The sequence below is a fragment of the Dreissena polymorpha genome, chromosome 14 (genome assembly GCF_020536995.1).
Source record: "Dreissena polymorpha isolate Duluth1 chromosome 14, UMN_Dpol_1.0, whole genome shotgun sequence".
In the NCBI taxonomy this organism is placed as follows: Eukaryota; Metazoa; Mollusca; class Bivalvia; order Myida; family Dreissenidae; genus Dreissena; species Dreissena polymorpha.
Window position 1 is genome coordinate 48,316,782 of NC_068368.1, and position 133,142 is coordinate 48,449,923.

General features: G+C 36.8%; 3 protein-coding genes across 16 annotated transcripts; 2 read left to right on the top strand and 1 right to left on the bottom strand.

Moving 5' to 3' along the window:
- Positions 1-3,249: 3,249 nt before the first annotated feature.
- On the top strand, positions 3,250-84,302 carry LOC127857532 (junctophilin-1-like). Its single transcript, XM_052393953.1, is given in 7 exon segments — positions 3,250-3,358; positions 7,625-8,098; positions 71,705-72,506; positions 77,629-77,747; positions 80,459-80,919; positions 80,921-81,430; positions 81,800-84,302. Coding segments are annotated over 6 exon segments (2,364 nt in total). The 5' UTR covers positions 3,250-3,358; positions 7,625-7,713; the 3' UTR covers positions 81,887-84,302.
- LOC127857348 (zinc finger protein 143-like) lies at positions 3,794-4,933 on the top strand. The gene has a single exon (XM_052393748.1). The coding sequence runs from the start codon at positions 3,794-3,796 to the stop codon at positions 4,931-4,933; it is 1,140 nt and encodes a 379-aa protein (XP_052249708.1).
- A 2,898-nt stretch (positions 84,303-87,200) lies between the features above and the next one.
- Positions 87,201-119,168, bottom strand: LOC127857534 (kelch domain-containing protein 4-like). Of its 14 annotated transcripts, none has more exons than XR_008038404.1 (14): positions 119,025-119,168; positions 117,213-117,338; positions 115,737-115,828; positions 115,281-115,359; positions 114,343-114,441; positions 111,242-111,378; positions 109,959-110,051; positions 109,384-109,610; positions 108,419-108,564; positions 104,742-104,833; positions 101,724-102,318; positions 92,624-92,699; positions 90,998-92,269; positions 87,201-90,835 (listed from the first exon to the last, which is right to left on the bottom strand). XR_008038404.1 is itself a non-coding variant. In XM_052393954.1 (13 exons), exons 2-13 carry the CDS (start codon positions 117,324-117,326, stop codon positions 92,043-92,045), a joined length of 1,977 nt encoding a protein of 658 aa, XP_052249914.1. In that variant the 5' UTR covers positions 117,327-117,338; positions 119,025-119,168; the 3' UTR covers positions 87,201-92,042. The 14 variants fall into 14 exon arrangements, 11 of the variants coding, with proteins under 11 accessions (XP_052249914.1, XP_052249921.1, XP_052249919.1 ...); XR_008038406.1 differs by having other exon boundaries at positions 87,201-87,737; positions 88,440-92,269; XR_008038405.1 differs by having other exon boundaries at positions 87,201-87,716; positions 87,863-92,269.
- Between the last annotated feature and the right edge of the window lie 13,974 nt (positions 119,169-133,142).

Here is a 133,142-nt window from a genome sequence, read left to right on the forward strand (position 1 = left end):
TGTGAAACCATCTGAAAGATAGTGTGGTGTGCCAACAGACAGACAGTTGAGGATTTTAAGCAAGCCCTGTCGGATCACTTCTGAAGCCTCCTCCCCCGAAGAAATATACCAGAAATGGCAGATACAGTGATGCTAAAACGGGTATACACTGCAGAGTTTGGCGCTACGGCAACACAATTTGGTAACTAGCTGACGTAAGATCCACAGTCAAACCTTTGCACTAACCAGTTTAAATATAATCGCAATGTTTTACGAACATATTGTGCTATCATAATGTTTAGGGGTAGCGTTTAAAAACAGTAAAACAACCGAAGTTTTGTTTAAAATTATTAAAGCAACAATAAAACGCAAAAATAACGTTTATTAAATAAATTCGGTAAACCATTTTTCGCATTAAGAAAAACTATAATTAATTACGTAAATATCTCCAGTGATATGACTCGCACCATAATCCGGAATAGAAGTAATACTCAGTGACTAAAAGAAGCTCAGTTCGTCTATGAGCTGCCAGACGTATCTGTCCTTGTCCTCGAGCATCTCCAGAACTTCCTGCGCCGCGTCCGCCTCCCGCGCCGAGCTCAGTTCGAACATCGACATCTGATCTCGGCTCATGGTCAGGTACTCACCCCATCGGCGCACTAGGAGCCGCGCCGTGTAGCGCAGCAGGGTGTTCAGCTCGTGTTCCGCCTCCATGAGGCGGCGCGCCGTCGTCCACTCGCTCTTGTTTACCTTCTTACACCCACCGGAAGAGTCAGATGGACCTTTATTGATGTTGGCTATGTTAACTTTCCCGGTGGTTGTGTTGCAAATGTTTTTATCTGTTATCGCCTGCTGGTGTTTATTTGTGACTGTTGAGGTTTTTTTGCTCTTTCGTGTTTTGGCATTTTTCTTGATTTCCAGTGACTTCTGCATACTCAGTGTGGCGTTTTCGACTTCATGTTTATCTAAATTGTCACATATTTCTTGTTTAATGCAACCTTTCTCAACAAGTTCCCTTCCTATAGTTTCTTTGATCTCCGAGCTAGAGTCTAATACTACGGATTTTATCTTCAAGGATTTATCTTGATCAAAATGTGATGCTGATCCAAAACCAGTATCTAATATTGTGGATAATGCTGTCATATTAAGCATATTCTGGAAGACGGTCTGTATGGACTCCGCATCCAACGCCGGCATATCACTGTCGGTATTCCTCGGCCTACCTCGAGAATTGAATCCACAGAACTCTGTGGGAACCGGATTTGCCGCATTGGAATTGACGCCAGAACCATCTGCCTGCGGTACGGAACTTAACGTGTACACATGATCAAAATGAATTTGACTCAGAAGTTCGCTTGCAGGAAAATGTTTTACCAAGTCTTGTTCTGACAAATGGTCATTGACTGTGCGTGAAACCCTTGGTACTCGCATGTCTACAGTCGATATTTTCATTTTATTTCGTTGTTAGCCTAACGGATAAGATCTCCTTGGATTAACTGTTGACGTGACGTTTTTGTTTCTGGCGCTAAAATGTCCATCACGATGCAATAGTTGACTGTAGCGGGAATGTGTGTGCACATACCAGTATATGACTTTTAAGAGAATTAACTAATGCTCGCAATATCTTTTAGTTTCTAGCATACTAGTATATTAGTGTCGGTATTTACTTATGATATGCTAAATAAGAATCTTCTAGGGACAGTTGTGTGTTTAACAAATCTTAATTATCTTATTATGCAATTCATCATTTAAATTGTTTGTTTTTAATGACACTGATAACACTGTTATTTTTTTCGAACACACTGACATTTACAGTAATTATTGAGTCCAGTTTCATTTTTATCAGATTCGCCTGAGAACAGTTTCCTTAATTCTTAGCAACATTGCATGCCATGTTCTCAAATAAGTAGCCCATAGCATGTGTCGGTAATTCGAAGTTAATATTACGTTTATATTTAAGACAATTTAATCGGGTATACTGAAGTGCACATCGCTTCTGTCGCCTTTTTAATATAACTATGGCAGTCTATATCTTTTGATACGTGCTCTTGTGCGAATACTTTTCCATGGCCAATGAAATGAACAGAAATGAAATGACACTCATATATTTAACATATCTACAAACATAATAATAGAGATCCAAGTTTGCCTCGTAGTAAACGCATAAGGCGATCGTTCTTAGAACTGTATCTTTAGGCCCTTAAGTCGTTAGCAGTCTTTAATGAACTCGCTTTACCGTAATTACCGGGAGGACACGGAAACTGACGAACTTGCTTAAATATGACGTCATTATGACTCGCGCGTGATGTTGTCAAAACAACTTTTCGCACTGCTTCATTTTAAACCGTTTAATCTTCGAAAAATATTTGGATATTTAATAATACTTGCATTAAAATGCCCAGGTGCTTTATATATTCTGCAAGAGACTACAGGAATGGCTTATACAATGGCGAAAGAGGTAAAATAAATTTATTTTAGAATAATATTCTGCAATTTTATTTTAAAATGTGAACAAGTGCCCGTTGCGATTACTAATTTCAAATATTTTAATATGTTTGTTAGAATACTGTGCATTTATCGATATTGTTTAATAAACTGGATATGTTCATTTTTATACTTACTCATAGATACTCTGATACACCTTGTATTACACTAAACTTACAACTTGGCATGTCTTTTCGTCGATTCGGCCCTCTTAATGAATATATTCCCATAACATCACATCGTTACGCTCTTATGTCAGGTCAATAACATTTTTCTGATCAGTTGATAATTAAAAGAGTAATTGGCGCATTGCCTATACATTGACAAAGCGCGCCATCGGGGAGCATTTTCAAGTTTCACTGATGTTCTTGTTCTATTTGTAGTAAGACTAACAGGGACCTCGACCTTGACCCAAATCGTCTCATTTACAATCGCAAATTAGGTACCGGTAATCATGTAAGCTTGCTCTATCCAAAGTTTCATCAAGATTGGTCATTATCCTCTACTGCTACTTACAGAAAATCATCTGTTTAACGCCGCACGTCCGCCATAACCCGATATAATAAAAAGGATTTTCAACTTCGTCGAACACCAGAATAAATATACTAGGACCTCAATGTGTAAAACAAACTTGTTACCTGTTTAAAAAAAAGTTGTTGGATAACATGTGTCGAATGAATTTATTATGATATATCTACAAGCCGTCTAATGCCTCACAAACTTCATCGGTTTTAAAGAAGTTTATACTGTGCGGCAATTTTCAGCCCACGACAATCACGTGATGACCACCAGATCCGGTCTGTCCATTATGAAAGTTCCGGTCACGACTAGGCCGACAACGGCGACGCCGATTCCGCAGACCCCACCACTTCCACCAGGCACATTGCAGACAAAGGTTAGCATATTGTTATAGTTCTCATTTACATGTAAAGTATACACTTAGTGAAGGTATTGTTACATTGTAGTCCGTCACTACTGTTTTCACTATCAACGCAACACTTAGCGAGGGCCCGGTGCGTGGTTTGAAACACCGGTCGTACTCCTTGGAATATACATTTATAGTTAAGCTCAAAGAGAATAAACTCTTTGTCTCTTATGGTAAATAATCGAACAATTTGAATGTGTGCATGCGAACGGTTATTCTCGCATGATGATATGTCTTGTGAATTAATTTAATGCAGTTGCCCCTATATATTCAAAAAAACAATACATGTACACTTTTCACGGATCTTTGTGAATATCATTAAACAGCATCGTATTTTATCTTTCATAGGAAGATAAAAACGAAAAAGCAAAACGTACGAAGCACAAACACAAGTCGTTGTGTCACATGTCGTTTGTGACGCGCTACCAGCTGTGTGTCCGAGCCCCAGAATTCGACCTCGCGGGATTTGACGTCAGGAAGCGCTCATTGCATTCGGTAAAATGTTTCCGGGAGCGCTGTCGACAGTTCTTGGAACAGAAAGCTTTGTTCGAACGAAATGAAGACGGCAAAGGCCTTACTCATGACTCGGAAGTTGAATACCAGGAATCTCAAGAGCCAAATTGTGTCACGTCATCTGAAATCGAGAATAAAAGCAAAGATAAATCAGTGCCACCGAAAGCCAGTGATGTTTCACGCGATGATCAACTAGAAGCCTTGGGGAATTGCAGGAGCATTGATGAAGATGTGGAAGAGGGAAACAGTCTTGTTGCTTTCTTTGAGAAAAATCGACTGGAAGCCACATACATATGTACCCTGTCGAACAATAGCAGAGACTCTGCTAAGTCGGTCAGTCTTTGCGATGAAAGTCAAGTGCGTGTAAAGGACTTTACACCAGATACTATTCTTGACATTAACGGTCTTCCTGATTCTGATGCAGAATCAACATCTCACAGTGACTTATTTAATATAAATGCAAATTTATCCGAAAGTGATGTTTCGTCATCAGTCTGCAGTGACGTCACATTAATTGACGATATAAAACCACCTGTACCCGTCTCGCCTGCTGCGCCCGTTGCTATAAATGGAATGCGAACAAAAACTGTCAAACTACGGGACGTGAATCTGAAGCTTGTCATCTTAGACGTGGCTGGCGGCCAGAAGGTGATCAAATGCCCCGAGTGCGACTTTGTGTGCACGTCAATCGACAAGTACGTTCCCCACCTTCGCGCTCACATGAAATCGAAGAACACGTGCTTCCTGTGCGGTAAGGTGTTCAGCCGCTCGTGGCTGCTGAAGGGTCATATGAGAACTCACACGGGCGAGAAACCGTTCCCCTGCCCCCACGGGGCTTGCAGGAAGGCCTTCGCAGATAAGTCCAACCTGCGTTCCCATCTGCTAACGCACTCCGTGACGGAAAAGTCGCACCGCTGCGAGAAGTGTGGGCGAAACTTTGCTCAGAAGCGTTACCTTCACAAGCACAACTTGGAGGTCTGCAGAGTCGGACTGGAGCCTCTTCCTGGAACAAGTTTGACGGCAGAAAATTAGTGCTCGACGGCAGCAATAAGTAAAGTGTGCGGCTTCCAAAACATATCGTAGTATAATGTACGTCTGCATAAATAGTATGTTGAAGGAAATATAAAAGTCGTTGGTTGAAATATTTTATGTCCGAAATACCGGAGGATCGTTTGCAGCGGCGACATAACGGCAGTTTGTTTGGATGGTATTATACAACTTCCGACAACCAATCTGTGTTTGTCAGCTAGGGTTGTTGCATGCGGCAACAGCTTGTATGATAACACGCTTGGAAAGTAACTAAAACCACTCAAAGCTTGCCCGAACAGTTGTCATTTTACTACACGGATGTTGTTTTTTCTACGAATATCAGAGATTTTGTGATGTCCGATATGATAAAAAATAAAAGTACTGGAAGTGGTGGGCATTATGCGAGGCTTATTCTGTACCGCCGTTGCAAGGCTGTCAAGGGAGGTAAATCTTGAGGACAAGCTTGGTTATGTTATTCATACATATACTTAGTCTTTCTTAAGCAGAAATTCAAAACTTGAGAATGAAAACGTGTGTATAAATTCAACAATACCTCTTTGTTAGCTTTATGTGTACATGTATATTTTTGTTACTTTATATAATTGTATATAGATTTTCATACAAACGTTGTAACGGAGGATGTCGGAATATATGTATATATGTAGATTTTATCATTGATGGTTATTTTCATGTTGACGTATGCATGCAAATATAGTTTCTTCGTTACCATTCTATAAAAGTGATCCCCAAACATTATGAACACGTTGCTCATAATTTGTCTACAACCACCTTCCATAAACCATTGCTAATATGTCCTCAGCAGCAGTTGCCCCCAACAAGATAATTCCTCGTGGTAGCATATCTTTATAATCGAACCTTTACTTTTACAACCTAATATTTTTTTACAACGTAATTGTTGTGTTCGATACGCTTTCGATTAATAAGGGTCAAAATGTCACTGATTAATGGAAGGCCGGGTTGTGAGAGTTATTGAGACAGTTAAACAGGGCAATTTAGTCTCGTCATTAGGAATTATAGTTCCATGAATAGTAATTCGTACAATTGGCAGAAAAACTTCGAACGACAATGATCCATTTACAGGCTCAATAAACAAATTAACACAAGAATTACATTGATTGAATTACATCTGGATGCATCTTATTCGCGAGTTCTGGACGATTATCATATAGCCTTTTTAGACATAAAAGTGAAACTCATGTTACAATGTTTGATTATTTCACAGATACAAACGCGCGACTTATTGGACAAACATATTTTAAATTTTTAATCATTTTTTTACTGACGATTCAATTAAAATGTAGTCAATATTTACAATCACAAAAGATTCAGTGTTATATTCACATTGTAAATAATTGTAATACGCATAATATGGTAATTGACATTAATTACTTATCGATCGATTATTTGATTCATTATTACATTTTATTATCAATTTGTTGTGTAAACACCATTCAGTAGTTATGGATTAAAAATGTGTTGGATCTATTAAGTATTATATTTAACAACGCATTGTTACATAGTAAAAATAGCTAATGTGCTTGTTTCTCAACCGCGATGTTTATATTATAGAAATCTTCACTCTTTTTTAGACAATGTTGTTGGCGCACCAACGTAACTATGGCGCCTTGCTCCTATCATTTCTAACGACATCGGCGAATTACATTAGCAACAAACCACGGAATGCCGTTGTTTTGTCAAATTATCCTCTCTGAGCTCAGACACACGTGCATGTTTTATTTCCCAAGTTACATATAAAATTCTCGATCTCGAGTAAGTATTGAACAGTTTCTCTACATAAAAGTCGCATGCGGATGGCGAATTCCAATATTTCTTTTCCCTCTGGTTTACTCGATCCTGTGAGATGTGCGATTTCAGTTTATAACACAAACGCTTGATGTTAGGGTCAATGATATTTTCTGAGTGCATATAGGATAAGTTTTGGTAGCGTTAATACTTCTTTTTTACACAAATGTATTTTATCTAACCTTTCAGCTTATTTATCAGGTCGAGTACTAGGGCAGCGGGTTTTTCAAGGAATAGCTACCCTACTGTACGGATGCTGGGAAATATCTACCCAATGAATAAACGGCTCGCCTTATTTGGAAAGCCGTGTGCTCGACATAGCGGCAGACAACTGCTGCTGATTGAACGTTTCGCATAATTTATTCGTTCTGAAGTCTGTCTTTCGTATTGTGACAAATTTGTTTGGAATATTATCTCCATCTTGTTGAAAAGTATAAATCCAATCGCGTTACATGTGCGTAAAATGGAGAGTTATCGATGAGTTTCTGTGGATTATAAAAAAACACTTACATGCCATCGGAAACTGCGGTGCTTTCGCAGTCAATACTGGTGCTTATTGGTGTATTGGTATAGGTGTTGTTTGAACATTATTCACTGGATATCTTTTCGATGAAAAACATACCCTGGATACAGTCTAGATCAGAGGCAACAGGAGATAATTTGTGAACGGGTATTGAACACGTACATAACCGGGTATTGAACACGTTCATAACCGGGTATTAAACACGTACATAACCGGGTATTGAACACGTACATAACCGGGTATTGAACACGTTCACTATTAAATACATGATAACACGTACCACATACGCGTATAAGAATACTGCTCAAAGACAGTCGTTCAGTCTCATCAGTATTTTATATTCACAGTGACGGCGGCAACAACCGGATGTCCGTTGCTGAGTTAAGGGAGCTGCGAGAGAGGACCCGTCGCTAGGGTAACCAGGGATCACAGGCCGATGACGCACGGAGGAGGTCGGTTTGACTTCGATGATGGGGGCACTTACTGTGGGGGTTGGGAGGAGGGCAAGGCGCACGGACACGGTGTCTGTACCGGACCGAAAGGCCAAGGCGAGTACTCGGGAGCCTGGCAATATGGGTTTGAGATTTCCGGTGTGTACACGTGGCCCAGTGGAAACGCGTACAAGGGCCAGTGGTTCCAGGGAAAGCGTCATGGGCTAGGAGTTGAGACTAAAGGGCGTTGGATATACAAAGGGGAATGGACGCAGGGTTTTAAGGGTCGCTATGGTGTGCGTCAGAGTACCACTTCCGGTGCACGTTATGAAGGCACGTGGACGACAGGACTTCAGGACGGGTATGGTTGTGAGACCTACGCTGATGGAGGTAAGATACTACGAGTGTGCGATGTGCCTGTTTTACCTACTCATAATGAATACCCCCTTGAAATGCGTATATGTAATTATTTTAAAGTAAGACTCATCTTAGACTTAAACGCATCGCTGAAGTTTATTTGTTGGTTATTCAAATTTCGTTGTCTATAAACCTAAACAATTTAGGAATTGTTTTTACACGATTTTCAATCACAAACAAAACCTCAAATATTCACACATGTTACACTTTAAAAAAGCAATTGCTAAGCATCGTGCATTGTAATACTGAGGCCATATAGGATACTTAATTTATTAAGACTAACTCTTTTATCGTTATGAACACGTTATTCCGTCGTTCATAAGACATATCTCTTAAACAGCGAGCTTTGGCTAGTTCTTTTAAGCTTACTTTTGCAAACAAGTAGTTTCTATACATTTATAATCATTGAACGGGACATAAAATGGAACGCCGAGCGACAGCATCTACAATAAGGTGATGTTTTATGAACAAGACCTCGTCTGTTGAACATGGCCATGTCTGCAATAATTATCCGCGGGAAAATATCGACCGGTGTGACAGTTTTCTTGGTACGAAAATCAATAAAAATAGCGAGTTTTGAGCACGTGTATCAAAAGCGTCTAAGCGACACTGAGCAGACAGAAAAATGTCGTGTGCGATTTTATACTTTACTTCCTGTAACAGTTTTGATATTATATCTTACACCATAATGGGACAAATGGCTTTGTATATACGAGGCAAATTATTTTATTCTGTTAGTTTACGAAAACGCAAATTGCGGTGTGATTGTTATTAGTGGTTATGTGATTTTGTCTGATCGCTACACTGCGTTAGCATCAAATAACGTATATATTATATCAAGTGATTACGCAGCTGTTGAATGCACGGTTTCAGTCTCAGCAATATATTGCTTGATCTCAGCTGATATGGGTCCGCATCAATGTGCTCTTAGCTGGGTGCCCGTACATTGAGTACAGCTGTGGTCACTGGGTGGCGACCCTGATTCTGAACTGTTCCAACTTAACAGTGCATTTAACCATTGACAATCGACGAGAAAATACTGGTACATTCAGCTTGGAAGCTTTTAAAATACTACAAGTTCAACAAGCCTATACTTGTTATTTTTTATGAAATGGGATTCACATCGTTCTACCACACGGATTAAAATAAAGAAATAATTATCAGTCGATTCGTGTATACATGTAATCATTTCTTACCGCTAATACCAGACCTATTAGTACATGCAGTAGAATTGTACATTTCTCCCAGATTGTAATAATAAAGATAAGACGGAATGATAACTGGTTTATGCGGCCACTCCAGGTACAACACACAGCCAAGCACATATGTCATAGATCTTCGCTGGAAATACTTCATATCGACTGCATCAGCAGATTTGTGTGTGTATTCTTGCCTGCCTACCTGTAAGCCACAATACCTGGGAGAAGACATCTGGTTAACATGGCCGGCTGATGTTGATGGCCTTAGTATTTATTGGGTTATTAATTATTACTGGCGTTAATGTACGAACCCACGAATAACAATCCTATGAGACGAATAGTTCAGAGAAACTCTGTTATGAATATCACATGGGTCGTGATCTTTCTATAGAATATAGCAAACAACGAAACCCCAAAAAATAACTGTATCAGGAGAGAAAATCGTGTTGTTATCAACTACAAAATAATTAAAATGTGGATCCCCGTCATCGAAAGGTTAATGCAAAGACTTGGAGGTTTAAACCGGTTTGAAGGCAAACCGAATCTCACACCTACCCCAGAATTGCCAAATATAGTTCTGGCTACCATAACTTTAAATGTCGCTTTTTATGATTTTTGACTGCGCGACTTAGGTCTGTCAATACTATATAAACTGTACGCTGAAGTTTCTTTAGCTACCACATACATTCAATGTACCAATATTAAACTCGCGTTGACAACGATTTGAATCAGACCTTCCAATGAAGACAGAAAAAGAAACCATGCATTTCGATTCGAATGTATTGATTTTTAAGTTATTGTCTAGTACATATATAAAAGATATTGCACCAGCAAGTTAGCTGAAATTTGTCGAATAAATATGTTTAAGTGAGATCGTAAATATGTTTCATACACATAACAAAGCAAGCTCTACTAGAATTGATCGAGCCGTGTGTAGCCGCAGTTTGTGGTCGTAGTCCTCCAGTCTATTAAGCACTTCACCTTTATTGTTTTCATGCCGTGGCATTGTTCTACAATATCGACAAGTTTTGCTCGCAGTTTTATTATTTTCCCCTGAGAAAGCATTATTAACTGTATTGACGATTTGTGCGCGTGTAATGCATCCATCAATGTGAGGGGGGATACACAAGTTTCTACAAAGATGTGAAGGCCTTATTAAGAGTGCTTATTTTATAAGCAACTTCACTTATAACAATCATAAATTGTCAAATGTGTCGCTGCGGTCCACATAAGGTGGTCAGCTTGCTACCTGGCTCTAGGCTAGAGCCTAGTCTCCTGAAAAAGCAAATGGTATTCTCTGGGGATGAAGAAAAGCATAACATATTATATAGATAGGCGGAATGTTTAGAAGTTTGTGTTATGTATTAATTTTACCCATGTATGCGCATATAGTAGTTAATGATGGAGCTGCATTTTGTTGTCTACACTGGAGTAACGTTTTTTAAATATGTTAATTATATAAGTCGCGTTATGAGAAAAGTGGGCATAATGCATGTGCGTAAAGTGTCGTTCCAGATTAGCCTGTGCAGTCCGCACAGGCTAATCAGGGACGACACTTTCCGTCTAAATGGGATTTTTGCTAAGAAGAGACTGCATTTAAACGAAAAATGTCATAAAAGCGGAAAGTGTCGTCCCTGATTAGCCTGTGCGGATTGCACAGGCTAATATGGGACGACACTTTGCGCACAAGCATTATACCCACTTTTCTCAGAACGCGACTCATATATTTTCGGCAAAAAATAATGCTCTAGTTCGTGTTTTGTGTATGGATCACACATATACAACGCTCGTTTGTTGCATACCACCGCACTGATCTTGTAAGATTCCTAAATATAATGCTATGTCTATATACATGTGTGAAGAGTATATGTTGGGAAGAAAAGACTTGGAAATCCAAGAAGTCCACTCCACACAATAACACAGAGAACGCCGTTCGAAAAAGATAGAAATCAATGAAGATACAATATAGATAGTAACCGATAAAATCGTCTGAGCCTTTATTAGTTGGTCTATTGATCTGGAAACCTCTGATCCGTGATAACCATGATGAAAACATTCATTGTAACTCACAATATTTCTGTAGTGTCTGTAAAACACATTTTAGTACTTGTAGGTGGTTCTATGATAAAGAACTATCATAAACATTAGAACATATTTAAGCGATTCAAAATAGATGCTTTGTGGAACACGTCATACGAAAAATCATAAGTATCATGATGGACCGACTACTCCTCGTTCATTCCTCGATTATTCAACAGTATATTTCGAAAGTTAATGCAAATTCAGTTAAGTATCGCGTAGTGTTGTGAAACTTTAAACGAAACATGAAGGACCATGAACATGTGATTCAATGTATAAATGTCGATAAACTTCTCTGTCAGAGGTGATTTGATTATTTGTGCCTTGTTCTGAGAAAATTGGGCTTAATGCATGTGCAGTCCGATATACACAGCCTAATCAGGGACGACACTTTCCCCCTTAACTGGATTTTCGTGAAGAAGAGACTTTCTTTAAACGAAAAATACTATTAAAGCGAACTGCACAGGCTAATCTGGGACGACGCTTTACGCACATGCATTATGCCAAGTTTTCTCAGAACACGACTCATTTAGTCATGTTTTGTGGTTCATGTTCGCTAATTACACGAGTAAATTAATAGATTGCCATCGCTTAAAAGAAGTAGATTTTGCAACTCGGAGCCATGTTGTTTAGATGCGTTGGTTTGTTTACGAGAGAATGCCATCGTAACGACGTGCAAGAAACTCATAATCTAATTGTGGTATTTATTAACGGTCTGTTCATATAGAAGGGGCTCCGCTGTACAAATCCGTTGTTCAAAGAAATCCTTTCACTCTCAAATACAAAGCGTTATGTGTGTTATTTGCCGAGGTTTTCTGGTAGTGGCCGCTAAGTCTAATTGATGTGATACCATTAATGGTTTGATTGTTGTAAAGTTACTGTTTATTGTGCTGCATACATCAGTCTACCGGAGTGTCTCTGCTTTACCATGGTTACAAGTCTAATGTTTCAAGTTTTTTTAATACTTTGATTAGATATAACTTGATATGGCCATGTGTACCTCATACTTACCACACTGATTAAACGATACGATAATCAACTTTTTTTTAGGTGAACTTTTTTTTGTGACCGGTCTTTGTCCGTCTTCCGTCCGTCCGTCGTCCACATTTGGTGTGTAAACACTCTTTTTATGTCGGATCTAAATGAAACTTGGTCAGAAGATTTGTCCCAATGATATCTCGATCAAGTTCGAAACTGGGTCATGCTGGGTAAAAAACTAGGTCACTGGGTAAAAAAAAAGAAAACCTTGTAAACACTGTAGAAGTAACATTTCATGCCCAATCTTCATGTAACTTTGTCAAAATGTTTGCCTTAATGATATGTTGGTCGAGTTCAAAAGTGGTTCCGGTCCATTTAAAAACATGGCCGCCAGTGGGCGGGGCAGTTTTCCTTATTTGGCTACAGAGAAACCTTGTAAACACTCTAGAAGTCACAATTTTTGCCCAATCATCATGAAAGTTGGTCAAAACATTGGTTTTATTGATATCACGGACGAGTATGTATATAGTGAAAACATGTGAACACTCTAGAAGTCACATTTTTGGCCCAATGTGCATGAAATTTGGTAAGAACATTTGTTTCCTTGATATGAGAGTTGAGTTCGAAAATGGTTCCGGTCAGTTGAATAACATGGCTGCCGGGTGGGGGGGGGGCAGTTTTCCTTATTTGGCTATATAGAAACATTGTAAACACTCTAGAAGTCACAATTTTTGTCCAATCAACATGAAAGTTAGTCAAAACATTGGTTTTATTGATATCTCGGACGAGTTCGAAAATGGTCCAGATCGGTGAAAAAAACATGGCCGCCAGTGGGCGGGGCATTTTTCTCTTTATGTTTGTAGTGAAAAATGTGAATACTCTAGAAGTCACATTTTTGGCCCAATTTTTATGAAATTTGGTCAGAGCATTTGTTTCCTTGATATGAGAGTTGAGTTCGAAAAATGGTTCCGGTCAGTTGAATAACATGGCTGCCGGGGGGGGGGGGGGGGCAGTTTTCTTGTATTTATATAGTAAAAAAAGCTTGTGAACACTCTAGAAATCACATTTTTTGCCCAATCACTTGGTACAAGGATTGGTTTTATATATATCACATAATTAATGCCATAATTATTGCCCTTAGGTTGTCCAAATTTTCATTATATTATACAAAATCTTTGTAAACACTCTAGAGGTCACAATTTTGTTTCAGATTTTATGAATCTTTGTCATAATATTTATTTTTTGTAAGTAAAGTTTGATGTTTGGTAAGGGGGGGTCAACTCAAAATATAGGTCACCAGGTCAAATCTTACAAAAACAAAAACACTCCATTTGCCAGAGTTTTGGTTCAATAATGATGAAACTTGACCAGGATGTTTGTCTGGACAATATCTAGGTCAAGTTTGACGTTTGGTAAAGATTGAATGAACCGACTCCTCTCAGGTGAGCGAACTAGGACCATCTTTGCCCTCTTGTTATATTTAAATTTCTAATGAGGCGAACGTATTTTGGATATAACGTTAGAACAATATGATTGATGAACAACTGGTACACATTTTCAAAATATCCAGCTCAATTCCTTGTGGAATGTCGTACTGAGCATTAAAAATCACCCAGTCTCCTTATGACAAACTCTACTCGTTTTGCACGTGACTTCTGTCAGCTTTAATCGCGAGGACCGCGAGTTAACATGGTCATAAAATATTCATCACGTCTTTCTTGTCTCGGATGCTTTGTATGCAGGCAGCTTCGATGCTGTTGTTGTTTGCTCACTATTGAAGGCGACATGTATGCTGGTGGCACTTTTTTCTCGCCATGTGTTTCTTCATTAGTGTATCCCCATGACTGGCATTCTTGTGTACAATGATGAAAGCATTCTTTGGTAAGATCGTTAGAGCAAGGCGTTTTGTGATCTATTGACTCACACAATTGGTCTTTTGTATAATTAAAGAAGTAAAGCATTCTTTTGTACGATTTTGTAAAATAAACAATTTTTAGACGATCGTAACAAAAAAAAACGCGTTTTCTTGCACGATCAGTACACACATTTTAATAATATCCAAGATTTAAGCTCATGCTAGAACTTATTGCTTATGGAGAGAAGTTGAGGTCAGTCTATGACCGGTGTCGTGTATCTTGTGCCGTCAACTTTTAGAGCGTTCCAGTTTTAGAGATCATATTTTCACCCAATCGTGATGATATTGATCAGAATGTTTGTATTAACAATATATTTGTCGGTACGTTTATCTTAAGTATAGCTCGATTGGTCATTGTCGGCTCGGGTACTACTTACATGTACCCCGGGTATTCTTAAGTATACTTACATGTACCCCGGGTACGGAAAATATACTAAAACGTACCCGGGAAATTTAACGCTAAATCGGTCGTTGTCGGCTATTTTTATGCCCCCCTTCGAAGAAGAGGGGGTATATTTCTTTGCTCATGTCGGTCGGTCGGTCTGTCGGTCGGTCTGTCCGTCCACCAGGTGGTTGTCAGACGACAACTCAAGAACGCTTGGGCCTAGGATCATGAAACTTCATAGGTACATTGATCATGACTCGCAGATGACCCCTATTGATTTTGAGGTCACTAGGTCAAAGGTCAAGGTCACGGTGACCCGAAATAGTAAAATGGTTTTTGAATGATAACTCAAGAACACATACGCCTAGGATCATGAAACTTTATGGGTAGATTGATCATGACTCGAAGATGACCCCTATTGATTTTGAGGTCACTAGGTCAAAGGTCAAATTCACGGTGACCCGAAATAGTAAAATGGTTTCCGGATGATAACTCAAGAATGCATACGCCTAGGATCATGAAACTTCATTGGTAGATTGATCATGACTCGCAGATGACCCCTATTGATTTTGAGGTCACTAGGTCAAAGGTCAAGGTCACGGTGACCCGAAATAGTAAAATGGTTTTCGGATGATAACTCAAGAACGCATATGCCAAAGATCATGAAACTTGATAGGTAGATTGATCATGACTCGCAGATGACCCCTATTGATTTTGAGGTCACAAGGTCAAAGGTCAAGGTCACGGTGACCCGAAATAGTAAAATGGTGTCCGGATGATTACTCAAGAATGCTTATGGCTAGGAGCATGACACTTCATAGGTACATTGATCATGACTGGCAGATGACCCCTATTGATTTTCAGGTCACCAGGTCAAAGGTCAAGGTCACAGTGACAAAAAACATATTCACACAATGGCTCTCACTACAACGGAGAGCCCATATGGGGGGCATGCATGTTTTACAAACAGCCCTTGTTTTAAATTAATTATATTTTCATTTATGAGAATTGTTTGTAAAATGGCATCTATATTATCGAAACCCATACTCAAAAAGCATGTTGATGCAGTTTTTTAGCTCACCTGAGCACAACGTGCTCATGGTGAGCTATTGTGATCGCCTTTTGTCCGTCGTGCGTCGTGCGTCCGTCGTCAACATTTGCCTTGTGAACACTCTAGAGGTCACATTTATTGTCCGATCTTCACGAAACTTGGTCAGAACATTTGTCCCAATGATACCTCGACCGAGTTCGAAACTGGGTCATGCTGGGTCAAAAACTAGGTCATTAGGTAAAAAAAAAAGAAAAACCTTGTGAACACTGTAGAAGTCACATTTGATGCCCAATCTTCATGTTACTTTGTCAAAATGTTTGTCTTAATGATATATTGGTTGAGTTCAAAAATGGTTCCGGTCAGTTGAAAAACATGGCCGCCAGGGGGCGGGACAGTATTCATTATATGGCTATAGAGAAACCTTGTGAACACTCTAGGAGTCAAAATTTTGCCCAATCATCATGAAACTTGGTGGAAACATTGGTTTCATTAATATCTTGGACGAGTTTGAAAATGGTCCAGATCAGTGAAAAAACATGGTCGCCAGGGGGCGGGGCAGTTTACTCTATATGTATAAAGTGAAAATATGTGAACACTCTAGAAATCACATTTTTGTTCCAATCTTAATAAAAATTGCTTAGAAGATTTGTCTCCTGGATACGACGGTTGAGTTCGAAAATGGTTCGGATCGGTAAAAAAACATGGCCGCCATGGGGGGGGGGGGTCATTTTCCTTATATTTATATAGTAAAAAAAGCTTGTGAACACTCTAGAATACACATTTTTTGCCTATTCATCATGAAATTTTGTCTAAACATCGATTTTATAGATATCTCGGACGAGTTCGAAAATGGGCATGATAGGTGGAAAAACATAGCCGCCAGGGGGGGGGGGGGTGGCAGTTTTTTCTATATGTATATAGTGAAAAAAATTTTGAACATTTGTTTCCTGATGGTTGAGTTTGAAAATGGTTTTGATCGGTAAAAAAAACATGGCCGCCGGGGGGGGTCTTTTTCCTTATATTTGTATAGTAAAAAAAGCTTGTGAACACTCTAGAGGTCACTTTTTTTTGCCCAATCATCATGAAACTTGGTAAAAACATTGGTTTTATGGATATCTTGTTATGATATCTAGGCCGAGTTCCTTTATGGTTGCGGTCTGTTGAAAAATATGGCTTTAAATGGCTAATTATAGTGTAACCTTGTTTACACTCTACTATGAAATTACCGATGTACACGTTGAATGAAATTTATGCATATTATGATATTCATGATCTCCATGCAGTAATGTACGGTGGCTTAGAGATGGCATTCACTCCTCTTTTTTTAAATTGCACTCCTCTTTTTTCTATGTTGGGATCTCGAGATGACGAAAATGCTCTCCTCTTTTATTTAATGCACTCTGCCTTTATTTACTTCACCGCTCTTTTTTAATTGCACTCCGCTTTTATTGAGTTTTGCTCTCCTCTTTTTTCTATCTCTAGGCCACGAGTTAGCTAGACTAGAAAGAGAAGTGAATGTCACCTCTATGCCACCGTAGTACAGTAGTACGTGAACAGCATGGAACAGCAATTGCTATACAGTGGTATCAATATAGAGATAAACACATAAATACATCTGTCTGGCATTTATTTTCATATAAAAATCAGCATGCTGACTGCATAAAAAGAACAAATTACAACATTGAAGCAAGCTCTTGAAATAGCAAAATTATGTACTTATATATTTCCAAGAAAGGTTTATACAATATATATAAATTTAATGGGCGTGATATTTAATATTTCTTAGCTTTATGTACAGTGATGCCTGATTGAACTTACTCAATATGGCTATTATTTAACTATCACAAAGTTTCAGTGTATATTATGAATATCAAGAAGAAAAAGTAAAGATATGTACGTAAAAATAACCTTTACAGCTTAGGCAACAACTGTTGTCAAAATTCAATCATATTGATCAATAAAAAATAGATTGAAATATTCTCCAACTTTACTGTTAAACATTTATTGACAAAAAACTATCGTGTCTACATGAACACGTATCATATCACAGATATACTTTGTTCAAGAATTAAAGAGATAGAGAAAATGTACTTAAAACCAACTATTTGCGATACTCATGATATTAAATGCAGCTTGTATTTGAGAATATATTTCACAATTAAAATGCATTTTAGTTTTGCATTGGTTGTAAATAAAGAGTAGAAGCGTAGAGGAATTGTTTACAAACAACACTTACACATGTGAATAATTAACAAAAATTTACTCTTAAATGAAGTATGAAATTTCATTTTAAATCATAAATACAGATTGAAATACAAAAGCCATGTAGGCCTACATGGATGATATGTGAAATACAGTATTATGTGAAAGTCAGAAATACCATTATTCTAATTAATTTTATATACAGATGTATGATATGTGAAATGCTGTATTACTTGAACATCAGAGTATCATTGTTCTAAATAACTTTGAATGCAAAAACAGTGAAAACGTATTTTAATAATAGAGCACACTAAGTCTGTTCTACCGCCTGTCTGCTCAGCACTCGTCCTCTTTTGAAGATTTTACACTAAATACAGTAATCGAACTATAAAGCAGAAGTTAAGTATGAACGCCCGTCTGTATGAAGTTTTATTATTATTTTGAACTCCACCTTCCCAGAATAGTTTAGTTCCTTTGGGTCTCAGGTGAGCGCCTAAGGGCCCATGACCCTCTTGTTTAAATAGAAGTTTGTTTTAGATAATCGGTAGCGCGTTTTACGACATCGGATTTTGGGCAACTCGGGTACAGTCTAATATCGACCGGGTACGATTAAGTATATTTACCGTACCGGGAGTACATGTAATTATACTTCAGCGTACCCGGGTACATGTAAGTAGTACCCGAGCCGACAATGACTAATCGAGCTTAAGTATATGTAGATCTACTTAAGATCGGAGTCACGTGCGTGAAATAACTAGTCCACCAGGTCACTTGTTAGAAAACCATTGTAACCACGCTAGAATTCACGTTTATGACTGGATCTTGATGACATTTTTTCAGATTGTTTATCTTTACATTATCTAGGACGAGTTCGGGTCACGTGCGTCAGAAAGGTTACCAGGTCAAATCTTAGAGAAACCTTGGTTCTACTCAAGCGGCCACAGATTGACTCAATCTCAGTCAAATTTTTATAACGCTTATTGTGTTTTTAACGAAAATGTCACATGTACATATCGAAAAATTATAGTCAGCAAATGAGAGTACATTTACGCTAACATTAGCATGTTTACGGGTATTGGTCACATTCTCAACATGATAAGAACAAGCGCTGTCATGTTTCAATCTGGGTTAAGTGGGTTAACAAAACTGTGTCACCAGTTCAAGTCTTCGGAAGCCGGTTAACCTTGAAATCAGGAGAGCGCTTCGGGTCATCGCGGCTCTCTTGTTACATAAGATATGGGCCGTGCTCTGTGAAAGGGGGGGGGGGTTAATGCATGTGCGTAAAGTGTCGTCCCAGATTAGCCTGTGCAGTCCGCACAGGTTAATCAGGGACGACACTATCCGCTTTTATGATATTTCCGTTTAAAGACAGTCTCTTCGTAGAAAAAATCTATCGGAGGCGGAAAGTGTCTTTCCTGATTAACCTGACTGCACAGGCTAATCTGGGACGACACTTTGCGCACATGCACTAACAGACTGCACAGGCTAAACTGGGACGACACTTTGCGCACATGCATTAAACCCCCTTTTCACAGAGCATGGCTCAGATGTTTATAAATGGATCATTTTGCTTTTCGTGTACATTCCATTGCGCAATCAAATTTACATTAACATAAGACTAGTAAGAATACTATGGGACATCGTCCATTCATGGAAAGGACTCTTCTTGCTAGTTCAGGATAAAATGATGAAAACTTTGTACAAAAATATCATAACATTTCTGTTGAACATTTATACGAAGAAAGGCGAATGGAATTGTAATTTTAAAACACCTTTGAAACAAACATCGAACGCACTCATGTTAAGGAATACAAATACATTTAAATATACATTCGTACAGAATTTCTTGTACACAAGCTTCACTCATCTTATAACAATCAGATAAACTAACGAGCGGCACACGACTCGGTTTGCGAGGCTCGGCTTGTGTAGAACACGCTTGCAACGAGTTGCTAAGTGACTAATTGCTATCATGTGGAACAAAAAAACTAGAACAACGTGTGTCTTATCCAACACGCCCGGGGAGGCCTATGTCTGGATTACCCGTACCTGGCATTACCTTAGCCTGCATATATAAAACATTAATGACCGTCATGGGTACATACTGCACATTACCTGCCACTGGCTTCAGAATGATGATGGAAATAATGTATTCATACTTTCATTATGGTTACAATCACACGCGGATTTAGAGGGGGTGGGGCAGGGGGTGGGGTAGGGGGGTTGAAACGATGCAGGGTTTCCGAAAATGTATAGGGCTCGACTTTATTAAAACACGCTGTATTATTTGATTTATATATGCGTGAATTGTTACAAGTGTGAATTGAATTTAATGAAATTTACCATACGCATACTGAAGTACGTCACTGTTTAATGTGATATAGTGCTATTTCTCGTTGATTTTTTTTTCGGTACATAAACATAAAACAAATGCGTGTCGCAAATGATGTAAGAGAAGGTTCGGTTGGTAATTGTTGACCAGTCCTTTCACCCTCAAATTAAAACACTTTATTCGTTACTGACAATATTTTACTAGAAAGGTAAGGCGTCTGACAGGTGTATACTAAAAACGTAAGATTAACTGATCGAAATCTCCAGTGCGTTATGATTGCAACGTGTATACATGCCCTCTGAGAGCCACTTGTATGTTGCCTATGCTGGCATGTGTTTCGGGGAACGATGCGTTTATCAAGGTATCTTCTTTGATGAATTCAGTCTTACTGATACAACGATTCAAACAAAATCGCAAATAAATAACGCATGTATCTAATATAGAATTATCATCGTTTAATAAAAGTGCCAATATTATTTTAAGTTGTGTCACAATTGGTAAATTATCTAAACAATTGTTCGTATATCATGAGACCCATTTTCGTGTGACGCGGGTCATATGTATTACTTAGATTTAATAACGCTGCCAATGGCATAGCGGACACAATATCAACTATACTATTGCATTTTTTATGTAACGAACTACTTCATTATAAATAATATAATTTATCTTATATCAATACCTTTTAATACAGAAACAGATATTTGTCCTTCATATACTTTTTTACGGCTTGGGTATCTTTTCTCATACCGCCATGGAAGTACCAGCACCCGAAGTCAAACGGCGGGCGTTGATATAGTCCGATCAATCGTTATAATTACAAAATAGACACTAGCTTCTGTCAATTGGAAATCATAATTATTGACTGTAGACAGAGATTATCTGTTATGTAGTAGATCGCATACAGCTGTTTTGTTATCGATCTTCAATAGGACACACTTGGCGGCTGCGTCTTTATGGCCCGTTTACCAGGACATGCGATCGGCATTTGTTGGTATCCAGCGGTCTGGTATGTTGGCCCACAATTGTCACTAATCGCACTGATACGCGCTCGAGATTCCATCGATTAATGTGCCAGATAACTTGCGAATTATTGTTGTTATAAAAGGTCATCCATTAGTGTTTGTTTGGGTTACTGTTACTGTCAACACGAACGAAGATGAACTCAGTTTGTGACATCAACGGGTATACTGATATAGTATTTTAAAATACACATTTGCTGGCATTCATTGACAAGTGTTTGGTATTACCTTACAATAGTCAAAACACAATACAAATAACTCAAAGAGTAGAGGACGTCGTATTCGACTTGTTTTTTTTTTTACGTATGAGCTTTTTATGAATATTTGCATTGAGTTCGATTCGAACCTATTGTAATTCGAGAGCGTTCAATAATCTAAATTCATTATGAAATGACACAATTTTTGAAATTTAAAGTATTGTAAAAACACATCCTTTCATAATCCTTATTATGACATATGCATTGCTGGAGATTCTGGTATCGAGCTTGTCGAACGTGAACTGCTTATTGTAAGCAATTATTTGCTTTAAATAGATGCACATTAAGATGCTTTGTAGAACTTGAAGATTTACATAAAGTGAAAACAGAATGCTTTTCGACGCAAACGATTACTTAACTTCACGAGCTGGCTATTTTAGTTTGCCTCTTGGGTAATAACTGATTTCAAAGCGGTCTTATGAAGAAAATGCGAAGAATTTGCTTCTCTTGAACCGCTAATTATTTTACTCGTAAGTACGTCTTATCATTGAAAACGTTGTAACTAGTATCTGGTGTTTTCATAATGAAACAAAACATGATGTATATAATGAAAAATTAAATAACATACGGCATTATCATCTAAACTTTGCAAACCACATCGTTAACTAGCATGCTATATGTCGGATAAGACAAGCACTAAAAAGAACTCTTTAAGATTGAACTACATGAAACAGATATGTTTTCATTCGCCATTGTAAACTGCTAGTATTGTCAGACATATTTCATTTATTGTTATTTTATTGTCGGCGTTTAATATCGACCACTATTTCGGAACATGTATCATCATTTGTTTGAACTATGTTAACAGTATATAGATTGTACTAACAACTACAACATGACATCGGAAGCGCTTCTATATTGTACGCGCTCTGATTGTTCGATCAGTCATAGCTACCCGGAACTACTATCATCGGACGTGCAGGTTTTGTGTTTGATAATTGCCATCATCTTATTTATCCACGGATATTTGCGAAGTGAACGTTAAACAGAGCAGCTCGCAGTCTATTGTATCGAAGCTACGAGCCATGTTGTGAATGATTACACATTATTATTGTTAAGTACTAGGTATAGTCGTAAATATATTGCCGGTAAACACTATTATATTTTGCAAAACTAAAATTGCAATGCTACTTTGATTTTTTTTACGTGTTTTCTTGATGTTGGAGGAGTATAATGATTTTTTTTCTGTCGGTCCACATGTTCTGCCGACCATCCTTGAAACGTCAAGTGGTTTGTTTGTTTACACTACGTACTAAAACATTTTGCTTACAACATTGAAAGGCTACTGTAGATTTTCTGCATATTCATTGTCTTAGCGATATTTTTGTCGTGCATAATGTGATTTCGATATAAATTTGCACACAATAAATATAATATGTGGTTATCAACTGTTCACATTATGTGTGACAAACAACGCCCGCTTTTTACCCATTTATGCCTAGCATCTAGAAAAAAAGACCTTGGCAAACAGCGTAGACCCATATAAGACGCCACATGATGCGGCGTCTCATCAGGACCTGCGCTGTTTGCTTTAATTGTTGCTTATGTCTGTCCACAAATCCACACATGTGAGAGACGGCGCTTTGATATGCAATATGGGACAAAATCAAACCGTCTTTTCGTGGCTGGGTTTGAAGATTTTACCATTTCGTCTAGCATCACGATACATTGCTCTAACCTTTTGATAATAACTCATTTGTTTCTTATAAATATCACCTACCTGTTGAAACTACTTATTTTAACATTGATCTTATTTGCTTCTCAGTTTGCGTTACCGTTTTGTTAAACCCATACAATGCTTGCTAAAAGAACAATTGTTACTTCAAATGTTAACGGCAGCACCACGCCAGCATCCTCACATCTGGCGTCGACATTGTCTTAATTTGTACAAACCCGCTTCGAATTTGTTTAAATTGGCATGAAGAATATTTAAAACTGTTCATCTGACACAGGAAAATAATTTGACCGTTTAAAAGCATCATCACCATTTGCTACATCACGATCTTTTGCATTCCACATCACCCCTAGTACCGCTCGATTGGTCATTGTCGTCTCAGGTACTTCTTAAATGTACCCCGGGTACGGAAAATATACTAACACGTACCCGGCCAATTTTGACTGTACCCGAGCTTTATTCCCGCCCAAAATCCGATGTCGTAAAACGCTCTACGGAATACAAAACAAAATACTGTTTGAACAAAACCTGCCTCGACATGCTTTTTGAGTCTGAGTTTCGATAATATGGAGGTCGTTTCACAGAATTTTGTCATAAATTTGAACATAATTTGTTTGGTAAAAAAAGCGCCGACGACGACCAATTTAGCGTTAGAATTCCCGGGTACGTTTCAGTATATTATCCGTACCTGGGGAACATTTAAGTATACTAAAGAGTACCCGGGGTACATTTATGTAGTACCCGAGCCGACAATGACCAATAGAGCCCTAGTACCCAACCTGGACCTAGGATAGGCTAAAAGAAATTGGATTTTTATAGACAGCATCAATCTGATGCATGCAAGTTCGTCTTATAGAAATTCGTTTGAAGTATATTTTGATAAATTTTACAACATCGAAATGAGTACACGTGATGAATATTTGTATTCTTCTTTAAAGTGAGCTTAGCGGCTGTTAAAAGTTTTTCTTTATGTTAGTGAATAAATACAATTTATGTGCCAGGTAATAATCTAGATTGTTCTCAATCATTAAATGTTATCAGACTGGAAGATACGCGACTCCGCCACATTTCCACTCATTGTTAACTCAGGAAAAGAGTTGAACTGAAGCCCCTGTCATTCTTGACAAAGATGAAGCACAAAATGTTAATGTTTAGTGTATTGGTCGCATCTGGTTTTACGGGAACTTATGGAAGCAATCTCAATAATCGTAAATGCCCATTTAACAATTGTCTTTTATGACAGCGTATGTAGTAAACGTTGTAAATAACTCTGATATCTATGTAAGTTATAATTTAAAACAATATAATAATTAAACCCATATAACACACAGTATAACTTTTTTTCAGTGGCCTCACTGTTTTTATGGTTGATACCCATGGCAACGAATTGTAAACATGCACACGAAATATGTGTAATATATTCAAAGTCTCATTACAGCAGTGTGTTATGTTTCTAACGTTACGGATACATCGATTCTATTCAGTCTTTCAATAGATTTGTAACACAATGGCGATAACCGATATTTGCGCTCTATATGGGCGTTAATGAGTATGCTACTGGATGTAATTCAACGACAAATTATACTATCTTCGTGATGATCATGTCTTTGAAAATAACATAAAATGTTAATATTTCATCCAATTAAACCTCAAGCCAATGTAGCGATAGTTCTTCAACGCGATTGCGAGTCTACTTCGTGTTTGAGGTAAAATTGTGCATATGGCTGCTACACATACTTCATTTTAGCGACTCTGTATGACTTATTTCAGAATACTTCCAACATCAATCTTTATCTTAAATAATTGCTACGTTTTGATTGGTTCATCCTTCAAATCATTTTAGCCTCGCTCTGGAAAAAAACGGGGCTTAATACATGTGAGTAAAGTGTCGTCCCAGATTAGCGTTTACAATCCACACAGGTTTATCAGAGACGACACTCGCCGCCTAGACAGGAGTTTCGTTTCCAAAAGACTTCACTTCAAAGAACAAGGTCATCAAACGAGAACTTCCATTAAATCGGAAAGTGTCGTCCCTGATAAGCCTATGCGGACTGCACAGGTTTGTATAAGGCAACTCTTAAAGGGGCCTTTTCACAGATTTTGGCATGTTTTGAAGTTTGTCATTTAATGCTTTATATTGATAAATGTAAACATTGGATCTAAAAAGCTCCAGTAAAAAATCAAGAATATTATTTAAAAAAGGAAAAAAGTAGACCGCATTGGGGCTCGAACCAGTGACCCCCGGAGTCCTGGAGTAAAAAATCAATTAGACCGCTCGGCCATCCAGCCAAGTACATATGTATGACGTATTTTATACTTTATATAAGCAATCTTCGTAGTTTCACACTATTTAACGACAACAACAGAACTCTCCAAATTATTTAATCGTTTCGCGTTGCAACGCTTTATAATTTTCAGGTTTTTAAATCGTCAAAAGATGCATATAATGGCTATATTAGACCATGGTAAATGTTCAGTATTACTTTTACCTCACAAATATCATAACTAAAAAGAAAATTTGCAAATCTGAAACAACTTTTTTCAATTTTGTCAATTTACCATAACGTGAAAAGATCCCTTTAACCCTTTCCCCCTTTCCCCATATGAAGCAAAGTGAAAATGGCTTTTGCAACCAGCATAAAACCAGAACAGCTTAACACTTAACTCTTTCCCACTCTTAACACTTTCCCACTCAGAGGAAAAGTAAAAATGGCTATGTGCAAACAGCATAAAACCAGAACAGCCTACGCGTAACTCGCAGTCTGTTCAGGTTTTATGATGTTTGCTGCTCATCAGTAACTAAGGGTTGGAAATGAAGCCTTAAACACTTGAATCTAGTAAGAAAGGTCTGTAATTTAATGTAACTTTCTAAGGGACTACAAATGCGTTAAAACACGTATCTTTAGAAGTGGTAAAAGGTTTGCACATGAATGAAACCGCGTTGTCTAGAGCACGGCTGATTTACTTTTAATTCGGTCAAAGTAGTCGTTATAATGATTATCTGGACAGATGTTCGATATAGAAAGTGACCTGCCCTGAATAAACACGGCCATCGTTATTATATTTTGTTAATTATTCGTGATAGTTCCGCAAACAAGCGGAAAACGCCGCACTGTATGGGTCAATAAACATTATTTATTGAAGCATTGGACGCGGAAGAAAATATACTCGAAAACAGTAAATTGCAGAACTTTTGCTTTGAATAATATTAGAAAAACCGGTAGTAAGAATGGTTATTCGCAAATGAAGAAACAGTAAACGTACCAAATACTATTTATAGTATTTTTTCCACATGCGTTTTTTTGTAGAAAATATTTTAGTTTTAATATAAAGTCGTGTTTTTTTTGTTTTTTTTTTAAACTTACATTCCAGTCTACCCATATTTATTTATTTATATTATTTATCTCGCTATAATATTCATATATATACATAAATATATATATACAAATAAAGCATGTTTACCTCAATTGCATACCTTAAGACAATAAGCAACTGGACATGCAAACAAAAGCTTACCATTTACTCAACTCTCCTTTTGTATGAGTATTAACATATGTACTCTTATGTAAAAGGGCTTAAAAACAAAGACAAACGCACTAAAGAATTTTAATGGCTAGACGAAAAAAAGTATATATGTCTTTTACAGGAAAGTCATCTAACACCTACCTTAGCACAAACCTTGAAAAATGAACGGGACGGAGATATTTATCTTAGTGGACAATATACAAATAAACAAGGCATCGCTTTTCTGATCAAAAGTAATACAGGAATAACAGTGGATAACTTTAACGAAATAATAATTGGCAGACAAGCAAGTATAGATATAAAAATACACGAGACACAATTAACATTAATAAACGTTTACGGCCCTAACATAGATGAATCCAAATTTTACGAAACATTACAATCCTATATAATAAGTAACCAAGATAAAAACATCATAGTTAGAGGTGATTTCAATATTGTTCTGAACACATTATTAGATAAAAAAAATGGAAACCTTTATACTCACTCAAAAAATAGAAACATTTTGAATAACATAATTGAAAACTACAATTTAATTGATATATGGCGTACAGTTAATCCGAATGAGAGAAAATTCACCTGGCACTCAAACACAAAACCAACAATATTTTGCAGATTAGACTATTTTTTGATACCTGAGTCACTCTGCAATATTATTAATACATGCAACATAAAACCAGGGGTGGTATTCCAGAAACATCTTAAGTCATTTCTTTTCAAAACACGCATTTAAAAACAACAAACAAAATTAACGGTTATGAATCAATGAAAACCTTGCAGTTAAGGACTAAATGTTGGATACCGTTTGAATGATGCAAAAGGCATATTTTTTAACCAAAAATAGCAAAATGTCAGAATTTCTTAACACTAAATGGAAATTTCTTCCTGGTCGCAAAGTTATATTGCAAGTCGGAATTAGAATACAGATGAAGAAACACTGGCCATAGAGGTATATTAATCAATGGAAAATATACTTCATTTAAACAAAAAGAAAAAAAAACTGAAACCATACAAATTATTGAAAAACTTGAAAAACAATTGCATTAAACAAATACAAATGATACCAAAGCCATTGAAGATGAAATAACATATAAAAAAAAGTATTAAAAGGAATTTACCATACATATCTCAATGGAAACATACTACGAGATCGTGCACAGCATGTTGAGCACAATGAAAAAAATACAAAATACTTCGCAAACATAAAAAAACGTAGAAGTGAACAAAAATCTGTACATAAATTAGTAATCAATGGCGAAGATATAACAAACAGAACTCAAATACCAAGAACAACGTTTATTTTTCGAAACCCTCTATAAACGAAAACATGTAGAAAATAACACCCTTTTTAAAAATACGCAACATGCTGTAAATCAAGAGGAAAAACTATTGTGCGACGGATTACTTAATGAATATGAATGTGGATTAGCACTAAAAGAAATGCAAAATAACAAAAGTCCGGGACCTGATGGCATCACATTCGAATTTTATAAAATTTCCTGGAATTATATTAAAACACATTTAATTAATTCGCTTAACTATTCATTTAACAACGAAGGCTTAACTATGTTACAAAACAAGGTATTATATCACTCATTTCAAAACCTGGGAAAAACTTAGAATCTTTATCAAACTGGCACCCGATTAGTTTACTGAACAATGATTATAAAATTGCAACTAGAAGTATATCAAACAGAATTTAAAAAATATTACCATCAATCATTTCAAGATCTCAATCAGGTTTCATTAAAGGACGTTACATTGGTGAAAACGTACGTCTGATACAAGAATGCAAAATTATTTCAACCAACCAAACAATTATGGCCTCATTTTCTTTGCAGACTTCGAAAAGGCTTTCGACTCACTAGACCATTCGATTATGTTCTCTTGCTTAGAAAATATGAATTTCGATGAAAGTCTAATTAAATGGGTTAAACTATTTTATACTGATATTAACAGTATGATTATTGACAATGGCTTTTTTCAAACAGTTTTAACATCAAACGAGGAGTAAGACAATGATGTCCACTTTCATCCTCGCTATTTTTTATATGCATCGAATATCTATCACACTATATTCAATCAAATAAACATATAAAGGGAATATCACTAGAACCTGACGAAGAAATTAACCAGTCCCTATTTGCTGATGATGCAACTTATTTTTGAAATGACAGTAGCGACTCATTCAACAATCTTATAGAATCGCTAACCCTTTTTGGAATGACATCAGGCCTTAAACTAAACAAAAGTAAATGCACTGTGCTTCGAGAAGGTAAATTTAAACAAAGTAATATTCATCTTTAAAATAAAATGAAATTCAACTGGACATCAGATGAAGCAACAACGTTAGGAATAACCTTTACAAACAATGAAAATGAAACAGTTCTAAAAACATATTGCCTAAACTACAAAAATATAAACATTGTTTAAAATCATGGCAGCATCGTAAACTTACTCTAATCGGAAAAAACACCGTGTTGAAAACGTTTGCTATCCCTAAATTAATTTATACACTAACAGTTCTCCCAAACCAACCAAAATGATATCTTTAAAGATATATACAATCAGAAATATTAAATTTCATATGGGACGGTAAACCTGATCAAATTAAGCAAACTCAATTGATTCAAACAGTAGAATATGGAGGTATAAAACTAACATATATAGATTCATTCTTGAATGCAATCGAATGCAGTTGGGTCAAACGATATTTAGATAATACCAATACGAGTAAATGGAAATTTTTCTACCATAAAATTCTTAAAACATATGGTGACTCCTTACTTTTTTAATGTAATATCGACAATAATATCTTAGATGAAATTTCAACCAAAAACATATTTCTATCGAATATTCTATCGGAATGGTGTAAAGTTACTCAAAATTTAGAAACCAAAACAAACAGTAAAATCATTATATGGAATAATAGAGACATAACTACTAACAATAAAACGTTTTTCTTTAAACATTGGTTCGAACGAAACATAAAATATGTAGATCAATTGTACGACTACAGAATAAACGACTTTCATTCTTTTGATAACTAATGCTACATATTCGGATTACCTACAAGTAATTTCCTGATGTACTACACATTGATCAAAAGTATACCCATACATATTAAAGCTGTTGCCAATATAATAACACACCACGTACTCAAAAAACATTCGTAGAAAATATTATTGCAAAAAAAGTAAAACGAACAAAATATTTTACACACTTCAAATTAAAAACTCTACCGAAAGCTCTAAAGCTCAAATTAAATGGCAAAACCTTCTTAGACAAAAAGAATTTAATTGGAAACAAATATTGGTCATGCCATATAAATCAACTACTGATAGCACACTAAGAAATTTCCAATATAAATACATCCAGAGAATAAAAGCTACAAAAAAATATCTTTTTAAATGCAACTCTCCAACACAAATTCATGTAATCTGTTTAGTGATATATGTAAACAATTAAACACCTTTTCTGGGAGTGTAAACACATTCAATCTCTATGGAATCAATTGACAACCTTTCTAGAGAAACAACAATTAATTGTTAAACTATCTCTCTTAGACATCAGTCTAGAGTAAATACCTTCAAAATACAAGATATTAATAATGCTGTGAATTGCATAATTACATTAATGAAATATTTTATATTCAGCATGAAAAACAGAAAACAAATACCCACAATGAACTGTTTTATAAATTATTTAAAACTGAAGATCCAAATTGAAAAAGAAATAGCCCTAAACAATGATACACTTTATATATTTGAACAAAAATGGAAACACATTAAACTTTCATAAACAAGTCCAGTATGCTTTCTACCCACTTTATGCAACCCATCCTTATTCATAACTATTCTATTGTTTTTCCTTTTTTTCTCAAAAAACACCGATCACAAACAACCAAAGAAATAAATACAAATTAATTTTTTTTTAACCAAAAGGAAACCACAAGGTCAAAAAACATATATTAGCATATCTTGTATAACATGTTTTGAACATTATTGCTGCTACATGGTATCACTTTGTTTTTTGACCATATACATGTATACATTGCATGTGTTATATTGAATAAAAAAAGAATGGTTATTCTCGTAGTGAAATGGGTAGTGGTTGTGTAAATTAAGTGAACAATCAAATGTTCGCTTTAATGCATGGGTATGTTTTCTGAACGGATCAGCTGTGCCATGCGTTCATACAGGCAAAATCGAAATACAATCAACACCGCTAAAAGTGGTCAGTCAATGGAAATGACCAACGTGGCCGTTATTCTCAGGTGATCGTTTGTTCAGTTTTGACTGTACTTCCGTTTCTTGAGTTATTAGTGCAACCTTAGATTTTTACCATGTTGAGGACGACATTCAGTCAAATAAGTACCCGTACCTGCGCATTCTCCGCTTCAGCAGGTTTGCACGACGCCATTGAAGCTTACTTTTTGGTATGGAATGCCACATAAAACCGGGCAAGTATAGAAACAACAAGACAAGAAGTTGTAACAATAATAGTTGCTCAATTAAAACGAGACAAAAAATGCCTTATCTTTCTTGATCCGTGTTTGGAAAGCAATTTATTTGTCGAACTAACCTTTCAACGTTGTCAATAATATTGGAATTACGTTTAAGTCTTCGAGACATGAACACTGGCCTATTTCAGCATCAAAGGAGCAAAATAGATATTGCGCAGTATCGGCAACATTCTTTTCTGATGCATTTCATTGATTTTTTCGCCGCGAAAGAACTGTTGGCAGACGAGACGTAATATAGTCAGCCATTAAAAAGACGGGAAAAAAACTTAACACGCGCGTACTGTCACATTTAATTACTCTAGTATTAACTGCCGCGACAAAATTTTCGTTTCATGCTTTGCAGGAGAGGATAAAATTCCCATGTTTTACTCAAAGCATGACAAAAACAACCAACACGAACGCTCCATTTCAATAAATCAAAATTATCATTGGTTTTTAACTCTTTGTACAAGAAAACGAGTACATATAGTCACAGTAAATACGTTTGATATTCGCCAGTTGAGTAAGGGCCTATAAAACTTCAAAATACAGACGTGGTCTCATTTAGCGGACAGTGTAGCTCCTCAACAGACTATACACTTGCGCAGGCTGGTTTGGAGCTACGCTGGTCGCAAATAGCATTAGACCTCAGTTTTTTTTTTTGCTATGTTAAAAAGGTCGTAAACGGACCCGATCCCAAACCGCAATTATAAGAAAAAATCCCAATTTAAATAAGAAGCGTCTTTTGACTTATGATTATTAGACTATATATCTCAATTTTATTTTGTAAACAACTTGCAACATATAAGGTTACTAATATGATTTTTATCTAAAGTGACCAGGAAAAGTATTTGTCAGTATTTGTTAATACAAAATTCCCAATTTGGTCCTTTTTGTCGATAAACAGTTCAAAAATTTGCCACTTTTAACAATAAAAAATGCCAAATTTGACCAGACTCACTTTCCCAAAATGGCTGGAGAAAACCCGGGACCTTTTTCGAATAACGCGTTTCATATTGTTTGACTTTCACTTCTTTATATTGTGAAGTTAAAATATTGTAAGTTAAAAGAACATTAAGGGAAAGAGATCAATGAATTAATTTATTGTGCATCATGTTTTAGTTTAATAATATATTTCACATATTGAATGTGTTGACGCTGCTAACCAAATATGCTTTAACAGACCAACGAGGTTACAATACGTAGTAACACGCATCTTTTAAATTCCACTCCACTTTCACTTTTCGTCGTAGATATGCTGGTCAGAATATGTTACAAAATATGTGCAGTTTGACGGATTTCACGGTCAGTGTATGTTTTAAATATGTGCAGTTTTATGGATTCCAAACGTAATCGATACCCACTATGATGAAACCAAATAGTTGTCATCGTGTGCAAACTCAACGTTAAAACAAATAGTTGTCATCGTGTGCATACTCAACGTTAACATCGATTTCCTATGTGAGAATTGTTTTTACAAGAAAAAAATGTGCAGTAAACCTTGCATTTATTGGACTGTGCCCTAATAGAATATAATAACAACTATAGATTCAGTTGTATTACACGCCTATCGTTTTACTCGTTACCACACAGATGCATCATTGTTGTGTTTTATAAGATCTGACCGCGGTTGGTTCGTATTGGTTGCTGTTTATACTGCACCAGATGTTTGCTTGAAGTGTTGCAAAATATGGTGTGGATAGAAAAGATCAATATGTGGACTACAGTGTATGTTTTTACGCTTATGTATTTCAATCGGTGAATATGAAGTTCTATTTGTGCCATATTATACACAAACACCCATACGTAAACATATTTATTATATACCTGTTTAATGCTTTTAACAAAATACAGGTAGTATCAATCGTTGAAATTAAAAATCCCGTATTACGCTACTCGCTGTTTCCAATTCCGTATTACCATACTAGCCGGACTACTTCGACCCATTTAATGACGTCACATTACACGCACCGAAAATAGAAATATTTTATATTTAAGAAATATATTACGTAGTACATCGTGTGACGTCATTTCTGTGACAAAACACAATAGTTTTATCTAAACTCTGTAAGGGCATGTCGAACGTGGTGTTTTTAACAGTAAACTATGTGTTAAAAACGTATTTTGGAGTGTGTGTTTATCATGCATAAATGTATATTTCGATAGGAATACAATAAAATAGTGTGGTTTAAACTAAGTTTCGATAAAGACGTCACATGGAAGATAGAAGTGGAAGTGCATATCGTTTAAACGTTTTTGTTATAAGCATCGGATTAAAGTTGTCAACTTAATATGTTATGAAAATTGGATTAACGATGGCATTAAGGTAAGCGTGTCGGAAACCTGTGTTTTCCCGGTTCGAATGTTTACACGTTAATTTATATAAACTGTATTCATACGCGTCTTAAATAAACTATGGCGTACCGTTTGAGTCATTGTTTTGTCAGTTTTGTTAAAGTAAAAAATACATTTGTTAACTGTTTTCTTTAGTTGTTGTATATAATAAAAGGAATATTACGCTAGTCAATTGTTCCAAGTGTTTGTATCACTCTCGTGGCTTGTGCTATTTCGCATCACACTCGAGGCTCCGCCTCTCGTGTGATACGTCATCACACAATATAAAGAAGTGAAACTCCAGCTGCTGGAGCAGTATTGAATTTTCATTAAAAACAATTAGTTGGTCCTTTATTTAAGGCAAGTGACCGATTGCCCAAACAGTACAAAACAGCACAATACAGCACAATACAAACCAACTTAAACACAAAATATGAATAAAGCTGGGGTCACCGCCTTGGAACGGTCAATGCAAAGCATTGGGGGTTTAAACCTGGCTATAGAGCGCTCAACCTCACACTTGGCCCAGCAATATTCATAATACATTTAAGTGTAAATAACATTTAACGTCATAGCATTGTAACTCAAATTAAACAATAATAAAAGGGAATTAAAACGCATTCAATTTAATTACTATTTAATTACTATTTAATTACTCAATTGCATTGAAGATACAAGAGTAATAGAGTTACAATTTTTTGACGAACGATCAAATAAAACTATTAACAATTGTCAACTACATTCCCTCTTTATAGAAAAAGATTTGAGAATATAGCGTCATGGAGTTAATATCTCAGATAATCATCGCGCAAATACAGGAAGAAGCAGCAATAAAAGCCACTCGAGTGATACAAACTCTTGGAACAATGGACTAGCGTAATATTCCGTATATATTGACATATCAATATAATACTAGCAAAACTCCAAATAAAACTGTTTGACTGTATGCCCCAAACAATAGTTATTCTTGTTCATACGCTCCATTTTTCCCCAGATACTAAAGTAAAGATAATTAGCGTTAAGCATTATTTTTCAACTAAACAAACACACCATTACAGCTTTCACAATTATTTTTCATCACTTCGTTAAGTATAATATGGTGACGTATGCATGCACAAAATTGTCTGTAAAAAGTATGCAAGACTATATGTGGTCGTTTATGCAAATGTACGTCGTTTTCCGTACTAATCGTTTTTTGATGGGATCGCATAATTTGTTAACTTTAATACGCAATGACTTAATGACTTGAGTAAAACAAAGAGGTGTTATATTGCAAAATCGGCCTTGATAAGTGTGACGTTTTATAAAGGAAACTGCACACGAACCAGCCTCTCGAAGCATTTGTGTTGTTGTATCTAAATGCCTAACTTTACGAACGATAAAATATTGTTTATTAGGATATTAATATAGGTTTTACAGCTATTCGATTATTAATGTGTGTGAATTATATATGTTCCTGTAGTGTTCAAATGCTCACCCCATTCAATATCTCATAAACGCTTGACAAAGAATTGAAATTATACGTGCCTTGTTATCTAAATCAGGTTCGCCTGAGAATGATATGCTTCCTTTTCAAACAAAACATTACGTTAATTAGATTATATATTCGCCTAGAAGTCATTGTTGTTTTTGTTTCAAGAAAAAATGTGGTGTTGATTTTACTAGTCAATTCAATGACTTATTATTCGAGCGCTGCGGTGTTCAAAGAAGATTCAGCTTGTAATACGTTGCATGATGCGGCGTCTCATCAGGGTTTGCGCTGTTTGCTTAAAGGGATTTCTGTAAGAAATATTCTAAATATAGAAATAAATATACTAGACGTACCTAATTTTGGAAATAAATTGATCCAATTTAGAAGAATGGGAGAGTCCACTAGGCATAAATGGGTTAATATTTATAGAAGAGGTCCATCCAAACATCGTGCCTGAGAAAGCATACTTTATTTCAATAAGTAGTAAAAGAGATAAGGAGATGTCCTCCAAACTTTAAACTTTTAGACAACAAATGTGTTAACATATGTTCTACATCATGTCAAAAGTGAGCTGTCCAAGTGCGTTTTTGATTATATAAAACAAAGTTAAAATAGTCAAACACAAGTCCAGATGCATAGCAAAATGTTGCAATTTCTACTATCAATAAATAATTATTTTACCATACGTACGTGTACACGTAATTAATATTGAACACAAACTACTTTACGGTCGAAACAGATACACAAAGGTATGACAGCTGAAAATAGCCGAATACACCTATCATATAACGAAGATTACCTGTCCGCTGTTCAGAAGCAGAAACACTCAAGCGTCTGTTTATCAGTATAACGACATTACTATCGTGAAAGCTCGTGCAACTGTGTAACACACGTGCGCGTGTGCTGTTCGCATGCTGGTTTATAGATTAAGACAGTACTTGGATTTATAATCCTTTCCAGATGTTATCTCTCTACGAATATTTCCACGTTGCCATTCTATCCACCATCCCTGTAAGATATAGCTCTTAAAACTGTAATGCTAACCCTACTACTACTAGTACTACTTTTGCTATAACTACTACTACTACTACTACTACTACTGTTACTACCACTACCAGCGTTTTTTTCCCCAAAGGGGAAAGGTACCTGTACCAGTGTTCTCCATAAAATCTAAAGTAGCCAGAAATATTTTTAAAGTAGCCAGAGACTAAGCACGCGGCATGTCGCGTGTACGAGCCGCGAAGTGGCGAGTGGGGTAGGTGCGGGAGGGGTATCCCCTCCTGCCAGGGGGGTATGGGGGGTCTCCCCCAGTATTTTTTTAAAAGTACATGAGTGAAATGGTGCAATCCGGTGCATTCTAGGGAGTTTTTCTTAGATTGAAGTAACCTAGCATTTTTCATAGAAATTAAAATATTTATTTGAAATTTATTGAATAACTCTCTCACAAACTTTGAAAAAAGAAACATGAAATTGCAACAACTGTTTTTTAATAATCTGAATCTGAAGATCCATAGTCAGAATCTAGCCCAGATCCTTGGTCATCCATGCCAAGGGCGTCGAGGGCATCTTGGTATTCTTTAAACAGCGGGTAATAATCGTTTACGGAAAGATACGAACTACAGTACACTCCACGCGTTTTCCCCAAAAAAACGCGCTCCCTCCGCGGGGTTTTTTCTGCTAGCGAGTGTTCACGCGGCATTGGAAAGCGAGGTGAACTCGATAAAACGCTCGGCGTTACGCCGCGTTCGCTAATTCCCGCGGCGTGTATTACTTTAGCCAAGTCGGTAAATGCAGACGATTTCCGTTCTTATCAGTGGACGCCGCGCAACACCGCGTTAGCAGTGTGCTTCTGGGCATACCAAAAAATAAAATAAAATAATAAAATCCAGTAATTATCCAACAAGACACCGTTATTTAAGATGAATGTGTTTCGAATTTCGTAAACACGCGGACGCCATTATTAGTAACTGTACAACAAGTTGGGAAAATGGCCTTTGTAGGAAAATCCGAGATAGATTTATTTGTTGTGTCAAAGCTTAGACCAAGTAATTACGGCCATTCAGGACTCAACTTTTCGTAAAACACGTGTTCAATTAACTGTTAAACTCCACCCTTTGTTCCCTGTAAAAGATTCGAAAGGCGGAGCTAAGCACGTGCAGTTACATCTTTCGACAGTTGCTATTGAGTTATAAACACCCCATTGGTTTAGCGTGTTGATTGTCAAACAAAGGAAGCCAATTTTGTCGGTGAGAACAGTGTGTTTTTCATGCCTTCAGACAGGAAGCGGTTTTTCTTTCATGACGTCAAACTGTCAATTCACACATTTTTGCGAGACTTTTAATAGGGTCCTCGGTCATTTGTCTACATGTTCAGTATAGAAAAAACACCTGCAAACATGAAAACTTTGGATTAAATTATCAAAATAAAAACAATGTTGCAAACTGTGATTATATTAATTGGTAAGTATCAGTTAAAAGACGACGCTTTGTTTGTCGTAAATCAACGAGTTTTCTATACAACAACAACTACTTCTACAACCACGTCGGGATCGATCTATCTTGGTTGTTTTTTTTAATTGTATATATTATACTACATGTATGTACTTGTAATAAATGTAATTTTATTTGAAAATCAGGAAGTCAAACAACGTTAAATTGATCGTTATCTCGTTAAACGCGGAGTTTCCCCCGCGTTGCCAACGCCGAGGGCCGCTGCGTTGGCTTATCAATTTTGCCGATCGTTAACCGCCGCGTCCAAAATCATGCAAACGCCGCGTATCGCGGGATTTTCTTAATCTCCCTCCAGGTCACTGCCCGCGGAGAAGCGAGAGAAATTGGGGAAAACGCGTGGAGTGTACTGTATCGATCGGTTTTATCCGTGCTTCTTCCTGTTCGGCGCATAATTAACGCGCATTAGAATAGAAACATCCGGTTAGTTAATTGAAAGACGAAATTGAAAAATCGCGTCACAACTGGAATTAAAATTGATATTTTTTGGGAAATCGCCGGCCGCCGGTGCTTCCGGAGAACACTGCCTGTACCCCTACAATTGGGAATTTTTCGAGTCGTGAAATCTTCAAATTGGGAAAAAAACGAGTCGCGAAATCAATGAATTGGGAAAAATTCGAGTCGCAAAATTGATGAATTGGGAACCTTTAAAATGCATGTAATCTATCATTAGGGGCTATATTCTGCATCACAAAGCATTTTAAACTCTAGGTTTTGACAGAAAAACTACAGTACGGTTATGATATTTTGACTATCGTATCATGTCATGAGAAAATTGTGTTATTGCCACTTCAGTTAGAATGTGCCCGTCAATTGGAAAAAATATCTTCCAGTGATAGGCATAAGCACTGAGGTTGCATAAAAAATAATATTAATAATTTTGTTTTAGCCCTTAAAAGTCTTACAAGCCCTGCAATGTTTCATGTGAGTTAAATTAAAAACTTAAAAACTAAACAAAAACAACAACAATGGATCTTGTACTGGTTTGACATCTTTTAACAATAGACAGTGAGAATAGTCACACGTTACCAAAATGAGTTTTTAGAGTGGAATGCTTTAAAGGGGCCTTTTCACAGATTTTGGCATTTTTTTTAACTTATTCATTAAATGCTTTCTATTGATAAATGTAAACATTGGATCATAAAAGCTTCAGTAAAAAATCAAGAAAAAAAATAAAAAAAGGAAAAGAACATTGCCCGGAGCAGGTTTCGAACCAGTGACCCCTTGAATCCTGCCAGAGTCCTGAAGTAAAAACGCTTTAGCCTACTGAGTTTTCCGCCGAGTACACATTCTTGACATATTTTATACGTTATATAAGCAATCTTCGTAGTTTCACAAAATTTAACGACAAAAACAGAACTCTCCAAATTATTCAATCGTTTCGCGTTGCAACGCTTTATAATTTTTAGGTTTTAAAATCGTCAAAAGTTGCATATAATGGCTATATTAGAGCATGGTTAATGTTCAGTATTACTGTTTCCTCACAAATATCATTACTAAAACGAAAACTTACGAATCTGAAACAACTTTTTTCAATTTTGTCAATTTACCAAAGCGTGAAAAGGCACCTTTAACAATAATTTTCAAAGGTAAGTCTTATATTTTGTTTTGATTTTTTTTTCAAATCATCAAATAAGATATTAAGATCATCTGCCATTAAATGCTTATGTATATGTTGTAAATAACTATAGGATTTTACACCCATGTCTCATTATTTTTAATTTTATGTTAATTTTTTATTTGTTTATATCCGTATCCGAATAGTTACTGTCCGGATTTGACACTTAAAAAACTATACATAGAAGTAATATGCGCATTTAACTCAATACGGTTACGTTTTTTTTTAATGTCAACGAAAAATTAGTGTTGAGAAAGTTTATTGATGTAAGGAAGACTGGTCTTAGCGATGGAATTCTTTCACGGGAAATATCGATCACTCGTCGCGGTTATGTAATCCATTCACATTTTACACAGCGGTTAGAGTTGCGCCCCATTTGAAAAGTTTTGTTTACTTTCTCCGCAACAATGTCCGGCGAAAATAAATGGCCGAAAATGAAAGGCTCGACAATATCAAAAGATATTTCCAGCGAAAATAAAAGGCACTGGCTATTGGGAACGGCACCTAAAATCGTTCGGAACGGTAGATATCGAGATTGGGAAAGGTCCGGTGCTAAAATTGGGAAGCCTCCGGTAGGCTTTGGGAAAGGTACCGTTCCCCGGTACTAGTTAAAGAAGGAAAAAAAAACGCTGACTACTACTACTACTACTACTACTACTACTACTACTACTACTACTACTACTACTACTACTACTAATATTATTATTACTACTACTACTACTACTACTACTACTAACTACTACTACTACTACTGCTACTACTACTACTACTACTACTACTCTGGCACTGTCTGTTCAACGGTGTCCTGATATTTTAATGTAATGCAATAAACGTACACATTTTAAAAGCACGATTTATTTTTGGCAGGAAACCGATTCTTCCCTCTGTGAATGAGCGCCACAATGCTTATAGAATCGGTCTGTCCGCAGTCTTATAACTAGCCTGATGTATCTATCAAACGCAGTTCCATCTATTTTCATCCATTCCCACCTTGGCCGCAAGTCAAACGCTCTGCCAAAGTGTAATTCTTCATTGAAAGATTACCAGTACATGCTGATGAGCTATGGGGATCCATCTATAATGAATTCTCATATAGTTCACGTTCTTGTGCCTCATGTATAAGGAAAAAAACCTAACCAGTAATTTGTTCTTGAACAAGACATGCTAGTAGCCAATTTGTAAGGCAATATACATGCTTTAGTTACTTTTTTACGCTTGTTTCTGCTATTTAATTCAATTCAATTTGTATATTAATTTGGCATATTTGTTTTGTTAACTCAAAACTGCTATTTATGTAGAAATATTTTGCTACAATCTTACAATTGCGGTAGATACAGTCAAAAACGCTTGGCCGTGTTATAACTACATAATTTTCACGTTTTGGTTAAATTTATTAGTGTGATTAATCAAAATATGTATATATTTAGTGTTTAATTTTACGTTTATTTTTTATTATACTCATTATCAAACTACATAAACACGTATGAACCAATTACATACAATAATGGAATTCATTTACCCCCGGTAGGTTTTACTCTTAATCCGATTGTATAAGTATTTGGTTCTACCCTCCATTGATAGTATAAGTGTTTGCAGAAAAATAGTTTTGTTGTTTACCGCTCCCTGATCAATGGGATATAATTGTTAAACAAATTCAGGCTTGAGACCGGTGTGAATATGTACTCGATAGATTGTGAAAAGTCGGTGTCGCAAACATATTGTTTATATCGCGACATATTTTGATAGTATTTTTTTTATAGAAACGAATAGCAAAATCGGTATTGGAATATTCGGTTTATAAAGTAATTTAATATTTGATTCACTATTTAATATATATAAGGTAGATCGTCGTTGTATGCAGACATATACAAAATTAAGGCTAAATGTTTATTTCAACAATCGCCAATTATAAATATATATATATATATATATATATATAAATCGGTCAAAAACAATATATATTCTATTAAACTTTCAATGGAAGTTATGCTCGAAAAAATGTACACTAGTCTATGTAACAGATGTTCTTAGGCTTATACGAGCTGTTTTTAACAATAACTATACATGCAAATACTCCTCGTTCTGAAAGCTGCAAAATGCACAGTTGAGAAGCATCACAAATCAATACTACCGTCGGAAGCTTTTATCATAGCACAATGCAATTGCACAGCTAACACTTTTCAGCATACTTTACTGAACATGCGAATATTGGAACGGTGTCAATTTTCCAGACGAAAAACGTGATTGAAATGTAATTTAGGAGTTTTACCCAATTTCTTATCAAACATATTTTGTCATAATTCCATCAATATTTTTTCAAGGAATATGTTGAAATTGGATTCGTTCTTGATCTTTTCTTGCAGACAAGTTTATGTGATCGTTTCACGAGATAATATTTTTATTATTATGTCAACCTCTCCTGTTTTCCACGTGCACGGTTTAAAGTAATATTTTGCACTTTACAGTTTAAAAACAAAATTTGTTTAAGAGTATGTTCATTTACATTTTTATCTTGATATACAGAGATTGTATTGAGCATGTTTTTGAATCACAGTCTTAGCGCTGATAGAATGAAAAAGCAATTGAACAGAACAATAAATAAAATAAAGTAATGGGTAATCAAATGAAATAAAAAATGAAAATAAAAAATCTCTTTTACGCACAACAATTCGAATACATGAAATTGCAAAGCAGACATTAGGGCTCAATGGGTAATTGTCGACCTGAAATGGCCCACAAGTCATCCGGGGGTGAATAGAAGCCGATTCTTGTCACCCTAGGGTGACTTCAAGCCGACGCTAGTCACCCCCGGGTAACATAAGGCCGATTGTAGTCACCTGGGGATGACATGAAGCCGATTCTTGTCACACCTGGATGACTTCAAGCCGATTCTAGTCACCCTCGAAATCAGCATTAAGTCACCCTCGGCATAAATTTTACTTTTTCAACAAAAAAATACATTATTTGGTCGTTCATATCCGAGGGAATTTGTGTAAAAATACTACAAAAACGAAAGTAGAGCTAAATATAATATATTCAAAAGCCACAAAGACTATATTAGATACCTGGATGCGGTGCCTATAAACCGATTCTTGTCATCCGGGGGTGAATGGAAGCCGATTCATGTCACCCTGGGGTGACATGCAGCCGATTCTAGTCACCCGGGGGTGACTAGCGTCGGCTTGGAGTTACCTCAGGGTGACATGAACCGGCTTCTAGTCACCCCCGGGTAACTTGTGGGTCATTTCAGGTCGACAATGACCCTATCAGCGACACTAGGAATATAAGTTTGCGTGTCGACTCTTAAACAAACCGAAAATGTCCATTGGCCGAAACAATATTCCCATCTTTCAAATTTTGAAAAAATACCATCGTTGGTTTCAGAAAGCATTCTACTTTCAGTTTCATTGATGTAATTAAAGTAGTTGTGGCAGTTGTTGTTGTAGTGGTTTGAATTAGATGCATTAGCAGCAGTAGTATTCAATGTGGTGTTTTCTGTGTTAACATGTCTGTTACTGTACAGATGTATATATTTGAAGACAACGGTTTCAGTCTAGTGATATAAATAAATTAACCGCGTCATGTGAAAACGGGTTTAATGCCGTATTCGGACTAGCGCTATTAAGTTTCGCGGTCTCACTAGCGAACAGGGTAGTTCCAAGTTCGCATGACGCGGCTCAGTTGTACGCCGACTGCGTTTTCACGCCTACTGTTGTCTATTAAACCTAATTTTCACTTGAGCATTCTAAGCATCAAAAACCTTCACCATTGTTTTCGAGGTGAAACATATCGTGGAAGAATTGCACATCCATGACTCACCATCGTTACATAAAAGCAACCATGCATTGGAACATCTTATAAGCACATTAGATGATTCTTTTATATGAGTACCTAATGAGTGTTATTTATGTGAAGACTGAATGGCATTCTGTTAATCCAGCTACCATCCGTCGGAATGAATGAGTCACAGAAATACATGGTTGCATTTTACGTTTGCTATTTGAAGTATCTCCAACATATGTATGTATAAAAACATGTGAACACTCGCATGATATTGAAGAAATAATAACTATTTCACACTGACAATAACCAGTTCGCAATCCCAGTCACATATTGGAATGACACTTTCTATTTAGCAACGACAGTAACTACTTCTCACCTAAAACCTATTTCTCAACGACAATCGCCACTTCCACATCTCAATACCTATCTCCCAATGGAAATCACCAGTTCCCAAACGACAATAACCATTTTGCAAAGTCAATAGCCGTTCCCAAACGACGTATTTTTTAATACATATTTCCTTCTTACAATCACCTTTCCCTATGATAATCACCATGTAAAACACCACTTACAAATACAACAAACCATACTTAAAAGACAATTTGCAATCCCCAATAATATCGCTTCTGAATGACCCGGTCCCAATTACAAGCGTCAATCTTCTAAATATTAATAAACACTAATGAAGTACTATGACATATTGCCTCTTACAATAAACGCATTTTAATGACCGTCATCCCTTTCCATTGACACATCCCATTGACAGAAACATCTTTATGACAAGAACCAACTCTCATAATTCACACCATTATTCAATTACCGAAGTTATTTAAGCATAAATAAACACTTGGTCTATGAATGCGATATACTTGATGCGATTGGATCGTGACTTACCTGAACAACTGAATATATTCTGTTAATTCAATTGTTGCTGTGTGCTCATCACTTTTCATGTATACAATATCTGGTCTCTATGGTAACAAGGTAGATACTAGAATGTTATTACTGTGCATATCTTACACACGAATGATTAACCATAAAACCATGGTGTGGCATGGAACCATCGGTAGCTTGCAATTAGTTTAGGGGATATAAGTCTACGTGATTTTGGTATATTGTGTTCAAAATATACCTTAATTGTTAATATTCGTGTCTAATTTTCGTTTGATTGAATTTCAAGTCCAGAGTCTATCGATTTTAATCACCTATTAATTCATGCTTAATGTGAAAATATTAATTAGCCGCGCTCTCTGAAAATGGGGTTAAATGCATGTGCGTAAAATGTCGTCCCAGATTAGCCTGTGCAGTCCGCACTAATCAGGGACGACACTTTCCGTTTTTATGATATTTTTCGTTTATAGAAAGTTTCTTCTTACCAAAAATCTAGTTTCGGCGGAAAGTGTCGTCCCTGATCAGCCTGTGCGGCATTCACAGTATTATCTGGGATGAACACTTTACGCACATGCATTAAACCCCCTTTTTCACAGAGCACGGTTCCTATGGGACATCTTTTAAGGCTAAAACAATCAGACCAAGTGCTTAATCGAGCCCAACAATCTTCATGATGTTAACGTTATTACGCAATCTCGTAGTCATCAACAAAACTGCTCTCCTTTAAAATATCATGAATGTTTTCTAGATGTATTCCCCGTGTATATTGTTTAATATAACTCCTGTTATAAGAACTCATTGAACATTTTAATAATCAATATAGGTTCAGAAAGTTTTTTTATCAAAGATATCTGTGTTACAATTGAAAATGAGAAAACACTTTGAAAGATTTCTTAAAAAGCGTTGATTCATAGTTGAACAGATCATAAAACATAGTATGTAATAAACGGAATGAAACCAGTCACATTTGTATCGAATATTGTAACACTTTGATTTAAGGAGCCAAAGATATTGGTTTGTTAAAAGCAGCGTGCATGTTGTAGTTTTTCTCTACACATAAATATAAGTGTTCAAAATACGTTCCATACTAATAATCTCGACTTGCTTGAAGGTTTTTTGTTATGAAGTTTGAAACATTTGAAGGTTGACGAAGCTTTTCTAAGACACTACTCTAGATTTGTATCTAATTATGTAATACTCCAATAAATCATTGTTGTTGTCGCGAGTGCGTGTTTGCCAATATAGGAAATTTAGATTCGTTGTTGTTATTTTTTGTTTTTGTTTAAACAGACAAGAACTATCTTAACCTTTTGCAATAATCTGTTTTGATCGCACCCAGTGCATAAGAGCCTTTCAGTTTTCAATGTGTTATTATTTTAAAGAAATTTTGTACGTCTTATATGACAGCGAACAGATTCAATTCCGATTTATGAACACATTTTCCAATGTATTTCTAATCTACAATTCTCTTGAGTGACGCATTTGCAACTTATCGAATTGCGCAATCAAATAGTATTTGATTGATCTTAAGTGGAATTATGTTGATACATTAAAAATGAATGAAAAATAACTTTTAATTTAGGTCAACAACGACAAGCAATGCGACCCATTTATAATTATTCATTTTTTTATTTGTCTAGCTAAGGGAAATAAACTTTAATGTTTTGGCGATTTTGTTTAAAAAAGTTAATCAGACATCACCTAATGTAGACCAATCTACCATCAAAATTGCAATTGCTAAGTTTAATGTTTATTCTGTAAGATATTAAATGTTCTTAACATAACTGTCAAACAAAAGTGCATAATATCATGTCCATGATAAAATAGTAAGTCGGTGCTATGTGCTGGGACGCCTCCATTTTATCAATTTTTACATCCTTCTTTAAACTATTCACTGAAGAAGTTTGTTCCAGATTTGCTTAAAAAAACTTACATTTCATTATTAGAACTTTATGATTTCTTTGTGCCTGGATAGTCTCTGATTCCCATTCAGAGAGCGTTCGCAAAATTCTAAATATATATTCTCATAAAATACTGATTCTTTCCAGAAACAGACTGAATAGTTTATGTAATCAAGGTTAAATAGCTAAAAATAAAAAAAATACCTCGCGGTGTCCAAATAATAATATGTGTCTTGTTCTGAAAAATGGGACGACACTTTACGCACAGGCATTTTGCCCAATTTTCACAGAACAAGCCATACATTCTCTTTAACATGGGAACTGTATGAACGTACATCTCTGACTCTAATATGGCGCTTAATTTGCCTTCATATTGAATATGCCATGATAAGCAACGCAATAATTGCCTACAAACAATTATATATGCCGCGACATTCGTACGGTTTGAAAAGCGAGGCTTCACTTGCGTCACTATGACAACCAAAGCATTCCACATACTGTATTGATCTCTGTGAGCCATCGCTAAAAAAACGCGCGCATCATTTAATAAATATTACGTCGCTGCACGAATATTGGATTTCAAATGTAATTGAATGTTTATTGCAAAAGTCGTATTTGTTCTGTCTTTGGATCTGCTTTTGTTTTTTGTTCGTATGAACTGCCCATTTTCTCGGAATGTTTTGAGCCAACTAGTCACACCAATATATCTTAAATTGTGAACTCTTTTTTAAATCAAAAAAGATAATAGAACTATAATATGTGTAACGTGTGTATTTCTGTCTCAACCTAAATATAATACGTTTAACGGATATATTTCTGTCTCCACATACAGCGCATTGTGTAAAAATGAAAAAATATATATACAAAATGCTATGACTTCTGTGCATCACTTTATCACACATTTACAAATGTCGTATACATATACGTACATTTCGTTTAAAATATTATTGTACAGCACTATTAACAACATATTATCCATGAACACTACCCATGGTGGTGATATTGCATTCTTCGTAATGAATACGCACACTGGCGTAGCAATTTATGCCGTAACAATTAATATGAGCTTACGACTCTAGACATTTCTAGATAGATATATTTGGAATTAAAAAATAGGCCAAACAGCCAATAGTTTATGCTGACAAACCTTGTTCGATGATAAATTGTCTTGTGAATAAATGCCTAAGTGCGTGCGATACATTCTCACTCTGTCAATGCAAATTGATAATAAAGCGTCTACGAGCGCCTAGATGCAAGTAATCTACAGGAAAAAAGGAGACAAAACTCATTTTGAATGTTGATTAAAAATCTGACATAATTTCACGATTTTCTTTTTAAATGGGTAGCATTGTAAATGGTATTGGTCAAAAAGGTTGACGTTTAGTTCATGTTATGACGTCTATGTTACGTACGCCACAACGCTTACCTGAACAAACGCACTTATACAACTGTAATGATCATGATTAAATCTCACAATAATGTCTATGGATCAACGCACTTACAACTAAGAAATATTTTGACTGTTTCGCAAATACCTATTCGATCATAGTTATTTCATGACGTCACATAATTTCTTTCCACGAATAAACACACATTATGATCAAGATGAATTATAATGAAAAAACATACACTGCTTTTATCAACATGCGGTAGTCTAGAGTTACGGTTAGTACCGTATGTCTATATATATGGTTCTACTGCCATGAATAAACCCAAAGTCATTGACTAGCATGTCTATCCGTAGTAGCCCTCTTAATGAATACATACGAATTTTGGAAGTGAACACATACAAAAACACGCATGTGTTACATGTCAATCTATAGTTTAAGTCACACACCTTGAAATGAAATACTAGTACATGTTAATCAATACATATAGATTAAATTCGAAAGTGTGCAAAATTGTCATTCAATATATAGCCTAGTTAAAAAGTATTTTTTTTTTTAATTTTAAAACCGAAAGTATGATTTCTATACGTATACGTCCATTTCGACAAACGCGATTATTTTTCAGTTTTAAAGAGCAAACAAAAAACGGATTTCTACCTTGTAACCACCAGATATATTCTAATTGGCATAGATAAAATTGAATCTATAGCCTTGCTAGCAAGTAATTCATTATTTTCCAAACGGTACCGCTTTGAAACCAAAAGTAGGATTTCTAGACGTATACGTCTATTTCAACAAACGCGATTATTTTTGTTTTAAAGCGCACAACAGAAGTATTTCGTTGAAACCACCAGACATATTCTAATTGGCATTGATAAAATATGTTTCTTATTTATACTTAAATTTACTTTCATTTCAATGTGTGTGGCTTTAAATGTGTATTCTTAGACAAAACAACGAAATCTTCATTCAAATATGCACGTTTTTGACAAAATACTGGCTAAACTTAGCTTCCTGTAGTAAATCTGTTTCGTGTACAATTGTCTCATAGTATCGGCACTTCTGATTCGTTGCTAAGATTTTTTTCTATACACGTGTGCTTGTTGCAAAAAAGTAACTTAATGGAAAAACACAACTCTTGATCATGTTGTTCTTAAAATAGTTTTACATTTTATTCAAAAATAAGCTGCATATAAAACATATGATAAAGTTACTTTTAATTCATAAACAAACTAACATAATTGTGCGTTACGTAAATTCGTCGTAATTAAAAATCATAGCATCACCCTGGAATAAACATGACATACTTTCCTACAAGGAACACCGGTATTCATGAGAATGATCGTCGTTATAGTCTTGGATAACCATCAAATAAATAACAACTTATACAAAGTGGAAAAAACACATTAACTTTCCAGCACTCCTTGAAGATTTTTCGTTAATGGCACGAGGAGGACCGATACTACGAGAGTAAAGGATACCTTGAATTTATTAAATTGTATTCGGCAATCATGAATGAATCCAGTTATAAATTTAATTGCCACAAATAAACCCAATGTCAATTAACTTAAAGTTGTTTCAACGCAATCATTCATTAGATAAAATTATGAAAATGGCATGAAAAAATCAAACTGAGTTTTTACCTTCCAATCTAAGTAATATCTTTTACTTCTATGCAACAGGAAGTTCGCCCCAAATCCGGGGCATTGGTGGTGAGTGTTCGTGTACTTTTCTTTCGTGTATTTGTTCGTTGTATATGTAATTTCTTTCAATTATGCACACGTTGTACACGTTAGATTTTTTTTCAGGCACATACGTGTAACCTTGTATGTTCTGTAAAACACATTCACTTCACAGGTAGTGTGCGTGTGGCTATGATATTAATTAGTGAAAACATCATTTTGAATGATAAATTATCATATTAAAACGAAAATTTAAATTTTATGGAAAAAACATCACTATCCAATATATATATATATATATATATATATATATATATATATATATAACAAGGTATGCAACTCAAAATCACCCCAAAACGGGGTACATCGCTTTGAACAGCCATATTTTCATCAATTGTGCAGCGATTTTCACGATCTTGGTCTTATTCAACGAAGAAATGAATTTCCTTTCTGGAAATGTATATGTCTTGCAATTTTTTTTACAAATGCTGGGTCAACTTTTAAGAAATAACACGATACACAACTCGCATGACCCAGTTGACAATGATCATGCAGTCTTTAAGACTGAAATCTTCACGGAGTAAAGGGCATCTTCCCTACACAGGTGGTTAGCGTGTGGCTATGATATTAATTAGTGAAAACATCATTTTGAATGATAAATAATCATATTATAACGAAAAATTAACTTTTCTGAAAAAAAAAATTTCACTATCAAATATATATATAACAAGGTATGCAACTCAAAATCACCCCAAAACGGGGTGCATCGCTTTGAACAGCCATATCTTCATCAATTGTGCAGCGATTTTCACGATCTCGGTCTTATTCAACGCAGAAATGAATTTCCTTTCTGGAAATGTATATGTCTTGCAATATTTTTACAAATGCTGGGTCAACTTTTAAGAAATAACACGATACACAACACGCATGACCCAGTTGACAGTGATCATGTATTCTTTATGAATGAAATCTCCAGTCGTAAAGACACACCTCCGCATTGGACCAATGAAATCACTCGTATGTTTAAAATGTCAGATAGTTGAAATGTATGTAAACAAAGGTTTCAAACGGCGCTGGACAGTTAGTCTTGATGCAGAATGTAACGACAAGAACGGTAATAATGTTTTTTCATACGTTTTATTGAATTATGGTATCGAACTACATGAACTTTGTAGGGAAGTTGCCCTTTACTCCGTGAAGATTTCAGTCTTAAAGACAGCATTATCACTGTCAACTGGGTCATGCGTGTTGTGTATCGTGTTATTTCTTAAAAGTTGACCCAGCATTTGTTACAATATTGCAAGACATATACATTTCCAGAAAGGAAATTCATTTCTGCGTTGAATAAGACCGAGATCGTGAAAATCGCTGCAAAATTTATGAAGATATGGCTGTTCAAAGCGATGCACCCCGTTTTGGGCTGATTTTGAGTTGCATACCTTGTTATATATATATATTTGATAGTGAAATATTATTTTTTTCAGAAAAGTTAATTTTTCGTTATAATATGATTATTTATCATTCAAAATGATGTTTTCACTAATTAATATCATAGCCACACGCTAACCACCTGTGCTTCCCTACAAAGTTCATGTACCTCGATACCATATTTCAATAAAACGTATGAAAAAAATATATATACAGTTCTTGTCGTTACATTATGCATCAAGACTAACTGCCCAGCGCAGTTTGAAACCTTTGTTTACATACATTTTAATTAACTGACATTTTAAACAAACGAGTGATTTCATTGGTCCAATGCGGAGGTGTGTCTTTACAACTGGAGATTTCATTCATACAGACTGCATGATCATTGTCAACTGGGTCATGCGAGTTGTGTATCGTGTTATTTCTTAAAAGTTGACCAAGCATTTGAAAAAATATTGCAAGACATATACATTTCCAGAAAGGAAATTCATTTCTGCGTTGAATAAGACCGAGATCGTGAAAATCGCTGCACAATTGATGGCTGTTCAAATCGATGCACCCCGTTTTGGGGTGATTTTGAGTTGCATACCTTGTTATATATATATATATATATATATATATATATATATATATATATATATATATATATATATATGATAGTGATTTTTTTCAGAAAAGATAATTTTTCGTTATTATATGATTATTTATCATTCAAAATGATGTTTTCACTAATTAATATCATAGCAACACGCTAACCACCTGTGATTCACTTTAGTTTAGGATTTTCCTTACGTGTCAATTCATATTGCCACTATTTTAACGATTCTTTATAAACAATAGTAATGTCGAAACTGTTATACTCTTTGGCGATTAAAACTTTTTCAATCGTCCATATAAAAGGCGACTGTGTCTTTGAATCCTTTAATGTAATATTTTATCATTTTAAATATTTTTCACCCTTATATTATAAAGTATTTTCTGTTCCTCTGATATCGTAACGGTGTGGCAATACAGCATTAAAACCTTGAATATACACTGACTTGTTAAAAACAACCTGGGATGCACATACATGATACAGTGTAGCTCATACATGATACAGTGCAGCTGATACATGATACAGTGAAGCTCATACATGATACAGTGCAGCTGATACATGATACATTGAAGCTCATACATGAAACACTGCAGCTGATACATGATACGGTGCAGCTCATACATGATACAGTGCAGATCATACATGATACAGTGCAGCTCATACATGATACAGTGCAGCTCATACATGATACAGTGCAGCTCATACATGATACATTGAAGCTCATACATGAAACACTGCAGCTCATACATGATACAGTGCAGCTCATACATGATACAGTGCAGCTCATACATAATACAGTGTAGCTCATACATGATACAGTGCAGCTCATACATAATACAGTGTAGCTCATACATGATACAGTGCAGCTCATACATGATACGGTGTAGCTCATACATGATACAGTGCAGCTCATACATGATACAGTGCAGCTCATTCATAATACAGTGCAGCTCATACATGATACAGTGAAGCTCATACATGAAACACTGCAGCTCATACATGATACAGTGCAGCTGATACATGATACGGTGCAGCTCATACATGATACAGTGCAGCTCATACATGATACAGTGCAGCTCATACATGATACAGTGCAGCTCATACATGATACAGTGCAGCTCATACATGATACAGTGCAGATCATACATGATACAGTGCAGTTCATACATGATACAGTGCAGCTCATACATGATACAGTGAAGCTCATACATGAAACACTGAAGCTCATACATGATACAGTGCAGCTCATACATGATAAAGTGCAGCTCATACATAATACAGTGTAGCTCATACATGATACAGTGCAGCTCATACATAATACAGTGTAGCTCATACATGATACAGTGCAGCTCATACATGATACGGTGTAGCTCATACATGATACAGTGCAGCTCATACATGATACAGTGCAGCTCATACATAATACAGTGCCAGGGTTTTTTTTGGCCCGATTTTATAGCCGAAATTCGGCTATGTTCCCAATCCCAAAAAGTATACTTTTTTCCCAAAATGTGGCAAAAAATTCCCAATTTCCAAAAAAAAACAAAAAAAAAATATTTTTTTTTTTTTTTTTTTTTATTAGAAAGAAGTGTCTTATGGTCTTATGCGTATTTTATCTCAATTTTAATTCAATTACATCTAACAAAGTATTTTATGATTTTGTTCTTTTAATTTTAATGATTATAAAGTGTCATATCAAATTTAGTATTTCCCTAATTAGTGGACTTTTCGTGCGGAAAAAAAAGCTAATGAATTAATTTTCCCAATTTCATGAAAATGCCGATAAAATTCCCAATTCCAAAGCCATGGGCTATCTTCCCAAAAAGTGGAAAAAAACCCTGAGTGCAGCTCATACATGATGCAGTGAAGCTCATACATGAAACACTGCAGCTCATACATGATACAGTGCAGCTCACACATGATACAGTGCAGCTCATACATAATACAGTGCAGTTCATACATGATATAGTTCAGCGCATACATGATACAGTGCAGCTCATACATGACACAGTGCTGCTCATACATGATTCAGTGCAGCTCATACATGATACAGTTCAGCTCATGCATAATACAGTGCAGTTCATACATGATACAGTTCAGCTCATACATGATACATTGCAGTTCATACCTGATACAGTTCAGCTCATACCTGATACAGTGCAGCTCGTACATGATATAGTGCAGCTCATACATGATATAGTGCAGCTCATACATGATACAGTTCAGCTCATACATGATACAGTGCAGCTCATGCATGATACAGTGCAGCTCCTTCGCACCATCACGCGTGTTTGTGTTTGCTGTCAGCAAGCGTTCATGTGTGTTCCACGACTCTTTCAGTTAGAACAATTGTGATTATCTTGAAGTTTGTGGTAAACTTGTTCAGGGTTTTATGTTATATCACTGACATATAAACTCAAACAAAATGTACCATTTACCTTATATTCATCGCTTATTTTTATTCATGTGCTTTGGCGATATTGTCGGCAGTGTAACTGACGTTTCGTCAAGTAGGCTCGTGAGACCGAGCAATATGCTGGGGTGTTCCTTAAAATAATTTTTTGTTCGACCATATCCGCGGTATTGAGACAATAATCATATTGTCCATATTTGTGCTTAGAATTCATAACTTATAATAACACTTATATACATGCATTCAACTTAGTTAAAAAATCATATAAGCACAGTTGGAATCGTTATAACCTTGAAGCGATTGTATAAAAATAGTCAAACAAGCAAACATATTTTCATGAAATTTAGTTATAAATTGTAGGAGTTTTTCTCTTTTGTCCCAACTCATGCCTTAGGTTTTAGGCGATAGTCTGTTTATGTACTGTTGTCAATCAATTCGAACGTGAGATTTCCCTTTTTTACTGTTGGTTTTTGTTACACTCCGACAGTGCTGGAAAAATGCTGTCCATAATTAGATTTTTTGTCATAAATACATAACCTAAATACATAATGCCATAAAAACATTGTGTTTTAGTAATATAGCTGGTCAAAATGGCCCTTGTCCGTGACGGTTCTAGTCGTCATGACTATTAAAAGGCTCGTCAGCTAAATGACCTAACAAGATCGCAGTTTGTTCCACGGCGCATTCTCATTCTAATCCAAAATGGCATCACAGTATTGATTATTTTAACCCATTTACTACGTTGTTTGAAGAAAAAAGAACGGATATAAAATTAAACTAATTAGTGTTTATGTTCTAAGAAATAGATAATAAAACAGAAATTTCATTTACGTCAAGGAACAGTCTGTCAAATTATTTTCCCTCAATCGGCCTCGGGGAACAATTCAATCAAAATCATGTCTTGTGAGACAATTTGACTGTTCCAACGTGTGAATGAGATATCCGTCTAATGTTTATGAGCAAAGGGAGAAAATATAACGTGTAATAATCATAAAAACACACACATTATCTTTCAATTCAGCAAAAAAGCAGTATAAAGTCCATTTTATATGTAAGCAATTGTCTTAACTGCCATTCATATTGTATGCACTTACTTTTGGTATTTTAGCGCTTTGATTGCAATCTATTAACTTCAGCATTTTATATCATTTTATTTTTCTATTCATTTTTGTATTTACGTGTATAAATTATGTCAAAATTAGTGCGTAAATGATACCGATTTATTATTTATGCAAGATCAATGTGCGCATAGCAATTTGAGTCTCCTGAAATGTAGCATTTAATGTAATATTTAAGAGGTATATTATGTTCTTTCCCGTTCCAATTATAGTTATATATATACATTTATATACAATGTTTTGTGGAAATTATAAGCAGGGGAAACATAAGCTATAAAATAATTTTCTTTTAACTTTTTAAAAATTATTTGCATCAATTTTTCATTTTTTGTTTAATTTATTAATAAAAACTAAATGAAATAATACAATAATCTCCTTACACAATCGTTTAATGTGTCTGATTTCCTAACCCCTAATGATATATTATAATTATGTATGCTTTTTTATTTGAAGAAACCTTTTCATCTGGTGAAAATCAAGGTACGTGAATCCACATTATAAGCATGGAAGGCTTTTAGTTTGTGTTTCCCCTGTTTTTACTTCACTTGACGCTTTCCTCTGAGATCTTCACCCATTTATGCCAAGTGGACTCTCCCATCCTTCTAAATTGGATCACTTTATTTCCAAAATTAGGGATGTCATAGTATATTTATTTCTATATTTAGAATATTTCTTACAGAAATTCCTTTAAGCAAACAGCGCAGAGTCTGATGAGACGCCGCATCATGCGGCGTCTCATCTGGGTCTACGCTGTTTGCCAATGCCTTTTTTCTAGACGCTAGACATAAATGGGTTAAATTTGTCGTTTACGAAATTATTCGGCACACCCGCCATCAGCATTGCGTGTCTTTATTATCCGGAAATGCATGGGAAAACATAATCTTTATTTATCTGAACAAAGTGTACCAAATTATTCCAATGTAAAACGACAAATTATCAGTCCGAAACATAAACACAATTCTAAAGTTTATTTGAACAATATTAACGAACTTTTCTTATTTATTTTATAACATAACATACGTTTTAAGTTGTTCAAACGGTGTTTCTGGAACTGTCAAACATGATCACACATGCTTGCCGAGTCGCATGAGTATTGTAATACAGTCCCTAACGCAATATGAACATGCAATAAATGCTGCTGTAAATATAATTGATTAGCGCGTCGTTTTTGCTGCAATGCAATTTAACCACCAGTTTGCACCCTTTTCATACATTCACGCTGCTAACTTTGGATAATATACTAGATCTACTGCACACACTTGATAACACGTATACGAAATTTCGTATAGGTGTCTTCTTGTGATGTTTTTCAACTTAACTTTTTATTTTACCACCGAGTATTTAACAACACCTCTTACTAATTACGATTCTATTTAAAGTGTTGTTGCGTTACTTATATTTGCTTAAACTCTTATACGTAGCATGTGTGTCTGACTGCCATTGAAATTTTTGAATTAGAGCAAACAACGTTCGCTTCCAAGAACAATTTAATGTTGTTTGATTAATGGTTTCTAAAAAGTTTTGTACTCAATTGATATTCATGACAAAGAGTGTCTTCGTTACGACAGCCGTGCTGCGTTCATTGTTATAACCTTGTCATTATCGCACGTTGCATATTACTGAAATGACACGAGCATCAAGTCTACGCTGTTAACGTCCGTTCCTTAACTGTAAAAAAATACGCGTTTATTTGGAGAAAATTGTGCCTCTTGTTAGAATCGATATCATTCTTCGCTTCGTTTTCATAGTTTGTGAATAATCACGACTTTCGTGTGAACCAATCTTTTTTTAAACAGATCTATCCTTTAAATAGCATTGTTAAAGAACGTTTTTTTTATTGTTAAATCAGTATTGAAGAAAACGTCATTCATTGGATCGTTTATTCTTATTTATGTGTTAGCATCGTGTACCATTTTAGGAGCGTGACTAATAAAAGTAACCGAATTGTTTTCTTTTGTTTTGTGTTTTTAAACATTATAACAGCACGTCATTATGACAGGTGATTAGCGTGTTGCTATGATATTAATTAGTGAAAACATCATTTTGGAACGATAAATAATCATATAATAACGAAAAATTATCTTTTCTGAAAAAAAAATCACTATCAAATATATATATAACTATATTTGATAGTGAATTGTTTTTCATAAAATTTAATGTTTCGTTATAATATGATTATTTATCATTAAAAACGATGTTTTCACTAATTTATATCATAGCCACACGCTAACCACCTGTGGTCATTATAAGCTCTCCGGAGCTCAAAATGCTCGGTGAGCTTTTGTGACCGGCATTGTTCGTCGTCAGACGTCGTCGTCAATTTCGTTCAATGTCATCGAGTAAAAATTTGATAGAATGCTCCTGTGATGAGTTTCTACAAAAGATAGAGCTCAATTATATCAGCCTGACACCGACCGTTATGCGTGAATATATTAACCCTTTACCACTTAGATACGTTTTTTTTACGTATGTAGTCCCTATGAAGGATAAATTTCATTAAAAACCTTTCTTACTAGATTCAAATTTTAAAGGCTTCATACCCAACCCTTAGATACTGATGAGAAGCAACCAGCATTACACCTGAACAAACTGCGAGTTAATCGCAGGCTGCTCTGGTTTGATGCTGTTTGCACAATGCAATTTTCACTTATCTCCGTTGAATCCGGAATCCGGATAGTGCCATATATAATCTCGCACTTCTTTCATCAAGGGCGACACTAGAATCCCGAAGCGATACTTGAAAAAAAAAATACAGTCGCGGCGACGCACAATATTTTTCTTGACAGTCGCGGCGACGCACGATATTTTTATTGACAGTCGCGGCGACGCACGATATATTTAACACGATATATCGCCCTTGTGTAGGTAGCCCAAACGGCGATATATCGTAAATAAAGCCGCATTAAACTACATAAACATATGTACGGTTTAAACCAAATGCAAATATGAGAAACAACTCAAACACATGCATGTCATTTTTGCTTATGAATTCCACAATTGTCACGTTAATGTTTTCAAGATACTAGTATATAATCGAAAAAATCATAAAGCGAAACTATTTTATAATTTTGAGTGCTTCTGTTGTTTCCGTTTAAATCAACTCTGTGTTTGCTGACATGAGCTAAAATGCGCAAGATGATAATATATAACTGCCAGTGTAGAGGAGAGGCGAAAGGGATAAAAACAAATTATCCGACCGATCCCTGCACAGATTCCGTTAAGGCAAACATTCATGTAAATAATGTTAAAATCTTATGAGCTTATAATTTACGTAAGCTCTCTTATTTCGGTGAATCTGTCAAAATGAGGAATTTAATGACGAAATTCACAACAGCCATATTAGTTTTGAACAAGCCCGTTTAATACGGAATACCGTTAGGGCCATCGTGGTAATACATTAAAATCCAGAGGGCGACAATGCAATGGTGCGATAGTACGATGGCGACAATGCGATAGTACGATGGCGACAATGCGACAAAGCGATAGTACGATGACGACAATGCGATAGTACGATTTCGACAATGCGATGCGACAACGCGATAGTACGATGGCGACAAGTCGATAGTCATATCGCACTGTCGCGATCGTATCATCGCATTGTCGCCATCGTACTTTGGCATTGTCGCCATCGTACTATCGCGTTGTCGTACTGTCGTCATCGCATTATCGCATTGTCGCCATAGTGCTATCGCACTGTTGCCATCGTATTGTCGCACTGTCGTCATCGTATTATCGCACTATCGCATTGTCGCCATCGTACTATCGCATTGCCGCCATCGTACTATCGCACTCTCGCCATCGTGCTTTCGCGTTGGTGCATTGTCGCCATTACACTATCGCATTGTCGCCATCGTAATATCTCGTTGTCGCCATCGTACTATCGCATTGTCGCCATTGTACAATCGCACTATCGCATTGTCGCCTTCCGGATTTTATTGTGTAACCACGATGGCCCTAACGGTATCCGTAGTTTAATGTTTCACGCAAGGGAGCTTAAATGTCCTTTCTTACGAATAAAACATCAGCCATTAAACTACATTTTTGAATTCTGCAAATTGATTATTTATATTAAAAGAGAGAACCTTGATTAAAACCTTAACATTTAAATCCCTTATTTATTTTTAAGGGTATGGTTAAATTTCCTTTTTTCATTTTGTGTATTAGGACGACAATAAAAAAATAATTCAGGACAGAATAAACGACAATTTGTCTCCTTTCATTTGAATAGAAAATGAAATATATTGGTATCCACCGTTTGGATTGGCTTCACTCTTCATTTATGCAAGTTTACCAAATGTGTGCTAGAAAATCTGTAAAAATAATATATATTAACGTACATTTATAACTAAACAATTCAACACTTTGCAGAACTTGTATTTGATGAGCGTCACAGTAACATTACAGCCCTCTTGTTATAGAATATGTAGCAGTGATATATTATGGCTTTTGGCACAGTGTATAATATTGAAGGATAGTTCAGAGTTTTTAATGCAATTCTTGTACTTTTTAATAAAAGCGTCGCAACCTTTGTTGCAACAGGCACTCACATTTATTGCGTGCGGTAACGATTACAGTATCTTTTGGTCAATAACAAGCATCTATTTGTCTATTCCAAGAAAATTCTGGGTCGCAGTTTTAATTACGTAAATGTGGCTTTCTGCATAAAAGGAATTGCTATTCTAATGATCTCAATCGTCAAATGCAAATTCTGGCGACACAAATTTTGAGATCAGACTTTTCAGACGAATCTTAATTTTCCAAAATCGCCTTTTGCCTTTAGGTTTTCCTACTACGACGATTTTGTCCTGAGGAAATAGAGTTTGCTCATTAGCAATGCTAAACTAATTAACATAATGTCAATAAAATAAAGCGTCCAATGATCGCTGACGAGTGAAATATATGTATACATGTACTGTGTTCAAGGTGTTAGTAAAAGCGGTTCATTAATATGACGAACAAACGATTGTTTGTATGGTATCTAGGTTTTGTTAATGTATTAATATAACTATTGGTCCTAGTGGTTATAACCCACTTCTATCGTCTGAGAAAATGGGTGAAGAATTTTGCTGTAAATAGCATTTACTATATGAATAATACACGTTTTTATAATTCGTTTTTATGTTATACTAAGTTGCTACATGTATACGACTTTTTCTCCAACTACATTACCGTTCGTGTCATTTTCATTTGTTCTTCTTCACTATTGTTATTTAACAATTGTTTGAACGTGCATGTACATAACAGAAGCACGTACAATATAATTATACATATTGTTGTTTGCATGAATGTCGATATGTCCTTTCATAATCCAAGCGTTCTACATTGGGCCAAAGATTTCAGAACGAAAAATTATTAATTCTGTAAAATGTAATACATAATTATACTTATGCAGCGTTTTTACAATAAACAATACTCCTGTTGAGGCGTCATTTTTGTGTGATAACTTTTAATTGAATAATCTCCATTTTTGATTGTGTAAATATTCAATTTTTGAAACAATATATTCATGTTCGCTTGAGATTTCAGGATCGAATTAACCCATTTATGCCTAGCGTCTAGAAAAAAGGCCTTGGCAAACAGCGTAGACCCAGATGAGACGCCGCATAATGCGGCGTCTCATCAAGGTCTGCGCTGTTTGCTTAAGGAATTTCTGTAAGAAATATTCTAAATATATAAATAAATATACTACACATCCCAAAGTTTGGAAATATATTGATCCAATTTAGAAGGATGGGAGAGGCCACTAGGCATAAATGGGTTACATAAGCATGTATTTGCAGCACCCAGCCTATTCTGATAGCACTCACATACTGTAGAGAGCAGGATGACTTGTCAGGCAATTATTGCCACTCGATCATTAATTTGCTAGCTGCTGTGACTGTCGGCAATTTTATTAAGCCGTGGTTGGATATATTTTTAAGTTTTAGGACAGCCATTTGTATCTTCGAGCCCGTTAGCACAATTCATATATCGAGTAATCAACGCCTAATGTACATGTAAACTTTGGCACAATTGCTTGTCTTTTCCACAGGTGGTTAGCGTGTGGCTATTATATTAATAATTAGCAAAAACATCATTTTGAATGAAAAATATTTTTTATGCTCCCCCATGTGTGCGTCTGTCTGTCTGTCATTTGTCTGTCTGTCTGTCTGTCTGTCTGTCTGTCTGTCTGTCTGTCTGTCTGTCTGTCTGTCTGTCTGTCAGTCTGTATGTCTGTCTGTCTGTCTGTCTGTCTGTCTGTCTGTCTGTCTGTCTGTCTGTCTGTCTGTCTGTCTGTCTGTCTGTCTGTCTGTCTGTCTGTCTGTCTGTCTGTCCGTGCACAATTTTTGTCCGGGCTATTTCTCATTAACTAATGACCGGAATTCAATGAAACTTTATAGGAAGCTTCACTACCAACAGGAGATGTGCATATTGTCAGCCGGTTCTGGTCGGATGATTTTTCACAGAGTTATGGCCCTTTGAAATTTTCTATAAAAAATTATTGTCCCCCCAACTACTGTGCCCTCAAGACGTTTCCTTTTATCTGAATATATAGTGCAATATTGTGACAAAAAACTTTGGGGAGCATCACACGTCTCCGACGGTTTCTTGTTACCATAGCCACACGCTGACCACATGTGTTTTGTTATGTCCCCCTTCGAAGAAGAGGGGGTTTATTGCTTTGCTAATGTCGGTCGGTCGGTCCGTCCGTGCGTCCGTCCGTCCACCGGGTGGTTGTCAGACGATAACTCAAGAACGCTTGGGCCTAGGATCATGAAACTTCATAGGTACATTGATCATGACTTGCAGATGACCCCTATTGATTTTGAGGTCACTAGGTCAAAGGTCAAGGTCACGGTGACCCGAAATAGTAAAATGGTTTCCGGATGAGAACTCAAAAACGCATACGCCTAGGATCATGAAACTTCATGGGTAGATTGATCATGACTCGCAGATGACCCCTATTGATTTTGAGGTCACTAGGTCAAAGGTCAAGGTCACGGTGACCCGAAATAGTAAAATGGTTTCCGGATGATAACTCAAGAACGCATACGCCTAGGATCATGAAACTTCATGGGTAGATTGATCATGACTCGCAGATGACCCCTATCGATTTTGAGGTCACTAGGTTAAAGGTCAAGGTCACGGTGACCCGAAATAGTAAAATGATTTTCGGATGATAATTCAAGAACGCATATGCCTAGGATCATGAAACTTTATAGGTAGATTGATCATGACTCGCAGATGACCCCTATTGATTTTGAGGTCACTAGGTCAAAGGTCAAGGTCACGGTGACCCGAAATAGTAAAATGATTTTCGGATGATAACTCAAGAACACATATGCCTAGGATCATGAAACTTCATAGGTAGATTGATCATGACTCGCAGATAATTCCTATTGATTTTGAGGTCACAAGGTCAAAGGTCAAGGTCACGGTGACCCGAAATAGTAAAATGATTTTCGGATGATAACTCAAGAACGCCTTTGCCTAGGATCATGACACTTCATAGGTACATTGATCGTGACTTGCAGATGACCCCTATTGATTTTCAGGTCACTAGGTCAAAGGTCAAGGTCACAGTGACAAAAGTCGTATTCACACAATGGCTGCCAGTACAACGGACAGCCCATATGGGGGGCATGCATGTTTTACAAACAGCCCTTGTTTAATTGGCGCCGCTCTGGAGAGCGGCGACTAGTATGTAATGCATTTTTTTTTCGCTTATGGGAGGAGAAGTCATTTTACGGATCGATGTATATATTTTTGTTTTAAGAATATCTTGCATAGTGGTGATTTTTTGTGTAAATAAGTGTAAATAAGTACTGCATTTGTGCCTATTACATTTGTTACAACATTTATTGCCAATAATGCAAAACTAATTGTTTTAATTAGTAACTGATCTACAACTGATCACAGGGGAAAGATCACAGGACTGGGCAAATACGCGAAACTTTCTGGTTTTGTATAAAAACAAAACATAATCAAAATATATTTATTTTGTGGTTTTTCTAATTTGCTTATTTAGTGGAGAATCAATGTAGTACGATATTTGACGACCTATCGCGCAAGCAAGTTTATTGGAAGGCGTAGTGGTACGAAATCGTACAATGTATTAGTTTATTAATAGACATATAATAACGATCGCTATACACAACTTCACCAAATAGCAGTACATAAGTGAATGTCAGCCGGAATAGCTCAGTTGGGAGAGCGTTCGACTGAAGTTGTTTACGCAACAATCATCTAAAGGCCCCCGATTCAATTCCGGGTTCCGGCACGAACGGAACAGTTCGGCGGCTGACATTTTTTTTCAGTCAGGTTAATAAATTTAATAAAGCTTTATTTTATGTAGATATTTTAAAATCCATTTTACTACAAGTGGACATTTTTATTAAAATTAATGGATGCCGCGTAGTGACAACGTTAATTAAAATTTCTTACATACTTAAATATCTTATATAAAAAAACACTTGTTTTTATATTTACAAATTAATGCAAACACCACATTTATTATCCATGTATTTTTATGGTTGTCTATCATAGGCCCTAAGTACTATCCCTACCACATATAGAGCGCGAAGCGCGACACGTATTATTGATTGTAACAATGAGTTGCGATAAAGGAAGCAGCCGCTTATCAAGGAGGAGCTGTGTCCCAGCAACCCGTTTCCCGTGTCAAGCACTCCTCGGAGTTTTTTTTTTAAGAACCACATATAGAGCGCGAAGCGCGACATGTATTATACTATCCAGGTGGTATGGGCCCTTTAGCATTATCCGACCATTACGTCCATAGTTATCTTCCTTAGAATTTGAGAAATTTTGAAATCGTTGTTCGAAGTCCAAAATTTTCATCCGATTGTTCCCAAACTTGCACATGTTTTTTTTTATCAATGAGGACCCAACCCAAACTCTATATGAGCAATATCGGACCATAAGTACAGAATAATGTTTCTTTGAATTTAAAAATAAAAGTGAAAAACTGCTTGGTTAGGTGATTATGTCAACATTTTTCATCAGATTCTTTCCAAACTTTCATTGTCTTCATATCAATGAGCATTTTTACCTCATTGAAAATGAGAAACATCGGGGCAATAAGTCCAGATTTTTTTCTATTAAATTTGACAAAATAAACAATTTCCACTTGTTTAAAAGATTTCACAACTTTCGTCTGAATCTTTCTAAACTTGTTAAGTGTTTTATATTAGTATTACTCGAACCCTATTGAAAATGATGAATATAGGAGCAATAAATCTATTATGATCTCGCACTGAATTTCAAAGTAATGTGAAATGCAGCTTCTTCATGCAATTTACAGTTTTCCTTCATTCTTTTTCAAACTTTTTTAGCGTTTTCATCAATGAGTACTCAACCCTTATCGTAAATGAGCAACGTAAGCATAAGTTTAGAATCATCTCCCCTTGAGGTTGAGAAAAATATGAAATTACGCTTACAAGATGAAGCAGATTTTTTAAACCCTACACAGTTCTGTTCCATTAATAAAAACTGCACACGGATGCCAGTAAAAAAAAGAAAACCAATCTAAATAAAATGAGCTATGAAATATTTGGGGGTTACAACACAAAATCATAGATAATGGTTATTTGGGGGTTATAACACAACATCATAAATAATGGTTATTTGGGGGTTATAACACAAAATTATAGATAATGGTTTTACCAGTATCTTTTTCTATTTTGTTTAATATAATCGGCCAATATATTAATATTTACAGTAGAAAAAAATCGCTCCATGTAACTTCATTGAGTGCCTTTTACACTGAAATTCCCGACGCCCTTTGATGCTTTGCATCAATACTTATCTTGTATGTTTATGACATGCATTTCATGTCGCGCATGAACCAGAATTTCAACTCAAACTATTCTGTGTGCTTGTCTTGTCCACATTGACTGGATATTGATTTACTTATCACACGTATACCTGATAGAAAATATTTAAGTTTGCCAATGCATACTATGAATTATGCCCCTTGGTTTTGGGTCAAGGTAACAGTTAGCGATCAAATCGGTATCAAGAAGCATCCATCGGTTGTACTGATACTATTGTTCAAACTGTGTTTGGTGTCCATACTTGTTACCACAATATGATAATAATTTGAGCCATGCTCTGTGAAAAGGATGTTTAATGCATGTCCGTAAGTAGTAAGGTGGTTTAATGCATGTCCGTAAGTAGTAAGGTGGTTTAATGCATGTCCGTAAGTAGTAAGGTGGTTTAATGCATGTCCGTAAGTAGTAAGGATGTTTAATGTATGTCCGTAAGTAGTAAGGATGTTTAATGCATGTCCGTTAGTAGTAAGGTGATTTAATGCATGTCCGTAAGTAGTAAGGTGGTTTAATGCATGTCCGTAAGTAGTAAGGATGTTTAATGCATGTCCGTAAGTAGTAAGGATGTTTAATGCATGCCCGTAAGTAGTAAGGATGTTTAATGCATGTCCGTAAGTAGTAAGATGGTTTAATGCATGTCCGTAAGTAGTAAGGTGGTTTAATGCATGTCCGTAAGTAGTAAGGTGGTTTAATGCATGTCCGTAAGTAGTAAGGTGGTTTGATGCATGTCCGTAAGTAGTAAGGATGTTTAATGCATGTCCGTAAGTAGTTAGGATGTTTAAAGCATGTCCGTAAGTAGTAAGGATGTTTAAAGCATGTCCGTAAGTAGTAAGGTGGTTTAATGCATGTCCGTAAGTAGTAAGGTGGTTTAATGCATGTCCGTAAGTAGTAAGGATGTTTAATGCATGTCCGTAAGTAGTAAGGATGTTTAATGCATGTCCGTAAGGAGTAAGGTGGTTTAATGCATGTCCGTAAGTAGTAAGGTGGTTTAATGCATGTCCGTAAGTAGTAAGGTGGTTTAATGCATGTTCGTAAGTAGTAAGGTGGTTTAATGCATGTCCGTCAGTAGTAAGAAGGTTTAATGCATGTCCGTAAGTAGTAAGGTGGTTTAATGCATGTCCGTAAGTAGTAAGGTGGTTTAATGCATGTCCGTAAGTAGTAAGGTGGTTTAATGCATGTCCGTAAGTAGTAAGGTGGTTTAATGCATGTCCGTAAGTAGTAAGGATGTTTAATGCATGTCCGTAAGTAGTAAGGATGTTTAATGCATGTCCGTAAGTAGTAAGGATGTTTAATGCATGTCCGTTAGTAGTAAGGATGTTTAATGCATGTCCGTAAGTAGTAAGGATGTTTAATGCATGTCCGTAAGTAGTAAGGTGTCGTCCAAGATGAGTCTGTATAGTCCGCACAGGCTAACTAGGGACGAAACTTTCTGCTGTTATGATATTTTTAGTTTCAAGAAAGTCTTTTCTGAGCAATAATCAAGGCGAAAAGTGTCGTCCCTAATTAGCCTTTGCGAACTGCACGGTCTAATCTGGGATGACGCTATATGTCACAGAGCACAGTCTTATCTGGGATGACACTTTACGCATTTAACATCCTTTTCACAGAGCACAACCCATTTATTTGTTTCCAGCTAAATTACGTTAATATCAGTTGCATGCTAATTGTAAAGTCTGTTTTAAAACGGATATGTTCGATACAATCTTTAGCTTTCCTTGTATTAAATGACAGTTTCGTAATCGTATGGGTTTAATTATCAAAACAAAAAAGCGCCGCCAGTAAATATCGCAGATTATATACATATATTTTTAATAATTTATGTTGGTTTTCATATCACCAGCTCGGCGACAGGTGGGTTTTTACTTTTGCTGCATGCGAATCCGGTGTGATGTTAATACGAGAACCAATCAATTAGTCCCAGTGCGCAAACGATCTAGTGCGCAGGCTGACGACGTGAAAGACGCACTCTAATACCTGGCCACGTGCCACAACGCGCGGGAATATCATGCACGAGTCACGAAAATGATAACTCGCCAAAATTCCTGTGGTCTTTCTCGCATATATTCTATATGTTTCCTGCAAATGATGTTTCTGACATCTTGGAGGCACATACCTTACGAACATCTGCTTATTATTTCACACAGCGTTGATTAACTTTTTGTCTTCGCACTGCTCTTCATAGCTAAACTGTGTCTGTTTTAGTGCATAGGGTAAATATTTTGCACAATGTTATATGACTAAAGTCTGAATCCTATAATAATAAATGCTTTACATGTATTCAAGTTCTCGAATATTGTCGCAGTATGCATTACAACTTTAACAAAACTAAAACCGAAATTCTAAATGCAGTATCACGAACTTGCCCCACGGAATCCTATTTTGAAGGACTCGGCGTTGGAAACAATTTATTTGTTGGAAAACCTTTATGTCATAAGCGCTCTTTTTTAACACCACATACATAATAATCGATACTTTGTGGGAAACACAAGGCCACTCATTACTCAGTATGATTCAAGTTAAAAAAAAAGATAATTGAGCCGGAAAGTCGGTTAAATGCATATGCGTAAAGTGTCGTCCCAGATCAGCCTGTGTAGTCCGCACAAGCTATCCGGGACTACACTTTCTGCCTAAACAGGATTTTTGCGTAGAAGAGACTTTCTTTAAACGGAAAATATCGTCAAAGCGGAAAGTCTCGGCCAGATAAGTCTGTGCGGACTGCACATGATAACCTTGGACGACACTAAACGCACATGCATAAAACCCCTTTTTCACAGAGCACGGCTCATAGGTTTTAGTTTTATTTTGCATTTCCTTAACCCACTTATGCCTAGCGTCTAGAAAAAAGGCCTTGGAAAACAGCGTAGACCCAGATGAGACGCCGCATGATGCGGCGTCTCATCTGGGTCTGCGCTGTTTGCTGAAAGGAATTTCTGTAAGAAATATTCTAAATATAGAAATAAATATACTATAAATCCCTAATTTTGAAAATAATTTGATCCAATTTAGAAGGATGGGAGAGTCCACTAGGCATAAATGGGTTAAGATGATATTCCTCCTGAATGCAGGCAATTGTTTCTGTCAACATTGACTTCTGTGTAAGATAATATTCAAATGTATCACAAGTATGGACATAATTGGCTTTCGTTTCATATAAGCGTTTACTCAATATTTCCTTGCATGCTCTTGATAAAGGCTCTAAAATCGTCATCATCGTATAAACACCGCAATAATTTGCAGGTTTTGTATATCTCTTTTACAAGCAGCACATTTTTAAGACCAATCTGCTGTCTTCCTCCGTTGTTTGACGCTGCACAGTCGTCAGATAGTCGGCATTGGTATGCATCTGGTCCGTGGCATTTAGAAAATGTGCACATACACTACAAGAGCTGTTCTGTTTCGATTAATTAGTTGAGATAATAGATGTGTTGCAATTTGTGAAATGTTGTTGAAATAAAAGCGCAGAAGTGTTGTGCGTAGCACGTCACTGATCTGATCGTCAGTCTCAAACCGAGATGGGTGGTGCTTTGTGCAATTGTCTTTACTTTCCTCATATGTTATTCGCATTGAGACGATGTGCAGACGGCACCAGTCAATCCGGATCCAATTCAAGGTCAAATGGATGAGCCCCGTGTCTCGTATATCCGTATACATATTTTCAGGTAACATCTCTAAGTGTTAAGGTCATTGAGACGCTGTTCAGAAGGCGCGAGATATTTTCGATGACTCAAGGTTAAAGTCATACTACAAGGTCAAATGATTGAGTCTGTAACTACTATAGCCATGGCAGGATTTTCATGAAAATTTGCTTAAATGTGACGTCAGACAATATCAAATGACTTGAAACATTCATGTCGGCTTATAGTCGTTCTTTAAGGTAAAATGCTATAAACCTGTTTCCTCCCGTTTCTCATCTGCGCGTTAAATACTTTGACGAAACACGGCTCAATATTTTGGTTATGGCGAGGATGTGCAGATGATGTGAGTCGGTCATGCCGTCTCAATACCAAAATACTTAAAGGTCAAAAGTGTGAGCTGTCAGTTTTGTATTCGATGGATAATCCATACTAATTAAAGAATGTATATGATACTTGGCGGCATATTTTAGGTTATTGAGGCGTTGTACAAACGGCCGGTTCAATGTCAAGGTCACATCTGAAAGTCAAACATTTGAGCCTCCATTTTGTAATTGCTCCAAAAATCGTATACTAGTACCTACGAATTGTTTTCATTAAACTTCACTTCAATCAGGCTATGGAGACGTTTTATAGAAGGCAAAAGTCACTCCCACTTGCTCACGGGTAATACTTGAAGGTCAGTAGTTGAGCCTTAATCGTGTTTGTATCTGCTTTATTTGTCTTGTATTCATTTAAGGATTTTCGTGAACAGTTAATATTATTGAGTCGGGCTGAAGTCATGGGTCACGCTTGCTCAAAAACAAAAACACCACTTCAATGTCAAAAGAATCTTAGCAGGAATATAGTGGTATCTTGGACTGCAATATACAGTTGATGCACTTCGACATTGGTGTGTAGATTTTTGCAATTTCTTTATTCTTTAGACTACGAGACATTAAATGGATGTATTTATATGCCCTCGGTTCGTGCTTTGCAAAATTTAGAAATAAGTTATAAACATTTCCAACAAGGGGCAGAGCAGTTTTTCTTAAATGGCTAACGTGAAACCTTGAAAAGTAAAATGTGTGCCCGGTGTTCGTTTAACTTGCTTTTTTGTTCTAATGATATCTCGATCGAGTTGGTATAAATGGAACATTTAATTTGAACATTTTAATTCCCATAACAAAAGTTCAGCGGATACAATAGTTCCTTAATCAACTCTAATAATCAATACTATAGTATAGTTTGTGTGTGTCCCTTCATATTTGGCACTAAGGCAGCACCAGAGTTGTTTATATTAAAGGCGGTGTTGTTATATTGAACAATTACTACTATATTGTATTCAGTGACTGTGCACTAGAATACTTATACTATATCAGTATTTTTAATCGATATCCTGATAGATTTCATAATTGACCTTTTAACATGTGTCAGTATTGAACCTTATATCAGTCACCGTTGCAGCGTTGCAATCGTGACTTATCTTTAATAAAATTCATAACATTCCTTCTCGCTGTTCGGTCACAATGTCAAGGTCAGAACGCGGTCAGCCTGTCTGGAAACCGCAACTTAACGCTATTGCTGACCTAGAATTATCTTTCGACTAAAAATATCTAAAATAAGATATGCGAGATATACATTAACCTATTTATGCCTAGTGGACTCTCCCATCTTTCTAAATTGGATCAATTTATTTCCAGAATTAGGATGTCTAGTATACATGTATTTATTTCTATATTTATAATATTTCTTTCAGAAATTCTTTTAAGCAAACAGCGCAGACCCTGATGAGACGCCGCATCATGCGTTTGCTTAGTCCCTAATTCCAGACGCATAAATGTGTTAATTGATAAAAACACGCTAAATGTATTATAAACAATAACAAATATACATATTAATTTAAGTACATTGATTGTTTTATTAAATAAAACCAAAAGTTAATGTATATTTTGAAAGATAGATAGTGTTGAAAGTTCATTTGATGCATTATAACCATTGAAATGTATCCGAACATGGCGTGAGCTCGTACGTACCTGTAGCTGCGCTCCGGCACAAACAAAACCTTGAATAAACGGTTTGTCAGACGACTGTAAGCTTGATTTAAACATGTTTTATTGCAAACTTGGACGTCTATTGTCATGCAATGCACAATATTATCTATCTTACATAATTGCTAGGGAGATGTTATGTAATTTTATATTACTATACTATATACGTTACATGGTTTTTCATAAGACACTACTAGTTTTGGTGTATAGATATATTTCATAAATTACGTATTTGTTCGGCGACTTGGTCAACGGCAAACATCGCTCTAAAATCCCATTGGGTTAAGTTGCAACAAAAACTATTCTGAAGTTATTATCGTTGTATACTGCTTTTTTATAAGACTATAATACCAGAATGATATGACAAGTCAGGCAGAGAAATGATACGCAAACTATTTTTCTGTTTATAAGTCCCCCACTATAGTAGTGGGGGACATATTGTTTTTGACCTGTCTGTCTGTTGGTCTGTTGGTCTGTTTGCTCCAACTTTAACATTTTGCAATAACTTTTGCTATATTAAAGATAGCAACTTCATATTTGGCATGCATGTGTATCTCATGAAGCTGCACATTTTGAGTGGTGAAAGGTCAAGGTCATCCTTCAAGGTCAGAGGTCAAATATATGTGGCCAAAATCGCTCATTTTATTAATACTTTTGCAATATTGAAGATAGCAACTTGATATTTGGCATGCATGTGTATCTCATGGAGCTGCACATTTTGAGTGGTGAAAGGTCAAGGTCAAGGTCATCCTTTAAGATCAGAGGTCAAATATATGTGGCCCAAATTGCTTATTTTATAAATACTTTTGCAATATTGAAGATAGCAACTTGATATTTGGCATGCATGTGCATCTCATGGAGCTGCACATTTTGAGTAGTGAAAGGTCAAGGTCAAGGTCATCCTTCAAGGTCAGAGGTCAAATATATGTGGCCCAAATCGCTTATTTTATGAATACTTTTGCAATATTGAAGATAGCAACTTGATATTTGGCATGCATGTGTATCTCATGGAGCTGCACATTTTGAGTGGTGAAAGGTCAAGGTCATCCTTCACAAGGTCAAGGTCATCCATCAAGGTCAAACATCATATAAGGGGGACATTGTGTTTCACAAACACATCTTGTTGTTTTCGAAAGAGTTGTCGCCTGACGATTTTACAACCATTTTCAAGGTGACATTCTTCACTTTTATGTCAGTATACATATCATCGTTAATATAACAATTATGAGAAATCTTCCTTACATTAATATTGGAAGACAGGTAACGGGTACGTATGTACATGTACCTCGCACAGATGAGAACATCGGGAGATTTATTAACGATTTTAAGATGGAACGATATGCGCAGAGATTGGCAAACTGAATTACACTGCCGTTTTCTAGATAATTTTAGGTACACGGCCGGGCAAATATTCGAGCAGATATATTTCTTTTTGAGAAGCAACAGAGCAAATGCATTCATAATAATAGCTTGAAATTTATTAAACATGATTGGTTACAATTAAACGTGCGAAGAGAGTAATTTAGTTCATTACAGATAGAAAACGAAATAGGTGAACACAATGTCTACTTTTGCACATAATCAATAATACACCATTTGACGACTGTAGCAAATAATATTATTTGTACGTTACTTTTAATTAATAATGAAGTACAGATTTATGCCACAACCGAAACATATTGAACTAGCAATTTTGAATTCGCTTACCATTAGCTCAAATAAAGCTTCAGCTAGTACGTCTAAGTTATGTAATTTTACTAATTTGAATGATATGTAATCAATATAATTATATATATATATATATGTGACAATAAAAAAATAAAATAGTTATACTTTGCAGGGTCATACCAGGGTCAATGGCTGAAAGGGATGCGTCATGGCTATGGCGTTCGCAAAAGCGTCCCCTACGGTCTGGCGGCTCATTACCGCCCGAAGGCGCTACGAGCGTCCCTGACGTCACTGCGTTCGGAGAACGAGGACGAACAGGTCGTCAAAAACCGGGACAAGAAGCTAGACGAGTCCCGCGGCGGCTTCGTTCTCAAGGCTCGCAGCGACGAGACGCCACCAGTAAGGCGAAGATCTATTTTCGACAAACAAGGGCGTTCCAGCTTGCGGAAGACGCTGATGTCCGGGCTGAGGCTGAAAAAGCAGAAGTCCACGGGTGACATCAACGACTCGCCGAAGCGCCAAACGGGCTCGGTCCGCAGCACCATCAGTAGCCTGAGTCACGTGAGCGCAGAGTCGACCCAGAGCGGGATGACGAACGCGTCCATGTACACGGACAGCAACCTAAGCTTCGTCAGTCAGGATGACATCACAGACGTCAACGTCACGGAGACGTACATGGGTGAATGGAAGAATGATAAACGCTCAGGCTTTGGAATAAGTGAACGTTCTGATGGATTAAAGTACGAAGGTGAATGGTTTAACAACATGAAATACGGATACGGTGTTACGACGTTTAAAGAGGGGACTAGGGAAGAGGGGAAATACAAAAACAACGTGTTAATATCATCAGGAAAGAAAACAAAGTTGTTTTTAATTCGGACTTCCAAGTTACGTGAACGCGTGGATAACGCGGTTCTGTCTGCGCAGCGGGGTGCACAGATCGCTCTGCAGAAAGCGGATATAGCCATCTCCAGGTGAGAGTACACTAATTTCATTCGAACTTTCTGTCAATCTTTTGTTTGGAAATATCCATGATCTCTCTGAATACAACTGTTTTAAAGTGTCAATATATTGCTCCTCAAATGTAACCTTAAAGGCATAGGTTTATACATGTAGTTATATTCACATTATGCACAATTAAAAATAAACCGTTTTTATCAACTCCAATATCAAGTGTCGCTGACACTGAGAATATACATCCGTCATCAACTTCAACATGCACAGAGCGCCCCATTACCCATGCCTTAGTTTTGTACTTTGAACGTTATGCCATGTAGATTTCAAAAGAAAATTGTATCAACCAACGAAACTATTAATATACCTTTGCCGTTCGCACATACCCATCAAGTCTATGTACGTTATTCTTATGATTTTCAGGGTAGATTTACATCCATGCGGTTTGACGTTACAATACAACGTCTACATAATATCACTCTTTATTCATTAAATACTCAAAATCAACGAATATTTGGCACACACATTTCGTAAAATAAAGTTAACCCATAACAAATCAGTGTTTCTTATAGCAACAGATGTGGTATGGTAGCATAGATTTAACAAGATACAAATGCTCGTTTATATTTTTTGTGGCCGAATATACAAAAATGTATTTCATTTAAATTTCGTTCGACGATATGTATTCATAAAACACTCGAACATTAACTGGGTACATGAACATGTGTTGAATATATTGTCATAAAAAAAAGAAAAAAAAAGTATTTTGTATCTTGTTAAATCTCTGTTACCGTACCACATCTAGTGTTGAAAATTTGGCTATTGCTATAGTGAACATTGATGCTTTATGTGTTAACTTTATTTTTCGAAATATTGTACGAAATATTCGTTTATGTGAGTGTTTATGGGCTTTTAAAGCAAAACATGTTAAATCGTCATCTACTAAATTATCAAGAGAGATTTTCCCCGGAATAAGAACATTCTTTATACGAAGGAGTTACGTCGTCTTACAATTTTAAGGATAATTTCGACAATATTTGACTTCAAAATTTCTTTGAAGTTATTAACATGAATATGGACTGTTACATGGTACCAAACTACAGGTTCTGTTGCAGTAGTCCCCATAAGTATGCTTTTATCATATTTTATAAAAATGATATCACCTAGAATTTTTTTCGTAGGTCAAAACGGAGCAATGTCGTACGGTGGTTAATTTAGTTCAATACTAAGACTTTAACAAAAGTTGTAATGTGATATCTCCAAAAGTAACGTGACATCTGCATAATCATAATACGATAATAAATCAGACGAATCGATAACGAAAACTGTTTGTGCATATGATATAATTATTATGTGCAAGAACTGTAAATGCCCGTTAATTGAATGGTCGCTGTATAGTATGGCATTTATACGTTAAGTACAATTGCCTATTTGCATAATTAATCAACAATTGTATTCGTATGATACTACCTTAAGCTATTCGCTTGTATTTACTTTGCGAAAATTGCTTGCGTTTGAATCTTAATTGCAGTCATACCGCAAGTGGTTTGCATTGGAATTAATCTTCTACCAACTGTCAGTCTCCACAACATTTTTTCCCCAATCAGACTTTACTTGCACGAGAGCAAAGCACGTGGGGTGACGTCACTGTACATTCCAGAAAACCGCTCAATGAACACATGGAATCTCTATTTTCCTGCGAACGGTCTCCGTGTTCAAAAAACAAAAGGAGCTAATTATCTAACTTCGGAAAGAAAACGGTTACAAATCAGACTACCTGATATTTATTAGGTTGTGATTAACTAGTCCGATGTGACTCTTCTGGCATCATTCCACACACAAGAAACGTCCCGAACGTTTAGTAATGATAAAATGCTAGATCTACAACTAAGCACTTGCACGCAAACATAACGTTTTAACTCTTTCAGTGCTGGAACCGAATTTTGAAGGCCTTTGCAAACAGTTTGGATCCAGATGTGACGCCACAGAACGTGGCGTCTCATCACAATCAAAACTGTTTGCTATTCTGATAGTATTCTTTGAAAAAAAATCGAAGAAAATACTAATTTTAGAAATTCAGCAGACGACATTTTAGCAGACGACAAATTTCCCAGCATGCAAAGGGTTAATTCTAATGCTATATTTTGAGCACGATGTATATCTGTTTAAACGGTATACCGGTACTTATTTTGAAAAAACATAATTCAACATTAATTATATCCCTACATTTGTCAAAACCTCATTTAGACTTTACAGAACATATTAATTATCTGGTTGGCATAATAAATCGCATACATCGAGTGCACAGCGATCGCTACCTGATAGTGTAATAACATGAGAAATAATTCCTCCGACAATTGAGTTTCTCGGCGGAATACACACAGTTCAGATTCTGGTTGAATCATCAATCTTGTCACTATCATGATCACCGTTGTCGATCTATTCGTTTCATTAACCCTTTACATGCTGGGAAATTTGTCGTCTGCTAAAATGTTGTCTGCTTAATTTCTAAAATTAGCATTTTCTTCGATTTTTTTTTCAAAGAATACTATCAGAATAGCAAACAGTTTGGATCCTGATGAGATGCCACGTTCTGTGGCGTCTCATCTGGATCCAAACTCTTTGAAAGGGCCTTCAAAATTCGGTTCCAGCACTGAAAGAGTTAAATACCGAATCTCACATTCGTCATCGCATGGTCTTTTTGTACAGCGTGCATTCTTACAACGTATACCATATCCACGCATGCGTATAGTCGATTTGTTTAGGCTGCTTATATTTTCCTCGTACGACCTAGCTCAATATGCCCTTGTCAATTTCGATGGTCAAGAGTGCTGACAAGGAAACACCTGTAAACGACATTTCTTAACCTATTTATGACTAGTGGACTCTCCCATCCTTCTAAATTGGATTAATTTATTTATAAAATTAGGGATGTCTATTATATTTATTTCTATATTTAAAATATTTGTTACAGAAATTCCTTTAAGCTAACAGCGCAGACCCAATTGAGACGCCGCATCATGCGGCGTCTCATCTGGGTCTGCGCTGTTTGCCAAGGCCTTTTTTTCTAGACGCTATGCATAAATGGGTGAAACTGCTTAACATTATGTTTCAACAACAAAGCCTGTCAGTAAGTGGATCCTTCAGATATGTAAGTGTTAAACAGAGGTAAACAAGCAGTAGGTCAGAAGTAGTCGATTTTATCGCCATGTTCCACAGTGAGATATGTGAAACGTACCGGTATATCTTAAATTACGGTCAATGTTTTTATTTAACAAGAAATATTTGTCTGATCGATAGATACAGTTGCCATAAAAAATATGTATCATCACCATGGCATACCACAGGTGGCTAGCGTGTGGCTATGATATTAATTAGTGAAAACATCATTTTGAATGATACATTATCATATTATAACGAAAAATAAACTTTTCTGAAAAAAAAATTACTATCAAATATATGATATGTATCCAACTCGAAATCATCCGAAAACGGGGTGCATCGGTTTGAACAGCCATTACTTCATCAATTTTTCAGCAATTTTCATGAACCCGGTCTTATTCAACGCAGAAATGAATTTCCGTTCTGGAAATGTATATATCTTGTTATATTTCTACACATGCTGGGTCAAGTTTTAAGAAATAACGCGATACACAATTAGCTTGACCCAGTTAACATCGATCAGACCGTATTCATGACTGAAATCTTCACGGAGTAAAGGGCATTTTCCCTGCAAAGTTCACGGACCTCGATAACATAATTCAATAAAACGTATGAAAAAACATTCTTACCGTGCTTGCCGTTGCATTATGCATCAAAACTAACTGTCCAGCGCATTTTGAAACATTTGTTTACATACATTTCAACTGACATTTTAAACACACGAGTGATTTCATTGGTCCAATGCGAAGGTGTGTCTTTACAACTGGAGATTTCATTCATAAATACGGTCTGATCGATGTTAACAGGGTCAAGCGAATTGTGTATCGCGTTATTTCTTACAATTTGACCCAGCATGTGTAGAACACGTGCATTTGGTGTTTGACATTTCATCAAGATGTAATTTATGTTTAATTTAACCCATTTATGCCTAGCGCCTAGAAAAAAGGCATTGGCAAACAGCGTAGACCCAGATGAGACGCCGCATGATGCGGCGACTCATCAGGGTCTGCGCTGTTTGCTTAAAGGAATTTCTGTAAGAAATATTCTTATTTATGCCACTAGGCATAAATGGGTTAAACTTTTTGATCACGTATTTAATAAATAATACGTACGTTAAAGCACATCTTTTCCGGAGCACTTCTTTAGAGTAATTGTTTCAAATAAACTTGCTATTCAAGTCAACTATAATATTAACCTGTTTTGAGACATCATAATCTGACTAGAGAGAAAAATGTTACATTTAAAAGTTATCATATCACATATCGTTGGTGTATGTTATAAACGGAAGGCTAAACTTACATAAAATCATTACTGGTTTTCACTACAACATGGACTAGGCCACTATATTATTTTTATTCGTATGTTTATCAACTTTTGTATTGCATTGGTTTGGAACGAACTGTAATATAAGTATTACATTTTTATAAAGACTCACATCAATATATACACTTTCCGCTTTTATGATTTTTCGTGTAAAGAAAGCTTCTAAAAATTCAGTTAAGGCGGAAAGTGTCGTCCCTGATTAGCTTGTGCGCCCTGCACAGGCTGATATGGGACGACACTTTACCCACTTGCATTAAACCCCCTTTTCACAGAGCACGGTCCAATTAAAATTACCCTGAGATGTATAAACGCAAGTTATCCAACTACAGATATCCAAAGTACACTTTGCGCTTCTTCATTAACCACATGTAGTTGATTATTGCCTTTAAAAAATATGAACACAGTTATACTCAAATCAAACCAAACAAAATAATAACTCATAAACTGTTTGTGTGTGTTCGAGGTTAAGAGATTCGCGACGAGGTGCATGTTGGACCTGAGTTCCAGCTACAATCACTACGGGACTCACAACAGTTTGATATTGAATTACTTTATGCATGCATTTATACTTCCCATCACGTGCAAAATTCATGTACGGGAACGGATCTGACGAGAAGTCATAATCACGAACGGTTCACCTGCGCGTGACTGTTTCAGGATGGTGAACGCCCGAGCGAAGGCGGAGCAGGCAGACCAGTCGGCCCTGAAGGCGGAACAGGACTCGGACACCGCGCGATGAAAAGCCAAGCAGTTCGCGCCCGATTTCCACCAACCAGGTCACCATGACAACATCTGTATTTGTATTCATCTGCTCAGGGCGATCTATTTACTCGTGCAACTATGAGGAAAAATGGGCAGACACAAGGGAAAGTGTCGCTTAATGCAACTGAGTAATGTTAATGACCTGCACAGTGTATATGTAATTTTGAAGATGTTAATTATCGCTTTTTGACGATGCTGCGAAGCATCGTCTAAGTAATCATACCATGAAAAAATTCTTCACAATGGCGACCTAAGTAAAAGACCGAGCCAGTCCGATTGAGATAGCTCGATTTTTCTAATCGGCATACCTCGCTGGTTATCATTGATAAAGGTATAGGAAGCTCAGCTATAAATAGGACAGCATATTCTGGGGAAAAGATTTAATAATAGTTTGAAAACGTTAATTTTAAATCTGTTATATTCAATATATTATATGTTTATAGATCAATGAAACAACTATGCAATTTCTGTGTTGTATTTGACATTGGTCGAGATTCAGTAAATAAATTGCGATTTAAAACGTGTATTATTAACTTTCAACGCGATCATTAGTGTAAAGAAAACGAATTATTTCGAACCTGCCATTTGTAAACGTTGTATCGACTATTGTATATAAACAACATAATAGCAGTAACATATATGTGAAACTCGCTCTTATGCGTGCTTTCTCATTTTGCATATTTAATAAACTTTTCAAACAGAAATTACAGAGCCACGTCAGTGCACATACTATGTTTGATAATTCATTCGTTTGTTGGATATTGTTTGCTGTTATAAACACATATTAGGTCATATCGCGGAGATTTAGTTAATCTTACCATGTGTTCATGGGCGAACTCACGTTTTCAAGTGCTCTTACGACTATGTGCTCGTACCTACTTTCGGGAATCATCATGAAATTATTGCCGTACTCAACGAACAAACATGTCTAAGCTTATTGAATTAGAGAAAAAAATAATCAAAAGAGAAAAATTATATGTTCATGCACATGGGCATGTGAAATCACGTCCGTACACATAGCATCATAAAATTAGGAAAGAAAACAACGAAATATAACGTTTGGTATGATATACAGCCGGGTTACATTCTCGATCAAATATAACAAGAAATATCTTTAAAAAGATAATCGACGTGTATTTTTTTGTACCACTTATCTTTGAAAACGTTCTGTTACAGTAAAACTTTTGTGGGTTATAACATTACGTTTCAGCATATAAATTCGTGGAATGGATCAAGCTCCCCACGGGTACTACTGCATTTTATTTTTCGTATCCTACATTTTTCGTACCATATTTTTTTGCGTACCCAATTTTTTTTCCTACCTAAATTTTTGCTCGTATCCATTTTTTTTGGTACCCAATTTTTTTCTTACCCAATTTTTTTTTCGTAACAATCTTTTTTCGTAAGCATTTTTGGGGCATAATTTTTGTATCCAAAATGTTCGTACCCATTTATTTTCCTACCGAAAATTTTCGATCCTTCTCAAAAGCATCGTCACACCAGTACTGTCAGTACTTTGATTCTTTATTATTGCCCAACCATAACCTAAAGATTAATTATTGATAAGATATATTTAACAATAATAATCAAAGAACGTGCATTGCAAAACCGATGATACTAACTTTCCCCATAACCGTCTGCAGTCTGCACAGGCTAATCAGGGACGACACTTTCCGCTTTTATGATATTTTTCGTTTCAAGAAAGTCTCTTAGCAAAAATCCAGTTAGCCTGTGCGAACTGCACAGGCTAATCTGGGACGCCACTTTACGCATATGCATTAAACCCCCTTTTCACGGAGCACTGTATCATAGACTGCACTTGAATACGATGCCCTAACGTTAGTACCTATTATCATTTCGCCATCGTTATATAAGTGCCTATCACAATTACGTCATCTTTATGTTAGTGCCTATTACCATTACGCCATTTTTTCCATGAACTTAGGACGTGTTCACATAACTATCAAAGTATCTTCAAGGGGCCACTATGCCATTCAAAACTTACAGGTAAAGCACTCTTTAGAACATTTTTCCTAAAGACATGAGTCTACCAGGTATTTTCTACTTCCGCCAAATTTTAAGTGGCACCTTAAGAATATGCTCATTCACTTACAGTCATATAAAATCATCCCTATTGCGGTCTATGAAACTTCACTCAATTACTATGTTGAGGTCATGGTGAAGTTTTGGGATTGTCCGTTGCCAATACGTCACTTTTCATTCAAATGACATCTCCCCGTAAAACAGTTCGCATAATTATGTTCACACAACTGAAAGAAATTATACTCGTGAGTCATACTATCGAAGATATTCAACCCGTTTAACCCTGCAGCGTTTAATACCAGAGTTAAAAATATATTGCAAACATGTTGTTTAAGGTTAACTAAGAACTTCTTATGTCTGGCCCGAACCTTAAATGGTTATCCATGTCTGGTAAAAAAAGCACTATGATTACTCGTGACAATTGTTCACCACCATTGACTATGGTTTCCGTGATCTATTCTCGAGTTAACACTCAAATGTGAGGCAAAAAGTATTCACAGTTCCTAAAGCAAACATCTAGATAAATGGTAATATTTCTTTAAAAACAACAACGCATACATATAATATAGCCCCCATTCCTACATTATTAACAGTTATGTGTATTGACCCGTATTAATCAATATTTTAGAAAAATTTGTATATGACTTATTCCCTCACCAATTGTCCCTTTCTGCTCGCGCAGGTACGGATATAATGCGGAATAAGGTCGACCAGAACCATAGCGGCCAGAGCCCGGATGACGAATACGACTTCACCCCCTACGGCATGCAGCAGAACCACAACCCTCAACCGCGCTCAAATTCCCTGATGATGAGGGACGGAGGACCGGGTGGCGGTCTCTCTCCTAAAATAAGCGTGCAGACAGACTTTAGTTATCCTAATGTAAATAATCCCTTATTACAAACACCAAATTCTTTAAACCCTTCACAAGAAGCTGTGATTGCTAATCATTCGCCTCATAGTCGCAGCCCTTCCTTGAAAATAAGACGTTATAGTTTCCTGGCTGGCTCGCGTAGAGGCCGGGGTTTTAGTGAGTTGTTCAATTCCACAATACTCAATGACCACTTCGATCAATACTCCGCTCAACGTGACGATAGTGGCTTCGGAAAGGATTTCCTTCGCACCGGAAGACCGCGTCGCCGCACATGCAGCGCATCCCAGCGACACGTCACCGGATTCCGGAGTGTCGGAGGGCGTCGACGAAGGGTCGCGGTCATTCCAGCGACGCCGCACCTTGCCATACATAGTTAAAGTTGACGAGACGGACGCGGCAGCGAAGGCAGTGGTGAAAGAGCAAGCGCACAGTAGTGAAAACCTGGCGAGAAAGAATCCGGAGACGTTCATCATTGAAAACGGAATACGTAAAAGGGTAAAAGGTGTGACGCGAGACGCACAAAAGCCAGCGAAGATGTCGTCCTCTAAAGGCGACCTGCCCGCACAGTTCGAAATAGAAAGCCAAACCACGCTGGCAAGGTCCGGCAAGCGCGGTAGTCTTCCAGACATCACCTCCATTCAGAAAGTCGACAAGGCGGCCATGTCAAGGGAAGAGGCCTATAAGCTGAGCACGGCCCGCAGGGAGGAGCTCCGTCGGCTGCAGGATCTGGCGGATAGGCGCCGACAGGGTGACGTCACTGTTATACTAGGCGATTTGAGGGTGAGCTTTGTTTGATAATACATGTGTGTCATGTTCTTTGCTCCTACCCGGTCGATTCTTGACTATTCGTACTTATCGAGAAAACACATTTCTTTTGATATTTAAAGCATCTCACATTGGATATAAAATATAAGCGATTATATACAAATGTATGTGTTTTAATAGTATTTGTTTAAAATAATTTAAAATAATACATGTGTTTACAACCGTAGGATTATTACGAGTGGAACTATTACAGATCATTGACTTGTTTTGGGCAAAATATTTTGTTGGCAGGGCATTTTATTATTGAGTCTTGTATATGTTTGAATAAGCGAATACTAACGGAATAGTTTTACAAAGTATTAATGACGCCTATTTTTGTTTCAGGATTTTGTTCAACAGCGACAGCTGCTAGTGTTGGTTATAGCACTGAATTTGAGTTTAGCCACAATGTTTTTCAACCTGCTTTCCTGAGCGGATATAACGTCATCCAGTTGTCATTCCTTACCACAATTCCCTGGTTTTGAAGCTACGCCCTTCACGTGATTGAAGCACGTGAATTGACTGCCGAGATTCGCTGGAGCCGTTTTCCGGGAGAAAAGAACGTTTTTGTGATAATCGCAAATGTGTGAACGTATTATTAATTGTCCTATTACAACCATTTATCAAACAAATTGGAGGATATTGATTGACAACATCATTACCGGTTGATTTGTGTATGGATATGTGCAAAAAAATATCAACTAGAGATGAGTTTGATATAGAAAATTATGGTACCAAATAATAACGTGTACGTAAGAAGTTTTTTTATCGATATACAGTTGGTTTGTTGCTGATATGAAGATTTCAACGATGGAATATAACGTGGTTCTACGGATACGCACGGTTCACAACATAGTCCCTGTATTCAATAGAAGAAATTACGAGTTTTCCGCAATTTTACTTATGAAACCGCTATGTAATTTACAACCAAACCAATTATGATCAAAAGACTAGATGGAATAAAGAAACAAAACGAAAGAACATTTTCGAAATTGTTTAAAAGAATATTCCTATGCCAGTCTGATACTGCGTGAATCATGGTATGGTTAGAATATACAATCAAGCTTCAATGTGCTTGTTATTTAACCATGAATATGGTTGCGGCATGGGGATGATTGTAGTTGTTGAATTTGATATGACGTCACTTGTGAGCGTTCGTTTTATGAAGTCATTATCAAACTGGGCCGTACTGTTGTCTTTTTAGTCTGCATTATTTGCATCATCTCTGTCGTCACCATCATCTCAATCATTCGTGTCATTGCCCGGGACAACAACAGTGTCATCGTTTTTGTTTGTTTGTCTGTTTTTGATCCTTGTCACAATGGTTCATCTTTTGTGAACACATGTAAGCACAAATGTTTTTATAAATTTCATCCGAGGGAGTTTCGTTTTGTTATATAAGCCATATTCGGAAAGGTTACTGTAAACATCCGCTGAAGAATTCAAGACGTGTTTAACAACTAATTCTTCGTCCGTACCGAACCACTCCGTATGTTTGTATTAGAACTGGGCACTTATTTATACAGGAAAAGATGTACTTTGATTGCATTGTCACCAACCTTAAGTGAGAGTATTGAGCATTATTACGGATTTAAAGGTAACATAAGGCGCATTTGGTTACTCGCAGAACATTTACCGATACACAACTAGGCATACAGAGTTTAGAAAAAGGTAAATATTCATATACTGCATCCAAGCTTTCATTAAACAAAATTGATTTGCGAATCTTACAGAAATGTATGCCTTTTATATGAACAAATCTCACGTACTATATGAAAATTATAAAACAAAGCAATTGAAGCTAGTATAGAAAAAGATATCACCGAAAATAATTGGTAATCGTGAAAGAAAACCAGCACACAAAATGTACAGAAGGTAAAATGTGTATGATACACATCTATTATTTTTTAAACAAATGTATAAGTTTATTCGCCCTGTTTGTCAGATAAAACCCAATCGGAACTGCTTTGTTGATTTATATGGAAGTCGTAGACTTGTCGCTAGTTGCATCGCTTGTATAAGCGGCGAATGTTTAACACAGGTAACAAGTGTACTATCTAGCTTAGAAATTACCAAGAGGTTCCGATTAATTGTTAAATACCAGTATACCCCTGTGATAACTGTGTACGTCCGCGTGACTGTTGTGTTGATGAGATTTATTTATTGTTTATTTTGAGAACTCATAGTTACCCTTATTATTTATTTTGTTGCCGTTTTTGGTGTTTTATCTGTTATTGCATTACATATTATATTGTCCATGATAATCCCATGTTTATAATCGGAACTTGTAAATAGATTTGTGTATGCACAAGTGTGTAGTTAGCATTTATGACTACCTTTTTTGCCTTATTCAGTCGTTCAAAGGTACAGCTTTAGCAGTTTTGGTCGGAGCGTGTAACATCAATAACTGTGTGACTTTAAACTGGCTACATCTGTAAAATATTATAATGTATTTCATTACAGTGACACCCCACGTGATCAAATATCAATGACCACTTACATACTCTATATCACCACGGTATATTTGTTTCTACTGAATACTTGGTACAAAAGAATGTATTATACTGATCGCGTTAAACGAGTATTTTTTTTTCAAAATCAAACATGATAACTCAAACTTACTTGTATCAGTCTATCTATAACTTCATACTTGCCTACTTCGGATGTCATTAACAGAGGTTACGTTTTGTACGTCACATTCATTAGCGACCGTCAGTTTTCAGTCGTAATCAAAACTCATGACATCGTCAGATAAAGACCAAACATGCCAAAGCTGTACCAGATTCATTTTCTAAGGCCCCTTTTTATGATTACCAAAATATTGAATAAAATTAGAGATTCTTCTCAATGTTTGTGTTTGTTGTATTCATCTGTCATGTGCAGGTATATGCGCACTCAAGAACATAAGCCAATGGCATGACAACCTAAATACACAATTAATGATACTTGGAATCATTTATTCCCTCGTGACGTATTTCGTGCACTAAGTTTTTATTTTACTATTTTTAACCCTTTCAGTGCTGGAACCAAATTTTGAAGGCCTTTGCAAACAGTTTGGATCCAGATGAGACGCCACAGAACGTGGCGTCTCATCAGGATCCAAACTGTTTGCTATTCTGATAGTATTCTTTGGAAAACATCGAAGAAAATGCTAATTTAAAAAATTCAGCAGACGACATTTTAGCAGACTACAAATTACCCAGCATGCAAAGGGTTAAAGTCGTTTCATACGCATGTGAGAATTTTGAAGAACTCTTAAACAACTCAGAGTTTCTACTTTCATGATTGATGCCGCATTTTGTAAACGTTGTTTTGATCGTGAACGAATCGTAGTGATCCTAACAGATCCGATAAGGTCTTTGCCGATCAGGAAACCAATTGGGTCAATGGTGGAAAATTGATCAACGGCTCAAAAATGTATACGATTAAGACGCTCAACTGCAATCAATTGTCACTCCTGATCATCGCATCAGATATTATTACTTCGTAAAAAGAACAAAAAAATCGTATTTTTCTTTCAAATCTTTATATCATAGTCGGTCCTAGGTAAGAAAAACAACTCAATGTTCTGCCAATATCTGGAGCCATCTCAGTAATAAATGACGTCGATAGTAAATTTGTATGTATTTAAATCATTCGACTCTTCCGTATGTCATATATAAAACCATAGATCACACCTTGAACACCATCGCACCCGCAGTCGTATCGTATGGTAAAGGAGCACATTGAATCTTGATAATACATGTATAATGAACCTAACACTTTTTGGAGCCCGATCGTGTTCCACATCGAGACCCATCTGTTGACACATTCGTAATACTCTTAAACGAATCGTAGGCACCGTATCTCAATCCGAGATCAGACCGTGACAAATCATGGCACCCATGTTTGACCAATCTTGACTTTATCGCACACAATCGCATTTTTAATAACGCTTGGACATGGCGCATGCATACTAATATTTACTATCTAAGACGAAGTCAGCTACGTGTGACGTCACTGTGGGATCGGACGACAGTGTCAACATTGTGTAATCTAAATATTCGAAATTCAATTTACTACTATCATTCCGTGTCATCGGTCAGGAATAATCGCCGTAATGGAAAATGCAAGTTAAACATTTGTTACTGCTCAAGTAACTTTTCTCAAATACTGATATGCCAAGATTTCATTACAGTGACATTGGGACCTAGTTTAAGGTCGCAAGTGACCCAGCTTCCAATATAACCTAGATAGTGTGTGATAAACAAGTGACCCAGCTTCCAATATAACCTAGATAGTGTGTGATAAACAGCTTCCAATATAACCTAGATAGTGATAAACATTCCAATAAAACCTAAAGTGTGTGATAAACATTCCAATATAACATAGTGTGTGTGATAAACATTCCAAATATAACCTAGATAAGTGTGATAAACATTCCAATATAAACTAGATAAAGTGTGATAAACATTCCAATATAACCTAGATAGTGTGTGATAAACAGCTTCCAATATAACCTAGATAGTGTATGATAAACATTCCAATATAACCTAGATAGTGTGTGATAAACATTCTGTTTAAGTTTCATCGTAACTATAATTTAAAAATATTTTACCTGGTGACCCAGTTTTTCAATACAGAGTGTTAACATAGGTTATCTAACATTTGACCTCGTGACCAAGTGTTTTTTTTTACAAACATTACTCAGATTCGACCTTGGCCTAGATATTGTCAAGATAATTATGAACAACCTATGTTCTCAGGATTGAGTCCTAAATGAGCCTCTAGAGTGGTATATTTAAAAAAATAATATTTGAACTAGTGACCTAGTTTTTGGTCGCGAGTGATTCAGATACAAACTCGGGTAAATATGGCTTAAAGCCACATTATAACAAAGTGTCATCAAGATTTGAGGAAACTGTTGCATGTAGAGTGGATACAAGCAAGAATTTGAGGACGAAAATCACACTAGCCCAGCACAGGTTTATCTTTTTGAGGAAACAACTGCTTAAGACGGATGCATTGGGTCAAAGCGCGCATAACGACGGTACCATGCTTTCCACTCCAATTATTAGGAACAATAGGTCTTTGCATGATGGTGATCTGACAGTGGGACACCCCAGACTAGAACAGTGCCGGACACATGCATCGAAGAGGTAAACCTTGAAGTTACAGGAGATAACCCCATACCCCTGCGACGAGCCTGGTTGCTCTGGGCAGAGACCATTATGAAAGGGGAGCTGAACTCTTTCAGTGCTGTCACCGAATTTTGAAGGCCTTTGCAAACAGTTTGGATCCAGATGAGACGCCACAGAACGTGGGGTCTCATCAGGATCCATACTGTTTGCTATTCTGATAGTATTCTTTGAAAAAAAAATCGAAGAAAATGCTAATTTTAGAAATTCAGCAGACGACAAATTTCCCAGCATGCAAAGGGTTAATGGCATTCTGTAGGACCTGCATCGCATGGCTACCTTTGCCCAGCACGCCAGAGAATGACAAGGCGAGAAAAGATATCCGTTTATAAGATCGAGTGCCCTACGATTTCTGCCAATTTTTACAGGATCAACCAAGAAAGATCTGTTTCTGACAGTCTTGATGAGATGTCATTTAAATACATTGTGGAAGCAAATTGATTATGGACAAACTTATGTCACATAATCTGACCTCAAGCACTTCATGCTTAAGAGAGATAGAAAAAAAGGAAAGGGCTTTTCTTTTCTCTTCATATGTGAAACTGAGGGCACGAAAACCAGAATTGACATTCATAGATGCAATTTTATTCTTTAGATATTTCATAAATAACAATGAATGAAATTTTCCTCAAGCCTTAACATAGTTATACCTTTTACTTAACCAGAAGCCTTTCATGTACAAACATTGCCTGTAACAAATTGTATACAAAGAAGGGGGCAATGATGGTCCTTAAACTCACACCCGAGTTCATGGACACCACTGTTGAAGATGCCCCCGCATTCCACTTTCATCTCACTATTCCGCTCATGTCAAACACGAGATGTTTATGGTAAAATTTGACTTTTGACCTTTGAGTGTTATCTTGACCTTTGAAGAAAAGTGACAGGTTATACACAAAATACTATAATACTCAGTCCACTTATGGTAGTTATTAGTGGGAAGTTTTTTGTCTTAAAATTAAATGATGCACTAGTTTGAATGCAATAGCTTTGGTACTTTATGACAAAAGAGGACCTAAACACAAAACTTAACCAGACGCCCACGCCAAGGTGATGACAATAGCTCATATCTTTTTTTAAATGACCTTGACCTTTGACCTAGTGACCTGAAAATCAATAGGGGTCATCTGCGAGTCATGATCAATGTACCTATGAAGTTTCATGATCCTTAAGCATAAGCGTTTTTGAGTTATCATCCGGAAACCATTTTACTATTTTGAGTCACCGTGACCTTGACCTTTGACCTAGTGATCTGAAAATCAATAGGGGTCATCTGCAAGTCATGATCAATGTACCTATGAAGTTTCATGATCCTAGGCATAAGTGTTCTTGAGATATCATCCGGAAACCATTTTACTATTTCGGGTCACTGTGACCTTGACCTTTGACCTGAAAATCAATAGGGGTCATCTGTGAGTCATGATCAATGTACCTATGAAGTTTCATGATCCTAGGCATAAGTGTTCTTCAGTTATCATCCGGAAACCATTTTACTATTTCGGGTCACCTTGACCTTGACCTAGTGACCTCAAAATCAATAGGGGCCATCTGCGAGTCATGATATATGTACCTATGAAGTTTCATGATCCTAGGCCAAAGTGCTCTTGAGTTATCATCCGGAAACCATTTTACTATTTCGGGTCACCGTGACCTTGACCTTTGACCTAGTGACCTGAAAATTAATAGGGTCATCTGCGAGTCATGATCAATGTATCTATGAAGTTTCATGATCCTAGGCCTAAGCGTTCTTGATTTATCATCTGGAAACCATTTTACTATTTCAGGTCACCGTGACCTTGACATTTGACCTGAAAATCAATAGGGGTCATCTGCAAGTCATGATCAATGTACCTATGAAGTTTCATTATCCTAGGCCTAAGCGTTCTTAAGTTATCACCTGGAAACCATCTGGTGGACGGACATACGGACATACAGACATACGGACGGACGGACCAACATGAGCAAAACAATATACCCCTCTTCTTTGAAGGAGGGCATAATAAATAAGGTACAGCCTGGACAAGCTGTTCTATAGGTGACCTTGACCCATAAGTGTGACCCTGACCTATGAGGTAGGGAGTTATACACACAAAATGCAGCATCCTTATGGTTGCTATAAGTGGAAGGTTCTCTTAAAATTGCATGGTAAATGACAAGGTCACAGTTAAAACAAGAGATTGCCAAGCAATATTGTCCCCTACTGGTTAAACTCCACCATTGTCAGTACATTTTTTATTTTATTTTATATTTGTTGCCATAGCAACCAGAATTCTTTACGTAAGAACAAAATGAAATGACGTGCATAATCTCCACATTGCCATCTATCCATGTTTCAAGTTTCATGAAAAAATATGAAGAACGTATAAAATTATTCAGGATCCAGAAAAGTGTGACGGACAGACAGACAAACAAACAGACTGACAGACGAAGCGCAAACCATAAGTCCCCTCTGGTTTCACCGGTAGGGGACAATAAGCTATTATATAGCAAGATTAGATCTTTGAAATTCGATCTTCACCTTCGAGTTAGGGAATAAAAGGGAAGTAACTGAGCCAATTCTTTAATCAATATTATTAAGAAATGTCTCAAATGTAACATAAGCTACATTTATGAATAGATGGTGACAAGGTTCTTTCTAAGATTTGACCCTGTGATCTAGTTTTGAATTTAAGTGACCCAGAATTGTACTAGTGTCAAAATCAACATTCTCACAAAGATAAAGAAGTTTTTATCGCATTGAACATTAACAAGATTTTAAAAACAAGTGGCAAAAGTTATTGCAAATGTTAAAGTTGGCGCAAACCAACCAACCAACAGACCAACCAACAGACCAACAGACAGGGCAAAAACAATATGTCCCCCACTACTATAGTGGGGGACATAAAAAATGACCTTGTGAACTAACTGTCAGACACATGTGACCCAGAAAATGAACTAGAAAATGTCAAGATACATATTTCTACACGGTTCCATTGAGTCTTAAATATTGCCTCTAGAGCTGGTGACATAATTTAACAAGAGCACCGCATAACGGGTGCCAACGCTCGGCTGCGGGTGCTTTTTTAAATAAATGAAAGCTTGTCAGATTTTATTTTTTTATAGAGGTCACAGTGACCTTGACCTTCGACCTAGTGACCCCAAAATGGGTGTGGCCTGTAGAACTCATCAAGGTGCATCCACATATGAAGTTTGCTGTAGGTGGAATCACTTTGATTTTAGAGCCAATGTAAAAGATTTAGCACGTTGCCAGCAGGCGGCGAGCTGGCTATGACAATACCTTGGGTTTTCTCCGAAAACAGCCGAGCTTAAAATGCACATTACCAAGATGCAACCTTTGTTCAGATACATAAACATTCTCACCAAGTTTCATTACAATTGGATGGTAAATGTGACTGCAGTGGAAATGAGCTAAACGGACACTGAACACGTTGGACACAAGGCGTACAAAGTCTATAGGGTATCTCACCTTCAGCACTTCTTGCTCAGATAAGCTAAACATGTTAAGCAAAACCAGCCATATAATGGGTAAAACAAACTAAACAAAATACAGGTATATACAAGACTTATGACAATATAACACTTCATAACCTATAATGACAATAGTATGATGCAACTTTTAGCTAATGTTTTAACAAGAGCTTTGTCACAGACTATTTTGCATGCTGTCTTCACGAAACAAGAGAATCTAATTTATGGCAATTGTTAAGAATTATTATGCCATATCATTTATGGCCATTTTGACCTTTGAACTCTTGAATACTTTCACATGACATGCTGTCCAATGACTAAGAACAAAATTAATGTACAGAGTTATTTTAAAATCTCACAATAAATGACATAGTTATGGCCCGGACAAGCGCATTTATGGCCATTTATTTACTTTTGAACTCCAAGTGTGACCTTGACATTGGAGATATCAATTTAATTCTTTCGCAAGACACATCGTCCAATGATTGTGAACAAATGTACCAGGTTATTTTCAAATCTCACAATGAATCACATAGTTATGGCCCGGACAAGATCATTTATGGCCATTTTTGACCTTTGAACTCGCAGTGTGACCTTGACGTTGCAGATATCGACGTTAATCTTTTGTGCAACACACTGTCCAATAATAGTGAACAAATGTGCCCAATGATTTTAAAATCTCACAAATAACAACATAATTATGGCCCAAACAAGCTCATTTATGGCAATTTGTGACCTTTGAACTCAAAGTGTGACCTTGACCTTGGAGATATGGACGTAATTCTTTTGCGCGACACACCGTCCAATGATGTTGAACAAATGTGCCAAATGATTTTAAAATCTCACAATAAAAGACATAGTAATGGCCCGGAATAGCTCATTTATGGCAATTTGTGACCTTTGAACTCAAAGTGTGACCTTGACCTTGGAGATATCAACGTAATTCTTTCGCTAGACATACCTTCCAATGATGGTGAACAAATGTGCCAAATGATTTTAAAATCTCACAATGAATGACATAGTTACTGCCCAGACAAACTCATTTATGGCCATTTTGATCTTTGAACTCAAATGTGACCTTGGAGATATCGCCTTAATTCTTTCGCGCGACACACCGTCCAATGATGGTGAACAAATTTGCCAAATGCTTTTAAAATCTCAATAAATGATAAAGTTATGGCCAGGACAAGCAGTTGACCTTTGAACCCTCAGTGTGACCTTGACCTTGGATATATCGACGTACTTTTTTCACACGACACACTGTCCCATGATAGTGAACAAATGTACCAAGTAATTTTAAAATCTAATGATAAATAACAAAGTTTTGGTCCTGACAAACTTTTGGTTTGAAACACACTAAGTGACCCGGTGACCTAGTTTTTGATCCGGCATGACCCATATTCAAACTTGACCTAAACATCATTTAGATACAACTTGTGACAAAGTTTGGTGAAGATCAGATGAAGTTTCGGGACAGACCGACAGACAGACCGACCGACAGACAGAAAAACAGACAGACAGACAAAGTGACTCCTATCTAGCCCCCATTACCAATGGTAATAGGGGTATAATAACACCACACCTATATTAAATTGATCGTCATAAGACGCTTACTTCTCTATGATACTATGAATTGGTAAATATTATGTTTACCATAATAAACTAGTGGACACGTTTCAGGAAGACAGGACAACAAATGCCTCTTCTTAAGTGTTCACAAGCTTTATATGTTGATGAGGCAAAACAAAAGAAACCAAATCTCCAAATACTAGTGAACTGGTCAATAACATCCATAAATAGACAATTATTACTTCAAATAATACGTTCTTAGCTTTAATCACATTTTAAAACTGACAGATGCTCAATGACAATGCACTTTGTAATTAAACAAGTTGAAAAGGTGAGCTTAAACATTTGGCAAAAGTCTATAACAATGAGGATCTTTATGATCCAAATGATTCTTGGCACATTTCCTTGGCCAGTTTTTCCAGTTTCTTGTCTGTGAGCGTCATCTCTTCAGCATCACAGTACTCTTTGGCCTTGGAGGTCCAGTATGACTTGGTGCGCTCAAAGTAGTCCTTGATGGACTCCGAGGTTGGCCGCTCAGGGGCGTCACTAAAGTCAATGTCAATTTCGTCATCATCATCATCTTCATCTTCATCCTCATTGTCTGCAAACAAAGATGATATAGGAATTATACATAATATTACAATAAGCATTATTATACATACTTTTAAGACTAAAAATGTGCCTGTTCAACTTCAACCTCAATTATTGTACTGCCTTTATAAACCCTTTACCCCTTATATATGTATTTTGACGCATTAATAGTCCCTAAGAAAGTATGATCTAATTTAAGACCTTTCTTACTAGATTAAAGTTTTTAAGGCTTCATTTCAAACATTTAGATAGTAATGAGCAGCAAACAGCATAAAACCTGAACAGACTGGTTTTATGCTGTTTGCACATAGCCATTTTCCCTTTGCTTCTATGTGGGAAAGGGTTGAGTATAGAGTCCACTGACCTGAGGCCCTGCGTTTCCTGGCCCCACTCTCCATCTCATCATTATCATCAGAGGACGAGTCAGACTCCTCCCAGACCTGCACAGTAAAACAGACAGAGTCGCATTCTGTGAAAACTGGGCTCAATGTATGTGAGTAAAGTGTCTTCCAAGATTAGCCTCAGGCTCAATGTATGTGAGTAAAGTGTCTCCAAGATTAGCCTCAGGCTCAATGTATGTGAGTAAAGTGTCTCCAAGATTAGCCTCAGGCTCAATGTATGTGAGTAAAGTGTTTTCCAAGATTAGCCTCAGGCTCAATGTATGTGAGTAAAGTGTCTTTCAAGATTAGCCTCAGGCTCAATGTATGTGAGTAAAGTGTCTTCCAAGATTAGCCTCAGGCTCAATGTATGTGAGTAAAGTGTCTTCCAAGATTAGCCTCAGGCTCAATGTATGTGAGTAAAGTGTCTTTCAAGATTAGCCTCAGGCTCAATGTATGTGAGTAAAGTGTCTTCCAAGATTAGCCTCAGGCTCAATGTATGTGAGTAAAGTGTCTTCCAAGATTAGCCTCAGGCTCAATGTATGTGAGTAAAGTGTCTTCCAAGATTAGCCTCAGGCTCAATGTATGTGAGTAAAGTGTCTTACAAGATTAGCCTCAGGCTCAATGTATGTGAGTAAAGTGTCTTCCAAGATTAGCCTCAGGCTCAATGTATGTGAGTAAAGTGTCTCCAAGATTAGCCTCAGGCTCAATGTATGTGAGTAAAGTGTCTTCCAAGATAAGCCTCAGGCTTAATGTATGTGAGTAAAGTGTCTTCCAAGATTAGCCTCAGGCTCAATGTATGTGAGTAAAGTGTCTTTCAAGATTAGCCTCAGGCTCAATGTATGTGAGTAAAGTGTCTTCCAAGATTAGCCTCAGGCTCAATGTATGTGAGTAAAGTGTCTTCCAAGATTAGCCTCAGGCTCAATGTATATGCAGGGTTGTCATTATTAACCGATTGCTGATCAAATTCATCGGTTAAAATCGCCAGAAAATCGGTTGTTTTTCCAAGAGACGTAGATGTTATCAACGTCTGTTTTTCCCGAATTTTTAAAATTGCGATCGGAAGTTTTGATCATGCAAACCGACAATAATTGACGAGGAATAACCGTACTATAGTAGAGCGACGACTGGTCATGCAGTCAGTCCATTAACTCCGCACAGATTATTACTGACCGTATCTCAACGAATGTTGCACTGTGGAGCGTAATTAACTAGTTTTTTTAGTTAATGAAAAGGTTTCCACATATTAAACAAGGGACAAAATTGTAACAAAACCAGGTTTTCATTGTGAAAAAAAATCTGATTAAGGGAGACAACTCAAACTGAACTTTTGAAATGAACAAACAAAATTAACCCCCTTTGTAAGTTTGTTTCAAAATAAATCTATTTTAAGTTGTGGTGACCTTGACATTGGAGATATTGACGTGATTCTTTCGTGCGACACACCGTCCCATGATGGTGAACAATGTGCCAAATAATTGTAAAATCTCACAATGAATGACATAGTTATGGCCCAGACAAGCTCATTTATTGCCAATTTTGACCTTTGAACTCAAAGTGTGACCTTGACCTTGGAGATATCGATGTAATTATTTCGCGTGACACACTGTCCAATGATGGTGAACAAATGTGCCAAATGATTTTTAAATATGACAATGAACGACATAGTTATGGCCCGGACAAGCTTGTTCGCCCGCCCGCCAGGCGCCAGCCCGCCCGCATTCGCCAAACTTATAACCGGTTTTTTCCTTCGGAAAACCTGGTTAAAAATGCTCCATGATTTTCTACCAAAATAAAAGATATAAGCGACTTCTGCGCTACGAAGTTGTTATTCAGCATCTTAATATTAAAGTCCACGCTTTCTCCGAGGAAGAATGATGTGATGTTATACATGAAGTCTTACTTTGGCATGATTTTCATCTCATTGAAAAACACGAGAAATGTGTCTCTGTTGCTAGAATTTTCTTAATTTTCCATGAATAATGACATCTGAAAATGATTTCGGATAACACATTTAATTATACGCATTTGAAAATACTTCAATTAAATAATGCATGTTGTTATACAAATGGTCATTACACATAATGTAATAAGTAGGTAAATATCGTGTTTTGAGATTGCCAAACTATGCATACATATAGGTCTACATGCATAAACAGGGACCTATACAAACTGTTTGTATAGGTCCCTGGCATGAATGACCTGACAAGTTATATCACAATCCGGAATGAAAAGTACTCTGCAAATTTTAAAGAAAGGCGCGTTTTTATTCTCAGAAGTTCATTTTCACTTTCGCAAACTTTTTTGAAAGGAGGTACCATACATGTAACAGTTTAGATTGAGTGGTTGACTTGTCGTAATTCATAAATATAAACGGTTCTCAATGCTCTCAAATCGCGCCATGTGATTCACGCATGTTCACTGGGAATTCCCAAATCCCACAATTCAATTTGTATATGCACTTGCAGTAAATGGCGGAAGACATTTATTGTCAAAATTGGGCGTAATTTGGTTTTGGAAAAAAGAAATCGTAATAATACTGAATTATCGGGTAATGGCTAGAATTGGAACATGCAAAGATCTATCAATATAATATGTTTTTAAATTGTACAGTAAACTAAAAATGTGAAAATCTTAAAATTTTCTATTATTTTTAGACCTCATTTTAACTTTTATGCTCTGAGAATAGCAGTAATTTGTCCCTAAAATGTCTAGAATTCCTTTTCGGTCGGGGGGCTTCGTCCACCTGACCTCCCTACCAGGGCCTTGCCCTGGACCCAAAAAGGGGCCTAGGCGGCCCGATTGACCACCGGCCGAATCGGTTACTTTTCCAACATAATCCTTTGTTTACAATCATAATGACAACCCTGTGAGTTAAGTGTCTTCCAAGATTAGCCTCAGGCTCAATGTATGTGAGTAAAGTGTCTTCCAAGATTAGCCTCAGGCTCAATGTATGTGAGTAAAGTGTCTTCCAAGATTAGCCTCAGGCTCAATGTATGTGAGTAAAGTGTCTTACAAGATTAGCCTCAGGCTCAATGTATGTGAGTAAAGTGTTTTCCAAGATTAGCCTCAGGCTCAATGTATGTGAGTAAAGTGTCTTCCAAGATTAGCCTCAGGCTCAATGTATGTGAGTAAAGTGTCTTCCAAGATTAGCCTCAGGCTCAATGTGAGTAAAGTGTCTTCCAAGATTAGCCTCAGGCTCAATGTATGTGAGTAAAGTGTCTTCCAAGATTAGCCTCATGATCAATGTATGTGAGTAAAGTGTCTTTCAAGATGAGCCTCAGGCTCAATGTATGTGAGTAAAGAGTCTTTCAAGATTAGCCTCAGGCTCAATGTATGTGAGTAAAGTGTCTTCCAAGATTAGCCTCAGGCTCAATGTATGTGAGTAAAGAGTCTTCCAAGATTAGCCTCAGGCTCAATGTGAGTAAAGTGTCTTCCAAGATTAGCCTCAAGCTCAATGTGAGTAAAGTGTCTTCCAAGATTAGCCTCAGGCTCAATGTATGTGAGTAAAGAGTCTTCCAAGATTAGCCTCAGGCTCAATGTATGTGAGTAAAGAGTCTTCCAAGATTAGCCTCAGGCTCAATGTATGTGAGTAAAGTGTCTTCCAAGATTAGCCTCAGGCTCAATGTATGTGAGTAAAGTGTCTTCCAAGATTAGCCTCAGGCTCAATGTATGTGAGTAAAGTGTCTACCAAGATTAGCCTCAGGCTCAATGTATGTGAGTAAAGTGTCTTCCAAGATTAGCCTCAGGCTCAATGTATGTGAGTAAAGTGTCTTCCAAGATTAGCCTCAGGCTCAATGTATGTGAGTAAAGTGTCTTCCAAGATTAGCCTCAGGCTCAATGTATGTGAGTAAAGTGTCTTCCAAGATAAGCCTCAGGCTCAATGTATGTGAGTAAAGTGTCTTTCAAGATTAGCCTCAGGCTCAATGTATGTGAGTAAAGTGTCTTCCAAGATTAGCCTCAGGCTCAATGTATGTGAGTCAAGTGTCTTCCAAGATTAGCCTCAGGCTCAATGTATGTGAGTAAAGTGTCTTCCAAGATTAGCCTCAGGCTCAATGTATGTGAGTAAAGTGTCTTTCAAGATTAGCCTCAGGCTCAATGTATGTGAGTAAAGTGTCTTCCAAGATTAGCCTCAGGCTCAATGTATGTGAGTAAAGTGTCTTCCAAGATTAGCCTCAGGCTCAATGTATGTGAGTAAAGTGTCTTCCAAGATTAGCCTCAGGCTCAATGTATGTGAGTAAAGTGTCTTTCAAGATTAGCCTCAGGCTCAATGTATGTGAGTAAAGTGTCTTCCAAGATTAGCCTCAGGCTCAATGTATGTGAGTAAAGTGTCTTCCAAGATTAGCCTCAGGCTCAATGTATGTGAGTAGTGTCTTCCAAGATTAGCCTCAGGCTCAATGTATGTGAGTAAAGTGTCTTCCAAGATTAGCCTCAGGCTCAATGTATGTGAGTAAAGTGTCTTTCAAGATTAGCCTCAGGCTCAATGTATGTGAGTAAAGTGTCTTCCAAGATTAGCCTCAGGCTCAATGTATGTGAGTAGTGTCTTCCAAGATTAGCCTCAGGCTCAATGTATGTGAGTAAAGTGTCTTCCAAGATTAGCCTCAGGCTCAATGTATGTGAGTAGTGTCTTCCAAGATTAGCCTCAGGCTCAATGTATGTGAGTAAAGTGTCTTTCAAGATTAGCCTCAGGCTCAATGTATGTGAGTAAAGTGTCTTCCAAGATTAGCCTCAGGCTCAATGTATGTGAGTAAAGTGTCTTCCAAGATTAGCCTCAGGCTCAATGTATGTGAGTAAAGTGTCTTCCAAGATTAGCCTCAGGCTCAATGTATGTGAGTAAAGTGTCTTTCAAGATTAGCCTCAGGCTCAATGTATGTGAGTAAAGTGTCTTTCAAGATTAGCCTCAGGCTCAATGTATGTGAGTAAAGTGTCTTTCAAGATTAGCCTCAGGCTCAATGTATGTGAGTAAAGTGTCTTTCAAGATTAGCCTCAGGCTCAATGTATGTGAGTAAAGTGTCTTCCAAGATTAGCCTCAGGCTCAATGTATGTGAGTAAAGTGTCTTCCAAGATTAGCCTCAGGCTCAATGTATGTGAGTAAAGTGTCTTCCAAGATTAGCCTCAGGCTCAATGTATGTGAGTAAAGTGTCTTCCAAGATTAGCCTCAGGCTCAATGTATGTGAGTAAAGTGTCTTACAAGATTAGCCTCAGGCTCAATGTATGTGAGTAAAGTGTTTTCCAAGATTAGCCTCAGGCTCAATGTATGTGAGTAAAGTGTCTTCCAAGATTAGCCTCAGGCTCAATGTATGTGAGTAAAGTGTCTTCCAAGATTAGCCTCAGGCTCAATGTGAGTAAAGTGTCTTCCAAGATTAGCCTCAGGCTCAATGTATGTGAGTAAAGTGTCTTCCAAGATTAGCCTCATGATCAATGTATGTGAGTAAAGTGTCTTTCAAGATGAGCCTCAGGCTCAATGTTTGTGAGTAAAGAGTCTTTCAAGATTAGCCTCAGGCTCAATGTATGTGAGTAAAGTGTCTTCCAAGATTAGCCTCAGGCTCAATGTATGTGAGTAAAGAGTCTTCCAAGATTAGCCTCAGGCTCAATGTGAGTAAAGAATCTTCCAAGATTAGCCTCAAGCTCAATGTGAGTAAAGTGTCTTCCAAGATTAGCCTCAGGCTCAATGTATGTGAGTAAAGAGTCTTCCAAGATTAGCCTCAGGCTCAATGTATGTGAGTAAAGTGTCTTCCAAGATTAGCCTCAGGCTCAATGTATGTGAGTAAAGTGTCTTCCAAGATTAGCCTCAGGCTCAATGTATGTGAGTAAAGAGTCTTCCAAGATTAGCCTCAGGCTCAATGTATGTGAGTAAAGTGTCTTCCAGGATTAGCCTCAGGCTCAATGTATGTGAGTAAAGTGTCTTCCAAGATTAGCCTCAGGCTCAATGTATGGGAGTAAAGTGTCTTCCAAGATTAGCCTCAGGCTCAATGTATGTGAGTAAAGAGTCTTCCAAGATTAGCCTCAGGCTCAATGTATGTGAGTAAAGTGTCTTCCAAGATAAGCCTCAGGCTCAATGTATGTGAGTAAAGTGTCTTTCAAGATTAGCCTCAGGCTCAATGTATGTGAGTAAAGTGTCTTTCAAGATTAGCCTCAGGCTCAATGTATGTGAGTAAAGTGTCTTCCAAGATTAGCCTCAGGCTCAATGTATGTGAGTCAAGTGTCTTCCAAGATTAGCCTCAGGCTCAATGTATGTGAGTAAAGTGTCTTCCAAGATTAGCCTCAGGCTCAATGTATGTGAGTAAAGTGTCTTTCAAGATTAGCCTCAGGCTCAATGTATGTGAGTAAAGTGTCTTCCAAGATAAGCCTCAGGCTCAATGTATGTGAGTAAAGTGTCTTCCAAGATTAGCCTCAGGCTCAATGTATGTGAGTAAAGTGTCTTCCAAGATTAGCCTCAGGCTCAATGTATGTGAGTAAAGTGTCTTTCAAGATTAGCCTCAGGCTCAATGTATGTGAGTAAAGTGTCTTCCAAGATTAGCCTCAGGCTCAATGTATGTGAGTAAAGTGTCTTCCAAGATTAGCCTCAGGCTCAATGTATGTGAGTAAAGTGTCTTCCAAGATTAGCCTCAGGCTCAATGTATGTGAGTAAAGTGTCTTCCAAGATTAGCCTCAGGCTCAATGTATGTGAGTAGTGTCTTCCAAGATTAGCCTCAGGCTCAATGTATGTGAGTAAAGTGTCTTCCAAGATTAGCCTCAGGCTCAATGTATGTGAGTAAAGTGTCTTTCAAGATTAGCCTCAGGCTCAATGTATGTGAGTAAAGTGTCTTCCAAGATTAGCCTCAGGCTCAATGTATGTGAGTAGTGTCTTCCAAGATTAGCCTCAGGCTCAATGTATGTGAGTAAAGTGTCTTCCAAGATTAGCCTCAGGCTCAATGTATGTGAGTAGTGTCTTCCAAGATTAGCCTCAGGCTCAATGTATGTGAGTAAAGTGTCTTTCAAGATTAGCCTCAGGCTCGATGTATGTGAGTAAAGTGTCTTCCAAGATTAGCCTCAGGCTCAATGTATGTGAGTAAAGTGTCTTCCAAGATTAGCCTCAGGCTCAATGTATGTGAGTAAAGTGTCTTCCAAGATTAGCCTCAGGCTCAATGTATGTGAGTAAAGTGTCTTTCAAGATTAGCCTCAGGCTCAATGTATGTGAGTAAAGTGTCTTTCAAGATTAGCCTCAGGCTCAATGTATGTGAGTAAAGTGTCTTTCAAGATTAGCCTCAGGCTCAATGTATGTGAGTAAAGTGTCTTTCAAGATTAGCCTCAGGCTCAATGTATGTGAGTAAAGTGTCTTCCAAGATTAGCCTCAGGCTCAATGTATGTGAGTAAAGTGTCTTCCAAGATTAGCCTCAGGCTCAATGTATGTGAGTAAAGTGTCTTCCAAGATTAGCCTCAGGCTCAATGTATGTGAGTAAAGTGTCTTCCAAGATTAGCCTCAGGCTCAATGTCTGTGAGTAAAGTGTCTTCCAAGATTAGCCTCAGGCTCAATGTTTGTGAGTAAAGTGTCTTCCAAGATTAGCCTCTGACAGGCTGTGCATTTTGCTAAGGCTTATCATGGCTAACACTTTCTGATTTAATAGAATTTTGTGCTAAACAAAAAGGCAGAAAGTGTTGTCCCTGATAATCCTGTGCAGATGACACAGTCTAATGTGGGAGGACACTTCGCACATGCATTAAGCCTAGTTACTCCCTTGGGCTGCTCAGACATTATCCTGATACCAGGGCATCCCCAAGTATACAACGTCATCAATCAAGGCTGATTATAATCTACCATTGCTACAAAACAATGAAACAAAAGAAGGAAATCTGGCGCTTGTTATTTTACGATTATATGTATATATATTTCAACGTGTTCCAACATTTGGTGTCAAGGGGTATAAGTCAGTACTGTGACAAGTTCTATTTTAATTTTGACCTTTTTTTGAAAAAGTGAAATTATTTTAATTAAATTCATATGTACTGAATATGGTTACATGACTGTATTCTTTTAAATAATTAATTTGTTGTATGGAATGCTTCTTGCAAAACACTAGGCTCCCCCTATTTTATATATATATATATACCGGAGGAGCCTAGTGTTTTGCAAAATAGGTAAAAAGAATTTCAGGAAATTTGATTCCATTTCATGACCTTCAACGAGTTTTATCAAAATTGCTACAAGCTTTTAAGTGGGATAGCTAGCATGTTAAATCTACCATAACAACAATTAGTATTAATTTAGATGAATTTTTACATTACACGGTTGCTATCAGCATTATTAAGCATTATGACATAGAACCAGGCAAGTTAAAAAATATATTTGTTTGAAAACAAAACGGCAATACATACCCAAGAAGCATTCCATACAACAAATTAATTATTTAAAAGAAACCATATTCAGTACATATGAATTTAATTCAAATAATTTCACTTTTTCAAAAAAAGGTCAAAATTAAATAGAACTTGTCACAGTACTGACTTACACCCCTTGACACCAAATGTTGGAACACGTTGAAAGTTGTAACAATTAACCATTGGACCCTTAAGCATTATTTATGGCTGTTGTTTTTTTACACAGTTTGTGGAGAACAGCAATACAATTTAAATTACAATATATCAACCTTTAAGACAAGTAGTTTAGAGAAAACATTAAATAACTTTGTAAAATAAACATATATAAATAATGGTTTTGAATAAATCTATTTTGAATTAAACTACAAAGTAACTTGTATCGACCCATGTAAACAAATCAGGTTGGGACAAATCCATTTTTATTTTTGCCAAAGGTGCATGCAATTAGGACTGAAATCATCCTTTGTTTTCTGTAAACTGCCAAGAGGTGTCTCAACAATTTTCACTAAATGTCCAGATTTGTCCAGGAAATAGCCTTAGGTTAATCACACTAGTATACAAAAATTTGTTACATAAATATCTCCCCAAAATATTTTATGATGCTGCCATTTTCTTGGATTGTTGTGGTAGGATACAAACAAATATTTCAATTTTGGCCTAACCATCATCAATAATATAAACAAAACCTTAAAGTATTTAAACCATAACCTCAGTGTATAATCCACTGACCTGATCCTTGAGGCTGCCCTCTATGATTGTGTTCCATTCATCCATCCTGTCCATGTTGAGTGAGTACATGTCTGCTAACGTGTACTGGCGGTCCCCATCCTCAAAAACCCCACCGTACAGGAACAGCTGGCCACCCCGCACTGCCAACATAGCGTTCATCCTCGGGGACGGCATGAATACCTCTGCCTCCTGACCTCCTTCCATTGCACAAGCCCCACTGTCCTCACCTTCCACTGCACTGCCACTGCTCTGTGGTCCAATTGTCACTTTAAACACACTCTCTTCTGTTTGCATAGAAGCACTGGAGTCCTTTGCCCCTCCTGGGCCCCTGTCACTTTCCCCCACTTCCTCCTCCATCCCTGATGCATTGCCAGGCAACGAGGGCTTGCCCAGACCCTCCCCATCCCCCCTGGCCCCTTCCTCCCCTCCATCAAGGGCCAGCTTCTGGATATCTTCTGCATCCAGGTCCATAGTGCCTTCCCCCTCAACGGATGTTTCTTCTTCGTCCTCCTCCTCATCATTATCATCATCATCATCACCACCTTCCTCCTTTTTTCTTCTTCGTTTCTTCTTTTCGACAGATGTTTTCTTGCCTCTGCAAATAATGTTTAATATATCAGTAAATAAATCAAGTTCAGCATTCAAACATTTGAAAGAGGTTCAAATAGTTCAATGTCAATTTTTATATTTCAGGATTTTAATCACATTGGTAGTTGTTCTGCAGATCTGTTTAAAATTAACTGGAAAATATCAACACATTAAACTGCAACATTTTTAACTTTACAAGACAACTTATTGTGTCCATTAAAAAAACTAATTTTTTCATTTGGCAATGATGCACAAAACTTAACTCACAACAAGAGTAATGAATGTTTTAAGTTTTCTGGAAAAAGTCCCCTACCTTCTCGACCATTTTCAGAAATTCCATCATTGTTAGAATATTTTTTTGTTGCCATAGCAACCAGAATTTTTGACGTAGGAACAAAATGAAATGACGTGCATAATGTCCATATTGCCATCTATCCATGTTTGAAGTTTCATGAAAAAATATGAAGAACTTTTTAAGTTATCGCAGGATCCAGAAAACCACCATTTTCAGCAGTATTTCTAGTCTATTTGTTGCCATAGCAACAAGATTTTTTGATGTAGGAACAAAATGAAATGAAGTGCATAATGTCCATATTGCCATCTATCCATGTTTCAAGTTTAATGAAACTAGAGCTTTGTCACAGACGTGATGTATACCCCCACGTGCCGCATTGGCACATACTATTTTGCTGTCTTCACAAAACAAGAGAATCAAATTTATGGCGATTTTTAAGAATTATAATGCCATTATCATTTATGGCCATTTCGACCTTTGAACTCTTGAATTCTTTCGCATGACATGCTGTCCAAATTTATGGCCATTTTTTTACTTTTGAACTCCGAGTGTGACCTAGACCTTGGAGTTATCGACATAATTCTTTCGCATGACACATCGTCCAATGATTGTGAACAAATGTACCAGGTATTTTAAAATCTCACAATAAATGACATAGTTATGGCCCGGACAAGCTCATATATGGCCATTTTGAACTTTGAACTCACAGTGTGACCTTGACATTGCAGATATCGACGTAATTCTTTCGCGCAACACACTGTCCAATAATGGTGAACAAATGTGCAAAATGATTTTAAAATCTCACAATGAACAACATAGTTATGGCCCGGACAAGCTCATTTATGGCCATTTTTGACCTTTGAACTCAAAGTGTGACCTTGACCTTGGAGATATCGACGTAATTCTTTCGCATGACACACCGTCCAATGATGGTTAACAAATGTGCCAAATTATTTTAAAATCTCACTATGAATGACATAGTTATGGCCCTGACAAGCTCATTTATGGCTTTTTTTGACCTTTGAACTCAAAGTATGACCTTGACGTTGTAGATATTGCGGAAATTCTTTCGCGCGACACACAGTCTAATGATGGTGAACAAATGTGCCAAATGATTTTAAAATCTCACAATGAACGACATAGTCATTGCCCAGACAAGCTCATTTATGGTCATTTTTAATCTTTGTACTCAAAGTGTGACCTTGACCTATATTGATGTAATTCTTTTGCGCTACACACCGTCCCGTGATGGTGGACAAATATGCCAAATGATTTTAAAATCTCACAATAAATTATAAAGTTATGGCTCGGACAAGCATTTGACCCTTGAACTCCAAGTGTGACCTTGACCTTGGATATTGACATACATTTTTCACGCGACAAATCGTCCCATGATGGTGTACAAATATACCAAGTCATTTTAAAATCTAACGATTAATGACATAGTTATGGTGCGGACAAACTTTCGGTTTAAAACACACTAAGTGACTCGTGACCTAGTTTTTGACCCGGCATGACCCATATTCAAACTTGACCTATACATCATCCAGATACAACTTGTGACCAAGTTTGGTGAAGATCGGATGAAATTTCGGGACAGACCGACAGACTGACCGACCGCTCGCCAAAGTGACTCCTATATACATGTGTAGCCCCCATTACCAATGGTAATGGGGGCATAAAAATATGAAGAACTTTAAAGTTATCGCAGGATCCAGAAAACCACCATTTCCAGCAGTATATCTAGTCTATTTGTTGCCATAGCAACCAGAATTTTTGACGTAGGAACAAAATGAAATGACATGCATAATGTCCACATTGCCATCTATCTGTGTTTCAAGTTTCATGAAAAAATATTAAGAACTTTAAAAGTTATCGCAGGATCCAGAAAAGTGTGACAGACTCACAGACTGACAGACTGACAGACTGAAGGACACACAGAGTGCAAACCATTAGTCCCCTCCGGTGAAACCGGTAGGGGACTAATAAACATTACACCTTAACTATTGTTTTGATCAAAATGCAAACAAATGATAATAAAATATATCATTTTTGATACAACCCCCCCCCCCCCCCCCCCTAAAAAACTTATAACCCTTTTGTCACAGCAGGAATACCACATGGGTACTCTATACCTGAATTGGGCATCATACCAGCGACCCTTATCAAGCTCCAGAAAGTAAAGGTTGTTATAGAAACGACCCTGAAGTTGTTCATCATTCTCTTCCTGAAAACATATTGATTTTTTTTGCCAAATTTATTCCATTCGACAACAGAAATTAATCTGTTTGTAAATGCATCAGGTCATGTGGTACAGAAACTGAAAGGACAACTGTATATAAGTTCAAGAATGTGCAATAATCAAATGAGAACAATTGCGAAAAGAAGGAATATTGTAATGATGGCTATGAACACACTGAGAATTGACATGACGCCTTATCTATGATCGCTCCGCCCACTTAATCACGTGGCTCAGCGGGTAGCAAACCTAGACAAGCTAACACCAAAATGGCTTCATTGCCTATATACTGCATAAAATAGATTAACGCAATATTCTGGATTATTTTTATGGACTTTTTGACACCATATGACACTTGTATAAGGGGTTTGTGTCATTTAGTTATTCTGCGAATGCAAAAAATATACGTTTATAGAGAACATCAGCTAATTATAACGGGTTTTTAGGTACATGAATAACGCTCTCAAACGCTTGCGAGCTGACCAAAATCGAACCTGTTATTACGTGTGATGTTAGTATTAGCAATAAATTAACACTTCTTCAACGGCATTTACCCATGTTATTTACGAAACATTACCACTTGTGTATTTGACACGAAATAGCGCTTTAAACTGGGATTTCGGTGAAGTTTTACACGCTTTCTGACAGTACAATAAGTTTGGTCACTGTCATATATAAAGTAGCGCTGTATGAAGGGGAATTCAGTAAAGCTACCTGTATCAGACGCTGGCGCAGGTCCCAACTTCTCCCAAGTTCGGCATTTATTGGTTTTATCAGTAATAATAAATCTTATTATGTGGCATTTATCGATTTGATTCTATTAAAATAGAAACATATAATCGTTATCACTTGTTTCTGACACACACAAAACTCGATTTACAACGGGGATTTCGTTAAGTTACGCAAAGTTGGTACCAATCTTCTCTATTATTCTACAAGCACACGTGATTTAATTGATACTTAATAATGCCTAGTTATTTCTAACATAACATTTCCAGTTTTTTAAATAAATAAATGCATAAGGGTGATCTCGGTAATTCTACACATTGAAGCTTCCACTTGCTCTTGTCAAGACCGCATTTCCGCTTTTGAAATGGTATATATTTAGTTAATCTAACTTATGGATACCGAATGTCAGAGTTACATAAAACCTATTCACACCGTTTTTGCCTTATTTCATTTCCGCTTTTTTTTCCAAACAAATCAAACGAAACTCGTTGAAAAAAATGAGAACTAGGCATTTGATCTGGTGGATTAAAAACGTTCATTGGTGACATCACATGTCTGCACATGTGTAGATACCGTTATTAATATAATTATCATTTGTCACCTTCTAATAACATATATAATGGCAATAAAGTGCATTACTATCAGAGTAATAAAACACAGCACAAATTAGGCTTCAAGCTGGGTTTTATTTCTCTTTAAGTAATGCAGATGAACCTCGCTTCTGTATATTAATGACCTAGTAACTGATAAAACTATTTAAAAAAAAACGTGAAATATTATGTGATAATCAGATCAATAACAAACTATTTAAATCTGCTAGTATATCCGATAAAAATATATTATAATTGTCTTTGACAGTGTTGACATTCAGTTGTTCGTGGTGACAACCGCATGCATTTATACATCTCTTACACTTCTCAAGATCTCTTTTCGGCTTTGGAAACAATATAAATTAAATGTCACCAACTAATCTTTCAGGATATCGATTGTCTGAGTTACATAGACCCCATCGACACCGTTTATCCATTTTTAATCTACTTTTTAAAAAGAGGAAAACAAAAGAAACTTGCTAAAGTAAAAGTGAACCTATACATAGCTTGTCTAGAAAATGGTGGACAGTTCGTTGCTAACTAACGCGCCCGATTAATCCATCGCTGATTGGTAGATCAGTTCTTAGATAAGAACTTGATTGACAGGCGGCGTCATGTCAATTAGTTAATACCCTAATTATTCTATGTTTTTCAGCACTAAATTTTCATACACCCACATATGTTACCAAATCATTTTTGTGTGTGGCTGTATTTTTGACCAACCAGTTTCCACCTGTTATAAATGTCTCTCAATTTTTGCAAATGTATGGTATATGATTTGTTTTTCTTCAATTTTACCTGCTTGTCATTTTAACCTGTATTTTACAACCTCATGCAGGTAATAAAACCAGTGGACCTTGTAAGTGTTACCGAGCAAAAAGACATGTACACTATAGAAAAATAAAAGGTTTTACCCAACTTACATACATGCCATACGTCCCGGATTGTCCGGGACAGTCCCTGAAATGAAGAACTTGTCCCGCTGTCCCGGAAATCTGTCAAATGTCCCGGAATTTACAAAATCCATATATACATGTACCTTATCTTAGGCTTAACTGCACCTCGAATCTGTGTATATCTGCAGCGTCTCCATGACAATGCCTACCCGAATAGGCAGACTACGCTACGTGTAAAAATCGATCAATTAACAGGGGTCTTGTTATCATATCGATTGTCTCACGTTAGCGGTCAAACCGAAAAGGCGGCATTGTTTAATGTGGAGGTTAATTGACTTTAATCTACTACGTCATTATTTCCCGCTGCGTAAGTGCAAAGGATAGTTGTTCACACATCTGAAGTCCAACAACGCTGAGTAAAAAATTAAAAGCAGTTTATGTTCGCACGTTTAACCACTAATGTGACTGTCCGGATTTTATCTACCGGTACTGTTTTGTTGTATTTGTTTTATTGTGATTGGTTGTATGTATTGTGAATCGATTTGAGTTGACGATCTAACGGTACTGTATTGTTGTATTTTTTATTATATAAATGTTATAAATGAATAAAGGCGTATCAACAACAACGCGTTACACACCGGTCTTAATAACAATAACGCAGTGACGTCACCATCTATGTTTAGAACGCTTACACTGAAAACACGTGGCTTGTATCTAGTAACGGAAGTAGTAATGTTTAATTTGACGTTAATAGATCAAGTGTATTTCGGAAAAGCTTTCGAACTTTTGCAATTTACGATGCGAAACAAAAAAACGTACCAAAAATGCATATGTCTACAAATATCCCTACATTTTATACATGTCCCGGAAAATCGGCAAAAGTCCCGGACAATTTAACTCAATGTCCCGGAATTGGTCTGAAAAATTATGGCATGTATGCCAACTTATGATAGTGATATTGTTTATTGAATATAAGTTTGACATCAATTAGTGCCAATTATGCTAATCTTATGCAGATGGCATATGAAGTAAAGTACTATGCAAACCGTTTTTTTTTTTGGGGGGGGGGGATATTGATGACTTACTAGCTAAAAACGTTCAAAAGAGTGAACAATGATATTTTTGTGAACACATTTTTGGGTTATTTTGGAGGTGTCCAAAAACTTAAAAGTAATTCTAGTAAACTAAGTGATAAACAAGCTCAAAGCAAAAGATAACACACGCAGTTTTATTTTATTCATAATTTGTACAGCTAAAACAGCATCGGATCACAAAAGAGAACATTGTGTTCCGGGAAGCTAAAAAAGACCTGTCGGTCATTACCAAACAAATAGAAAACCATTTGTCGTATACTATACCTCATCAAACACTCCTCCAAAGCAGACAGCCTTGTTGCCTCCGACAATGGCCAGTGTGAAGCCTGACCTCGGAGATGGCCTTGACCCTGACTGTTTGACACTGACCCATTTCCATTTAGTAGGATGGCTGTCTTCCTTCACCTTTCCTTCAGGATTGAACGAAAACAATAAACGTTGTCACCCACTTTTTTTTAAACAAAAGCAAAGTTCCATAACTTGTTTTGCTTAAAAACTGTATGCACTTATGTGCTTATGGTACACTGCTGACTGCAATATTTGCATAATGAGCTTCTAAGTGAAAGTATTATGTTTATTGTGTAGTGGAAAATAAAAAGAATGGTATTATAGCGATCTTTTATAAATGGCGCTACCCTCCCTCAACTATTAAATGTAAGACCTCTGTAGCATAAATAAGAGAATAGATGGTAAATGAACTTCCTAGTTGTGTACCACCAATATTAAGAATTATATGGTAAAAGCAATTTCAAGTTTCCTATAAATATGCATTTGTGATGAAAAATTAAAATACCACTGGGTATTGGTAAACACATTTTTCTAACTGTATTATATAAAATCTTCACACCAAATTAACAATATATGTTGTTCTACCTGTATATACTATTTTTGCAAAAAAATCTGAAAGACAGTACTTGTAATTCAAACTTTTCATGCTTTTTTGAATACTTAACTAAATATAGGTAACTTTAAACCAGCAAAAATACTTTTAAATATATGTAAAGCAATGCAAGGTGATGGATTCTTTCACATGTGCTTTGTTAAACAATTTAAATGCATACAGAAGGTTTTATCTTTCTTATGTGGATTTCCATACAATTTTAATGATTTTCAATCAGCAGTTGTAAAGAAAAAGCCCAGACAAGAATAGGTTATAGAGAGACAAAGCAACAAATATATGTCAACATTATTTTTGGGGATTTAAACACCAGGAATATTACTTTAAGTACCTTCAGGGACCAACACAAACATATCAGAGTGGTATTTCCCTTCGTCTACATCTTTCTTCACGCGCTCCTTACTGTACCCGCCATACACCAGCACACGACCTTGCTCCAGAATGGGCGCTAGGCAACAGCCCGACCGGGGAGCTGGGGCGTTACCGGTAGCAACCACCTGCGACCAGGTGTACGTATCCAGGGCAAATGTGAACACATCATTGAAATACTTGTAGTCCCTGTGAAGATTTGAATACTATAAGAGCAGATATATTTGTGTTGGATACATACTTGCCACAATTAATTTTAGAGAAGAGCAATTCAACATGAAAGGGTAGAACATAACTGCACACTGTACAAATATATAAACAGACGAATGCCAGCATCTCAAGGATCTCAACAAAATCAAGTGGAGTACTTGCAAAAATAGTGCACAATATGTCATCAGTTACCATAAATAAGTATTTACATATTTATCTTAAATGTATTTTATTTCTCATGCAGCTTTCTGTCACTGAAACCTATTTATGTATTTCTGCCATTACACATATCATTAGCCTTATCAGACTTCTTATGCAGCTATCTACCTGACGTTGTCATGGAAACCCCCAAAGACAATGAGCTGTTTCTTGCACTGCACCATTCTGTGACCACTGCGAGCTGAGGGACCACCTGGAGCACTGAGGGGTGACAATCTTGTATATTAGTTTTTATATGACAAATGAAAGATTTCTTAAGGTGTTGGCATTTTATAAATTTGCTGTTATTAAATTAAGCACATATTAAATCCATTTTTATAAATAATATTTTTTTACATATACTTTTTTGTAAAAAGATAGAAGAGTGAACTAGAGCTTTGTCACAGATGTGACGTATACCCACACATGCTGCATTGACAGAGAATATTTTGCATGCTGTCTTCACAAAACAAGAGAAGCTAATTTATATTAGCTAATTGGAGATATTGACGTAATTCTTTCGCATGACACACTGTCGCATGATGGTGAACAAATGTGTCAAATGATTTAAATATCTCAGCAAGAACAACATAGTTATGTCCCGTACAAGATCATTTATGGCCATTTTTGACCTTTGGACTCAAAGTGTGACCTTGACCTTGGAGATATCGACGCAATTATTTGGCCTGACACACTGTCCAATGATGGTGAACAAATGTGCCAAATTATTTTAAAGTCTCACAATAAATGACAAAGTTATGGCCCAGAAAAGCTCATTTATTGGCATTTTGACCTTTGAACTCCAAGTATGACCCTTGGAGATATCGACATACTTCTTTGGCATGACAAACTGTCCCATGATGGTGAACAAATGTACTAAATCATTTAAAAATCTAACGCTAAATGACATAGTTATGGTCCAGAAAAACTTGTGGTTTAAAACGCACCCCATGACCTAGTTTTTTAACCGGCATGACCCATATTCAAACTTGATCTAGGCATCATCTACATACAACTTCTGACAAAATTTGGTGAAGATCAGATTTAATTTTCGGGAAAGACCGACTGACAAAGTGACTCCTATATAGCCCCCATTACCAAAGGTAATAATAAGGTTAACATAACATACTCAATGTTGTTTTATCATGATAACTGTCATTGATATTTTCTTGATACTTCAATTGCGAATTATTGTGGTATTCCTTATATGTTCAAAATAGGTATGATCTGAGTACAAAGTTTTTGCACAATCAATATAATATTTAAGGTCTAAAATTATCACAAATGATAACAAGTTTCATTAAAGACCATGAAACACCACATTATTAAATATCCTTCCAGTTCACATTAAACAAACAATTTATGTCTCTTTTATTTCCCCAGCTATGAGATACACAGTGTCTGTGACCTACTTGACTCTCTCCCAAGTTTTCTCCTTGAGATGGAATACCCAGAGGTCCTTGTAGTGGTAGAACTGAGACTGGGTGGGAGAGGCAAACTCTCCCCCGAACATCCACAGCTGACCCCCTCCCTGTCTGACAGCTACTGCCTGCAACCAGGGGGGCATGATATTTAGTTGCTTTAAAGTTATTTAAAACAAGCAAATTCGTTGAATTGATATCCCCCGCAAATATGCTTCTGGACACAAAAGTGTTATATTTGACACTCAGCTAAAAAAGTATTCTTTTAAGATACATAGGGCCATAATTCCGTTATTAACAGATGGTGTACAATGCCATTTGGCATGCATTATCCTCTTATCAATATATATACTCATACCAAGTTTCAATGAAATCAATCAAAGCACTTACAAGACATGGCTCCAGACACAAAAGTGCCAGAAGGACTGATGGACGGACTGACAACGCCAAAACAATATCCCTCTGCCTATGGCGGGGGATAATGAATACTAAAGTATTAAAAGTATAATTTGTAATACACTCCATACTTTTGCAAGCTATGCTATGTACTCCACTCCACATTCCTCCAAGGTTTACCAGTACCTTGGTGGTGGAGAGTTGGGTACTGTCTGCTAACCTGATGGGCACATCTTGGTGATGGTGAGTTGGGTACTGTCAACATACCTGATGGACAGATCTTGGGGATGGTAAGTTGGGTACTGTCAGCTTACCTGATGGACAGATCTTGGGGGTGGTAAGTTGGGAACTGTCAGCTTACCTGATGGGCAGATCTTGGTGGTGGTGAGTTGGGTACTGTCAGCATACCTGATGGTCAGATCTTGGTGATGGTAAGTTGGGTATTGTCAACATACCGGATGGGCAGATCTTGGGGGTTGTGAGTTGGGTACTGTCAGCTTACCTGATGGGCTGATCTTGGTAGAGGTGAGTTGGGTACTGTCAGCTTACCTGATGGGCAGATCTTTGGGGTGGTAAGTTGGGCACCTGCAGCTAACCTGAAGAGCTGATCTTGGTGGTGGTGAGTTGGGTACTGTCAGCTTACCTGATGAGCTGATCTAGGTGGTGGTGAGTTGGGTTCTTTCAGCTTACCTGATGGGCAGATCTTGGGGGTTGTGAGTTGGGTACTGTCAGCTTACCTGATGGGCACATCTTGGTGATGGTGAGTTGGGTATACTGTCAGCTTACCTGATGGGCAGATCTTGGTGGTGGCGAGTTGGGTACTGTCAGCTTACCTGATGGGCTGATCTTGGTGGAAGTGAGTTGGGTACTGTCAGCTTACCTGATGGGCAGATCTTGGGGTGGTAAGTTGGGTACTGTCAGCTTAGCTGATGGGCTGATCTTGGTGGTGGTGAGATGGGTACTGTCAGCTTAGCTGATGGGCACATCTTGGTGGTGGAGAGTTGGGTACTGTCAGCTTACCTGATGGGCACATCTTGGTGATGGTGAGTTGGGTACTGTCAGCTTACCTGATGGGCACATCTTGGTGGAGGTGAGTTCGGTACTGTCAACATACCTGATGGGCAGATCTTGGTGATGGTGAGTTGGGTACTGTCAGCTTATCTGGTGGGCAGATCTTGGTGATGGTGAGTTGGGTACTGTCAGCTTACCTGATGGGCAGATCTTGGTGGTCGAGAGTTGGGTACTGTCAGCTTATCTGGTGGGCAGATCTTGGTGATGGTGAGTTGGGTACTGTCAGCTTACCTGATGGGCAGATCTTGGGGGTGGTAAGTTGGGTACTGTCAGCTTACCTGATGAGCTGATCTTGGTGGTGGTGAGTTGGGTACTGTCAGCTTACCTGATGGGCAGATCTTGGTGGTGGTGAGTTGGGTACTGTCAGCTTACCTGATGGACAGATCTTGGTGGTGGTGAGTTGGGTACTGTCAGCTTACCTGATGGGCAGATCTTGGTGGTGGAGAGTTGGGTACTGTCTGCTAACCCATACATGCCATATTTTTTCAGACCAATTCAGGGACATTGAGTTAAATTGCCCGGGACTTTTGCCGATTTTCTGGGACATGTATAAATGTAGCGATATTTATAGACATATGCATTTTTGGTACGTTTTTTTGTTGTTTCGCATCGTTAATTGCAAAAGTTCAAAAGCCTATCCGAAATACACTTGATCTGTGAACGTCAAATTAAACATTACTACTTCCGTTACTATATACAAGCCACGTGTTTTCAGTGTAAGCGTTCTAAACATAGATGGTGACGTCACTGCTTTATTGTTATTAAGACCGGTGTGTAACGCGTAGTTGTTCAAATTCACTTCTTATTTTTAACGTTTTGTTTACTGGTGGTTTAGAACAAGACAATAATGAACCTAGTGAGGATGACGTTTTTATATGCTTACTTTTTTACTCAACTTCTTTGTCGGATAAACGTGCGAACATAAACTGCTTTTAATTTTTTACTCAGCGATGTTGGACTTCAGATGTGTGAACAACTATCCTTTGCCCTTACGCAGCGGGAAATAATGACGTAGTAGATTTAAGTCAATTTACAACCACATTAAACAATGCCGCCTTTTCGGTTTGACCGCAAACGTGAGACAATCGATATTGTAACAGGACCTCTTTTAATTGATCGATTTTGACACGTAGCGTAGTCTGCCTATTCGGGTAGGCATTGTCATGGAGATGCTGCAGATATACACAGATTTGAGGTGCAATTCAGCCTAAGATAAGGTACATGTTTATATGGATTTTGTAAATTCCGGGACTTTTGATAGATTTCCGGGACAGCGGGACAAGTTCTTCATTTCCCGGACTGTCCCGGACAATCCGGGACGTATGGCATGTATGGCTAACCTGATGGGCACATCTTGGTAGTGGTGAGTTGGGTACTGTCAGCTTACCTGATGGGCAGATCTTGGTGGGGGTGGAGAGTTGGGTACTGTCAGCTTACCTGATGGACAGATCTTGGTGGTGGTGAGTTGGGTACTTTTAGCTTAGCTGATGGGCTGATCTTGGTGGTGGTGAGATGGGTACTGTCAGCTTACCTGATGGACAGATCTTGGGGGTGGTAAGTTGGGTACTGTCAGCTTACCTGATGGACAGATCTTGGTGGTGGTGAGTTGGGTACTGTCAGCTTACCTGATGGGCAGATCTTGGTGGTGGTGAGTTGGGTACTGTCAGCTTCAACCAATCATTTTTCTTGATGTTGTAGAAAAACAGGTCATTATACATGAACATCTGAAAACACAAACAGCTGTCTGTGAGCTACTGAAAGGTAAACAATTTATTAAGCTCCCTATTGATGAAAAGCTCCTTCAACTTAACGTTTTTTTACATATATAACACTGTTTCTGTTACCATGGCATTCTGTTGGTTAGACTGAATGTTTGCAATAAATTTATATTTGATTGGTTGATCCATTAGTTTGATTGATAACTGGCTAGTGGTAAATTAGAATGTCTATACTGAAAAGCTTTCATAACCAGGAAATTTGAAAATGTGGCAATTAATCTTTTTTTTGCAAGATGCTATCAACAATTTAAAACTAGTGTGTTAACAAGGCAAATTCACGCTGCACACCGCATGACAGACAAAAAACGATCACAAAAGCTCACCATGAGCACATTGAAACATAAAAACGCTTTATTCAATTTGTTGCTATCAACTCGTTCACCAAATGTAACGACACCTCCAATGGACAATGTTTTCTCTTTATCAAGCTGTAAGATTGATGATATATTTCAAAGGTTAACGTTGTTTTTGTTTTGTCCCACTTGTCTTCTTGCTCTTTATTATCCCAATATTTGTTGAAACTAATTGATATAATTAAGGCTATTCAAGTATTGAGAGCCAATCAAACTAGAGCTTTGACACAGAATACCAGACCGACTGACAGACATCGTTTGCGGGGTGATAAAAAAGGTGAAATAACCAGTTAACATTTAACATTCCACAAGCCAAATGTAGGTATTATTATTAAAAGTTTAAAGTTATTAAAATCAGAGTACTCTATCTCCCAAGTCATTTAACATCATACCAAACGAACCATAACGGTAAGTACTAGAACTGAAATATACCTTATTGCCAGTGAAATACTCTCCACCAAATATGATCAACTCTTCTTTATCTGGGTGAGATGTAAGGGACATGTTACACCTGGAACAATAAGCTCATATTGCAAAACTAAACAAATTACCTGATAAGTTTCTTTGCTGGCAGATTAACTGACAAACAGTATGTCATAAATGTTAACTATGTTTCATTAAATGATCATCTTCATTCTTGTATGACATTTTTTTTGAAAAAAAGAATACTCTTCCAATAATATTTATGTTTGAAAGTTAAGGAAATAGAACCACATTCAAACGAAAAAGATTTTATTTTTCCGACCCACAGCGGAACATTTGTTATATGACGAATCAAAATTATAAGAACATTACAATGAATACTTGAAACCTCTACTTCAAACGCCTGAACAGTAGCTGAACCTCTATAACAGTGATAAGGTAGATGTATTCTCAATCACTAATTACCTTGGTGATGGTGGTGGACATTTTTCTTCTGTTACCGTGGTTTTCTTACGATCCTGTTCCTGAAACTGGGCTATCATCTTCTCAATGTCATCCTAAAAATAATTCAAACATTATTTACCATTGTGATAAATAGTTCATGGATTTACAAAGTTTTTTTTTATCAGAGAAGGCTGTCTTCATATTCAATATGAATAATTTTTTCTCACCACAATGACTTCATATCACAAGTGGTAAATCTTAACAACCAATGCAATACTTAAACAATAAATATTCCAGACTATGCAAATGGTGTCAGACAAGACAACATGCTCATCATGTCTACCCTACATAGGATCTACCCACCTTTGAAGTTAAAACTAGATAACGCTTTTAGTTTTCAAGACATGTTCCAGACAAAAATACAAAAATAACAAATGACAATAACTCTAGACATATCTAAGTAAGAATAATAGTTCTAGTGCACTGCACAATCTTATGACATATACCTAGCTTCTAAAATTTGCACAGGTCTTTTAGTTTCCTAGTTATGCTTTGAACAAACATTTAGTGAGCACATAAACAAAGAGCAATAACTTCTAAAATAGGAGAGCAACAGTTATGGTTCTTAGGCAGTTAACAATTAACCACTTTGAAGTTGATAACTCTTTTTGTGTTTGAGATATGCTTTAAAAAAATATAAGTTCTCCTGACAAAATTTAATTACATTAATTAACAAAAGGAAAGAACTGGTGAAGAAACATTAAAATATTTCTTAAAATTGAGTGTTTGGTGGACAACCATTACATAATTGTATTCTATTTTTCGATTTGTTAAGTTAAATTATCAAAAGAGCATTTACTATAAAAATAGGGGAGAAGGGTTATGGTTCTTGCGCACTGCACATCCCAAATGACTTCTATCTGCCTCCACAGTTTCAAGTTGATATTATTGTCAGTTTTTGAGATATGCTCTGGGCAAAATTTAAGCACAAACATTAATAAAAGGCAAAAACTCTTAAATTTAGGGAGCAAGTGTTAAGGTTCATGTGCACTGCATATTCGCTAAAGTATACCTACTAACCTACAAAGTTTCCAGTTGATCTCTATTTTAGTTTTTATTATTAAACTTGACCTCAATTTATGCTATTAAATAAACATTTCAGAAAGTTTGGTGATGAAACTGGCTGAAAAAGAGAGCAGAATCCTGAAAATACAGAATGACTGCAGGATCGACAGACAAACAAACTGACAGACAGTGCAGTAACTTTATGAATTGGATTTCATGTTATGTTGGATTTAAGGTGTAGCATGTTAGCGTTTGATTCTACATGTCCTGCATTCAAGCCCCAGGTAAGCCATATTTTTTCTTATTCAAACTTCCTCCTTGATTTTAATTATTTTAAACAATTCTAAATATAAAATTTTTTGTTAGTAAATACATTTACTGCGTTTTTTAAGAAATATGTGGACAAGTTCCTTTAACAAAGTCAAAACTAACCTCTCCCTTTTCGGCAAGCTCTTTTTTGGCTCGTTTGTTTGCTTTCTTCTCAGTCTTCTGTAATGTCTTTTCCTTACCCTGGCCTTTCTTCTCTTTTTTGTTCTTTTTACCCATGTTTCCTTTTATCTGAATAAATTCATGTAATGATTTTTGCACAAAGTGAGCCGATAAAAATGACCAGGGACTTTAAGTAAGTTTTAAGATATAACAGTGTCACCATCAGCTATATAAGACCACTCTCACGGATTAAACTTATTAGACAGCATTACTTTTAAAAATATTTTAAAGCATATTGGTGTCTTGACTGGAAGTAATAATTACCGGTTGATGCAACTAGAGGCTGATTTAACAACTGAGGATGTCAAATCAAATCAAAATTTATGTATTGTATGTATGAAATAACATGTATATAACATAAGCTATGTATAGCTTTTGACTGTTTACTTAATTTAAAGCATTTAAACAATGAAGAAGACCTCTTTACTGAATTGTGTAGTGAAAATAAGGTCACTTCCAACAGCCTTGCTGTTGGGCTAGCTTTTAGCGACGTGGTCAGGCTTCATGAAAAGGCCGGACCTCCGGTCATGTCCGGCAAATTTTTTTACGGTCCGTCGAAGTTTCTCATATTGCCGGTCCTTATGACAGGCCAAACAAAATATGACTAAATACCGAAAAGTCTAAAACTTGCCAAAAGAACAATTACATCCAATTGGAATCACTCTTTTCGTGAATTTTGAGCCTTTTTGTCATTAAGAACACTAACGCGTTCCTTGTTCCTAAGAGTACTCTCCCTTTGTTGTTGTTTTTCGAAAATATCAATTTCATTGTTCCGACATATTACCATCTATCCAATTACAAAGGTTGTAACAAAAGACTACAAATGAAAAAATGCTTATACAAATGATTGAAATTGTCAAATTTGAAGTTGTCATCATCATATATAAGCAATGTTTTGCTTTATGTATCTTCGGAACGCATGAAATAACACGAAAATGTGCTTATATCAGTGTAATATCGCATTATCATTTTATTTTTGATAATATAAAACAGATAGTTTTGTAAAAGATTGATATTGTACGGAGAATATATAAGAGTATATTTTGTACAAGTTGACTACATAATTACATATTAAATTGAATGAATCACATATTTTAAAATTACAGTGATTTACATTTGCATACGAACACATAATGATTTGATGTTATATGTTCCAAACTCAATTACTTATAGTTGTCCAATACTTATACACAGGCTGCACATTGCAATAAATATGAGTTAAACTTTACTAAATTCTTCAATTATAAACTCATCTGTTTGGTCAGGTGAATTTTTGTCCGGACAGGCTTACTTTTCCATCAGCCTGTCAGGTTGACAGGCACTGTTTGGGACTTTTCAGGAAACCTGTGTGGTTAATTGTGTCTGACTACCAAACTGGAAGTCGTGGGTTCAATCCCCGGCTTGAGCTCAACATTTTCACATTAATGGCTACGGGGATGAGAAATAGCCCAACAGCAAGGCTGTTGGAAGTGACCTTATTTTCACTACAATTGATTGTTTTATATATATATTCAAACACATCTTGTACTGCACAATTCTATAACCCGTGCTTTCTTGTGTGTCAGATGTAGCCACAATAGTCTGTTAGTTACTCAGACTTAGTCAGAATTAAGACTTAGTTAGTTAAAACATGTTTTGATTTGACAGTGCAAATATATACTCATAACATAACGCGAAAATATATGACAATTTCTATAAATTATTCAAAACTTACAGTTGAAACATTGACATTTCGTTAAATATGTAAATACATACAGTTATTCTTTCTATGCTGTGTAATGTTCGTTTTTTACTTGAATGTTATGTTTTTTACAGGGTTTCACAATAATTTGCAATGCACATCGCACATGTTGTTGTGTTGAAGGTTACAAGCCACTAAACTAAAGCGCTTTGACGCATTCATGCAAATGATACTAGATCTAGTAAACGTTAACATAAAACTTAAACAAATCAGTAAGTCTTATAAAAGTTGTGACGTTTTTTTTTTAAAGTTACATCAATAATGTCTGAAAAGGTTTTCAGTGCGGCCTTTTGATTGGGGGGAGTGCCTGCAGGAAACCCTACTTAACCTGTAAATTATGGTTGCCACCAACCAAGCTCCCATGCCCCTGGAGAAAAAAATAAACCAGGATCTCTAAGGTGTACAACCACCGTACTTTTTGGACAGGCAACACTTAGAATATGAATTTGATGAAACTTTATATGCACCATACCAATAGGATGCACATTCACTTGCACTGTCTGGTCAGGAGCTACCTTGTCCGCTATAAAGTCACGCTAGATTTTGTGATCTCATTAGTGGACATTAACTTCATCAGAGAAAACAGAATAAGAATTATAACTGTAGTTACAATGTGTATATCATACAGAATGTATTTGCACCGTGTGGCTCATATGAAGTGTGTTCATAGTCTTTGCTTGCACCGGTCTTCTTCTTTCAATACAGTACAGACATCTTTCGGCGTATACTCGTCTGCGTATACTCGTACTAGCGTATTAGTTTAAACCTATTTATTTTAGCATGATTGCATCGAAAGCCTAAGGCTTATATAAACGCCCCGAGTCTGTTCCCTGGGCCTAGAACCAGTACTTGCATGGTGTCTTTGGGGAAGAGCTAAAGAACGCTCCCACGATGGGGATCGATCGTGACCTCCCGGTCGCTAGGCGGACACCATATCCATTACACCACAGCGACCTCGTATTATACTAGCACATTGCGGTGCAAGATGTGTCTATGCACAGTTGAAGTGATTGAAATTAAAACAAGAGCACCGCCTTGCGGTAGCAGACCGCTCATCTATTTTTCTTTTTAAAGGTGTAGGGACCTATCTCAATTTCAATCACAAAGGAGGGAGGGGTGGAGTGGAGAGGGGTGTATAGTGTAGGGGTGTGGTCATTTATTACATTATCTTCCAAAATTGCAAAAAAAAATATTATTTTTTTTTTTGGGGGGGGGGATTCTTGGATGGGATGGTTTGACAGTATTTCAAAAATAAAATAATAAAAATAAATGCTTGTGTTTTTTTATCCATGTTTGAAAAAAAACAAGAGATGTGTTTGTCAGAAACACAATGCCCCCTATTGCGCCACTTTTATTTAATATTTTTTTTTACCTTTGACCTTGAAGGATGACCTTGACCTTCCACCACTCAAAATGTGCAGTTTTATGAGAAAGCAGCTTTGAAATATTTTTCTAGACCTTTGACCTTGAAGGATGACCTTGACCTTCCACCACTCAAAATGTGCAGCTTCATAATAACGCTGCTTTGAATTTATTTTTTTTGACCTTTGACCTTAAAGGATGACCTTGACCTTAAATGAATGACCTTGACCTTAAATGAATGACCTTGAACTTCCACCAATCAAAATATGCACCTTCATGAGAACGCCGCTTTGAAATTTTTTAATATATTTTTTTACCTTTGACCTTGAAGGATGACCTTGACCTTGAAGGATGACCTTGACCTAGAACTTCCACCACTCAAAATGTGCAGCTTCATTGTAACACCGCTTTGAATTTTATTTTATTTTACCTTTGACCTTGAAGGATGACCTTGAAAAATGGCCTTGACCTTCCACCACTCAAAATGTGCAGCTTCATAAGAACACTGCTTTAAATTTTATTATTTTTTGACCTTTGACCTTGAAGGATGACCTTGACCTTGAAGGATGACCTTGGCCTTGAACTTCCACCACTCAAAATATACAGCTTCATGAGAACGCTGCTTTGAATTTTTAATTATTTTTTTTATCCTTGAAGGATGACCTTGACCTTGAACTTCCACTACTCAAAATGTGCAGCTTCATGGGATACACATGCATGACAAATATCAAGTTGCTATCTTCCATTTAAAAAAAGTTATGGCCAATGTCAAAGTTTTCGGACGGACAGGCGCCATATATTTTACATTTAACCTTGAAGGACGACCTTGACCTTCACCTTTCACCACTCAAAATGTTCAGCTCCATGAGATACACATGCATGCCAAATATCAAATTGCTATCTTCAATATTGAAAAAGTTATGGCCAATGTAAAAGTTTTCGGATTGACAGACACCATAATTATTATCTTTGACCTTGAAGGATGACCTTGACCTTTCACCACTCAAAATGTGCAGCTCTATGAGATACACATGCATGCCAAATATCAGGTTGCTATCTTCAAAAGTGAAAAAGTTATGGCCAATGTTAAAGTTTTTTTCGGACGGACGGACGGACAGACTGACTGACATACTGACGGACAGTTCAACTGCTATATGCCACCCTACCGGGGGCATAAAAATTATTTATTTTGGGGTGGGGGGTGGGGTATAGTGTGAGGGTGTGGTGGTCATTTATGAGATGATCTTTAATTAAAAAACAAGAAATGTGTTTGTCAGAAGCACTATGTCCCCTTCTGCGCCGCTTTTTTTGTTGTTGTTGACCTTGGAGGATGACCTTGACCTTTCACCACTCAAATGTGCAGCTCCATGATATACACATTCATGCCAAATATCAAGTTGCTATCTTCAATATTGCAAAAGTATTCATAAAATTAGCGATTTTGGCCATATATATTTGACCTCAGACCTTGAAGGATGACCTTGACCTTTCACCACTCAAATTGTGCAGCTCCATGAGATACATATGCATGCCAAATATCAAGTTGCTATCTTCAATATTGCAAAAGTTATTGCAAATGTTTAAGTTGGCGCAAACCAACCAACCAACAGACCAACAGACAGGGCAAAAACAATATGTCCCCCACTATAGTGGGTGGGGGACATAAAAATAATGGGGGCGGGGGGGGATTCGGGGGGGGGGCGGGGGGGGGGGGGAGTGAGGGATGGTTTGGATGGAGTCTTTTGTGATGTCAGGTAAGAGTTGTTTTGTCAAAGTATCAATCAAATCTAATCATAAATAAAGAAGTTATGGCATTTTTAGCAAAATTTAATAATTTGACCTTGAGAGTCAAGGTCATTCAAAGGTCAAGGTAAAATTCAACTTGCCAGTACCCTCATGATAGCATGTAAGTATTTGAAGTTTAAAAGCAATAGCCTTGATACTTCAGAAGTAAAATGGATCTAAACACAAAATGAAACCATATTTTCAAATTTACTAAGTCAAAAAAGGGCCATAATTCCGTAAAAATGACAACCAGAGTTATGCAACTTGTCCTTTACTGTCCCCTTATGATAGTTTGCGAGTGTTCCAAGTATGAAAGCAATATCTATGATACTTTAGGGGTAAAGTGGACCAAAACACAAAACTTAACCAAATTTTCAAGTATAAAGGGCCCATAATTCCGTCAAAATGCCAGTCAGAGTTACATAACTTTGCATGCACAGTCCCCTTATGATAGTTAGTATGTGTTGCAAGTATGAAAGCAAAAGCTTTGATACTTAAGAAAAAAAGTGGACCTAAACACAAAACTTAACCAAATTTTCAATTTTCTAAGTATAAAAAGGGCACATAATTCTGTCAAAATGCCAGTCAGAGTTACATAACTTTGCCTGCACAGTCCCCTTATGATAGTTAGTAAGTGTTGCAAGTATGAAAGCAATAGCTTTGATACTTAAAGAATAAAATGGACCTAAACACAAAACTAAACCGAAATTTTCATTTTTCTAAGTATAAAAAGGGCACATAATTATGTCAAAATGCAAGCCAGAGTTATTCAACTTTGCCTGCCCAGTCCCCTCATGATAGTAAGTAAGTGTACCAAGTTTGAATGAAATAGCATTGATACTTTATGAGAAAAGTGGACCTAAACGCAAAACTTAACTGGACGCCGACGCCAAGGTGATGACAATAGCTCATAATTTTTTTTCAAAAAATAGATGAGCTAATACAAAAAAAATCCTATGTAAAGTGCAGGTTAAAAAGCAAAGTACTGTCGACCAGAGGGTCACTGGTAGCACTATCATCTTGAAGCTGTCGATGGTTGCGCAGCTGACTACTGACTGGGGAAGGCTGTTCCAGAGGCAAATGGTGTCTGGGAAGAATGATCTTTGGTAACAGAGTTCTAGCAAATGGTACCAGATAGTGGAGTCCATCACCTCTTGCGGAGCTGATGGCAGTGAGGTTGGATGTAGGGACTTCAACAAGGCCATTGGCGATGCGGTACATCATGGTAACCTTTGCATGGGCTCTGCGCTCTTGGAGAGATGGCCACCCTAGTTGCTGGAGCTTGGCAGTAACACTGCTGGTCCTTCTGTAGTCTGAAAAGACCATCCTTGCGGCTCGGCGTTGCACCATCTCAAGCTTCCAGATGTTTGCACTTGTGAATGGATCCCAGATGATGCAGGGGTATTCAACAAGTGGCCTCACCAGGGTTAAAAAGCAAAGCTCATTGGTCTTTCGGGGGCATTGTTGGATGTTTCTCTGTAGGAATGATCTGGCATTGTTGGCATTTCTTGTTAGGATGTCAATGTAATTGTTCCAGCTGAGTGATTTTTGGAAGTTGAGGCCGAAATATTTAGCTGTGTCCGCTTCTCCTAATATACGTCCATATTATGTCTTCTCTGTTCATTTTGAAGGAGTAAATGATCTTTCTTCGACACTTTAGTACTGTGCAAGATCTCTGAAAACAATGATTGACAAAAGCCATTTTAGGCAGATTTACCTTCCATAAGAAAAGACCCATTGTAAAGTCAATTGATAGATGTTCTTTTGTTTTTTGTTTGAATGCTTTTAATAAACATAAACATTGTCACTGATATTCATGTTAAAAAATAAATTGTTTTGCTTCCTCTCTCTATGCTAAATTTCTGAAGATATTGTACATTGTCACTGATATTCATGTTAACAAGAGATGTGTTTGTCAGAAACACAATGACCCCTATTGGGCAGCTTTAAAATAAAATTTCAATATATCATTTGGCCGGTTTAGAAGTTATCTCCCTTTTAAAGCTTATTACTTCCCTTGGATTGTATTTTTTTACTTTTAACCTTGACCTTTTACCACTCAAAATGTGCAGCTTCATGAGATACACATGCATGCCAAATATCAAGTTGCTATCTTCAATGTTCAAAAAGTTATGACCAAACTTTAACGAAGGTTAAAGTTTTGGGACACACACATACAATGACAGACAGACAGACAGACAGACAGACAGACAGACAGACAGACAGACAGACAGACAGACAGACAGACATGCCAAAATCAATATGCCCTCAATCATTCGATCCGGGGGAATAAAAACAAGAGGGCCTGAAAGGCCCAAAGTCGCTCACCTGAGATTCAAAGAAACTGACCTGTTCTGTGAAGCCCAAGATGTCATTAGAACAAAATGTTCTTACCAACTTTCATGACTAGTCAACACCCTGGCAGCCACCTTTTTCAACAGACCAGAACCATTTTCATACACATCCAAGATATCATTTAAACAAATATTCTGACAAAGTTTCATAAAGATTCATAAGTCAATAAAAGGAAAAATGCCCCGCCCACTGGTGGCCATGTTTTTCAAGCAACTGGAACCATTTTCGAACTTGTCCAAAATATCATTGGGACAAAACTTCTGACAAAGTTTCATGATGATCGTACAATAATATCGACTTCTAGAGTGTTAACAAGGTTTAACTATAGCTATATAAGGAAAAATGCCACGCCCCCTTGGCGGCCATGTTTTTCCACCAACCGGAACCATTTTCAAAGTCATCCAAGATATGAATGGGACAAATCATCTGAGCAAGTTTCATTATGATCGCACAATAAATGTGGCCTCTAGAGTGTTAACAAGGTTTTACAAAAGCATGATATATAGCCATATTAGGAAAAATGCCCCGCCCCCTGTTGGCCATGTTTTTTAAGCAACCGAAACCATTTTTGAACTCGTCCAAGAAATCATAAGGAAAAATCTTCTGACCAAGTTTTATGAAGATCGGAATAGAAATGTGGCCTTTAGAGTGTTAACAAGGTTTTACTATAGCCATATAAGGAAAAATGCCCCGGCCCCTGGCGGCCATGTTTTTCAAGCAACTGGCATAATTTTTTATCTTGTCCAAGATATTATTGGGATGAATCTTCTGACCAAGTTTCATGAAGATCGGACAATAAATGTGGCCTCTAGAGTGCTCACAAGATTTTACTATAGCCATATAAGGAAAAATGCCCCGCCCCTTGGCAGCCATGTTTTTCAAGCAAACGTAACCATTTTCGAACTCATCTAAGATATCATTGAGACCAATTGTCTGACCAAATTTCATGAAGATTGGACAGTAAATGTGGCCTCTAGAGTGTTCACAAGTTATTACTATAGCCATATAAGGAAAAATGCCCCGCCTCTTGGCAGCCATGTTTTTCAAGCAAACACAACCATTTTCGAACTCATTCAAGATATCATACAGACCAATCTTCTGACCAAATTTCATGAAGATTGGACAATAAATGTGGCCTAAAGAGTGTTAACAAGGTTTTTACTATAGCCATATCAGGAAAACTGCCCCGCCACCTGGCGTCTATGTTTTTTCATCGATCAGGACCATTTTCGAACTTGGCCGAGATATCAATTAAACCAATGTTTTGACCAAGTTTCATGATGATTGGGCAAAAATTGTGACTTCTAGAGTGTTCACAAGGTTTCTCTATAGCCATATAAGGAATACTACCCCGCCCCCTGGCAGCCATGTTTTTCAACTGACCGGAACCATTTTTTAACTCAACCAACATATCATTTAGACAAAAAATTTGACAAAGTAACATGAAGATTGGGCATCAAATGTGACTTCTACAGTGTTCACAAGGTTTTTTTTTTTTTTGACCTAGTGACCTAGTTTTTGACCCAGCATGACCCAGTTTCGAACTCAGTCGAGGTATCAATGGGACAAACGTTCTGACCAAATTTCATGAAGATCAGACAATAAATGTGGCCTCTAGTGTTCACAAGGCAAAATGTTGACGACGCACAACGCACGACGGACAAAGGCGATCACAAAAGCTCACCATGAGCATGTTGTGAGCTAAAAATATGATTTCTAGGGTGTTCACGTGTATTTACTATATACATATATAGAAAACTGCCCGCCCCCTGGGGGCCATGTTTTTTCACCGATCTGGACCATTTTCAAACTCGTATGCCCTTCAAGGCATCCGAGATATCAATGATACCAATATTTTGACCAAGTTTCATTATGGGCAACAATTGTGACTTCTAGAGTGGTCACAAGGTTTCTATATAGCTATATAAGGAATACTGCCCCGCCCCCTGGCGGCCATGATTTTCAACGGGCCGGAACCATTTTTGGTCTCAACCATCATATCATTTAGACAAACATTTTGACTAAGTAACATGAAGACTGAGCATCAAGTGTGACTTCCACAGTGTTCACAAGGTTTTTTCTTTTTTTTGACCTAGTGACCTAGTTTTTGACCCAGCATGACCCAGTTTCGAACTCAGTCGAGGTATCAATGGGACAAATCTTCTGACAAAGTTTTATGAAGATCGGACAATAAGTGTAGCCTCTAGAGTGTTCACATGGCAAAATGTTGACGCCGCAGGAAGGACAAATTAAAAAGGCGATTATAAATCTCACCATGAGCACTTTGTGCTCAGGTGAACTAAAAATGCCCTGCCCCCTGGTGGCCATGTTTTTAAAGCTTCTGACCATGTTTCATGCAGATCGGACAATAAACGTGGCCTCTAGAGTGTTAACAAGGTTTTCTTTAATTTTCACACGATACAGCTAATATTATCAAATTTTCTCTTATATTATTTAAATCCGTGAAGGCATGATACATATTATACCAATTGGACAAGCTTTATATTGAACAAGTGTGCCATATTTTTGTTTGACCATTACCTTTAAAGGGGCCTTTTCACAGATTTAGGCATGTTTTGAAGTTTGTCATTAAATGCTTTATATTGATAAATGTAAACTTTAGATCTAAAAAGCTCCAGTAAACAAGATGCGTTTGTGAAACACAATGTCCCCCTATATGACGTTTGACCATGGAGGATGACCTTGACCCTTCACCACTCAAAATGTGCAGCTCCATGAGATACACATGCATTTCAAATATAAAATTGCTAGCTTCAATATTGCAGAAGTGACATTACAAGAGCAATTTTGACCCATATATTTGACCTTGAAGGATGACCTTGACCTTTCACCACTCAAAATGTGCAGCTCCATGAGATACACATGCATGCCAAATATCAAGTTGTTATCTTCAATATTGCAAAAGTATTCATAAAATAAGCGATTTGGGCCACATATATTTGACCTCTGACCTTGAAGGATGACCTTGACCTTTCACCACTCAAATTGTGCAGCTTCATGAGATACACATGCATGCCAAATATCAAGTTGCTATCTTCAATATTTCAAAAGTATTCATAAAATAAGCGATTTGGGCCAAATATATTTGACCTCTTACCTTGAAGGATGACCTTGACCTTTCACCACTCAAAATGTGCAGCTCCATGAGATACACATGCATGCCAAATATCAAGTTGCTATCTTCAATATTGCAAAAGTATTCATAAAATGAGCGATTTTGGCCACATATATTTGACCTCTGACCTTGAAGGATGACCTTGACCTTTTACCACTCAAAATGTGCAGCTCCATGAGATACACATGCATGCCAAATATCAAGTTGCTATATTCAATATAGCAAAAGTTATTGCAAAATGTTAAAGTTGGCACAAATCAACCAACCAACAGACCAACCAACAGACAGGGCAAAAACAATATGTCCCCAACTACTTTAGGGGGGGACATAAAAATCAAGAATAACATTTAAAAAAGGAAAAAAAAAAAGAAGTCCGCAGCAGGGCTCGAACCAGTGACCCCCAGAGTCCTGGAGTAAAAACCAATATGATCGCTCCGCCATCCAGCCAAGTATGAATGAGAAACGTATTTTTAGTTTATATAAGCAATCTTCGTAGTTTCACAAAATTTAACGACAACAACAGAACTCTCCAAATTATTCAATCGTTTGGCGTTGCAACGCTTTATAATTTTCAGGTTTTATATCGTCAAATGATGCATATAATGGCTATATTAGACCATGGTAAATGTTCAGTATTACTGTTTCCTCAAGAATATCATAACTAAAACGAAAATTTGCGAATCTGAAACAACTTTTTTCAATTTTGTCAATTTACCAAAACGTGAAAAGATCCCTTGAAAGGCAGCAGTGAGTAGTACAATGTTTATAGCCCCACACACCACTTTGACAAAGATATAAAGCTTGAAGAATCAGAGTTGTATTTTGACTTTTGCTGTGACAAAGATGTAAAGTTTGAAGAATCAGTGTTGTATTTTGACTTGTGCTCTGACAGAGATATAAAGCTCGAAGAATCAGTGTTGTATTTTGACTTGTGCTATAGAGAGATATAAAGCTTGAAGAGTCAGTGTTATATTTTTACTTGTGCTATAGAGAGATATAAAGCTTGAAGAATCAGTGTTGCATTTTGACTTGTGCTATAGAGAGATATAAAGCTTGAAGAGTCAGTGTTATATTTTTACTTGTGCTATAGAGAGATATAAAGCTTGAAGAATCAGTGCTGTATTTTTACTTGTGCTATAGAGAGATATAAAGCTTGAAGAATCAGTGTTGTATTTTGACTTGTGCTCTGACAGAGATATAAAGCTTGAAGAATCAGTGTTGTATTTTGACTTGTGCTATAGAGAGATATAAAGCTTGAAGAATCAGTGTTGTATTTTGACTTGTGCTATAGAGAGATATAAAGCTTGAAGAGTCAGTGTTATATTTTTACTTGTGCTGTAGAGATATAAAGCTTGAAGAATCAGTGCTGTATTTTGACTTGTGCTATAGAGAGATATAAAGCTTGAAGAATCAGTGTTGTATTTTGACTTGTGCTCTGACAGAGATATAAAGTTTGAAGAATCAGTGTTGTATTTTGACTTGTGCTGTGACAGAGATATAAAGCTTGAAGAATCAGTGTTGTATTTTGACTTGTGCTCTGACAGAGATATAAAGCTTGAAGAATCAGTGTTGTATTTTGACTTGTGCTATAGAGAGATATAAAGCTTGAAGAATCAGTGTTGTATTTTGACTTGTGCTCTGACAGAGATATAAAGCTCAAAGAATCAGTGTTCTATTTTGACTTGTGCTATAGAGAGATATAAAGCTTGAAGAATCAGTGTTGTATTTGACTTGTGCTGTGACAGAGATACAAAGCTTGAAGAATCAGTGTTGTATTTGACTTGTGCTATAGAGAGATATAAAGCTTGAAGAATCAGTGTTATATTTGACTTGTGCTATAGAGAGATATAAAGCTTGAAGAATCAGTGTTGTATTTGACTTGTGCTGTGACAGAGATATAAAGCTTGAAGAATCAGTGCTGTATTTTGACTTGTGCTGTGACAGAGATATAAAGCTTGAAGAATCAGTGTTGTATTTGACTTGTGCTATAGAGAGATATAAAGCTTGAAGAGTCAGTGTTATATTTAACTTGTGCTATAGAGAGATATAAAGCTTGAAGAATCAGTGTTGTATTTTGACTTGTGCTGTGACAGAGATATAAAGCTTGAAGAATCAGTGCTGTATTTTGACTTGTGCTGTGACAGAGATACAAAGCTTGAAGAATCAGTGCTGTATTTGACTTGTGCTCTGACAGAGATATAAAGCTTGAAGAATCAGTGTTGTATTTGACTTGTGCTGTGACAGAGATATAAAGCTTGAAGAATCAGTGCTGTATTTAACTTGTGCTGTGACAGAGATACAAAGCTTGAAGAATCAGTGTTGTATTTTGACTTGTGCTCTGACAGAGATATAAAGCTTGAAGAATCAGTGTTGTATTTGACTTGTGCTATAGAGAGATATAAAGCTTGAAGAATCAGTGTTGTATTTTGACTTGTGCTCTGACAGAGATATAAAGCTTGAAGAATCAGTGTTGTATTTTGACTTGTGCTATAGAGAGATATAAAGCTTGAAGAGTCAGTGTTATATTTAACTTGTGCTGTGACAGAGATACAAAGCTTGAAGAATCAGTGTTATATTTAACTTGTGCTGTGACAGAGATACAAAGCTTGAAGAATCAGTGCTGTATTTAACTTGTGCTATAGAGAGATATAAAGCTTGAAGAATCAGTGCTGTATTTGACTTGTGCTGTGACAGAGATACAAAGCTTGAAGAATCAGTGCTGTATTTAACTTGTGCTATAGAGATATAAAGTTTGAAGAGTCAGTGTTATATTTAACTTGTGCTGTGACAGAGATACAAAGCTTGAAGAATCAGTGTTATATTTAACTTGTGCTGTGACAGAGATACAAAGCTTGAAGAATCAGTGTTATATTTCACTTGTGCTATAGAGAGATATAAAGCTTGAAGAATCAGTGCTGTATTTAACTTGTGCTATAGAGAGATACAAAGCTTGAAGAATCAGTGTTATATTTAACTTGTGCTGTGACAGAGATACAAAGCTTGAAGAATCAGTGTTGTATTTGACTTGTGCTATAGAGAGATATAAAGCTTGAAGAATCAGTGCTGTATTTAACTTGTGCTGTGACAGAGATACAAAGCTTGAAGAATCAGTGCTGTATTTAACTTGTGCTATAGAGAGATATAAAGCTTGAAGAGTCAGTGTTATATTTAACTTGTGCTGTGACAGAGATACAAAGCTTGAAGAATCAGTGTTGTATTTTGACTTGTGCTCTGACAGAGATATAAAGCTTGAAGAATCAGTGTTATATTTAACTTGTGCTGTGACAGAGATACAAAGCTTGAAGAATCAGTGTTGTATTTTGACGTGTGCTGTGACAAAGATATAAAGCTTGAAGAATCAGTGCTGTATTTTGACTTGTGCTGTGACAGAGATATAAAGCTTGAAGAATCAGTGTTGTATTTTGACTTATGCTGTGACAAAGATATAAAGCTTGAAGAATCAGTGTTGTATTTTGACTTGTGCTGTGACAGAGATATAAAGCTTGAAGAATCAGTGCTGTATTTTGACTTGTGCTCTGACAGAGATACAAAGCTTGAAGAATCAGTGTTATATTTAACTTGTGCTGTGACAGAGATACAAAGCTTGAAGAATCAGTGCTGTATTTTGACTTGTGCTGTGACAGAGATACAAAGCTTGAAGAATCAGTGCTGTATTTGACTTGTGCTCTGACAGAGATATAAAGCTTGAAGAATCAGTGTTGTATTTGACTTGTGCTGTGACAGAGATATAAAGCTTGAAGAATCAGTGCTGTATTTAACTTGTGCTGTGACAGAGATACAAAGCTTGAAGAATCAGTGTTATATTTAACTTGTGCTGTGACAGAGATACAAAGCTTGAAGAATCAGTGTTGTATTTGACTTGTGCTATAGAGAGATATAAAGCTTGAAGAATCAGTGCTGTATTTAACTTGTGCTGTGACAGAGATACAAAGCTTGAAGAATCAGTGCTGTATTTAACTTGTGCTATAGAGAGATATAAAGCTTGAAGAGTCAGTGTTATATTTAACTTGTGCTGTGACAGAGATACAAAGCTTGAAGAATCAGTGTTGTATTTTGACTTGTGCTCTGACAGAGATATAAAGCTTGAAGAATCAGTGTTATATTTAACTTGTGCTGTGACAGAGATACAAAGCTTGAAGAATCAGTGTTGTATTTTGACTTGTGCTGTGACAGAGATATAAATCTTGAAGAATCAGTGCTGTATTTTGACTTGTGCTGTGACCAAGATATAAAGCTTGAAGAATCAGTGTTGTATTTTGACTTGTGCTGTGACAGAGATATAAAGCTTGAAGAATCAGTGTTGTATTTTGACTAGTGCTGTGACAGAGATATAAAGCTTGAAGAATCAGTGTTATATTTAACTTGTGCTCTGACAGAGATACAAAGCTTGAAGAATCAGTGCTGTATTTAACTTGTGCTGTGACAGAGATACAAAGCTTGAAGAATCAGTGTTGTATTTTGACTTGTGCTGTGACAGAGATACAAAGCTTGAAGAATCGGTGTTGTATTTTGACTTGTGCTGTGACAGAGATATAGAGCTTGAAGAGTCAGTGTTATATTTAACTTGTGCTGTGACAGAGATACAAAGCTTGAAGAATCAGTGCTGTATTTAACTTGTGCTATAGAGAGATATAAAGCTTGAAGAATCAGTGCTGTATTTAACTTGTGCTATAGAGAGATATAAAGCTTGAAGAATCAGTGCTGTATTTGACTTGTGCTCTGACAGAGATACAAAGCTTGAAGAATCAGTGTTATATTTAACTTGTGCTGTGACAGAGATATAAAGCTTGAAGAGTCAGTGTTATATTTAACTTGTGCTGTGACAGAGATACAAAGCTTGAAGAATCAGTGCTGTATTTAACTTGTGCTATAGAGAGATATAAAGCTTGAAGAATCAGTGCTGTATTTAACTTGTGCTATAGAGATATAAAGCTTGAAGAATCAGTGTTGTATTTAACTTGTGCTGTGACAGAGATACAAAGCTTGAAGAATCAGTGCTGTATTTGACTTGTGCTCTGACAGAGATATAAAGCTTGAAGAATCAGTGTTGTATTTGACTTGTGCTGTGACAGAGATATAAAGCTTGAAGAATCAGTGCTGTATTTTGACTTGTGCTGTGACAGAGATATAAAGCTTGAAGAATCAGTGTTGTATTTGACTTGTGCTGTGACAGAGATATAAAGCTTGAAGAATCAGTGTTGTATTTTGACTTGTGCTGTGACAGAGATATAAAGCTTGAAGAATCAGTGCTGTATTTTGACTTGTGCTATAGAGAGATATAAAGCTTGAAGAGTCAGTGTTGTATTTGACTTGTGCTGTGACAGAGATATAAAGCTTGAAGAGTCAGTGTTGTATTTTGACTTGTGCTATAGAGAGATATAAAGCTTGAAGAATCAGTGTTGTATTTGACTTGTGCTGTGACAGAGATATAAAGCTTGAAGAATCAGTGTTGTATTTTGACTTGTGCTGTGAC

Bases quoted from the DNA above. Each gene is read 5' to 3' on its own strand.
- LOC127857534 (XM_052393954.1), bottom strand. From the start codon at position 117,326: ATGGGTAAAAAGAACAAAAAAGAGAAGAAAGGCCAGGGTAAGGAAAAG. The intron at 109,611-109,958 runs GTAGATAGCTGC...AAATCTTCACAG, and splicing joins GGTTTCCATGACAACGTCAG to GGACTACAAGTATTTCAATG. The intron at 104,834-108,418 runs GTATAGTATACG...ATATGTTTTCAG, and splicing joins TTGGAGGAGTGTTTGATGAG to GAAGAGAATGATGAACAACT.
- LOC127857348 (XM_052393748.1), top strand. From the start codon at position 3,794: ATGTCGTTTGTGACGCGCTACCAGCTGTGTGTCCGAGCCCCAGAATTC.